The sequence below is a fragment of the Arvicola amphibius genome, chromosome 9 (assembly GCF_903992535.2).
Source record: "Arvicola amphibius chromosome 9, mArvAmp1.2, whole genome shotgun sequence".
Classification (NCBI taxonomy): Eukaryota; Metazoa; Chordata; class Mammalia; order Rodentia; family Cricetidae; genus Arvicola; species Arvicola amphibius.
Window position 1 is genome coordinate 9,337,612 of NC_052055.2, and position 144,179 is coordinate 9,481,790.

A 144,179-nucleotide genomic window follows, 5' to 3' on the forward strand; every position below is an offset into this window, starting at 1 on the left:
TAGGGAAAATTAGTCCTGTCCTTGGATTCAATATTTCTTCCATGTCTATTACCAGTCCTATTCCCCAACCATCCGATTCTGGCTGGATTAAGGTAAGAACGCTCAACTAGAGTAAAATGTAATTTATCTTTTAAAAAATGGTGTTGCTTTTTAAAAAAAGAATTAAAACCTTCTTTATATTTCAAAACTGAAACCTATGTAGCATGTCTTTCTAATTCATTTTTATGGGTTAACTGAAATGGTAATAACATAGTTTAAAAAAATAAAAAAATAATGTGAGGGTTGGAACGTTTGCAGTGCAAGCCTGTGTCTTAGTTAGGGTTTCTATTGCTGTGATAAAACACCATGAGCAAAAGTAACTTGATGAAAAACAAATTTATTTTAGCTTACAGTTAGTTATAGTCCATCGTGAAGGGGAGTCGGGGCAGGAACTCAAGGCAGAAACCTGGAGGCAGGAGCTGAGACAGAGGCTATGGAGGAGTGCTGCTTACTGACTTGGTCCTCATAGTTTCTACAGCCTGCTTCCTTGTGCAAATCAAGGCCATTGCCCAGGGCTGGCACTACCTACTGTGGATTGGATCCTCTTGCATTAATCATTAATCAAGAAAATGCTCAGCGGACCTTCTGAGAGGCCCACATTACAGAGGCATTTTCCCAGTTGAGATTCTCTCTTCCCAAATGACTTCAGCTTGCATCAAGTTGATATAAAACTAATGAACACATATGAGGACTTGAATTTTGATTTCCATTATTCACATTTAAAGCTAGGCATGGCCGGGTGTGCCTGTAACCCAGTACTGGTCTGGGTGAGGGGACAGGGAGATTATTATGACTTGATGAACAGGCATAAAAACAGCTAGTTCCAGGTTTACTGAGAGACCCAGTCTCAAGCAGGGACAGTGGAAAGTGCTATCAAATAACTCCCTGTGTGTCCTCCTCTGGCCTTCATAGGTGTATGCACCTGCATGAATACACACACACACACACACACACACACACACACACGAGCATTAGACATGATCATACCTTCTAAAACTTAGTTTTTCACATGAATTTTGCATTGAACATGTTCCATAGCTATGATTTAGAGGGATATTTGTAGCAATGACCATTCCACATGTTGAATTTACTATTTTAAGTGAACTGAATACTGCACTTGGCCTGGCTGAATTTGCTGTGACATGCAGCCAGTCCTGAACAATTCACTCCTTGGCCCTGCCCATGCCAGGTGACTGCCCAGCCAGTTGAAAGATCTGCATTTCCTGTTCACCACTTGGCCTTTGTGCCCTCACTTTCCGTGGTGGCTCAGCCGGTAGCAGCACAGCCAGGTCAGCCATTTCCCCAGCAGCCCTCGGTAAAGGCCGTAGATGCGGAGGTGAGTCCAGAGTTGCCTTTCTCCTAGAGTGAAGAGCTCTGACTGTAATCCAAGGAGGGAGCCACTTCTCCCACAGCTTGAGTGTGAAGCTGGCTATCCACGTGTATTAGACATGCATTAGACATGTGCATACCCTTTTCTAGCTACTGTCTCCAAAAGGTTTCTTTGAAAGGAATGTGCTTTTCTGTTCATGTTCAGGGCCTCTTTCAGTGAGGTTAGGAGAGTCTTTAGATTCTTAATTTGTAATAGACATTTTAAAAATAGTTTATCTTTTTTGAAGATCTAGGAAAGGGCACTTATTATAATTCTCCACTGTTCTTTTTTTTTCTTGAGGGTAACTGTGTATCAGTTGGAATTACATCACTTACTTTAAAGGCTGTCCTAAAGGATTCCAATAACAACCAAGTTGGTGGCCTTAGTGGGAATACAACCGTTCCATTTAGCAACTGTTGGGCCAACTATACAGATCTCACGCCTCACAGAACAGGTGAGTGGACCATAGTAGGTCCTCCATTTCGGCAGTAAAGAGTTGTGTATTTTCTTTGAATAGAAAAAATATTCTATAATACTTTGGTCAATAAACTATAGAAATCAAAATGCTATATTATGCCTTTTTCTGAATATAACTGGTCCCCTTATAAAGTACCCTTAATATACAAAAATGAAAATATAATTAGAGAAATTAAAACATAATCAGAGATCATACATTAAAAATATCATAATTTGCATTCTCTTCTTGCCTGTTATTGCTCCAAAATTCTCACTAAATGTGTTACATTTATATTTAAAAAATTAATATATGCATTTTTTACTTAAGATAGGCTTGTAGTAACTTAATAATCTGCAAGTGTTCAGAGCTTAACTAGAAAGTTATTGAGAAAAGAGAAAATATGTACGGATGAGGATTTGGGAGCCGCGAGTTCCACAAACCAGTTGCTGTGGACAATCTTCAGTGTTCTGGTTTATTTCCTGTTTCTATGATAAACACCAGGACCAAGGGCAGCTTAGGGGAAGAAATGGTTCCTTTCAGCTTCCATGCTCAGAGAGTAACCCATCACTTAGGGAAGTCCAGGCAGAAATGCAAAGCAGGAAGCTGGCACAGAAACCACGGAGGACAACCGTTCACTGGCTTCCTCTCTCTCGCTTGCTCATGTGGCTTTATGTGCATCCCAGATCTACTTGACTGGGGACAGTGCTGCTTCCCATGCCTGTGGTTAGAAGCAGACTGAATGTCTGAGAATTTCATTATTCCCGTCTGTGCTCAAACTATGTCGCCAGACTCCATTGACAAAAAACTTCATTAGAAATTAGTCCTGATTTTGAAGCCAATAAAAGACAAATGGGAATTGATTTAAAACAAGCAGAGAAGTCAACGACTACAATGTTTTTTCTCCCTCTAGGAAAAAATTATAAAATTGAATTTATCTTGGCTAATGCTGTTCGGGTGGAATCTAGAACCTTCAGCCTCTCAGCACAGACGATCCCTGGTGGAGGCGGAAGCAGCAGCGCTAGCAGCGGCAGCAGCGGCAGCGGCCACAGCGGAGCATCCACTGTGGGGACACCTGTCCAGTTACTGACTGTCGTAACAGGCTGTCTCATAGGAAGACTGTTGCTCTTGGAAGTCTTTTTATGGCTGCAGCTTTCATTCTGAACACAACCGCAGGTAAATGCCGTTCATTTTGTTTGTACGTAACCTACGTCTCCCCATCGCAGGGGCGAGCAAGTGTTCTCTAAGCAAAAGCTGTTCGCACAGCGGTTGTGCCTTGCACTGCTGGATATGCGGAGAAATACAAGCTCAATGACAGACGAGATAACTATGGAAATGATACCGCCATTACGTGTCGGAATACAATACTGTGGAGGTGGAGGCCTGCGGATAATCTCAGAACCCTTCAGGTGCCACAAAGGGCAGACACAGCTTGAAATGCTTATGCAACTAATTAGCTAACTAAGCAACCTAGAAGTGGTCTGGTTTCTGGGCACTGTTTCTCCACCTCTCCGTTCTGTTCTCTTAGTGGGAGCTCCACTTCCAGGCTGGCTCCTCTCCCCAGTCTTTGTGGCGACTGTCCATGAACACCTATGTTTATGTTATACACCAGCAGCCAGCACAGCGCACAGACACCTACATCTTCCACAGATCCAGCAGGCCCATCCCACAGCCCAGTCCGTGATCTAGATTGGGACCCAGGCGCATTGGTGAACCCGTAGCTGTGGTCACGGGGCGCTAATGGGCGTGGCCTGGGTGCCATCAGGTGTAACCTGCTGAAAATAACGTTAGGACCAAATGTGGCAGGCAGACAGAGAGTGAACTTGAATAGATTAAAAGAGAGAAAGACCTTTCTGAGCTGGAATGATTCTAATGGTGTTATGTTACTCTATGAGCAACATGGGAAGTCTGCGTGGGTTGCATAAGATGTTTATGATTTGGAGAGAGAAGGAAAAGCAGGAGCCAAAGAAGATATGGGAGCAGGAAAAGGCAGACTGCAACTAAATGCAGCCAGCATTGAGTCCTCACTGACTTCTTCCACACGGCTACCCATCTCAGTAACAACAGCATGCAGAAGGAAGAGGGGCTTGAAGCCGAGGGATAATAGGTGTATCCATCAATAATGAGCACACAAGTCGCACAAATCAGCTTTATGTCTCCAGAATTTTAATAAAAGTACAGATTGTTTTTCAATAATTTTTAAGAGTCCAATGACTCTTAAATGGTAAGTACTGCTGACTGTATGCTAGTGCTGAACATGAAATGGCTTGATTTTCAATTGTTTTCCACAGTCAGAATGACTGTCCCTCACAACTTTGGGATTTGTGCCAACTAGGGAAATACTACTTTTCAAATCATTAGTAAGTTACATAGTTACTGAGTCATGTCCAGGAATTTTTCCAAATGAAAAAATCTGTCAATGGCTTCTGCTTTGCTATTAAGTAAACATTTTTAGTTAAAATTTTAAAAAATTCAATTCCCGTAATACATTGAGAGGTCTAGGGCTGTTGTGTGCAAGGGGCCCCAATGCTGTTTCTCTGAACATATGCAATGATGTCTTTGATAGCATAAACAAACTACATCAGAGAATCCAACAAGCCTTTTCTGATTATTCTAAGTTGCAGGCAGCTTTTTGTGTTGAGGAGTGTCCTCAGTGACTCTACAGACAGCTTTGGGGGCTTCTGTTTCTTCCAGGGTGCTGGCCTGGTCTCACTCTTTGCACTTTGGCTTGTCTGAGAGTGAGTCTCAGCAGTTTGACTTGTTCACATTTTGGGAAGGAGGGCCTAGAGAGTCTGGTCAATTTCAGGTACCTCCTGAAGCTGTTTGGAACTGTTTCCTTTCCTGCTTAAGGAGCTTCACAGAAGGATGGATTGTTAAAATCTTGGAGAAAACTGTTATAGAACACCCAGGGAAGTCAGAGGAAGTCAGTTTCCCCAGCCTGGCTCTGCAGGTCATGAATGTGCTGAATTAATCCAACATATAAATTTTGAAAATGCCTTGACTTCAAAATTTAAGTCAAAATATATGTTAATTTGGAGAAGGGGTTTTGCTTTTGTTTCCAAGGAAAATAAGAGGCTGTAGATTCATTCTGGGTTAAGACAAATCAGGTTTGATCAAGGAAGACACCCTGAGAAATCTCCATTAGGAGCCAATGGCCCAGAGGTTTTTGGTTAAACGTGTATAAAGAAACATGATCAAAATAACTTAGGAAATTGGTCATTAGTACACATGTAATATTTACTGGCTTTTGTTTCATTATAAAAGTAGCATATATTCAACCTGGAAACTTGTAAAACTCAGAAAAAAGCAAGTTGAAAAATTGAAAAAGGCCCAGAGCAAAACCAAAACCAGCCCAAGGTAGACAGAAGACAGGAAACCATAAAACAAGGGTGGAAGTAACCCCTAGAATCAGACCTAAATACTGATTACCAATGGCTGTTAACATCACACAAAAAAGATGTCTAGAGATTTGTGTAAATGTCTATGAATTGCAACTCTACATACATTTCCACCAAAAAAATATTATTGATGGTAATGAAAGTTTTATAAATTTTGCAATGATTTTATGTTACTTTTACCTTGTTTGTCAAACCATGAAATATTTTAAAAGTTAAAATTAATAGCGCATACTTTTAAATGTAGTGTATGTTATTACTCCTTTTTTAAAAAATGTATTATTGTTATTTTACAGGAAGCAACTAAAGTGCCGTACTGAAGAACAGGCTGAAAACAAAACAATATAAGAACTGCTTATGTATGAACTATTTTGCTACTCAACAGGAAAAAGCCCACAGCATTTTCAATGAAAAGATGCTAAAGTCCTTTAGTATTTTTATAATATTTGACATGTAATCATTAGAATTAATCCAAAATTTCAGATTTCTTCAAAATACAAGTTTCTGTTGATTCCTTAAACTTGTATGTTCTTATTTCATTAAAAATTATAGGAATCTCACATTTGGAAGCAAATACTCCACCTCCAAGCACCATCAAAGCAGAGAATCCTTGAAGAAGTTGAAGGAGTGAGGTATAGTGGCTCAGGCTTTTAATCCTAGTGTTGAGAAGTCAGAAGCAGAAGCCTCCTCACAGTGAGTTCAAGACACGCTAGGCTCCATAGTGCAGCTATCTCCATAGTGCGGCTATCTCAAAAAACAAAACAGGGAAACAAAATTATTTATTTCTGTATCCTTCACAAAACTCAAGTTTCCAAAGGACGAAGTCACTGAACTTTCTGGAAGTCTTTCTTGGTGGTTAGATTGTTCTGGACCTTCAGCAGGCTGAACACTTGCCTTTCAGATCTGCAGGTATTCTGGGAATCCCAAAAGGAAGAAGAGTTTTCTTGGTGTCACTAAAATTGGCTATGGGAATTTCAAGTTTACACTTAGCCTTCATTCCCATTCAAAACCATCTCTACTGAGTGCATGTTCTGATTTTAGAGATCAACAGAATAAAAAAAAAAAGATAAACCAACCAACCAAAACCCCTTATTTTTCAAAGTGATAAATTGGAGAATGCAGAGAGGCACAGATTAATAAGGTTACCCAAAAGCCTTCAGACTATTAAAATGTAACTTGTCCTCAGAAAATTTTAAAGGGACCGATTAACTTGGTGGAATGCCCAATAAAGGTATGGCAGCTATTTTTGTGCCAAGTGCAGATGGAGCTCAAAATGAACTTGGGATAGTTGATAAAATTCTATGAAGCCCATGCATTTGTCTCCTGAATACCATCTTCCGGGCACTGTCTCCCAATATGTTCACCTTTGATCTCTGTTAGACATCCTTGGAAGTGAAAAGGAAGAGAGACGACAAGGTTGGGGGAGAGAGGCAACCTTCTGCCAACACACCTGAGAAAATTGTGTTTGTTCTGTTAGTCACGGGGATGCACCTACAGCCAGATATAAAAACATAAATTTTGGCTAAGACAAAGTACAAAGAGAGCTACCACACAAATATGTAACATGTTTCAAAGTAAGTTGCCTAAAAGCATAAAGATTACAAGATTTTTTTCAGATGTAGATCTTTGGAGATGGCTGTGCTTAGAAGCCACACTTCAAAGCAGAGGGGATAGCAAACACCAGCTTCTAATTCCAAGCCAAGAGAAAAGGGCTTACACTTGGCTCATGGAAAACATAATGTGTGTCCCTGAAGATCAAGGTACGCAAGTGTTTGTGACCCAAGAATTCGATCAGAGAACAGGTAGCAATCTCTTGTCGTGAAGGGCAGAACTTGCATGGTGCAGCGTCTCCCAATGCACAGGGATGAGCTATATATGAACTTTCTCTGTGTGTGTTTGTGTGTGTATGTATGTGTGAGAGAGATGGGGGTGGGGGAGAGGGAGAGATGAAGAGAGAGAGGTGGGGGAAGCGAGGATGAGAGAGTCTAATAGTGAGAAGCATGGTCTAGGAGGGCTACTGGAAGGGAAGGTGACTGGACAAGGAAGCAATGCATGACTAGAAGCAATAGGAAAAAGTTCCAGTTGCAGCTGGAATATGACGGAGTCATGACTTTGTGGGAGAGGTCCTTGACAGGTTTGGAGAAGATATGGGAAAGCTCCGTGACGAACTGCCATGTCAGAGGGTAGTGCTGATACTTGTGACATCCCCCAGGAACTGAACACTTAGTCACTGGGTACTTAGTCACTTACTGACAGCCTGCAAAACATGGTCCTGATGAGGTTGAGGGGGCCAAACACACCTCTATTCCATGCTGAGAAGTACAGTCTGGCTTTCTAAGGCCAGTCCCTTCTACTTTCCATTCATGGTACCTCATTTCTGCTAGAAAACTAAATCCCATAATTTGTAATTTACTATCTCTAGGGCAAATCTGGGTTCTGGGAGAGATGCGTGTATGGGAAATGTCACACAATTTGCACCATATGTAGCTCTTTCATCCACTGGAAATTTTTTTGTCAGGATTTTTTCATGTAGACATTTAATCAAGAGGTTTTATAATCTGATACTTGCCAGTAAAAAGGATTTCTAAAAGCTTTCTTTTTGCCACAGACTTGTTAAAAGCTACTAATTTAACTGTCCTAGCTGTTGGATGTTTGTTTTTTTAAAGAGCTTTCTAAAATTATTGTATTACTTTCCCGTAATAGATAATGGAAAAAAATCACAATTTAATTTCTACTTTTTTATATTTAGCCAGCTTTTAGTAATTCATAGGCAATGCCAATTCATATGTCTCAATTCATATACTAGCCTCCTTTTTCTTTTGAATTTCTTGCTTTTAAACCATTTTTCTCTGACATTTTTGCCCTAGATAATGATATTTTAATTCTTAAAATAAGTTTAAATATTAGAATTCGCTATTCTATTCAGTTGATGGAAGAAAAATCACTCTGTGTGTATGAATGGTGTTGGTGTTGGGGGTGCACGCATGCATGTGTGCATGTGTGTGTGTGTGTATGTTATATTTTCATTTTTTGACTTATAACTCCCAAAGACCAGCCAAAAATGCAATTTCTTTTCCCAGGGTGGGTCCCAGGAATGCTGCTCTTCTTACCTTAACTTGCCTGAGAGTTAAGACTCTGTCCCTACCTCCAACTCAAAGATGGTCCTGTCCCGTAGTTAGAAGGAAGCAATACTACAAGGACACACCAAGTGTCTGTACAGGCATCTCAGGCTGGTTTTTCCTAGGCAGTCTTCTAGTATTAGATGAAATTGCCAGAAAACCTTAAGCAGACAGGCAGGGCTCAGAGAATTTCTGGATAAGTAAACTTAAGAAAGTCCATGGATGATGCTGCCCCAGAGAGCACATAGGTATGTTTCGTCTTTCTCATACCTCAGATAGTCATTGTTATACCTTTATAATGCCCCTTAAAATAAATGTCTCTGTCTATGCCTCCATAAATTCTGTGGGCTTTTCAAACAATACAGTCAAATCGGGGAGGGGGTGTGGTGACCAGTTAAACAGAGGCACAGATAAGACAAACTGCAAGCTGGTGTGTGCCCCTAACGTCTAAAGTCAAAGGAGCAGCTTGGGAACTGAGTCTTTACCTGGGACCAGATGCTATCACTAGGTAGGAGGTGTTGGAACGGAATTAAATTCTCAGCCCCAGCTGGTGTCTGCTGAAGAGCTGATTGCTTCCTGTTTGAGGACATCAAAAAACGCTACACATGTAGTGTAGGAAGCGATCTATCTGTGTTGTGAGCATATCGTCTAAGAGAAGTTGCATCCAGGTTTGTTCTGTCTGAGAGCTGAGAAAATTGTCATCATATTATTGCCATGGTGGTCTATGCAATAATCAGGAAATAGGAAGAAAATGAGAGTATCTGCCTGTCTTTTCTAGAACAAATAAAATGTTTATGTCTTGTGACACTGTGACTAACCTTTCTGGAAAGTCTCTTTGTTTGGTCTCTGCAATGATGGCCACAGGGCTAACCTGGTCTTGCGTCTTGTCTTCACTAACTCTTCTGTCGCTGGAATAAAACATTCTGACAGAAGCAGCTTCTGAGAGGAAAGTGTTTTCATTCTCATGGTTCAAGGGTCCCATCACTCATGTTGAAAAATCAAAGCAAGAATTTGAAGGAGCTGGTCACATTGCACCCATAGGAAACAGAAAAGAATGAAGGCACGCTAGTGTTCAGCCTGCTTTCTCTATTTTTATACAGCCAGGATCCCCAACCCAGAGAATGAACTTTCCCACAGTTATCAGTTTTCTATGCCCAATTGCTAGGCTTCCTTAGCCTCCTTATTCCCCAGGGAAAGGTGAGTGGGCTACTGTCCATTCTGCATCCCCACAATGCAGGACAATCAAGACACAATAGGGAGTCAAGTCAAAGCAGGAACTCAATTTATTACTGAGAACATCAGCTTATTATATAGGCTAAGTGACATCATGTGATGTAGGGTACCTCCAGCCAATGAGAGACAGCCAAGCCCTCCCTCTGGCTGAAGGGGCATCTACCTAGATTTTTCTGTCTCATCCTTACTTGGTTCCCTCAAACTCGAACCAGGTCCTAGAGGCCTTGAGGTACAGGCCCTGAACTCGAGCCAGGCTTTTCTCTGTCCTATAGGCCTCGAGGTACATGTCCTGAAATAATTTTGGTCCAACATCTCCCTCTTTTGTTTTATATCCCACCCCCTACTCTGGTCACCAAGCCAGAATGGCCTAGTGGGGAGAGAGTATGGGTCAGTACCACCCCTACCTGGAGTTTCAGTCTGGATACCCCCAAGTTGAGAGTTCATCCATGGGGTGAGATGTATTGAGCCAATCATAATGTACTCGAAGGGCCATGAATGTAACTATTGTATCTGTTTTTGGAATGCTTGTCAGCCTTTGGAGAATGCATGGGTTAAAAAGACAGATCAATAAACAAATGGCCATCAGCCCAATTAGGGAAGAGATAAGTGTAGTAAGCCACGGGGACCAATTAAACCAGGTCTCATACAAGGTCCTTGACTTAAATGAATCAATATCTTTTCTTAACTCATCTAGGGTTCTTTTAACTATCACGGAATGACCTGCATAGAAACAACATTCTTCCTGCAAATTCCTCTTTGTTCCATAAACAGCAAGTCCAAGTCTCTCTTATTTTGTAAGGTTACCCTTGCTAAGGAATCCAAAGACTTTTGTAAATAATGTAATGCAGTCTCTGTCTTTTCTAATTACATCCAGCCCAGTCTGCTCATATTCCCCAGGAAAAACAATAGTAATCAGGAGCTGCCCCACAGTTTCTAATAGCAGAGGCAGTCTGGTTGCTTCCTGGGCAGACATAAAAGGGTGTCTGCAGGAGGGCATGTCTCCTAAGGACATGAGAACACCCAGGCTCATTAGGGTAAGATGCCTGGGGTAGGGTGCACCCCGAAAGCCTCTGCATTCAGGTCTCCCACCACGTCCCAGCTCCCACACACCAAATCACAGAGGTCAAACATCAGGTCAGGCCACCACATCCAAGGTGTCATCATCTGAGAAGTTTGGTTTAGGATCCCTCCTAAACCATCGCTCAACAGGATCCACATCACTTTCTGTGGTTGGGGGGCTGGACCTTGATCTCTGGGAGAAGAGTTAACATGATCACTGCCAGGAGGACCATCTGCAATAAAAAGGCAACACTTTCCTCAAGGGTCAGTCTCCCTTGGCAGTGGTTATTTTTCTTTTCTCGTGTTTGAATTTAAGGGTTGTTCACTATAATCTCTTTCTTTCTTAATTAGTCATCTTGGTCTTCCCCATTGTCCTGAGAGGAGGGGAGAAATTTTAAGTTACTGAGCAGGTAGCCATATAGGTGTTCCCCTCTGTTTGGGAAAACACATCTGTATCCTAGGCCCTGTGTCAAAAAGGGATCTGGGCCCCTCCATTGGTTAGTAAGAGGATCCTTCCACCTAACCTTTGGGCAGGGCCTCGTTAGTAAAGATCCCCAATGTTTCTGAAATCTATTTTGTTCATCTGATTTTTGAAAATTTAAACTATTGATGGTTAATCTTTTGCAGTTGTAGGGGGGGAGACTTCTCTCCCTTTTTGTTTTATAAGGACCTCTTTGAGATATTGGTGATGTCTTTCTACAATCGCTTGACCCTGAGGGTTGTATGGGATACCAGTGATATGGGATATATTCCATATCTGGAAGAATTCTTTTAATGTTTTTCTTATAAAACAGGGGGCCGTTGTCAGTCTTGACCTGTTGTGGTAGTCCCAACGTAGCAAAACATTGTAAGAAGTGGCTTTTGGCATGGGTTGCTTTTTCCCCTGAGTGGGCCTTAGCCAAGCATGCCTTAAGTAGGTTTCTATGGTCACAAACACATATTTTAATTTGCCAAATAGAGGGTAATGTGTTACATCTGCTTGCCAGATGATATTGGGTCCTAACCCTTTGGGGTTCACCCCTGGCCCTTGTAAAAGTGTGTGTGTGGGGGGGATTAATGGAGAAACTGTTGGCAAGTCTTACATGTATGAACAATTCTCTTTAATTCTGTTGTAGGGATCTGGGGGTATAGGTATTTGAGTCCTCTCCAGTTGATGTGAGTTAAGTCATGCATTTGGGTAGCATTTTATATGGGCAGAGTTGAGACCTCTATGAGACAGGACCCTGAAGCTGTGGCATCGGCAGCAGCATTCCCTTGGGAAATGAGGCCAGGGAGGTTTTAGTGTCCTCTGAGATGTTGAATGTATATGGGTTTTTTCTACCTTCTAAGAGCGATCTGAGATGTATAATCAAGGCAGAAATAGGATTAGCATCCAATACGATATAGGCATAGGGTAAGTGTGGCAGTAGGTTCACCACATAAGAGCTGTGTGAATAGAGGTTGCAGGGTTCTGGAACCTCCTGTAGGACAATATATACGGCCATCATTTCCTTATACTGAGCCCATCCCTCACAAGGGAGAATTTTGGTAATCTCTGTCTTGGTCTCCCACCCTCGCAGGGAAAACTAGAAAGGTGACCCCATTCTTCCAGCCATCTGTGCAAACAGTGGGTGTTTGGGTCAGGGGCCTAGAAGAAAAGACTAAAGGGACTCTCCAGGGTAGTTCTTGATATAGCTTCACTAACCAGGACTCCCCAAAGTGGATGTCCAGGGTCCCCAGAAATCCCTCCAGGGTGAGGCTCAATCGAGAACAATGTCTGGCTGCCCATTCTAAATCCTTAATTTGGATGGAATTATTAATTTAGAGGGATTTTTTTTCATAATGTTGAAGGGATGTGTCCTGATTTTTGTGATCATATCAGCTATTTGATCGACTAGAGAGTACACTCTGGGAGTGCCCCCCTGGGTGGTGTGTACCCATTCTAGTGGTTGTGACTGCTGGACAAGGGCAGCCAGCATGGCCTTTTTCCTAATAATATCCAGCCTTGGATAGGAATGTTAGGATTATATCTCACCAAAGAAGTCTGAAGGAGCACATTGAGGAATTCAGTGAGTGCCTGACGGCCCTCATGAGGTAAGAAAATGATCTCATAAGGGTGCCTTCCTTTTAGAAGATCTTATAACACATCTAGTGATAAACCAAATAAATTTATTTTAAGAGTATAAAGTTCAAATCATGAAGTCTGCACCTACATACAACCTATTTATAATAAGCATACAATAAAGTACTGAGCAAACAAAACTTAGAACATGTTACTGAAAAGCTTTAACGGATGAGAACATATCCCCCTTTCTCTTTAATCTCTTTCTAGTAGAAAGAAAGTTAAACAAAAGGTGTTATCTTCCTAAACTTTTTCCCAAGCCCCTTCTAAAGAAACTTGGCTAACTCAAACAATTCTTCTTAAATAGTAGGTCCTCTTGTTTTAAGCAATAGATTACTATTGGTTGCTATATAATGGTAGAAACCATCTCAGTGCTTCATGGAAAGTTAATTTTCATTTAATAGGACTGAAGTTGTTTTTAAAGGATGCTTTAGACTGTTCAATACATTTATTAAGCCATTAACCTTAATTAAGACATAGTGATTTTAGATATTTAAAAGCATTTAAATTTCCAGAATATTGACATTAATTATTTTGAAAGCAAGTAAAATTCTCTAGTAGCCAGGCTAATAAAAACAATCTACTAAAATTATCAAAAAGTCTATGCTTTCAAATGTCTGTTCGCACTCTCACTTAGTGTTATGAGCTGCAAGTGTTCTGTCATGCCTGATCAGGAAATGGATGTGACTTCATAATCTGTATCCAACTGTAAAACTCTACTAACATTCAAGTTTCATCAGTTGGTCTAAATTGAAAAACAACAACAACAAAAACAAAAAAAAAAGAGGTATGTCTTGGTGAAAAGCCAGAAATTGGTCAATCTCTGAACAGGGTTAGTGCAGAAGACTCAGCCACAGCTGGAGAACCTAAACAATGAAGACCACCCACCCCCCAAAGGGAGCCTGAATTAAATGAGGAGGTCAGTAGCTTTAAAATGGGCAAATATTTTATGCGCAGAACAGTGGGCAGGCTGAACTAGCCCCCACTGAGAAAGGCAATATAGAAAATGTCATTCACCTACAATTACTATCAGAAACAGTTACAATCAGGAAAAGTTACAATCAGTAACAGTTACAATCAGTAACAGTTATAATCAGGAAAAGTTACAATCAGTAACAGTTACAATCAGGAAAAGTTACAATCAGTAACAGTTATAATCAGGAAAAGTTACAACCAATAACAGTTACAATCAGGAAAAGTTACAATCAGTAACAGTTACAATCAGGAAAAGTTACAACCAGTAACAGTTACAATCAGGAAAAGTTACAATCAGTAACAGTTACAATCAGGAAAAGTTACAATTAGTAACAGTCACCCTATTGAGTGTTTTCTTATGGTAATTTTAGTGGGCTGTTTTATTGCCCTTTCTACTGAGAATCTGAAAATCTCTTTTGTTTCTTCCTACTTTACATCATCCTCCCCTGGCCCCAGGACAAGACTTGAAGTTGCTCCCTTAAAAGTGCTCTCTAATTGAGGGTCTGGCTCCAAAGTGCTAGGATGTAGCCCTAATAAGTCCTTTGTTTCTCAATTACTTTTTTTCTTTTGCTGCCCTCTATGTGAATTTTCTCTGAGAGTTTTCCAAGGGTATGAAGCATATGAAAAACTTATTTGGGGCCTGGCGGTGGTGGCACATGCCTTTAATCCCAGCACTTGGGAGGCAGAGGCAGGCAGATCTTTGTGAGTTCGAGGCCAGCCTGGTCTACAAAAGCTAGTTCCAGGACAGGCTCTAAAGCTGCAGAGAAACCCTGTCTCGAAAAACAAACAAAAACAAAAACAAAAAAAAGGAAAAGAAAAAAACTTATTTGGAAAAATCCTGCAAACTGATATTCCTGAACCACGTATTTGCATTTGACATTGTCCCTTTGGCAGCCCAGTCAGGTTGTTTTGAGAATATGGAAATCAGCTTGCTTAAGCGCAAATATGGAAAACTGTAAAAACACCCTTGGTTAAGGGAAGGTGTCTCAGTCTAGACAGAGGCTGATTTCCCCCAGGCAGAGAAAGGTGAGGTGTGGCTTCATTCCACAGACTTGCTTGAACTCACCCGTTTTCCAGCAAGGGATCCTGAAGTGCTGACCTGTGGGATCACCAGGAAGATTTAAAATATTCTCTTATTGGCATTTTAAAAGGAAATTCAGTTGGTTGTCTTCGTTAGGGTTCTCATTGCTGTGATGAAACACTATGACCAAAGCAGCTCCCGGAGGAACAAGCTTATTGGACTGGCATCCAAATCACCTGTCATCACTAACGGAAACAATGACAGGGACTCAAAACAGGCAGGAACCTAAAGGCAGGAGCTGAGGCAAAGGGTTTGGAGGAAGGCTGCTTACCGGCTATCTCCACGTGACTTGCTCAACCTGCTTTCTTACAGCAGTTAGAGCCACCAGTCCAGAGGTGGCCCCACCCACAGTGGGCTGAGTCTTTTCACATGATCACTAATTAGGAGAATGCCCCCACGAACTTGGCAACAGTCCTATCTTATTATGGCATTTTTATTCCCAATGAAATTGAGGCACCCTCTTTGATAATTCTAGCTCATGTCAAATTGATATAAAACTAGCCAGCCAGTACCATTGCTTTTCTTTTGTTCTATGGTGTGAAGCAAGGATGTACTCAGTCACCAGGTGTTCTACAGAAGTGTGTGCCCTCCTTCCTTTTAATCGGAAGTGACAAATTAAAAGAGAAAAAAATCATGAAAAGGAAGAAATTAACATGGGATATAAGTAATTTGTAACAGAGATGTAAGTAATAAACTTAAAAAGATAAAACAGCCTAGTGGTGGTGCACACCTTTAGTTCCAGCACTTGAGGGGCACAGGCAGATGGATCTCTGAGTTCAAGGCCATCCTGATCTATAGGGGCTACACAGGGAAACTCTATCTCGAAAAAAAAAAACTCATGTCAGGAATGACTGAAGTTTGGAAATTCAAAAATATTGGAAATTATAGATTATTGGAATTTGTACAATAGAAGAGATTACAGTTAGGATACCTGTTTAGCAGACTGCACGGAACTTCTTTAAAGTGGTCAAGTGTTGAATGGCTATAATCTATGATTGCTTAGTATGTGCCAGACTTCACGAAAAGTTTTGTAAGCAGTAAATTCACTTAAAAGGAAACCCAGATTAAGAGATTAAATAATGCATCCGTGTTTACCTAGAATGCTAAATTCACTTTCTTCCTCCTTGCAGGGTAAGCATACTAAATTGTTGGTTTGAATTGGTGATACATGTTAGTTATTCCAGAATACCATGGAGGCTGAGGCAGGAGGGGCTTAAGTTCAAGACCAGCAAGGCTCTTTCTCAAAGACAGATAAAGAAAATAAAATATGCGGGTGGTAGTGGTGAATGCCTTTAATCCCAGCACTTGCGAGACAGAGGCAGGAGGATCTCTGTGAGTCTGATGCCAGTCTGGTCTGCAAGAGCTAGTTCCAGGACATGTAGGCCTGTTACACAGAGAAACCCTGTCTCAAAAAACAAAAAAAAACAAACAAAAAAGACACTAAATTACTAATAAAAGTGTGGAGCAGAATACAGGGAGGAGGGTGGGGCAGAATGCTGGAAGTTAAGTGACAGATAGTGGGTGAATCATGGTGGGAGAACAAAGGCAGTTGTCACTTTTTTCCAAGTCTTTTTAAAATTGTTTTTATTGAGCTACACATTTTTCTCTGCTCCCCTTTCTTCCTCCCCATCTCCTTTTACCCTATCTCGTGACCCCCCTCGCTCCCAATTTACTCAGGAGATCTTGGTATATGAAGAAAAAGACTAGTTGAGAAACAATTAGAAAAAATCTGTTTTCAGCTTTTGGATATCACACACACACACACACACACACACACACACACACACACACACACCAGCCACTTTCCAACAGTATCTTAAGGGTTCCTAGTCCAATTCAGTCATAAACTCTAAGTGGTTCTCAACCTTGCTAATGCTGTGACCCTTTAATACAGCTCATGTTGAGGTGACCCCAACCATAAAATCATTTTTGTTGCTATTCATAACTGCAATTTTGTACTATTAAGGGTTGTTCAAGCCTTAAAAAGCTCGCACCCACGGCTTGAGAACAGTTGCTCTAGGGTTTACTAGCATACAAGATAGAAGACAGCATGGAAACTCATAAATAAGTAAAAGGAAACTGTATAGGCTGTAGACTCTAGGGGAACAAGGGTCCACGGGAGGTAGAAGAAAAAAAGAGGGATGGTTTAGTGGGGGGTTCAAGATACAATGTATCCTTATGTGAAAGCATTTTTTTATGGGACACAGTGACATGTACAATGAATATGTACAATTAAAAGTAAAAACAAAACAAAAATAAACAACATAAAAATATCCTATTCCAAGAGAGAACCACAAAAGAAGGGGAGCTTGGTAAAATGCCTAGCCCTGATGCAGGCCAGGATATAACGAGGAACTTAGAGGAAATGCTCCTTTACTTCCAGTTAAAAACTGAACTAAGATTTTAGACGAGCAGGCTAAATCCTGGGAGAGACTAGTAAACGTGTCAGGTGCTGCAATAACTGGGGTCTGTCCTAGTCCGTTCTGAGACAGAGGAGCTCCTCCAATGCTTCCTAATCTAGACGCAGCTTCCCCTTGGCCCCATCTGGCGGGCAGGTTTTTACGGAGGGAGCAGAAAGGGGATAGGTCACGGGCGAGACAATCATCTATACTGGAGGAAAGGAGGACAACTTGGCACAAGCCCATTCGCTCCACGACCAAAATAAATAAATCAGGGAAACCAACAACTACCGGTATCAACAAAAGGCCAAAGCTCAAGCTTCCTTATCGCTGCGGCGCTAGTCACGCCCTCTACATCCATTGGCTTGCGGCCTGTACGTCAAAGAAGCAGCCTATCCCCTTATTGGGCCAGAAGAGACCTGGGGCGGGGTGCGGAAGGGAGAGCCTGTAGACAGCACATAGCTCCGCCTTGGAGGCGGGGAATAGGGCTGGGAGGCGGGGCCTGGGCGGGGAGTAGGGCGGAGCCTGGGCGGATCCGGGGTTCGGGGCGGGCTTTCTGGCGAAGGGGCGGCCATGGCGGCTGCGCGGCGGCAACGGCGGCTGCGGCGGAGCGCGCGCCCGGCTTTGAATGAGCGGAGCTGGGGCTGAGCCGGCCGAGCGCGAGCTCGGGGGAAGCCGCGTGCGCGCGCGCGCGCGCGTGTGTGTGTGTGTGTGCGCGCGTGTGCGCCCGCGCGCGCGGCCCGCGGCGGATCGGAGCCTCCGCCGGGCGGGCGGGCGGGCAGGGGGAGGGGCAGGTGAGTGTGTGCGGCCTGCGCGCGCCCGCCCGCCCGCGAGGGTGGGGGGCTTGGCTCGACCCCACCCGCCTCCTGACCACTCGCGGTCCCCCTCTGGGTCGTCCCGTACTTCCTGCCCTCCCGCCTTCCTCTTCGGCCCTCTTCCCGCGACCTCCTCCACGCCGGGCCACCCCTGGGGTGAGGGGGACTGTTTCCGGGTCAGGGTGACCTGTGGGGCGAGCCCGGCGTGGCTAGGAACCGGCTGAGCCCGTGTGCCCTCGCCATGCCACGCGCACCGCCTGGGACACCGGCCTGTGCGCTGCCGACCCGGAAAAGCCCCGTGTTGAGTCTTCCCCAAGGGCAATGCGCCTCCTTCCTGTCCTCCCTCTTCGGGCCTCGCACCTCCGGGGCCCGATGTCCCCAACCTCCGAATCCCAGCCCACCCGGCTGGCTTCCACCTCCTGCAGTGTAGAGCGCCTAGCATGACGCCCGCCGCCGGGCGTGGGATTGCGTAACCAGAAAACTCGCGTGTTGTTTTGCTCATCTGTGCAGTGGGTATGATTTTCTTTTTTTCCCCGGCGGCCAGATTCTAGGTGGGTCATGCGAAAGTGAAAATGATTTCAGTTAGGAAACTCTCCGCGGAGTCATTTCAGAAGACGGCCCACCTAGACGGCTGTCCCAGCGGGGGTCACATGCGAGGGCCCGGTGGTACAGAGACGATTTTTACCTCCAGCTTGTCCAAACAGCGCTGCTGTTTCTGCTTACTTGCCTCTGCTGGTGACCCGTCGTTTTTCCTGTTTGGGTGCAGGGGGATTTTCATTGGAACCTTGGGGATTTTTAACTTTAGCGAGTTCGGGACTTCCTTTGAGTCTGTTCTGTGCTGCTGTAGATCGTAGGACTTTGGAGTGTTTGTATGAAGAGGCTCGGGTTGTGAAGTACAGCACTAAATGACGCGTTGAGTGGGTATCACTGCTTGGCGTAATGAATTGTAGGATGGATCTTTACTCCAGCATGTGATCACTGAGCGCAAGGAGGAATTGACTTCATGCAGGATTCTTTTTCTTTATGCTTTCCACCCCAGCTGTAGAGAGATCTTTCTCAGTTGACACAACAGACCTCTCATCCTAATTGCTTTATCGGAGATGTCATTTTTCGTAATTCTTCCTCTGTCATATATAAAGTTTCTGAATTTTGTTAGTCATTTTAAGGAATGTTTTTTTTTAATTCATGTATTTTGGTAATAGGCTATTTCAATATTGCCTGGTTCTACAAAGCATTTTAAAGCACCCAAATTACAAAGTAGACCCAAATATTTTTCTAATTAATAGCGTATTTTAGAAACCAGACGGTAGCGATATGTATACTATTAAAATCATTTCAAACGGAATATGTAGAGGGAGCCAGGCCTTGGGATCTCTTCCAATTAATCCTGGTTTAACCTGTCTAAATTACTCAGACCAGTTACGGCCCTCATCTGTTACCTGGAGTGATGAAACATTTGGACTACATCCCGAACATGTTACGGCCCAAGGAATGCTGGTTCCTTTTCATTCAGGAAATATTTGAGCGCATAAATGCTGGCGCTGCCTAAGATTTAGAGATAAGAAACTGAGGCACACTGGAAGGGTCCTATCTTTCTAGGCTTTTTCTTTTGAATAAAGTAGATGTAGAAAGAAACTCAAGACCACCGAGTAGCAAAGAGGGTTTCTCTTTGCAGGGAAGTGTTTTTTCCTTAAGAGTGTAGCATATGTTACAGAGTGTGCGCCAATATCTATTCACCCCTTTCTATTTGCAGCGTTATGTACAATTCCTGAGTAAGATTTGTCTACGAGTCAGTGTCATTGATACAGTGTTACTTAATAGCTTGGGTACATTTTCCCCATTTTAGTGAAACTGGTTGGAAATTTTATCCTGGAACTCATGTCTCCCCTGATTCCTGAGGATGTTTGAGACTAGTTTGTTCTTGGTTTTCAAATGAAATCGATGTAGGTTTGAACGCAAGCGGTTGTAGGAATGTGGAAATGTGCTTATTCTGTTTCTATTCTACTAGATGAGGAAAATATCTATCTCACTAAAAATAAGTTCTGTGGGTTCAATTAGCTAGTGTTTAGGTGGTGCTTGATTCATAATGGTTAGTGAATTGTAGGTCTCTTTCATTAATTACAGAAGCAAATTTCTCACAGAATCGGAATGTTGTTAATTGTTAAGAGGGAATTCTGTTCTCTAATCAGTAATAATCCGACTCTCTGGTTTTTCACTTAAACTTGAGATCTTATTTCTACTTTTTGTTGGAGTCATTCAAGGTGCCGGGCATTACTGAGTAGTGACACTTTGGATGTATGAGAAGTGTAGCTCCTCAAGACTGGATGAAGTTTGTTCTCAGCCTAAGGCAGCACCCTGTCACAGTACCAAATAGTAAATGTCTTTTTCCCCAAAAAAAATCTTTCAGGAGTATCTCTTTGGCTGTATGTTCTTTCCTAGTGATATATGCCATTGAGCTATAAAGCTACCTTTTAAATAATTTTTCTGAAAATTTATTTATTTATTTGTTTGTTTGTTTTTTGAGACAAGGTTTCTCTGTAGCTTTGGAGCCTATCCTGGAACTAGCTCTTGTAGACCAGGCTGGCCTCAAACTCACAGAGATCCGCCTGCCTCTGCCTCCCGAGTGCTGGGATTAAAGGTGTGCGCCACCGCCTCCCGGCTCTGAAAATTTATTATATTTTTAAAATTTACCCTGAATTTTTATTAATGTATATTGACTGTATAAATTACTGGGCTCCATTATATTTCATTCCTTTATGTAATGCAATTTGTTTCACCCCCTGCCCCCCATTACTATTGTTCTTCTGGTCTCCATCTTCTTACAAATAGTACCACATCTATTTTCATGTCTTCTTGTATTGGAAATCTAGCTTGTACAAACAATGGGGGGAAATGCTGTCTTTGTCCTTCTGACTAGCTTATTTTGCTCAGCAACACGGTCTTTGGTTCCATCCATTTCCTGTGCAGGGCACTAATGCTTACTCAAACTTCTCTTTGGGAAGTTTGCTTTTCTATTTGTTTAGCAGGTACTTTTGACCAATCAACTTTAATGAAGCCTTAATTTACCATTTTATTCCATTCATTCTACTTATAATGATGCATCAAATATTTCTTTCAAATTTTATTTTGCAAATGATAACAATGTACCAAGTTAAAAAAAATCCTTCAGAGAAGTATTGGGTAGAGCACATAGGTAGTATATAGATATTACTCTGCTGTGAAGTAGAAAATGTGAAGTTTTTCAGTGGAAAAACATAGGCTAAGAAGGCTGTATTCCACCAAGAGAGTAGGAAACAATATGGACAACATTGGGAAACCAAATAATGCTTGTAAGCCATTGGCATCTCTGAGATTCTTTGAGGAAAAAGGAGTCAGCTTTGTTGCTGTTTTTGAAACCAAGTACACCACCTTGGGGATATTTGTCATAAATTGTGTGTGTGTGTGTGTGTGTGTGTGTGTGTGTGTAGTACTTGAAGAAGGAGATTGGTCATGTTTTCTTGGTTGCCTTTCGTTTAGCATCTCTGTTCTTTGCCACCTCTAGCCTTGGACATTGAGTAGGCCATTCAGTTAAGGTAGGCAGTCTTCAGATGCGCAAAAATACATGGGCGTTGCTACAGGAACCTTGTGGAACTTTTCCGTTGTACCTTTAGTAGTCTGCATTCTACTTTTAACCCTAGAACCAGAAAGTACTAGCTGTGGTTCTTCAGAAGGAGCTGCCAGTTACTGACTACAGAGCAGTCAAGATCAGGGACCATGGCAGTTAGTGTGTTTTCCTTGCTTTCTTGTTTTCTTCTTTCTTTTTCTTTACTATTTGGCTGTGTGTATTGAGCTTTTATATTGCGGTATAATATATAAATAATATATGCAACAAAGCAAATCCTATTTTACCACTCAGGTTAAGATACAGATCTTAGTTTCCTAATGCGTCTATATCTCCCCTCCCATCATGAGAGGCAAATATTTATTATTTAATTTTTAACCTACTAATGTAATACTTCATTTAGTTGAGGAAACTTCATTATGAGCTATCTTTAAAAACCTGCAAGTTACTGTTGGGTATGATTTGTCCTTATTCCTCAGAGACTGGATTAATAGATTTACTAAGTGCAGGCCCAAGCATCACTGTTTCTTTGAACAGATCACTAAGTTTGCGAACCTGAACTAGATGGCCTTTATCCTTTGTCTGAACTTACTAGCTATGCTTAGAACATGTTAGCTGACTTGACTCAGTTTAGTTTTGCCATCTGTGAAATAATGAGAGTATCTCAAGGTTGAAAATATTTTCCGCAGTGCTATGTTGAGGTGAATCAAATTTTAAAAGGTATAGAAAGGGTAGATATATACTATGTTGTCCTTTTTTGAGCTTTTAAATTGTAAGTAAATTTGTACTAGTTTAGGCAAAGCATTTTTTAGAGACTGAGGGTGAAGAGTATTCTTCCTCACAACTATTAAATGATTTACATTGTATTGGAATTTAATGTTATATTTGTAGCTTTTAGAGAAAAGTGAAGATGTCAGATTTCTCTTAGTGCATAAGGACTTTTTAGTTTGAATTCAAAAGAAGAGCATGGCTTCAGCAACACGTCTAATATATTGTTTTGTGTGCGTGTCTTTCCTTTTCCCACAGGTTTTGGTTCTCGCCATGGCCATCACTCAGTTTCGGTTATTTAAAGTTTGTACCTGCCTAGCAACGGTGTTCTCATTCCTAAAGAGACTGATATGCAGGTAAATGATTTCTGTGTTTAAACAGACCTATTTGTCTCTTCATTGGTGTAGATTACTTCCTAACTTCAAAAGACATGGATATCATATTTAAACTAGCTGTCCTGCTTAAAATACGCATTAATCTCTATGCTCTTTCAAAACATTTTTGCAGATCTAGAAAGGATTTCAGTTGTTTTGTTCTTTCAGCTGTTCACATCTTCCATTTAAATATATTAAGTAATTAGTCCTGTAAAATTTTGGAAAGAAGCAGACCAAGGTTAAATAGTACCGTGATCACAGATAATATGTATTCTCTCATGATTGGAATATTTAGAAGTGGTTAGGCAAAGTTAAGCTTAGGTATTTCTATGAATATTTCTATATAAATGCTATTTTTGTATTTATTTTTAAAACTTTGAACAGAGAGGGGCTGGAGTGATGGAAGTGGCTGAGAGTTCTTGTTGCTCTGGCAGAGAACCAGGGTTTGGTTCCTAGAATCCACATGGTGGCTCACAGATCTCTCAACTCCAGTTCTGGGGAATCCAGGGCTCTTTCTGGCCTCTGCAGATAGCAGGTGTGCACATGATGCACAGGCACACATAAGATGTACACAGACTCATAAAATAAAAATGGATTTTTGAAACTTTAAACAAAGAAACTATAAAAAAGATAAGTGTGTGTGGCCAGAATAAAGTGTTTGGCTAAATTTGGTTTTCCTTAGATTTCAAATCCTTCTGTCTCAGCACATGACACACTCTAGCTGGGGCTTCTCAACTCCAAGGTGCCTCAGGACTCCCCGTGACATTCAGAAGTGTGTTCTAAGGGTTAAGAGTTTCCAGCAGAGCTGCAGTGGTCAGTATCTGCTGAGCATGGGTGGAATCCAAATTCAGACAGCTCATATTTGCAGCACTGGGGTCTATAGCTTTGTTGGTAACATATCATTACAAAGCTACGTTCTTAGGTTGTAATTAAAAGTCATTATGCCGCCAAAATTAATGTAGAGCAGAAAGTGAGGGTGGCTGTATTCATTGTGATTGAAGGCTTCAGCGGCTATGTAATGTCCAAATGGCATATATATTTTAATAGCAAAAATTTGTATTTTATTACAAATAAAAATAATAATTTTTATTTTCTGCCCTTTTTTTCTTTTCTTGTTTTGAAACAAGATATTGCTATTCCCCAGGCTGGCTTCTATATTTCTGTGTAGCTTAGGCTGTCCTCAAGTTTGCATTCCTCCTTTCTCAGCTTTTTGGTCATAATGAGAGGGTTAAGAAAAGAGAGCTTTTCAATTGGCTACTGAGAACTCAGGACATATATAAGTACTGAGTTGTTTGGGCCTAAGTCTTAATCAGGAATGGTCCATGGCCGGGCAGTGGTGGTACACGCCTTTAATCCCAGCACTTGGGAGGCAGAGGCAGGCGGATCTCAAACAAACAAACAAAAAAAAAAACCCAGGAATGGTCCATGCCTTTAATCACAGCATTTGGAAGGCAAAGGCAGGCGGATTTCTGTGAGAGAGCCAGAGCTGCATAAAGTGACTCTGTTTCAAAAAAAAAAAAAAAAAAAAAAAAAAAACCAAAACAGAAAGCTATCAATCAGAGGAACTGTTAGACTGTTAGGTCTTTTGGTGTAAGTTTTCCAGAGAAGCTTAGGGATAGTTAGGGTAGAAGGAAAGCAGATGTAGGTAGTAATCAGCCTTCTCTTCAGCAGGTAGTTTAGGAAGGTACACACAATACTAGGTTGAGCCTGTTCAGAAGTTAGCGTATTGATGAAATGCTGTGGAGTAGAAATGATCACTGGGAGATGAGAAGTCAAGAAACACATGGAAGAAATGGAGTGGTTGATCCTTGAGGATTTGGTGAAAAAAATGTTCAAGTCAGAGAATGAAGAAGAGTGACCAGAAATTTACTAGGGAAGCAGGATGGGAGTAACTGCTGGCACCAGACAGAAGCAAAGGCGTCGTCAGCAATTGTCCTGGAGCGTCGGTGTCTTCATGTGTCTGCAGTTTCTAACAGTCCAGTCAGTGTAGGCTAGTGTTAGAATAAGAAATGATATTTGGTTTCATATCAAGGGCTTTGTTTGTCACTGGGAGTTTCTGTTGTCAGTGTCAGCATGTTTAGGACTGTGTACATTCAGTTGTAAAGAAAACCAGCTCTTTATTAGGGTAAACTTAGGTGGCAAAACGAAGCTGGATTATGTGTTGTAAAATTCCATACTTGTGGAATAAATTTTGTAATAGGCTGTAATAGTTTTGTCTTTATAAAAGTGAATAAAAATAAAGTGAATAAAATAAAGCTTGTGAATTTGTCCTAAAATAACCCCCTTTGCTCTAAGGGAATGAGTTCCAGACTGCTGGTTTTAGTGGCTCATGTGTTTTTATGTCTCACTATGTAGCTAATGTTATTCTAGCTGCTTTAAATACATTTCTTAGTTAAAGCCTTAAAAAGAACCTTAGAAGTGTGGCTATCCAGTTGACAGATGAGGATACTGTAGCTGATCAATTAATTCTCATTAGCCTCAGTAAAGTTGCTTTGAAAGTCTTGTCAGTGTGGATTCTTTAGCTCATGTGAACAACTGAATGATATTATATCCTGATTAATGTAGTATTTCTCTACAAATCCTTAGAAATCAATTGGTTTAGTTTGGCTAATTGATTTTCAAAATTTCCCTTTTTTAATTAATTTCTTTTATTCCATGTGCATTGATGTTTTACCTGGGTGTATGTCTGTGTGAAGGTGTCAGATCTTGGAGTTGTAGACAGTTGTGAGCTGCCATGTAAGTGTTGGGAACTGAACCTGGGTCCTCTGGAAGCGCAGCTAGTGCTCTTAACTCCTGAGTCGTCTCTCCAACCCCTGATTTTCAAACTTTTTAATAGTTGAATACTTAATTTTACCAAGCAGTCTATGAAATGTAAAACCAGTTCTTCCTGGTTAGTAGCTTAGAGCTTAATCTCCAGGACCCAGAATACTGGGGGAGGCTTGCATTTGTGTTTGATGTTCAGTTCATCCCAAATCCTATAAATTTGTCTGTAATTCCAATCCTAACAGAAAAGCAGCTACATTGCCTAAGATTTGGGAAACATTGGCAAGATTGCTGAGTCATGTTTTTTCATCATAGCTTTCTGGGCAGTTATTGTTTAAAACAATAATTATAAAGTTGAAAAGTCCCATTTTCTGAGTAAATTATTATCTAAAATGTGTTTTCATGCATGCTTGTCTGGGTGTTTCTTGAAATATATCCTGTTTCTTTCAGATCTGGCAGAGGAAGGAAATTAAGTGGAGACCAAATAACTTTGCCCACCACAGTTGATTATTCGTCTGTCCCTAAGCAGGTAGTCTGTAATGGAGGTGTACTCCAGAACACGGCTTTTCACACTAGATGAACTGCGTCAGGAGGATTGGGTGGTCAGGATTCTCAGTCTTTTTCTTATCGTTTGCTTACTTTTATTCAGTTCTTTATAGTGTGTTTGTGTGTGTGTGTGTGTGTGTGTGTGTGTCTTAACAAATAATTTCTCCCCTACTGATTTTAAGTACCTGGCACTTTTATGAAACATTTAGTATTTAAATTTTTATATGTATCCTACATTTATATCATCGTGGGGTTGCCATTTTGTAATTAGTTTTGCATGTGAATTGAGATTCACGGATTCCTGAGATATTGAAAATTCTGGCTTATTTTTTGGGAATTTTTTTTTTATCACATTGAGACTTTTACTTCCCTCATGTCTTGTGGAAAATGTTGATACTTTTTTTTTAAAGTCAGGTGATTAGTTTGGTTAGGGTTGAATGGAAAGTTCCAGTCTACCCTATGTGTCCGGTACATATAATGCTAACTCAGTTTTCAAAAGCACCTGCTTGAAATAGTTTCGGAGTGTGGTTTGAATTGCATATATGTCTGTGGCTCGAGAGAGTTTTAAAACCAGTGTCTCAGATTCTCTAATAAAGGTCGAGGTGATCGTTAGGTTGTCCTTTTGTGTCTCACAGTTCAATCAATTACATTTAGACAGATGTGGAGGAGTGGACTTCCTGGGATGAAGACGCACCCACAAGTGTCAAGATTGAAGGAGGGAATGGGAGTGTGGCAACACAGCAAAACTCTTTGGAACAGCTGGAACCTGACTATTTCAAGGACATGACACCAACCATCAGGAAAACTCAGAAAGTACGTGGAAGATTCATGCTTTTGGAGTTTAGAATGCTTCCTAGAGCCTCAGTAAAACTAGAGAGTATAATTGTGTTCATTAGAAAGCCTGTATATCACTTTGTTTTCTCGAAGATTAAATAAAAATGTTATGTATTCACATCACCTAAAACAGATCTCATAATGCATATTCCGAAGTTTTCTAAGTTAGCTAAGTATTTCCAGAAATTCTATTGGCTCTCAGATAGTAGCTGTTAGTCTCTGCTAAGAGAAACTTAAGCCAATAAAATTAGATGTTTTAAGAAGTTCCAAGTATGATATCTATACATTAATAATTTCCCATCATATACCATGTACAGCTCTTGCAACCAGTCCTTGGTAGAGTACTGTAAAGTTGTTGTGAGTTTGTTAGCGTTTACTCTTTACTTCCTTTTGAGTTGAGATGAGCTTGCGTAGAGATGCAGAGGTGTTGGAAAGAGCACAATGACTGTTTTTCTGTCCTTTTACCAAAATAGGAGAATACTGAAGAGCTCATAATGAACCCTGACTGACTTTCTCATCACTCAGCCAATTCTGCTTCCCAGAGTAGCCATTCAATAACTTTTCTGCTTGTTTGTATATCACATACTGCTATTCTTGATACCAGTCATGCATACTGTCCTCTTACACCACAGTGTAATAAATGAAGAGTTAGTTTTGCTTCATCTCCTTCTAATAGTGTCTGTTACTCAATTCTGCTCTTCTATTTCAGAAATTCATACTTTTTATTCAAATACAGAAACATTCTATAAATATGTTTGTATATATATATATAGATAGATAGATAGATACATATATTTTATATAACAGGAAAGTAGTTTTTATTCAGCACTCCTTATGTATTTTCTTGCTGTCTTTTTCTTAGTTTCAGCTACATATATGCGTTCTTTCTTTTTTAAACTGTGTTCAAATATTCCAGTAAGGAAGGATACTTAACAAATTTCTCAGTTGATGTATATCTTGTATTGTGGAAATATATTGCTGGGATTTAGTATATTATATCATGCCTTATTACATTAATTTAGATTAAAGATGCTGTTCCTGAAATTTACAGTATTTAAAGTAAATATATTCTAATACTATTCCACATATTAAAGATGGTAGGTATACTTTTGGTAGAACATATTAGACATGTTATTATTTAATTTAGTAATTTAAAGTACCAAATTAAATTTTAGGGATCCTCATAAACCAGGGAGAAGGAAAAGAAAAGATGTTTTTAAAAATAAGATACAAGTTTTCTTGATATGAAGCTGATTTATGTTATAATTGCATGGGAATTTTGGTACTGTTTACAGAATAACTCTTACTGCATTGTGCATTATAAAGATGAACAAGCACAATTTAAGCATTACCAAATATATTGATCAATTATTTCTATGTGGTTTTGTGTAGATTATCCTTGTAATCCTGTTGTAATTTATGTTTCAGATTGTCATTAAGAAGAGAGAACCATTGAATTTTAGTATCCCCGATGGTAGCACAGGTTTTTCCAGTAGATTGGCAGCTACACAAGACATGCCTTTCATTCATCAATCAGTAAGTATGCCAGTGCGAGCTAGGGAGAGCTTTTATCCTTTTTTCCTTCTCTCTCTCTCTCTCTCTCTCTCTCTCTCTCTCTCTCTCCCTCCCCCCCCCTCCCTCTCTCTCTCTCTCTCTCTCTCTCTCTCTCTCTCTCTCTCTCTCTCTTAGAAGAGAAAAATTCTCAAGGAATTGAACAAATTTAAAACTTCATCCAAAGCTTTATCAACATAATATTGAGTAAGATTACAAATTATATTGGACACATAGTCAGGGTACCATTATACACAGAAAACATAGAGACAAAATTTGATGATATTTAAAAATTAGAATTATAGGAATTATCCCTAAAATGACTGAGGTAAGTTTTAACTTAGGAATTTTTTTCATCACAGAGTAAGATTACATTTAAGCTGTGATGTAATTTAAGATGAATTCAAAGTACAAAATTGGGGTGCCCAACACTGAGGAGATATCAGAATGATCTGGGGAGTTTTTTAAGTCCAAAATGAGAATGAAATCCCACAAATACCCACATGTCTCCCCAGGCCTAAGCTTGCTTCGCGTGACTGGTTACGCCAGCTAACAGTTCTAAACCCCAAATACAGTGACTGCTGAATGTCCCTTGTCTCTGAGCCTCTGTGCTCTGAGAGTCTGAGGGATGTTTAAACTGGGAGATTCTGTCTCAGAGTTGGCAGTGAATCTAGTCAGCTGCAGGCTTGACTGGGTTGGGAGGACCAGTGTGTTCACCTTCCAAGTTCACATGAAATCTTTTGGGTTTTGTTATGTCCTCTTCTGTAGGGCTGTTTGGATTTCCCTGTGCATAAGTACTGATTTTCAGTGGTGTGGGAAGAGAAGGGGATTGATTATAATGAGGAGACAGTGTTAGATGATTGCACACCGTTACAAACAATAAAATATAACATCATAGATATTTCCCCTTTCATGCCTTTTTTTAAAGACCCAATCAGTTTTATCAGGGTTGCTTATGAAGAACATGGCTGAGGGATTATTTACAGTGGCAGTTTATGGGAGCATGAACATTGTGGCTGCACCACTGAAGAAAATCCCTCTGCCCCAGGAAGCATTAGCTGCTGCCTGTTGATTGTCAGTGCAGAGTATTTTTCAGATAAGATATTCTTTTTTTATCCTGAAGTTCATCATTTGTATATGGAGACTTTATACTAAGAATACCAACTTTTTTCTATCATCTTTTACATATTTTCACTGTTGTTGGCTTCATTTGGATGTTTTTGGTATATTTAGGGTGTGTGTGTGTGTGTGTGTGTACTTACGTGTGTGTGTGTAGAGGTGAAATCAATGCTGATGTCTTCTCTGTGACTTCCCACCTTACATTTTGAGGCATAGTCTCCCAGTGAACCTAGAGCTCCCCTGTTGTTTAGATTGGCCAGGGAACCCCTGGGACCTTCCTCTCTCCCCTGCCAACCACTGAGATTTTAGGCACACACTGTCATGTCCAGTTTTTTACATGGATGCTGAGGGTCAAAACTCAAATTGTCATGTTTGCATAGCAGGCACTTAAATTTCATATGCTTAACTGGAAAGTATATGCTTGTTTTTAAAATTTCCAACACAGACTACTCTAGGTAGACATTGTCATTAGTTCTGGAGTCGATCTATATCATTTCTCTCCTTTTTGTTCCCCCAAAGAGACAGAAACAAACAAATAAAAAAGGATCTATTCTTGTCTAGTCCAAACTAACAAAGTGAAAACCAAAATTAATTAGAAAACAGTATTCTGTGAAACATAAAATAGCCGGGTGATGGTGGTGCACACCTTTAATCCCAGCACTCAGGAGGCAGAGGCAGGTGGATATCTGTGAGTTCAAGGCTAGCCTGATCTACAAGAATTAGTTCCAGGACAGCTAGGACTGTTAATACAGAGAAACCCTGTCTCGAAAGAAACCAAAACCAAACAAACAAAAAACATATAACAATGAAGACATAATATGAAGAAATCTGGTCTTCCTCAACACACACACACACACACACAGAGTCTCTCTTCTGTCTCCTTTGTGTGTGTGTGTGTGTGTGCGTGCGTGTGTGTATGAATTTTAATTGGTTGCTTACTTGCCAGTGTCTGCACCACTGAAGAAAATGTCTTTCTGCCCTGCTCCCATCCCCCAGCTATCAGTAAATGTTTGTAGGTTGTCAGGTGTAAAAGGGGCCTCATGAGCCCTCCCCACTTCCGTGAGGGGATGGTGAGAGGAACTCTTCATGGGCAAGTCTTATGCAGTTAGTTACAGCTCTCTGAGGTCTGGAGTGTCCTTGCTATGCCGTTTCAGAGAGGCTGCATTTCACAGTGCTTTACCCATTCCTCCTGCCCCTTCCAGGTGTTTTCTGAGCCTGGCTCAGGTGGGGGCAGCAGGTCTTAAAAGAGGCATCCTCTTAGAGTTAAGCATTCAGTAGTCACTGATGCTGGTCATTTTGAGCATTTAGGAGTCTATAGAAACTATAGCTGATTGAGAAAAAAAGCTTCTCTGACTAAAGCTGACAGCAGCACCAGCTTATAAGCATAACCATAAATCTTTAGAAGTTAATTTAGTGAGCACAGCACGCCTGTTCCCTACTCATGCCTATGTCCTCCCCAGCCATGGACTCTTGACCAGGTTTATAGTACCAGCTGTGAATTCCCCGCTGTGGAGCAGATCTTAGATCCAGTCAGAAGTGGTTGGCTCCATGAGGCGTGCCACTATTATACCAGTAGTGCAGAACATTTTTTACCACTTGGGAAAGTCACACATCACAGCATTATTGTGAAACCTGCAGTTCTTGGCAGACTAGAGGCTAGATCATTTATGCCTGATATAGGGAATGGTACAGTTTGGGTTAGACTTAAAACTGCTCCTTTTTTTAAAAAAAAAAAAAAACAAAAAAAAAACTGTTTTGGTTTTGAACCACTGTGTAGAAAAATGACGGCTCTTTATGATCTTATTTTCTCTTTGTTTTCCAATGTAGTCAGAACTAGGTGACTTAGATACCTGGCAAGAAAACACCAATGCCTGGGAAGAAGAAGAAGATGCGACCTGGCAAGCAGAAGAAGTTCTGAGGTATGCAGATGACATTTATCTGACACCATGAATTTATTTCCTGTGTTTAGGATCAGGAAAGCCTACCCTGCCAAATGTCTGTCTGTTTCTGTTTTTCCACACTGAACCTTACAGAACTTGTTTCTTATTGAACATGTTCTGAATTCCAGATTTCATATCTCATTATATGGATTTAAAGCACTGTCTAAATCAATGAATAATAATCTTAATGGTAAAAATTGCTTGCATATACATACCACGTGGTAGTCAGAATCTCCTTCTGTGAAATGTGAGCCACCATGATATGGTCTTCTAGATTAGAAGTTGTCATTTTGATTTTATTGTTTCGCAGTTTAATATAGTGTCTGAACTTCCCATTTGAATAGAAGTAGCTAATAAAGCACCTCTAAAGTCTCCATGTGTCTTACTGTAGTGTCCACAAAAGTATCATAAAACAGGGAAGTCAGATTAACAATCCGTGCTACAGAAAAGCAAATATTATTCTGTAGTTTTAAAGTTCATTTTTGTTGGATGGTCATTCTATATTTCATTGAGTAATAAACTTAGTTCTTGTACTCCTTTTTTGTTTGTTTATTTGGTCTTTTGTTGTTGTTTTGTTTTGTTTTCGAAACAGGGTTTCTCTGTGTAGCCCTGACTGTCCTGGAACTAGCTCTTGTAGACCAGGCTGGCCTCAAACTCACAGAGATCCGCCTGCCTCTGCCTCCTGAGTGCTGGGATTAAAGGCGTGCGCCGCCACCACCTGGCTGGTTCTTGTGTTTCTAGGATGGGTCAAAAAATAAGGTAAGAAGAGTGAAAGGCAGAACTGTGAGTGTTATCACAGATGCAGCCTCACGTGTCAATCTGTCTAGTCTCTGTGTATTTAAGATCACCTAGCAAGGGGCTGGAAGATGGCTTGGTGAGTAAGAACACTTGCTTCTCTTCCAGAAGACCCAGGTTCTGTTCCCAGCACTCATATAGGCTTCATGGGATTCAGTGTCCCCTTCTGGCCTCTGTGTGTACTTGTATACACATAATACACATACATACATGCAGGCTCATGCACATAAAATATAAAAAAATAGCAAAATATAGTGATAGAATTTTTATTTTAAAATTATGATTGTTTTTGCTCTATAGATAGAAAATGAATTACTTTTTCCCTGTACTCATTTTTATGGGTGTTTTTTGTTCTTTTCTTGTCTTTGATGGTAAATTTATAATAACCTTAAATAACCAGCGGAGGGTGCAGTTAAGTAGACGTTTTGTTTTGTTTTTCTTTTAAATCGTGTTTTCAGCATGTCTTTTTGTAAATGGTAGAGGGAATCACATTTTTAAGTTGTGAGAGTTTTTCATATTTAGCTTTCTTTTGGTCAGTGTGAGTGAGTCTCTAATTAAAGGTGTTTTCATATTTAGGTTTCTTTTGGTCAGTGTAAGTGAGTCTCTAATTAAAGGTGTTTGAAATTGTGAACTAAAGTAATGATGTCGCAAGGATCATCAGACATTTTTATTCTGAATTTTAAAAATAATAGTTTCAAAAATCACCTATTTTTAGGAAATTTGAGGGGCTTTAATAATTATTATTTTTATGTAGCAAAAGGATAAAAGAAAGAGCTGTTCATTTGACTCTAATAATCTCAATGACATTGTTATGGAATCTTTAGCCGTGAACAGAGCATCTTAATGTTACTCTAAAACTTTCCCTTTTCCATCCTCTGTCTTGTTCCTTAAATAAAACAAAAATGAAAACAAGAATATTTTACATTGTAATGACAATTTAATTGAATGAGATTATTAATATTAGACAGACGAAAATCATGCTGTGTGCTGCACCAGTGTGGGACATGGAGGCGTGTGGCATTGCTCCCTTTTAGAAAGACACTAAGCGTTGTGAAAGTGGATCTGTGTTCATTGCCACCCTCAGTCCTCTAGCTCTGTGATCAGTTCAATCAGTATTTACTCTAGTACGGCAGCAATTCCAGACTTGACTCTGGATGAGTTATATATATATTTGTCTTCAGTAATCTGAGTTATTTCTTGTGCCTTGAATGTTCATTAATGATATTTTCATTTTAGATAGGAACCATGTCAAAGTTTATCTTCTTATAACCTATTCAGTCCTTTATAATTATTTTCCTTCCTACTTTTTAATGCCAATGCTTTGACTTAAGTAGAGCTAGTGTAAAGTTGGTTTTCTTTCATTTTTAAATGTGGTTAGTTGACAGTGAAAGTAGGAGTGTTGGCACAAAGAATTTTGGTCATCTGTAACTGCCCCTCGCGTTTGTGATTGTTACTGAATGCATATGAATATTGATGCATTAACACCATTTTCATAAACTTGAAGTTGTACATATGCTAACTTAGATGCCCCAGTCTGGAGTGTTCTCCATAGATGTAGGTCTTCCCTATTCCATGCCCAGTGGTAACTCGCGCTTTCCTTCTTCAGTCTCACTGAGCTCCTGTCTCAGCCCCACCTAGGCCCCTCCGTGTCACCCTTTCAGGCCCAGTCTCCCTTCCTGCACAAGCCAATTGAGCAGAGTGTTTCTGTTATCTCTAGTCCCTGGAGTTATACCAGGCTAAGAGCCAGTAAGAGTTGTAGTGTGAAACGGATAAATTCCTGCTGGTGTGCCGGATGGAGCTGCTCAAATGCTAATCTGTAAATTTCTTGGTTCTGAGTAGAAGATCCATCTGAAAGCCTTTCCTCTTCGCAATGTGTTTCTAACATCCTTTAGCTAATTTTTGAAAATCTATTATAATAACGAGAGAATTAATTACAATATCAAACTTTTTTGGATAGTTTCCCCCTGAAGTAGAGAGTTTTGTAGAAATGAGGTGAAGAAGGAAAGTAAGAAGCTATGGATTCCTTCTTCCTGGAGATACTACTGCTGTGATTGGACAAGTCTCAGCTTTGTGACTCACTTCGTCTATCTGTACAGAAAGATAACATTTCTTTTTGTAAAGTCATCTTCTAAGGATAAGCAGAAATACTCCTATTGAAAAATCCTTGAAATTTTCAGAGAAATGAGAAAATTAAAGACATTAAACATTTATTTCTTGATCATAAGAAGGCACCCTTTTATAATTAATTTGCTATTTTAGCTGTGCAGTGTTTTATGGAAGTAAAGATGCAAATGCGTTTCTTTTCAGGCAGCAGAAAATTGCGGACAGAGAAAAGAGAGCAGCGGAACAGCAGAGAAAGAAGATGGAGAAGGAAGCACAGCGGCTGATGAAGAAGGAGCAGAACAAAATCGGGGTAAAACTTTCCTAACACACCCGCCCGCCTGCCACACCCAGTGCCAGTAGGAGAAGCCGGGACCTGCCGCCTACACGACAAGCATTTGTATGGACTGGAGATGATTTTCAGAATACAGACACTGCTTGATCTTAATGTGTTCATTGAGCCATCCAGGACACCAGGATTCTCCCACAGTACCTTGAACTGTCAGTAATCAAGACTCAAAACACAGAAATGATGAGACAATTATTTTCTTCAACATGTTCCAAATATAAGACAATTGTTTGCTGTAGAGAAGTTATTTCAAGTGGAATATACCAGACCAGTACCTCTCAAGCTAGTGTTTCTAGCTGAATAAAGTGGGTGTAAATAATTTTATGGTAGAAAAGTACTCTGCTATCTATTATGCTTTCATTCATTGTGCATAATTATAAGATAATTTTAATCGTCTTTGTTGCCATGATCACTTGACACAAATTAAAGTTTAAGTGGGGCTTTATACCTCCTTATTAATTTTGTTTTCAGGTAGTGTTGACGTACATTTTCTTTAATTTGAACTGGCATTGTTTGGTACAACATTAAGGAATATGATTTGGATTTTCATGAAAACATTAAATGCAATAATTTTATTTATCAAGTATTTTGTATATCCTTATTTTCTTTTGGATGGTATTGTAATGTTATCCAGAGCTGTAATTTATAGTGCATGTATAAGTGTTGAGAATCAGCTGCAGTGACCAATTGTATAACTGAAGAACTAGGATTGGTAGCTGTTCCCTTCCATCGCAGACGTAGGATGCTCTCGGTGTCTTTAAGGGTCATAGTTCTTCATCCTCTTTGAAAGCCATTCATTTTCAAATGCAGAAAGCCTTCAGTTTTAATTGATTTTATGAAAGTGATCCTGGAAAATTTCTCTTTTTTTATCTTACACAATGCAGGGTTCTATACTTTTGGCTAGAGAACATTATGGATTCATTACAGACAAATTATAAATATTTTTGTTTGTGATATTCAGTGACTTGTTTAAAGAAATAATTACATATTGTGTTTTATGGGGAAAAAATCCTATCTCATAATTTAAAATACCATTAAATTTTCTCCACAATTGAAATATAATTGGCCTGATTTTCTGTGGCTTTGGAATTTTTAAAGATGCTTTACTTTCTTCAAAGTTATTAGCCAGGATTAACATTTTGTGGAGCTTTAAAATGTCATAGTGTACAGGCCAAACATTATTAATATGGTTGAATTAAAGCAATACTTCATAGTAAAACCAATAACTATACATTGAGACTTAAAGTTTTCTTAGTCTGAAATTTGAGACTTAATTGTTATGATCAGTTGACTAACTGGTGGGAAGAGGTTTTGGTTATCAGACCACATTGCCAGTTACTGTGTTTACTGTTTCTCCAATACATTCCCAGCTGGGTAGAATTAAACTGAGAATTTTAAGAATCTCTTCTCTCCCTTGTGTTTGGTTTAGTCATTGTGAGAGTTTTATACCTAGGAATGTAGAAGTGGTAAAGGATAATTTCCCTTAGTGCAGTTAATGTTACTGCCTCCTCCCAGTAGCAGTAAGAACTGAGCTCCTCTCTAGTCAGGCTTTTTAGTATATGAGCTAATTTTTACGTTTATCTCTTTAGCTTTTGAGAAATACAAAAAGAGAAATTGCAGCTTATATGATCAACTAGGAAGAAATACATCTCTCTTTAACAATTTTGAAATATTTTCACCTAAATTTATATGTTAAATTGGGTATATATGATCACTGCAAAGTCCATGGGGTTAAATACACATAATAAATACTTCATGGTAGCAACCTGTATTCTTCAGCTTCCAAATTTATGTTTTTTTTTTCTTTTAGTTCTTTTGATTTTGATAAAGCATAATGGTTTTGTTTTAGACAAAGTTTCTCTGTGTAGCCTTGGCTGTCCTGGAACTCACTCTATAGACCAGGCTGGCTTCAAACTCAGCTGGCTTCAAACTCAAGCACTGGGCTTAAAGGCCTGTGCCCCCACAGCCTGGAATGGTATAATGGGTTTTAGATGTTTACTAGAACAGACGAAGTATGCTAGATCTAAATAGTGTGTGAAGTTCTACTCATATGTTTGAGAGAAGTCACCAAAGGCAGTGTAGAGCTTTTTTCATGTGTTCAATAGAAATGTTTACTTCCCAACCTTTCCTTAGGAAGCTTTAGCTATATGTCCTTTCTTGGCTCTCTGAGATATTTGTCTGGATATTTTGAACTAATGGTTTGAAAATATTTTCATCTGGATTCTTCAGTTTTGGTATGTACTCACTTCTGGCCACAGCAGTCACTATTTCTGGATGAAGATTGGTAGTTAAGAAGAAGATGGCGGTGACGGGCCTGCATCTGGATTAGCTATTACCAAGTAAAATCCTAACCATAACCAGTGTTCAAAAACCCTAAGACAACGATGATGGTTCATGTACTAAAAGGATGGGCTGAGCCAGAGGTAGCTGGTTCGTTTACCTTAATTAAGCCTATCGAGTTTGTGTTGGCTCTAATCTGCCAATTGCTGTTACTTTCAGACTCTATGCCCTTGTTCAAAGGAAATCCTTTAATTAGATGTGGAAGGTAATGTAACCATTGTGAGCTGAATGATTCTAGCGGAAGCCAAGTGGGGAGTGAGGCATGGGCTTTGTTCTACAGGTTGGCTGTCTTAGGAAAGGAGACTATGCCTTTTCGGAAGGAAGCTGGAGGCTGGGGAAGATGGTAGATCTGTGAAAAGTACATTTGATTCACCAGTACCTTAGGCCTAGCTCATTGTATGTTCAAAAAGAACTATGTGTGCTCGTGCGTGCATGTGTGTGTGCATACTATGTGTGTGTGATTTCCTTTATTTTTCCTTAGAATAATCAGTTTTGTTCCAAGATCATAGGAGCAACTAGAACTAAGGATTCTCTTTTATGTTTCCTCCCCTGAACTGGTCTGGAACGTACTCTGTGGCCAGGCAAACCGGAATTTTAACTCTCCATCCTTTTGCCTTACCTCCCGAGGTGCTGAGATTACAGTCCTGGCCCACCAAATTTTCATGTACACCTTTGTTTTCTTGCTTTACTTTCTTCTTACCTTTTAATCTTTTGTGTTCCCTAGCTATAGCCATTGGGCAGGTTTGTGAACTGGGGAGGATTTGGAGAAGGGTTAAGGTGTGTTTTGACCAGAGGGTCCTGTTCTGTCTTGTAGGGCTATAAAGGGACACCATTTTTAGGAACTTCTGAAATCCAGCCCAGCCTCACGCTAAAGATTTGTTCCGGACCTTGCATACCTACCTGCTGCTGACTGAAAATCTGGTCAGTCCCAATTAGTCTGAGCCTTCTCTTCCAGATGTCTACAGCTATTCTGCAGCTGTTTCCTTTACCCAATGATCTGGTCACAGCAGTTTTCAAAACTCCATAGAGTTGAAGAGATGGTACAAAATTAAGCAGTTTGTCTGAGTTTGTAAGTTTTTTCTCATAAATGGAGGAGGTGGTCTAATGATTAAATGAGATGGTAAAGGCATGGGGGGAGCAGACCTATAATTTTCAAGACTTAGGAGGCTAAGAGAGAATTGCCTCAAATTAATGGCCAGCCTGGACTACTTAATTAGGCCCGCTGTAAAACATGAAAAAATAAATGGGGGTTGTCAGGCCCTGCCCACGTTTCTTTGTGAGGTCCTACAGGTACCTCTCCTAACTGCCTCTACAGTGCTATGGTTGGCTCTTACAGAAGGTAGGAGAGGCTGTCTAGTTAGACATAGCAATAGTCTCTGCACTGAAGTCCAGATTTAGTATGTCAGCAATTAGGGTGTGATGCTGTAGACCTTAAACTAGTATCCCTTGATGGCTGTTATTCAAAGGCTTGGTGGCCAGCCTGTGGCCATAGGGGTATATCATTGAAAGGGATGTTGGGACCGTGGTCCACCTTCTTTTCTGTATTCCTTCTCAATTTCTACTGGTGAGAACATTTCCTCCACTCCATCCTTGCATGGGGTTGTCTACCATACCACACTTCCAAAAACAATGCGACAAGGACACCATGTGGACTTTAACCTCTGAAACAGTAAGCCAATATTTTGTCATAGCAATGGAAACCCTAAATATCACACGCTTAAGCCGCCTGGCAATCCGGTAAGTCAATTATCATTTTATATACAGAAAAAGCAAAGCTTAGGAACTTTGATCATCACAGTATAAAATGTCAAACTTCAGAGGAGATTTATGTAAGTGATTAATCAGAATTCCTAGTGGATTATGACTTCTATGAAATTCAAACTGGAAAGATTATGATTTGCCAGAAATATTGGGAGTAAGATGTTCTCCCCACTTCTAACTCAGTGAAGATGGAATTAATAAATGATAGTAAGTAACATCTGTTTGTGTTTTCTAAGAACTTATTTAAAATAGGCATGGTACCACATGCCTTTAGTCCCAGCCCTGAGGAGTCAAGGGCAGGTAAATCTCTGAGTTCAAAGATAGCTTTGTCTACATAGTGAGTTCCGGGCCAGCCAGATCTACATAGTGAGACTTGTATTGGTCTGGGGTTGGGGGGCCTGGGATGAGACACTTATTTAATAAAATTGGAAGAAATTAGCTTAGCTTTATTTTCTGTAATTGATGACTGTCACTGAGTGGCAGTGCTACATCATTAAGTGTTCACAGTTTATTTGGGTCAAATATGGCCAAGTGTGCAGGTGTTATTCATGTGCAGACCAGTATTACAGCCTCTTAAGAGACCTTTCTGCTCTGGACACCTATAGCCATCTTTAGGATTGGTTGAGAGGCAGAATGACAGAAAAACATCCAACTTCTCACACAGAAAATGTAAAAGACATGGTTACTCAATGTTATATTTTCTTACTCTGGTCAGTTTTGTTTTCTTATAGATTACTAATTATCACCCCTGTATTTTACTTGGTAAAAAATATTCAAACCATAGTTTGAATTCTTAACTCATACCCTGTTGCTGTTTTTAAACTTACTGATTTTTGTTGAATAAAACTGCTCATTTTGTAGCAGAAAAGCAACACCACTGCTAGCTAAAATGAGAGTTCTGTCATGTTTTCTTTCTTTTTTTTTCTTTCTTTTTTTTTTTTTTAAGATAGGGTCTGAGTGGTCTCCTGGAACTTATTTTATAGACCAGGTGGCCTTGAACTCATAGAGATCTAAGATCCACCTGTCTGCCTTGGAAGTGCTGGGATTAAAGTCATGTGTCACCATGCCTGGAGAACAAAAACACATTATTTTGTTTGTTTGCTTTTTCAAGATAGGGTTTCTCTGTATAACTACTCTGACTGTCCTGGAACTTACTTTGTAGACCAGGCTGGTGATGAACTCACAGAGGTCCGCTTACCACTGCCTCCCAGGTGCTGGGATTAAAGGCTTGTGCCATCGCCACCTGACTCCAAAACTTTTGAGCTGATTGTGGTGGTGAATCCTTATAATCTCAATACTTAGGAGTTAAGGCAAGGGGATCGCAAATTCAAGGCCAGCTTGAGCTACAGAGCGAGGGCCTGTCTCAAAATACCAAAAATGAATATCATTTTATTTTCGAATCCGCATTTTCTTGTAGTGCCAAGTGAAGTATGGTGCGCACACAGTCATCGACATTCTGAACCTGCCACGTTTAAGTTTAAAACATAGAAATACAAGTGCTTTATCTCCCAAAGCACTGCTGTGCACCTGCGTCTGATTACTGTCTAATCAGTTTTGGTTAGAAGGAGCCCTTATGGATCAAAGTAATACATATGATATTTTGAAAGTGCCCCCCCCATACACTGCATTCTGGGGGGAGACAGGAAAATTGTTAAAACTGTTTCATCTTCTCCATTTAACAAGTAAGCCTGTAATGATGTGGTGGTGTAGGTTAGTTAAAGAATGCAAGGACTTTTTATTTAGTTTAAGAAGAGAATTGGCAAATCATTACAAATATCGAGCTATTTTGAGTCAAAGGAAGGATGAACATGCTAACGAAGCTATGAGCCTACTCTGATATTTACAGGGTGAAGGGGGGAAGCTGACTTTCACATCAGTTTAGATCACTGTGGCCCCCGATGCTTTCCCCTCCCTTCTCGGAGTGGGAGGTAATGAGTCCTCTTCACAGTTAAACCAACATGACACTGGGAAACACGTTTATGAGAAGAGAGTACTATTCCAATTAACTGAGCGTTTCCATATGAAGTCTTGCATAAGCTGACAATTTCAAAGAACATGGTACACAGCAAAGTGGTTTTCAAACTGTTCCAGATGCTATGCCCTCATTTTGTAGGAGACAGATGAAGTCAGATGGCAAGGTCCCAGGCTTGCTGTCATTCCAAAAATTTTGTGTTTGTGGATATGTTTTATATATTGGGTCTTTCTTGTTCAAAACTCACTTTAATGGATATGCCTTTGACAAAGTTAAATTCTATGGAAATACTTCAGTGTTAAAATTCTTCTGAGTAAGATTTGGATTTAAAAATTACTTGGAATTTTTGATAGAATCATTATAACACTCATAACAGGCAAAATTGGTGGTTATTGCAAAGTACATTTCTAGTTTTTTTTATTATTATTGAATTTTTGAGACAGGGTTTCTCTGTGTAAACCAGGCTGGCCTGGAACTCAGAAATTCATCTTTGTCTGCCTCTGAGTGCTGGGATTAAAGGCATGCACCATGCCTGGCTGGTTTAAAAATAATTAACTGATAAAAACCTATCTCATTTTATTTGGATTTAATACTTACTTGTATTTTCAGATAGCTAGGAATTTGTGGATATTGTCTCAAGCATAGTTTGATATAAATGTATTTTCCTAAATTACTACTTATTCAGCTGGCAAGATTAGGAATATGTAAATTTTATAAGTACTCACTGACCCAAAATGGAAGTAAGGAAACTACTCCAAACCTTTCAAAAAGAAAACCCTCCAAGAGAAACACAGACTCAACCATGTGGGTGGAGCCTATGACAAATGCAAATCTCAGACTTCCTTCTACCCCAAATGTCAGAATGCTTGGCAACTGATCGCATTGTGCCTGCACCCCACCCCCCCCACCTGGAAAGGTCAGCCTATTCCTGTGGGAAAAACCTGTTCTTATAAATTGAAATGTTTGCTCACATAACCTTAGGAAATATTTAACATTTGCTTTGATGTGATGGCAATTTGTGCAATAGAGTAGAATTGTTTTTTCTGTTTCCATTTTCCTGTCTGTTTGTGCATCATGGGTACTGAAATTCCTGACAGCAACTTGGAGGCTCTTCTATGTGCAGGATCAGATCATTTTGTTCACAAAACCAGGCAGCGCCCTGAGCTTCCAGAAAGCAAGCGTGAGCCATCCTTTCCTGTTCCAAGGAACTCATTTGAGACTGGTCCGAACACAAGCGGTGATTTTCCACACATTACACACGCTGACACCCTAGAGCAGGAAAGGACGGGAAAGAGACAAATAAGAGGAAAAGGAGTCTGCTGCAGGGTCCCCTGTCACCTCTGCAACGGTTTCACGGTGCATAGGATATGCAGGGCCTGAGGTCTCAAATGAACTGCCTGCTTTGAAGCTTTTCAGTCATGTGAAGGATGCAAGGCATTGAGGCAAGGAAGCAGTTTGCTGCTGGTGAGAAATCTGCCTCCAGTTGGCTAACAACTGTGTGGCTCTTAAAGATCTTTTCTAGCAGGAGTCAGTCCTTCCTCTAGAGCCATCTGAAACTGATACCAGTGTGGAGTTCTGGTTTACGATAACAACAAGAAAATATCACAAATAGGCCTATAATTTTTTTTTTAAAAAAAGTAAAAATGCCTTAAATTAGCAATGACTAAAAATAACCATAAGGTGGGACTTCAAGGAAGCAAGCTGTATCCAGGTTCTTGTCCAGGCTGGACGGCAGGAAAGAACCTGAGTCAGTATGGCTCATTATTTTGGAACACTTCCGAATATTCATGTCCCTGAATAGTTTCCCCTTCCCTTTTAGCCAAAGCCTTCTGCTGCTGACTAGAACTGCAAGATAGGGTACTGCGGTGTAGTACAAATATGTGTGCCTCCTTGTGTACATTCCAGTAGACAGGAGCCTCACAACCGTGTAAGTACAAATATGTGTGCCTCCTTGTGTACAATCCAGGAGACAGGACCCTCATAACTGTGTAAGTACAAATATGTGTGCCTTCTTGTGTACAATCCAGGAGGCAGGAGCCTCACAACCGTGTAAGTACAAATATATGTGCCTCCCTTACATACATTCCAGGAGACAGGACCCTCACAACTGTGTTGTAGTTAGTCATCTATAATAATCAAACTTGTAGTCATTTTAGGTATGTTTTCAAGGTTAAACAGATATATTTAGATAGATGGTCTTCAAACACTTCAAACACTATAGAAAATGGCATTTAAAGTGTTTAATAGCCTAAAGTTTCTTATGATAGTGAGTCACATCTGCTCCTAGAAGCACCAATTAACTTCAGAGTGAGGATGATGGACATTGAAGAAAGTTCATATGGAGTATGCTTTCTTTGTGGCAAAAGCTAGTCACTGGGTAAAGAAACTGCCCTTGCCTCAGTTGCTGACAGTATACTGCTTAAACTGGACCAGCAGGATCCAAAAGAAAGCAACTTTTCTTTTTTTTTTTTTTTTTTTGGTTTTTCGAGACAGGGTTTCTCTGTAGCTTTGGAGCCTGTCCTGGAACTAGCTCTTGTAGACCAGGCTGGCCTCGAACTCACAGAGATCCGCCCGCCTCTGCCTCCCGAGTGCTGGGATTAAAGGCGTGTGCCACCGCCACCCGGCAAAAGCAACTTTTCAAAGACAAGGTATGACAGTCCTTCAAAATTCCTTGCTTCTCAGAAATGTCTGTCAGATATACTAGATCTATCATCCAATGATGAATGCCCCAACATTACAAACTTTGGGCAATTGTCTAGGCAGCCAGATGTGTCTGTAACTAGGTAATTAGGTAACATTTCACCCATATGGGGTCTTTGGTGTAGTTAAAGACTAAATAATTAGACTTAAATTTTTCCTTAGTTATGATAAAAGGTAAATTAGATATAAAATTTTAGACTCACGAAGATAAGATAGATATTATTTTTTTTTCTGATTTTGTCAAATATAAAATGGCTAGATGTTGTAACTGTAATTTTTAGCTATTCAGATAACTGTTTTTGTTGTATATAATTTTGCAAAAAAACGTTAATTCTAAACTCTTTCTTTTTAATTAGACAAAAGGGGGAAATGCAATGAAATAATCTTTTTACACTGTGAAGATGTGTCTGCCAAGATGCCTTCTGATTGGTTTCATAAAAGCCTGTAGCTTATGGAGGGCTGTTGTCTTGACCTTTCATATTATTTGTTTTTTGTGATGTGACCTGGGATCATCGACGTCTTTCATTGGTTGTGTATTTGATGTGAGATTCTAGCGGTGGGGCTGCTGCAGAGGCAGTGTGGTCAGATCTAGGGCTGGAAGTCGAGACAACACAGGTGGCTTGGTGTGGTAGTTTGAAGTAATTGACCCCTGTAAGGTCATGGGGAATGACACTACTGGGAAATGTGACTTTGTTGGAGTAGTTATGTCCTGGTTGGAGGAAGCGTGTCCCTGTGGGGAAGAGCTTTGAGTTTCCTATGCTTAAGATACCACCTCGTATTTTAGTCTACTTTCTGTTGTTAGTGAGTCAAAGCTGTAGAACTCTCCGCTCCTTTTCTAGTACTGTGTCTGCCTGCACACTGCCATGTTCACACGATGACAATGGACTGAAACTCTGAATTGTAAGCCACCCAATTAATGCTTTTCTTTGTAACAGTTGCTGTGTTCATGGTGTCTCTTCACAGTAATAGAAATCCTAACTAAGAGACTTGGTGCTGGGGAAACTCACTAGACAAGGGCAGTGAAGGAGCTAATCAATAGAACCATACCTGGCAAGGTGGGGCTGGTGCAGGTGGAGGTGGTTTGCGGGAACTCACCAGGCAAGGTGAGTAGTGTACATCAGGAGCTAGACCTAGGAACGCGGTCACTGCATGGGCAGGCAAGGTTCTGGTCTTCCATTCACTCTTCAAGCTGGTCCAGTGTGGCTTCCATCCCTAAATCTCCCCTAAAGGTGAACTGGCATAGTCATAAAGACTGCTATCAAACCAGTGAATACACTGTTGTTTTCATATTATACATCTCCCGAGAGTTCTACCACTGCATTCAAGTCTCTGTCTCTCCTGCTCTACTTGCCTCATCTTTTCCTCATCTTTTGGGCAGCCTCTTCTCTAGCTCTGTCGGCTCTTCATTACTCACGTCGGTCGAAATGTTGGAGTACAACAGATTTAGTATTTGGCCTTCTTTCACATTTCTTGGATGATTTCATCTGTTCTGTTTTTTTAATACCGTGCAGCATCAAGGAGCCCAAATTCTCTAAGTAGCCCTGGCAGCTCCTGGGATCATCCTCAGTAGGTATGCAGTTACTGACTTGGCTTTCCCACGGAGTGGAGTAGACATCACACATATTCTCTTAGCCGAACATGATTCTCTTGAACTCTTAATTTTCAGCAAATGGTACTCATTGATGTAATTGCTCAAGCTGAAAACCTTTGAGATATCCTTAATTTCTTCCTTTTCCTTTTACCCTTCCTTCCCTCTCACCTATTTTTCTATATTTATTCAGCTTAATCAATTAACCTCTTCCACAGTCGAGTAGTCGATCTCTCGTGTGCTCTGTGAAAATAGAACTGTACTTGGCCCCCTCATTCCCATTCCTGTCTGACTACAATACAGCCTACACCCATCAGTTAATTTTGGAAAATAAACACGTCATTGTCCTGCTTAAATCTATTAATATTTTCTCATTCCATTGACAGTAAACCCAAACCACTACCATGGTTTACACGCTCCCATATGAACCAGCTTCCTGTCTGTCCCCTTCCCTTCTCTCTACCATCCTTGCTTCCCTACGTGCTCCCCAAATATGTTGAACCCTTATCTACCTTTGGAGTCTTCACCCTAGTTCTTTTTTCCCTGCCTACCTATTTGTGACCTACCCAATAAACCCTTTTGGGCTTGTGAGATCCCAAAAGGTGGCTGATGGGTGAATTATACAGTGATTTCCAGGTCTATGTGCCAGGTTCTTTTCTAAATTCTTGACATTTGTGCATGAGACAGAACACAGATCCCTGCCCGCTTCACGGAGCTAAAATATCAATGGGCGATATGGGTAAAAAGACATCAATGGTATAAATAAACAAAAATGACAGTACGTTATATTTAAAGGGCTATAGAGGAAAAGTTTTGGGATGAAAGACCATTTGCCAGATCACCTCCATTTCTCTAGTAAGACAGAAGAGTCATTTTCACTGCAGACTCTTAAAACCCTGGCTTTTGAAGATGAACATAGAGATCTTGAGCAGTTTTGCTCTTAGAGGCTTTTTAGTTCCATTTGTAAAGTAGAATCCAATTCACAAGACAGATCTTTTCCTCCACCCATCCCCATGCTATCACTGAAAAACAAGGAGGATGGATGATGGGCAGTACTCCTGTGACCTCCCTCTCCTAAGAAGAGGGAGATTAGTTCTAACTCTACTCTCTAGCAAACTTAAACAACCACCCACCTTTCCTGAAAAGAGTTGACACATGCTACTGATTATGTGTGCAAGCAAATGCATGGTTTATTTAAGACAGAGCTACTCTTATTTTAGAAGTAATGCTTTTCAAGATAGGATATTTACCTTTTATTTTAAAAGAATTTTTTATTCTTAAATGTGTGTGTGTGTGTATGTGGGGGGGAGAGAGACAGAGAGAGAGAAAGAGAGAGAGAGAGAGAGAGAGAGAGAGAGAGAGAGAGAGAGAGAGGAGAGAGGGAGAGGAGGGGAAATGTACTTTATGTGTGTATAGTAGTGTTTGGTAAGAAGGTGTTGTGAGCCACCTGGATGCTGGGAACAGAATTCAGGTTCTCCACAAGAATGGTTAAATTCTGCTCTTAACTACAGGGCCATCTCTCCAGCCCTTCATCTTTCTTTAATAATTATTTTTCCTTTCTCATTCCTCTGCTTAATTACATTTTATTAATAAAGAATGATCTATTAATTTGGTGTTGTATAGTAGTGAACTCACAATTATAGGAGGCATAAACATTTAAATGGAAACACTAATTTTTATTTTCATGCTGAAGTGTATGTTTACAAACAATTTCCAATAAAACACTATATATAATAAGCAAAAAATAAGTTAGTACATTGTAACATTGTAAATTTACATAGTTTCATCAACTGACAGAGCAAATGAGTCTTTTAAGACTTCGGAGCTACATTTAGTTAAAAAAAAAAAATCCAAACACTCAAACCTTATCAATCCCAAGAAAGACAATAAAGAGCTATTCAAGTGTTCTTTGAACCAATTACACAAACACGTTTTTATTTTTGGTTATAGTCCCCTGCTATGCACAAGACCATTGGAATGCTGGAACAGTAACACATTTGGAGACAGCACAAAGCAGAGCAAGGAGATAACATGCCAGCCTTTGCAAGGCTGTGTTGAAAGTGCAGACTGCATTTTCTCTTCCTGAACCATTAGCATAAAAACGGGCACCTCAGACAACACGGCAGGGGCGTAAGCATGCTTTCTATACCGCTCCGGCGGGACATCTACCAGGACCAGGTTTCCATGCCTCGGAAGATTCCTCTGGTTTTAAACAGTGAACAGGCTTCAACTGACTATAGTGCAAATCAAACAGCGAGGAGCAAAACGACAGAATAAAGACTTCCACTGATCCACCTGCTGTTGCACTACCGGGCATAACACCCCACGGACACGTTGGCACACAGTAACAACTAACTAGGTTTTGATGTGGAAAGCTGTACGGCGGAGTGAGTGTAGGGCCACCACACAGCAGCCCCGGAGCAAGGCTCCAATGCTGTAGACAGGATCTATACCCCCTCTCTGAGTACTGAATGCCCACAGAACAGTGGGCACCACAGGGGCCGCCACAGCCAGTAGATCCACCAAGAAACTGCTGCTCCAATACTGCCTCACGACACCTCCCTGAGACAGCGAGAGGAAGCTGTCCAACCTTTCTTCTGTGTAGGCTGCAAAATCTAGCTCTCTCATGAGGCGGTTTGTACCGGCTTCCATAGCTGCCTTGCTGAATGGAATCTCCACAGGAGACAGAAGGATGGCTGAGTTGGGACTCCTTGGAGTTAAATCAACCGTGAAGGCAGAGATGGACTCTGGGAAACTTTCCATTGAGTCAGCTCCAGATTCATCTGGGGATGCTGAGCTTGTGGGACAGGAGTCCTGAAGCTTTAGCATGCTCGGCATGAGCTCTGAGAAGGCAGGGCTGAAGGGCACCACGTCGGTCTGCACGCCTTGCTCCACCACCATGCTGCACTTTTCCTGGCTCACCAACGGGAGCGCCTGGAGGGCTTGCGGCCCTGGCGTAGAATGAACAAACTCCAGGTCACCAGATTCTGTGGTGGTGGTGGTGGTGGTCACCATCTCCTCTAACACATCTGTGCCCTCAGCCATGCTGTCTCCCACCAGAAGCTCACTGTCAGCGCCTTCCTCTGTAACCTGTTCTTCCAGAGAGAACCCATCCGCCATCTTGTCAAAGGTGCTGCTCAGGGGTAGGCTCTTCTCTGGAGAGTCGCAGGAAAAGTCTAGATACAGTTCATCCCTCAGGGAACTATTGTGCGCCATCTCCATGCTTTGGAGCAGAGACTCCAGCTTCTTGTTCTGGATGTTTATGTCCACAAAGTACTTCTGAATGCCTTTGTCTTTGTCCGCCAGGCTGTTCCTCATAGTCTCAATGACCTGCTTGAGCTGCTTAATCTCTTTCCTGGCCTCCTTGAGTGCCAGCTGAGCCTCCACTCTGTGGCATTCTTCCTCAATCCAGTCTTCCCTCATCCGAGTCAGCTGAGACTTGAGCTCCACAATCTCCGACTCCCTAGAGGAGATGCGGGCACAGTTACAAGCAGAGTCAACTCTGAAACAGACAACTAACAATCCACACAGGCCTAAAATCCATGCTCTTCCACATGATTTTTTGTTTTGTTTTGTTTTGTTTTGTTTTTCGAGACAGGGTTTCTCTGTAGCTTTGGAGCCTGTCCTGGAACTAGCTCTTGTAGACCAGGCTGGTCTCGAACTCACAGAGATCCGCCTGCCTCTGCCTCCCGAGTGCTGGGATTAAAAGCGTGCGCCACCACAGCCCGGCATGATTTTTTTTTTTTTTTTTTTTTTGGCAAGTATTAGCCATGGAACCTCCTCCTTTAATTGTAAAACAGCTAAGATAATAATAGTAACCAGAATCAGAATCAAAATAGCTGCTATTGTTTCCTAGTTGAATGCTCACTGGGGAGCAGGGATTGTACCAAGTACTTTCTTGCATTGTGCTCTACTCAAAACTTAGTGTTAGGTGTTGTACTGTTAGTTTCTTAGCCTACTTCTGACTCTGCCCTTTATTCTTTCATCAGTATGTAAATAGCTGTAGAAGAAAAGTCCACATCACCTTTAATGATCGATTAAAGAGAAGCCGAGATGATCAATCATAGCCTTGTGTAACCGACCCTATATGCCAGTGATGTTTTCAAATCATAAAATGCTGTATGCTCAGGAAGAGCTCTGTAAGAGTGGCTTCATCTCTGCCGCCCCAGAAAAGAGCATAGTCAACCTGTGACGCGCTGTGGTGGCTTTCTGAGCTGTCTTGTCATTCACAATAACCCATTTAAAACCTTTGCCCAAACTCAGTGAGCACAAATATACATCCTCACATTACTTGTGAATACAAAGACCAAGCAGTCCACATCTTGTGTCAAAGAGCTATTTTATCAAGATTTCCTGCTTTCTGATGCCTTCTCTTACAAGGGTTCAAAACTTCCCCTGGACTCTTCATAAATCCTGGGAGTCCACCCAGAGGTGAGCCTGGGTCTGAAGCCTCTTTCAGTCAGGTAGAGAATCGAATTAAATGGGAAGGTGAAAACTCCCTGCCTGTACTTGTCTGTCTGTCTGTCGTCTGTCTGTCTGTCTGTCCACGTTTTACTAGTCAAGGTCACCATATCCTATGGCTGTAGAGGAGGATGGAGCAGGTCAGTTCCCAGAGAATGCCAATGATATCTTCACTAAGGACTTTACTTAGTACCCTAATCCCAGCTAGTATGTCTCTTGTTACCTTGTCTCAAGAGGTTCCAAGAGGAAACCCTAAAGCAGAAAATCTGGCTTGCTCCCAATATGTCAAAAGCTTTTATTTTCTCTCTGTGATAAGATCTAGACACAGGCTGGTTTTTGTTTTTTGTTTTTTTTTCCCCCTTAAATCTCAACACCAGTCCAAGAATAACGAAGCACTTCCTTCAGCAGGGGAAAAGCTGGCAGGAGTCACAGCTATCCACTCTCTCCATGATCACTGGGGCTGGATGGGGCCACGGTGACCTGTTCTACTGGAAGTAGAAGACGGTTCCTGCGGGTGTTTCTGCCGTTTAAAAATAGTCCTGCACACACCCTATCCTTCATGGCAAAATCGAGCGTACCCAGGAGACAGGGTTTCCTCTAACCTATTGGCTACTGTGACCTTCTGCAACAACCAGGGCGCACACAATTATGAAATGAATCTGAAGCCTGAAAACATCAACAGCACCGTTTTCTTTTTTATTTTTCTGTGTACTCTTGGTTCCTTCATCACTTTCTGGAAAGAACTGACTTGCTAAGCCACGAGGTGTAGAAAATCCATATTTACCTCTCATGAAGTCTGCGCTCAGACTCCTTCAGCTTGGTCCTCAGGTGCCTCACTGTGACCTCCTTCTGCTGCAGAGGAGTCAAATACTGTTCTGGATTTGGGGGTTTGACACCGTGATTTTCTCCACAAGACATGTATCTGCCAGACCTCCTGAAATGATTTGAGTAATAAGATGTTACTCTCTGCCTGGTTTCCTTTTCTAAGGAAAGAAAAGGATGGTACTATACTGGCTTTCTGTGCACGCCCTCTCAAAAATTGAGAGTTAATAAGACATAATGAGCAGAGAGCTTTGTGATGGAATTCATTCCCTTATCAGAGGTCCTAACTCCTGAGAGGATGAAGAAAATGAAGACTAAATATGATCTGAATGTTATATATGAATATGTAAAAGTATCAATGAAAACATTATTGCATACCATTAATATAAGCCAATAGAAATGTTAAAAGATCTCGAGAGAGAGAGAGAGCTTGCTAGATCACTTTCCTTGTGAGGATTCAATAAAGAGGAGTCTCCAGCATGTAAGTGAGCTTGACCATGAACGTGACCACGTGTGCATCATTTCTGACTCAATCTTCAGAACTGAATGAACACCTACCTCCCTTTGTGTCTAACATCACCCGGTCTGTGGCTCTCTGCTCCAGCAGCCCAAACAGACATGCAGCTGACAGCTGGAGCAGAATGGCGACAGTGGCTGGAGTTGTCAGTCTCAGGACAGGCTGTGACATACCGGCCAATCCTAGGGCTGTTTGTTAGACAGAAGACTGAGTGTATGTGTCTTTCTGGAAGGATGGGGCAGTGCAGGAAGGTTTTCTAAGGCTTAGGAGTGATTTCTTATGAAATAGTCTCTGGGCCTCAGGGATCAGTTCAGATTAACAGCAGTAACCATAAAGAACTGTGTGGGGTAGGGAGGGGCATGGCCAGGAGGGAAGGGCGAGACAAGATGACCCAACTTTCCTCACTTTGCCCCTGCCTGAAGACCTTGCGTACTGTTACTCGAATTCCAATTGTGAAGTCAGTCGCAGGGTAAGCATACTGATTTGGTGGGAATGGAAAGTTCCCCGTTCAGAGGGAACAAGGCCACTCCGCTCTTACCAGTGTGTTTTGTGGAGGAGCACTCAGTGTTCTGCAAACACAGCCCGGCTGGAATCTTGTCCCTTCTCAGGCCTGGCTGAGTCCGGGCATCCAGGCTGTAGAGAGCTGACTAATGAGCACAGGGAAGCCGGGGAGGAATAGGGCTGTGGAGGGCTGCCAGGCTCTCCTCTGACTCTGGAATCAATTCAGGCTCCCATGCTGCTTGCCCCCTGTGCCTACACTCTGCTCAAAATGGCCCACGTTCAGTTCCCAACCCTCCAAGCCCTCCTCTTCTCTAGCCCCTCTGGACATGCTGCCCCTTCCTCCTCCTCTGCACCCCTTTCCCACCTATTATTAACGCTCCCACTCACCTTTTAGATGTTGCTTCAGTTTTATTTTGCTAGTGTGGCCTCTCTGATTGCTCTATCCTGCATTGGGCCCCTGCCCCACCTCTTGCAAATTTAAAAAGCAACAGATAGTTGCAAAATAACCTAAATTTTTTTGTGTATTAGATAGAATCCTTCTCCTTTGGGCAGTGATCCTAGGGCCTCTTCTGCTCCCACCTCTGTTCTCAGGGTTGGACACAGACCCTGTTACTCAATGAGCAGTTAATGAAGGGATGAACACAAGCACAATTCCTCCCCGTGCCCAGGAAATGAGAACAACTCCCTGCTACTGTGCCATTTCCCCTCCCTCTACACTAGCTGGATTGCCTGCTGTTGATTCAGCTTGTGGTTTGTGTTCATTCCGCATCAACCCTTAAAGCATTAACTAACTATGAGAAAGAAGAGAAGCATCTTGTAAAAGCAGGGAGTCGAGAGTTACATATTTTCCCCCAGCTTCTGAAAAGTCCCAAACTGGACAAACTAAGAAGCATGTGTTCAGAGGCAAATGGGGCTCACCTCATAACAGGACTACAGTCACTTCCTTTGTAGGAGCCGGAGTTGCTGCTACTCGGAGAAGAAGGGGTGTAGCTCGGGTGGATGTTATTGGGACTCAGTGGATTCCTGCACACAATGGACACAAGGTCCTTTTCCCTTGGGGATGGAGGGCTGCTGCCAGGCTTGTGGGATGATGCTCCGTTGCTCCGCCCATGGGGACCTCGGCTGTAAGAAGAGCATGGCAGATGCTAATCAGAGTCCCGTGGCTGGAGATGCTCAGGTGTTCCTGTGCTCCTTCCTAAAGTTGCTTGCTGCTAAGGAAGTCCGGTTCCTAGAGTTGACTGGGACAGTGTGGTCACTTATGCAGTCCTCATGAGCAACATTTTTTTCACCTACTTAATATGTTCTTTTTATCACAGGCACAGGGAACCAACCACTCCCTCTGCCATTAAACAGTTTCTGTGTGGTGTTGCTCTCCCTTGTAGGAGGCTGATGCCTTTTTCTATTGGGAGCTGGCTTACGTTTATCCTTGTATTTTTGAACCTATAATTTTTGCTGTCTTGCATGATTCCTGAATGAATTAAGTGGGTGTGAGCCCTGGCACTGCCATTTACTAGAAAGTTAGGAAAGCCACTTGATGCACACACACCAACATTCATACACACACACACACACACCACATAGACACAATACACACAACACACAGACACATCACATATACAACACATGCAGACACAAACATCCCGCCTTCCTTGTAGAATTGGTTTGAAAATCTAGCCTGGTGGGGTACACCCCTGGAACACCAGGACTTGGCACATAGAGGTAGAAAGATCAGGAGCTTAGGTCACCTCTGACTATATAACAAGTTTGAGGCCGATCTGCGCTGCATGAGGCCCGTCTTTAAAAAACAAAAGTCAAATTGAAAAAATGTGTAAGTTTACTCCAGAAACTTCAAGCAGCTCAGCTCTCAGCTGGTATTACAGGATCAGCTTGTTTAGACTTTTTCCTGTTCATCTAGTTCCAGAGATTTGATATCCAGTAGGGTTGGAAAGCACCCAGGGAATGTTGAAATTACTAACAGGATAACATGTTGTATCAGGAGTATTACTTGGGATTGCAGGACAATTAAGAAGAGCACCCTTCCCAGATGGCAGCACTGCTTTCTAGAACCTCCTCTATCTGTAGCTCGAAATCTGGCCCTGTCCCATGGCTGCATTTCACTGAGAAATGCTTGTGAGACGGAGTGCTGGCGCGAACGTGGGCTCAGTACCTGCAATCACTTATCTGCATTCATATGCAACCTCAGCTTGCTGTCAGCCAAGTACATTGCTCATTAACGAAGCCACCGAATCCTAAAGTTACAAGTTCTTTCCTCTTGAACTCACCCAAATCGGCTCACTCTCCTTTTCACGAAGGAGACATTTTATATGGAACAGATGGGCTGATGGCCTGGTGACAAGCCGACTTCAGCCACCCAAGGGCGGGAAGAACTTCACGAGTAGCTGAAAGGAACATGTACTCTGGCTTGGATTTCCTTCTCTGTGGCTTCACTTCTAAAGCTGGCACTGGCTGTTGTATTTCCCAATGTGACCACAAGAAAATATTGAGGGTTAATGAACCCTTGCAAGCGACAAGAGAATATAAAGAATTGCCCATGTCTTTGACACAGGGAATTTTATTCTCTGTTAACCATTCCGTAGGGCAGTGGTTCTCAACCTTCCTATTTTTGTGACCCTTTAAGACATTCCTCATGCTGTGGTGACCCCTAACCTTGAAATTATTTCATTACTACTTCCTAGCTGTAATTTTGCTGCTGCTGTGAATTGTAATGTAAATACCTGATATGTAACTCCCAAAGGGGTTGCGACCCACAGGTTGAGAACTGCTGCCTGAGCGTGCCCTTAGGTGCCTTCTGTGACACTGGTGCTGCTCCAGAACTCTGCGAACACTCGGCCCTCATCCTATCAGCCTAATGAAATCACTACTTCCCATTTACCCGTACATCACTGAGGCTCGGAGAAGATAGACAGCCCAAGAATGTATGGCTGACCTGGGATTCAAAGCTGGAAAATTTAAAACTCAACAGTGATGTTTCCCACTTTATAGAAATAGGATGCATTGCTTTGGTCCTGTAAACAATCTTATCAGGTTCTCATTTGGAGATGGTTATTGTTGGATAATCCACTTGGGCATTTAACCATTCACCTTGCGACAAAGTGCTGACGTATATGATCTACGACAAGCATTAAATTAGGTGATTTCATGTAAACCCATCTACTGCATGGAAGAAAGTAAAGGCTCATCAAGCTAAAAGAACATTGCTTAATTCTCATAAAACATATAATCAAGTCTTCATACGTGTTTCGGGACATGACCCTCAGAGAACCTTAAGAGTAAATTTTCAAAAGAAACTTGATGCTTAAGGCTATTGCTTTTTTTTCTCCTTTCATTTATTTCAATTGAAATGTTAGCAAATATGGACATGAACATCACTTCTTCTCATCATTTTCAGAGGAAAAGCTGCAGTGCCATTGCTCGTCATAGAGCTTCTCCACTGCTCTTTGTTCTAGCAGGCAAGAGCAATGGAATACACAGAAAAGAGAAAATTTGCTCACCCTGCACCCTTTCTGAATACCTGAACAGAGAAATGTAAAAGAATATAGAGAAGCTTCACAGGAGCCCAAGGGATTTCTGTTTCCTATCCATCGGCCTTTTATTTCAGGTAGTATCACCACCACGATCCCACTAGTTATCATCATCATCACCACCTTCATCATCATCACCATCACCATCATCACCACCTTCATTATCATCACCATCATCATCATCACCATTATCATCATCACCATCATCACCACCTTCATTATCATCACCATTATCATCACCATCATCATCATCACCATTATCATCATCACCACCTTTATCATCATCACCATCATCACCACCACCACCACCATCATCATCATCACCATCATTGTCATCACCATTACCACCTTCATCATCATCACCACCTTCATCATCGCCATCATCATCATCATCACCATCATCATCATCATCATCACCACCACCATCATCATCATCACCACCACCGTCGTCATCTTCACCGTTACTGTCATCATTCACTGCTGTCATTTTTTTTTTTTTGGACTTAACTCTACTGTCAATATCCCAAGTTTGTATATTGAGTCCCTAATCCCTAAGACTTCAGAACGTGACTGCATTTGGAGACAAGGCTTTTAAAGAGGTAATTTGACAGTTATGCTGGGCCCTTCAATTTAACTGATAGAATAAGGGAGAATTTCGACACAGATGTGTACAGAGAGAGGATGATGTAAGGATACAGGGAGGTCGGTTATCTTCAAGCCAAACAGAGAGGCTCTGAAGAAAGCAAGCCTAGCAGACCTTGATCTGAAAGTCCCCAAATTGGCAAGAAAGTGGCTATCCGTTGCTCAGGACAGCCGCTCTGGCACCTTGCTCTGCAGTTCAGTAGTAGAAGCGGCATGTTTGTCTTCTTTTACACATACACCCACTCCCGTTTTAACCAAGTTCTGGACACTTGTGATGTGATTACCTACCTCAGCTCACTCAACTCAGAGACAGTACTGCTATTTCTTGTTTTCCTGAACAGGAAGCAAACTCAGAGTCATATACCTAATAAATGATGATGAATTCGATGCCAATTGTAACTACCCATACCTCATTTATACTTCTATCATTTCTAGACAGATTAATGTTTTAGGTAACAAAAGAGACTTCCTCAGAAATACCAGAAGAATTCCATGATGAGTTCTTTGATTTGCAAGTCTCTCAAGGTCTGCTTTAGAAACAACTTGTCAAAAATCTTTTCAACAATCCCACATTTCCCTTGCACCCCAACACTCTCAATGACTGTTCCTGCTACAGCAGGAAGCAACTAGCTACACATTTGACTCCCCTCCACTGTCTAGAATGTATAACCAGCCCATTCCCAGCTGCCCTTATTGCTTGGTCCTGGTGAGCAAAACAATTACAGGATAAGCCTACGATCTTCCACCACTGAACTTGCTGATGATTCTCTGTGCCTAGCTCAGGCAAGGAAGTGAGGAGTCAATCTCAGTTTCTAAGCACTAATTGTGGTTAAAACTTTGAAGTCTATTACTTGGCTATAAACGATTCTGGCGTGGGACTGGAGAGATGACTCAATGATTAGGAGAGATTATTTCTCTTGCAGATGGCTTGGATTTAGTTCCCAGCAGTTCCAGGGCATGGCACCTGTACCTATCTGGTACATATAAACTCATGCCGGCCACAAATATACACATAGAAATAAGAATAAAAATTAACTAATATTCAAAACAATTGTGGTATATCTGATTTGCCCAAATTGTTTTACATCTGCTACATCAATTTTTGATCACTTTTCAAGAAAAAAAAATCCTGAGTTACAGATTAAAATGTTTTCGGAATGTAACTACAAACTCAAGTTCATTTGAAATGCTCGATAAAATTGCCTTCTTTATGGGCTCATTTTCTTTGGTACCATTCGTCATGGGATTGTGCTTACTTCTCCGGGGACGACTTGTCTCACCTACACTGTGAATGTTTACGGCAGATGCTCAATGAGTGCCTACTGAGGAATAACGACACTGTTCGCGGGTAGAAAGAAAACCCTGGGCTTAGAACCCCTCCCACTAAATGTGAGCATTAGCATGTATTTTCCTATAATCCCATTCCCCCAAGTCAGCTAACGATAATGGTGAAAGATTTATTATGCCTACTACTTGGCAAGCACTGCCCTAACCAGAAACCCTCCAAGGTATGTATCCTGTAACTCTGTTTTGCAGATGAGAAGCGAAGTATAGAGAAATGAAGCCCCTTGTTCAGGGCCATGCAGCCTGTGGAGGGTGGTACTAGTGTAAGGCCAAGGCAGACTGACACTAGAGGGCACACATCCAGCTGCTTTGTTCTGCAGCCTCTGGCAGTGGATGCACACCTATGAGCTTTACGCATTCTTTTCATTTCTTCCCATGTAAATCAATGTCTCCTTCAAAGAAGGGAAGTTAGAGCCTTTGCAGGTGGCTAGGGGTCATGAGGGGCAGGCAGGGTGCAAAACGTAATTTCCCCATGCACACTCAGGTGAGTGAAGGAACAACAAGCAAGGGACATGGGGAGGAGGGCGGAGAACCAAGGTCTGACTGAGAGATAGCTGGGGGCAGGGAGAGCAGGCTCAGTCACATGAGGACAGGAGGTGAAGCAGGGAAACGACCAGCTACACATCACTGCGGAATGGATACCTCAAAACTAATAACAGTCTCAGAATCCCGGTGGTTCCCCAGAAAGCTATGGACAGGAAGTCACCTGCCTTGAGCTTCGTAATTACAGAGCGGGAGTCAGTGCCTACTTGCGTGAGAAAGAAGCGCGCTTGTTTCCTGCAGTGGACATGTGGACTTCAGGAGCCGAGATGCTGCCTGTGCTGCTCGAGGAGCTAAAATCTGCTTCACTGCCTGAAAAACAATGGGAGAGAGAGAGAAAGAGAGAGAGAAAAATGAAGGAAACGAGAGCCAAGAACGGGAGGCCAGTACCCTGCCTCCCAGGTCCGAGCCTCCAGAGCTGCGTGCTCTAACCCTTCAAGTGCCAACATTCCAGAGCTTCCAAAAGCTTTGTGCTTTCCTAGGGCAGGCAAGGGAAAGCACAAGACACCGTTTCATAAACAGCCTAGAACAGAAGGCCAGGCAGATGGTTTCTCAAAGAGCCAATCTCCAGCAGACTATAAACAGCGGCCCAAGCAGGGCAAGGAATCCCAACCTTCCCTGGGCCCTCATCACCAACAGCTCATACCACCCAAAGTGTAAGCAAAAGGAAGGCTACTGGTCGGAGCAAAAGTAATTTTCCCCCAGAAGTTTATCTTGGAGCCCTTGCAGTCGGCTCCGGATAGTTGAACTTGGCACCTCTGGTCAGGAGTCAGCCAGTTTGAAGCAGTCAGAAGTACTGGCTCCAGGAGTGACTTGAACCAAGACTGTCTGATTGCAGACACAACTTTCTATGATAGCAGCATCAGAGGGTGTGTATATATTTGGGGATGGAATCTTAACCAAACAGAAAATTAACATTTCTAAGCAGAGGGACAGTGATGGGATCCATGAGTGAGACAGAAATTGGGGATTTGAGCTTGGGGGTGGGGTTGGTAGCTTACAAGGGGCATGATTGGAACAAGTGAGAGCTGTGTGTGTGACTGTAATAATATGCCGTGTGTTGGAATCATGTCAACCCATTTTAATAAGAAGTCATAGTCATCACATATCAGCAACGGAATTATTTCCATAGGTTTTCTAGGGAATTGAAGGGGGGAGGGTTGTGGTGGGAACAGAGAACAATAGAAGCAATAAAATATGTTCCAAAAGACATGACATTGCATATGGCTTTGGACACTGAATCCAGGTGTATTTTATTTGACCTTCTCACTCAATTCCTACAGCAGAGTTTGTACGGTATTTTGACCTGGAATCCAGAGACAGCTCCCACTTCTGAATTGAGAGAGTTAAGAATGATGTAAATCCTTTCCCTGTCTCACGAATAGTGAACCATTATTATCATCACAATGACTGTTTATCCAGTGCCTATTAGGTCACCAGCTCTGTATGAAGTACTTTCTGTAATTCTATCTTGGAAAATCGGTACACTGAGATAGACATTAATTTCACTGTTGTGTTTTGGAAGAGATGGAAGCTGATCAGCCCTAGGCTTGTGAGAGGTTGATCCAGGGTAGGATCAAATCTTCAAAACATATCTGTAATACTGGAGTGCTACCCTGAGAAGGCAGAGGATGAAGCAAGGGAATCTGAAGGCTTTATGGGATCAACTAGAAATCACCAAGAATAGCCTGGTACACAGTGCAGCCAGGGCTGGGATCTTGCTGTGTAGATTCCAGCAGGTTTTATTAGTGCTGCCAGTGGGAAGAGCAGACAGGCAGAGGGAAACAAATCCCTCCTCAAGCTCCCAGAAACCCTCAGGATGCCCAGTTGCTTTTGGAAAAGAGTAAAGAATGACCTGTTAGTTAAAGAGTAACTCTCATTCCCAGTTCTTAGCAGCTCAGAGTGACAATATACTGGGACCCAGACCAGCAATTCCTTATGCATGGCAGAAGCTGTCTATGATGACATGCACTTCCAAAGCTCTGTGAACTTAATTAGTTGCTTCTGCATAATACACTGGGTAAATTTAGCCCTTGAAAATCTCAAAGACTGGTGATTGGTAGCGCAATCTGGCGACACACTATTCCTGGCAGCCTAATTGCCCAGCTTTGTCTGCCAGCAGATCATCAGGTTGGTTTCTAAGTGACAAAGATGGGCAATTTTCAAAAATATATCTTGTGGGTATAGCCTCCAGGCCTAAGGTATTATTTTCAAATGTTAAATTATTACTTGGGAACACCTGGTTTTCATTTCTTAAAAGACATGCAAAAAGTCATGTGTTGTAATAACACCTGCATGAACACAGAGGTTCTAGAACATAAACAGACAATTACTAAATATCCAGGGTTTTACTAAAAATCTAGGACATATTACTTATGTCTTCAAGCTAAATGGTTAACTTAGTTTAACATTGTATATTGTGCTACCAGAACACAATATATTGACTCTCAGGTATTTGCAGAGCCGAAGGTCTCTCTGTTCCGGTACATTCTATCTTATCTCCAGCACATCTGTAAACGATTAGGAGCCACTCTAAGCGTGGCCTATAGCTGCAGCTGTACTTAAAACCATTTGAATGATACAGTAGTCAAGTTATGCATATGCTACTTCCCAATTACTTCCACTAATGACTTTTTCCCCCGTATTTGTAATTTGGGGGCTGGTGAGATGATTCCGTGGGTAAAGTTACTCAGTGCATTAGCATCGTGAAGCTACACAAGACTGATGACCCAAGTTTGATCCCTGGACCTCGTGTAGAAGTGGAGGGAGAGAATTAACTCAACAGAGTTATCCTCTAAGTACCAAACATGGACACACACACACACACACACACAGCTGAACTCCTAAGACTTGTGTCTTACAGGAGCACCTGAAGGACAGGCTGGAGGTCTGTGAATAGTGAGTGTCTGATCTGGAAGCAGAGCAGCCTCTGAGAACACTGCAATCATGGGAGGACGGAGGTGGGTGTTTAAAAATGAGGAGACCTTGAGGGGTGCTATTTAGATTGAAACAGGTCGGTAGGTATGGGGTGTCTGCCATGAAGTAAGCCAATCTTAAAATCACTTGCAATTCACGATATTCTAGAACATTTTCTCAAGGGGTGACAATGGTCTGTCAATCATGGCCTCTCTTGGGAATCATAAATGAACTTGGAAGAGGGCAACTGCAAACACATTTTCACCTTAGTATCATCCCGTGTAATTTTGTTTTCCTGGCCATATGCCTATTACTCTTACCTCAAAAATACAAGCATAGTGACTTACGTTAAGTTTTATTTGACAAGTAATCAAGACAGTGAATGTAACATTTTGAGGGCTTTGGAGTCAGGAAACCTATAAATCTATGTTCCTCTATTGGAAAACCTCTGTGGAATCTTGAGCAAGGTATTGACTCCATTTCTACCTTAGTTTCTTCACCTATAAAAAGGCGATGAAGATATCGATTGTGGGAATTCATGTGAAATGTACAAAGACATGACGACAGGGCCAGGTGTACAGCAAGAGCTATTGTTTCCGTAGAGCCACAGCTACAATACAAGGATCAAAAGATATTGTAGACAATATCATGCCTGCCTCTGAGAAAGAGCCACAATAAACATTATACTGAATTCATAGAAATAAGTTGATAAAAAGGTAGTTTTCCCTAAAATTCTTCAATAAACAACTCCCAAGACAAAACTGCGTGGTGTGTGTATGTGGAGAAAACACTTTCTAAAGACAGAGAATTCTAAATTAGACTCTAGCCAACTGCTGCTGCACAAAGTTGTAGAACTGCCCTCAGGTCTGAGTCTTGTTCCAGAAAAATCCAGGGAAAGTGTATGTTTCCTACAGTGCTCAGCAGCCTGACCAGGTGGTTTCCAAGTCTAAGAATGTAAGCGGGGAGGTATCCGAAAGCAGACTCTAAGAGAGCCACGAGGTCATGGCCGCCCTGTGCAGGCCATCATCCCCTTATCTCTGCAGGCTCGGCTGGCCACCTGTTCTTGCCACATATACAGGCCATGCACCTGTTGAACAGGAGTGAATGAGAGAACTGTAAACAAGGCAGAAAGAAAGCTCAGCAAAGGAGGAAAAAGTGAATACTTTCTAACCAAAGACACTGCCCTTAACTGGATATTTGGTTTTGGTTAAATTTAAAATCTCTCTTAAGCCTTAGGTACACACGTACATAAATACACACACACGCACATGCATACACACACACACACAGGTTAATATATTATTTGTTTAGCAAATGTTTGTTGAGCATTTGTCCTGCCCATGAGTCAGTCTCTGTTCTAGGGAAGAACATAATGACTCTAACCTTGTATGGCTGTTGTTAGAGGGGAAATGAGTTTGTGCATAGAATGTTCCTGATGCAGTCTTTAACATTCATATTGCTAATAACTTAATGATTACTATATCTTAGCATGCATGTCTCTAGCATGTAGTTTGATGATAGCGGATTTTTCTGGGAAACACCCACAGATATTCCAATTCTGAAGGTGTAGGAAGAAGGGATGTAGGAATGGGTGTTTTTAACAGCTGCGGGGCCCATGGAATGAAGCTCCAATAATCAAGAGCAGTGGACTTTTTCTCCTTGTTCTGCCAAATTTCAGGAGCTTTTCTCAGTGGGGTGAACAGAGCTTAAGCTGAGGCTGTGAAGGAGAGGAGGAGTTTAGTGGCAAACCCTCAGGAAGAAGGACTTAAATTTGTGTAGTGACTTGTGCTCTCACAGGTCTTCAGAAACACTCTCCTGCACTGAATGCATTTTTATAGGACTGGAGGAACATATGTGTGGTGGTCTGAACGAAAATGGCCCCCGAAGGGAGTGGCACCATTCAGAGATGTGGCTTTGTTAGGGTTAGGTGTGATCTTGTTGGAGGAAGTGTGTCACTGTGGAGGAGGGCTTTGAGGTCTCCTGTATGCTCAAGCCACGCCCAGTGAGACAGATCACTTCCTGTTGCTTGAAAGATGTGGAACTCTCAGTTACCTATAGCTGCCTCCACCACGAGGAAAATGGACTGAACCTCTGAAACTGTAAGCCAGCAACTCAATGAAATGTTTTCCTTTAGAGGAGCTGCTGTCGGCATGGTGTCTCTTCACAGCAATAGAAACCCTAACTAAGACAGTATGGGAATACCATATAGGGCACAGTTCTTCAAAACTGGACCACTTCCAGGCAAACTCATACAAAAACTTGGGATGCAAAGTTAGTACGACATTTCGCAGTTGACCCATGGTTTAAGGCCCCCATGATCCTGCATTAAAAGAAGGGACATCCAATATACGGCTGTGAGTGTCAAATGCCATTCAGCAGAGGAAAACATCTTAGTAATCTTACCATCCTATACTGGACTTATATTGTGGACTTTAATACTAGATTTGAATTAGTCTGTAAACCGTAGGCTGTTTCTTCTGACGTACCCTATGTATCCATGACAGAGATACTGAACAGAAACAAAAGACCCCCAAATAGGTCTCTACTACCTCTCATGTAGATTCAACATTGGCAGCACGCTTGATGGCAGGTGGGCTTCAGGGGTTGTCCCACCCATACTGCCTTTTACTAAACGGGTCTGGGGGAAGTTCCATCCACAGTGGTCATGAACTTCTTCCTAAACGATTATCTTGAGGGCCTGGTACTAATGGCACATCTTCCCTGAAGTATTTTTTTTCTGACTCATGTGCTGCTTGTTTTAAGTCCATCAGTTTGCTGGGCTGAACAGAGTCTCTGCCCCTTTAACAAAGCCAGCTGGAATGGATGCTGCTTCTGTTTAAAAAAGTATTCATCTGGTGCTTCCCAAAATGAGATGGCTTTGCCTGTCTGGAAGGGAAATCTAAATCGGGAGATGGGTGGTATAAAAGGTGGCAATGATGAGTGGGAGCAGAATGCCATGTGGGGGGCAGGGAGTTGAGGAAGGTGACGAAGGACTGGGATAGAAGAATGTGGGCAAGGGGCTGGCAATGAAAGGCCAGAGCCAGGCTCTGACTATAATTATGACCAGAATACAAGAGAGAAGGGAAGGCTGAACGTACTTTTGGTACTACCTCTCCATCCACTCTTGTCTTGTGAGAACAGGGGTACAGTCAGCTTGTATTGCTAGATCTCAATAGAAGACAAACCCCTACTTGCTGGAAAGAAAGATGGTGTAATTTGCAACTCACTGCCACGACATCCACAGGACTCTGAAATAGCTTCTTATTCCTATACTTAAGCACATTTACAAATCAACTCTGAAATATAATGGCCGTAAATGTCTCCTCTCATCTCTGTCTACTGGTCAGTAACCTCCAGGGCACATCTCAATCTCCTTGTGGACACTCTTCACCCTTGGCAGCAGCACTGTGGGCATCACACTCCATAGCCCACCAGATACTGGAGTTTCACACTGGATCACCCCCAGGAGCATTGCCTTCTCCCTTCACAGCATTTAAATAGGCCAGCATTTTAGCTCTGGACTCAACGCGACTCCAGTTTCCACATGTTGGTGTCCTTTCATCCTGGCTCATGAATTATCTCTTCTTTACTCACTTGTGTGTTCAAATCTCATGAAACTCTTTTTTTTTTCTTTTGATGAGTAGCCATATGAACTAGCTATATGGCTTTGAGAAAAGTTCCTAACATCCCTGTGACTTGCATTCACCCTAAAGGGAAGATTGTTATAGGATGTGTCAGATAGAGTTAAAAAGACTCTACACGTTGTGTAGGTATATGAACAAAATGTCCATGTCACAGTTTTGATAGTATCTTAATTTTCTTCTTATGATCACCTTCCTTGAATCACATCTGGATCCCAGCCTGTAGAAAAGTAACAAGGGGAGGACCTGGAGCAGGAACTTAGGAACTAGTGAAGCTGTCATAGCATATGCCTGGGAAGGGAGGATTCAGAACAGACACATGAAGAAACAAAAAAGTAGACAGTCTGGCAGAGGACAGTAAGGACCCCTCCTTTTGCCTTTGGAGTATGATCCACTACAATGTGAATCCTTAGAGCTCATCTGTATTGGTTTACAGAATGTTTCACTATTTTAAGAAAGTCCATGGCACACTAAACAATGAAGATCCACTTAGCAAAACCTTCTGAAGCAGCTGACTTTGGTTCCCAGTGGGATCCAAGAGCTCAACACGGCTGAAAGGTCACTAGATCACATTTGTATGCCCCACAGGTTTTTGTTTTGTTTGCTTGCTTCCTAATTAACATCAGATTGATACACAGGCTTTTTTCAGGAAGAGGTAAAAATCATATCAGGGACATAATTTTCAGAAAGAAGGCAACAGAGACCATTTCTAGCCAGAGGATTAGGACATCAGGTGGAAGGAACACAGAACTAGCAACTTTGGAAACTATACACGACTATTACAGACTCAGCATCCAGAGCAGAGGAGCAGACGTGAGGAGAAGGAACCAAGTGTGGACACAGTAACATGAGAAGAAGGAGAGCACTCACAAGGCCACAATGTTGAATTGGAAACAGTTGAGCTTAAAATCCTCCTGAGCCATAGGACCCAAAGTCAGAGGCTGGTAGTTAGGAGCTGCTCTTACTTGACACAGAAGTCCTTGCTAGTCTCTTCTCTGAAGAAATATGTGAATACTATTCTCAGAGCGATGGATACCCAAGGAAAGATGTGCCTGACTTCTCTACACCTGTAACACCGCCATCATAATTCTGTCCAAAGGATTCTGCTGACCGCCTCTTTAGCAGTCTTCTGATAGGCCATTTTAGTGGTCACTGTGTATAAAGTGAGTAACTGTCAGAAAAGATGGGAAGTAGAGAAGCAAAGGATTAGGTCACACTGCTGTGTGGAAACCAAACATGTCATTTCTCTGTGAAAGAGTGACATTGTATTATTCTCTCTGTATCCTAGAAGCTATGTTCTTCATTTCTTTTTTCATTATGAATCTCAGAGGCACAGGAATGTCATGTAAGTATCCATGAGGTAAAGCCAATGCTGAGTCAACCTGCCTTTGTGAAGCCAAATAACTGCTTTCAGAGCAGGTCAGGTGATGGCGGGACCAATTTTAGATCAGCCTCTGTTCTGAAAGTCACTGGTGATCATCCTCCTAATTACAGTGCGATTCTTGGAGGGTGCATTGACCTCACCTGGAAACACGCTTCTGACTCACCGCGACTGGTTTTTGTGAAGCTTCGTAACTTACAGGTGGGGCCAGGCTCAGGATTAATGAGCCCTCTGGGTCCAGAAACTCCAGAACGACTGTTCTAAAGCACTCTTGAGCCTGCGATGACTCACAAGGCAGTTTTCTCCGAGGCTGCCTCTGACAGAATGCTACAGAAGGCTTGACTGTTATTTCAAATATAGCTATACACTGTAGTATGTATTTTGGGAATTGCTTTACACATTTTACATTCAAAATGTGAAATTTTAACTAATTACACTTGGCAGAGTATTGGCTCCTGCTGACTGGGCCTTGTGCAACCATCAACAACATATAGTATACTCTGCTCAGGTGGATTCTAGCCAGCGGGTTTAGGGGTCACCTTTCTGGTCTTCCATCTAATGGCATTGTGAGCTCAGGCAATTGTTTAACATCACTGTGCCTCAGTTTCCTAATGCCAAGACAGGAACACAGAATCCATTTCACTTGGGATTACTGCCGGGATTAACTATCATGATGTTTTCCTAATGCACAGTAAGGATTCCTCCTCCTCACTATTAGGCCATGGATCCCTGTGGATCCGCTCTTAGTGTGTCTGCTGTGAAACAGCTTCTCTAGGAAGTCTGGCATCACAGGCATAAGCCTGCATCGTCGGACAGGATAATGTATCATAAATATATGTTCAAAAGAATTGTCAGTACCTCGAGCACCAGGTAGATACAGGTTTTTCATAGTGTGGGAGGAGTGTCTGCAACCGACATCGTCGTCCGCCTGGTCTACTGGTGGAAATTTCCTTGTGAAAATGTCTTCATGCCACAGGTGACCTTTGTTCTGTTACAAATGGCCTAGGTGACCATCTATTGAGAGCTGTTACAATAACAGGGTCTTGTTTGCAGGGTGCCCTTGCATGCTGTAGTCAGCTGCTCGGCCCTGGATGTTGATCTACCCACTTCTTCCCGTCCAGTGTGCTCTATCTGAAACAACCATTTCTCCTTTTTTTTTTTTTAACTTGCAGTTTCCATACCACACCCAACTGTTGGATGTGGCTCCGGATACTTGGTCTTCCGCACTGCTTCCGAGCATACATCTCCTAAGATCATTTCCTCCTTAAAGTCTTCCATGCCACCCATGTCAAGACAATGTTCACGGTCCCTAGCATGATCTATGATGCCAAGTTTTCATACACGCTGTGCCTTCTGCCTGAATTATCTCCTTTCCCTCCAGGCTTCTCTAACCACTACCTGTTCCTCAGGTCTCACTTTACCTTTGGCCTTTACCTTCTTTAAGAAGAGAGTGGGTGCCCCTCCTTTATGGTCTTAGCTCGTGAGTGTTCATCATGTTGCATGGTAATTGTGTTCGCACTTTAACACCTCTGTCTCTGAGCTTACTCATCATCAAATCCCAGGAACCAAGGCTGCACTTTGACAATAGAAAGTGCAATTATGCTGAAATTTTTCATAGCACTGAATTCTTCCATTGTTGGAAGTCTCCCAGACGGGGTCATGATCAAGGTAAAAATCTTTTTCCTATGTTGATAAACTGATGTTGTTTATAGCAAATCAATATTCCCTTCACTTTTACCTCCATCTAAATTGCCTAATTCTCTTAAAACTCGAGTTTTCAGCTCAGGTACTAGCCCATGGATGGGAAGGCCTCTCTCTCATTCATCATTGCATACCCAGAAGCAAGCACAGTACCTGGAATACGGTAGACAGGAAATACATTTCGTTGAATGGTGGAGGAGAGGCACTGAAGACAGTGGTATGACCACTACCAAGTTTTGTGAAATTAGAGTGGTAGCAGGTTGGAACTGGGGGGAAATACACAGGCAATAGAGGAAGAGACAGATTGTGAAAATCACATCCTACTGACATTTGTGTTGATCAGCGTAAATGTGGAAGAAGTCCCACCAGAATACAAGAAAGAGCCAGCAGTAGTTCCCCGAGAGCCACGTATGAAAACCACCCATTGTTTCTGACAGGGTTATGATTGTCATATAACACACATGTCTGGAATTCAGTGAACATGTGATACAAACATTGAAGATACTCCGACAAACAAAGCTGCCACGTGCACTGGGTGATAGCATGCTTCAGTACCCAGAGGAGTCTGACTAATGGGTTGCTCATCAACCTCCAGGGAAATCTCTAGCTGTATGTCACCCTGCTCTGTCCTTGTCCGTTTAATGTGCTTAATTGATTACATGAGCACAAACGTGGAAGGCACGGTGCTGTCAGCAGACTGCAGATTACACACGCCTTGAAGGGACAACAGACAAGAAATGACAGCGCTAGATAACAATGCTATTGTAAGCTCCATGTCTCCAGAGTCTTTTTGCTCAAGAACCCCACTTCTGCTGGTTCCTTTCATCCTTTGACTCCTAAAAAAGGCTAAAGATGAGGGAACTAAAGTTCTGAGGGGTGATCATGAGTCTCTCAAAGTCCCAGAGCCAACTATAGTGTCTGATTCTGAGACTGCATTCCTCCCCATTTGGGACCTGATCACAAAGATGTAACAGTTGGATTCCAGGGTGATGACATCTAACTCGGCTTATTTGAAGTATGCTCTGTGTCTTGTACATGCTAAGGTTTTGTCTGGGGCAGCAGCACAGGAAACACAGTTCCAGCACCCAGGATCTCAGGGAGGGGGTGGAGCTCACGCTCAAGTAGCTAGGCTCCATGCTGAGTGCAGCACACATCCACACGGAGAACACAGCGCACACAGCAAAGGAAGAAACTCTTAGAGCAGGGCAAGAAGGCAACGGGTTCTGCAGTAGGGACAGACACTACTTGAGAAGGTCCTGGAGCATGAAGCAGAGTGTAATAAGGGCGGAGGTGCCCTGGAGTGGGGGCGGGGAGGGACTGAGTTCAAGTAACAGGAAGAGTGCAAACTAAAACATGGAAGGGAAGCAGAAATGGTATGCACGTCATCCAGTCTCCTGTTTGAATGGAATATAGTAACTAGATGAAAAGAATTGTAATCAGACCGAGGCTACTGTAGCAAGGCACAAAGACCGAGAAAGCTATGCTTCCCAAAGAGGGACACAGGCCATACCAAAGGCAATCTGTGAATGGGGTGGCAACATGAATCAAGTGACACCCTATACAGACAAGGGACAGAATGATCTGAAGGGGAGGCTGGACAGAAACCAGGTCAGCTGTGACAGAACACGAGCAGCACAAGACAGGGAAAAGGGATGGCTGTGGGGCCTCTTCATGCATAGCTTATACGTTCACAAAATTAACTTCATAGTGCAGAAATCATGTAAAACACAAGGCGAACAAAAGAATTTAACAGGTAGAGCTAAACATTAAAAATACTTGTAATATTTTTACTATATACTTGTCTTATATTTACTAATCCTTGGTCTTATAGTTCACCCTTGACTGCAGTGAAGCCTACAAAAACAATCAAACAAAACAAAAAAAATGGTTAAAAAGAGATATGCATAATCAAAGTGTGGAAAACCCAACAAAATGGTGGAAATCATTTCAGTCGGTAAATGGGAAAACTATCTGGCATTCAACCTGACAAACTGCTTTAAAGCACTGAATGATCCAGTTTGAATGGTCCAAGATATTCCAACATCAGTGCTGGATTTATCCCTGTGTCCTCTTCAATGAAAGCATACTCCAATAAGGATGAAAAAAGATGGGCAAATCCTGACATCTGTACAGAGTATGGGAACAAACACAGCTGGAGAAATCCAAGTTCCTAGGGTGGTTGCTTTAATTTTGACCTCTGTTTCGGGAACTTAAAGTAAAAAGAAGAGAGGTGGGATAATGAAGTCATATAGAAATATTTCCAGAGCAGGGCTTGGCCGCCATCAGAGAACTTCTAGATCAGCAGTTCTCAACCTGTGGGTCTTGACTCCTTTTGGAGTTGAACGATACTTTTGTGAGGGTTGCACATCAGATATCCTGCATATCAGATATTTATAACAGCAGCAAAATTGCAGTTGTGAAGTAAACATGAAATAGTTTTATGGTTGGAGGTTACCACAGCATGAGGAACTGTATTAAAAGGTTAGAAAGGGTGAGAATCACTGCTGCAGATTATGGGAAGGGCTCAAAAGAACATAGGTGTGAGGCAGGTGGAGTGACTCCTCTTTCCCACCCTGGGACACCTGTTCAAGGTATGATGTCATCATGCTAAAGATGACACTGTCTCTGGGTCGGCGTAGGGAATGCCAGGTACAATGAATAATAGAAAATAATATTGCTAGGTGCTGTGTGCTCACAGCCTCCTCGGTCAGCAACTGGACCCGTGCTGTTTGCTTTCTACTTTCTTCCTTCAGGGTAACCAGGAGGACTTGGTTCTGGGGGCACAAGCACCCAGGATACTGTGTAACACTTAGACTTTCCTTCTGGAACTGTTCAGGTGAGGAGGGGGAGGTGGTCCATCCCCAGAAACAGGCTGTGGTTCTGCAGCTCCCATCACTGCCTATTAACTGAAAACCATTTCTATCCCCAAGCTCATAAGAGTCTCACGCTTCTGTGCACTGTCCTTTACCCCTTCCTTCCTGCTGAAAGGGATTTATGCTTATCCTAATGGGGTTTATAGCCTTTGAAGAGAATGAAGTGTACTCACAATTAGATGATGTTACAATTTAGCCCAATGATTAGCTCTGCGTGTCTATAGACTACTTTAACAGATCCGTCCCTAGGATCTCACTCTCAGTGACAGCTGGCACCAAGGATATGTTCTCAAGCCAAGCCTTGCCTGCCCAGCTACTCTGTCTGCCCCACCCCTTGTAAAAGTTAACTTCTGAATGCAAGTGTACCCAATGCTCTCTGCTCTCTCTATTCTTTAAAAAGGGACAGAAAAGTAAAGCACAGTCTTACAAATTTATGAAGGCCACTGGAGAATGTTGGCATGGCAACAAAAAGAAATTAAGTAGATTCTGGATAGGCTAATATGAAGATGTTCCCAAGCCATCAGATTTGATGAAACAGTTTATGGGTGCATATTATGTTTACAAGTACCCCAATAAGATGAAACAAGGATCCAAAGGGCCAAATCCCATTGTAGACAGAAGTTTCTGTCCTGCCTGGTCCCAAAGCAGTTCAGTCCCAAAGAAACACACAGAGGCTTATATTAATTATAAAGTGCTTGGCCTATTAGCTCAGGCTTATTATTAACTAGCTCTTACAACTTAAATTAACTCATAATTCTTATCTATGTTTAGCCACGTGGCTTGGTACCTATTCTCAATGAGGCATTCTCACCTTGCTTCTTCTGCACCTGGCTGGTGACTGCCTCTCTGCCTTTCTTCTTCCCAGAGTTCTCCTAGTCTGGTTGCCCTGCCTATACTTCCTGCCTTGATACTGGCCAATTAGCATTTTATTAAACCAATACGAATGGCAAATCTTTATAGTGTACAAGAGCATTCTCCCACAGCACCCCATGGAGTCAGTTAAGACTACCTTGCAATCTAGAAGCACAAAAATACCCCCTGGGCTCCATCACGTCTATTTATAAGCATCCCCTGAAGACCTACCAAGTCTGTGCAATGAAGGGGAACACAAAGGCAGAGAAAAAAATCAGTTTTGAAAATGCTGCTTTGAGTTTTATCATATTTTCAAGGATATATGTCCAAGGTAGTAAAATTATCTAAGTGTTAGGAAAGGAAAAAAGCATATCTTGGTATAGTCATCACTCCTGTTGTGAGATAGAGAATAGAACCTGGGGGAAAAAGGCAAGCCTTCATGATGGCAGTTCTCCAGATGGAATCAGGTCATTGTCACCATGCTGTGCTGTTCACACCCATGATATAAATGCTCTTTTCTATACACACGTCATGTGCAATGCTGAGGAAGGAAGAAGGGGAACAGCAAAATTTAACATAAAACAGAAGACAGTGAACTGATTAAGAGGAAAAGAAAGAACAAAACCCATCAAAGTAATTGACAGACAGCGAGATAGAGAAAGAGGGTGGGTATTGGGTAAGGGAAAAAAGGAGAAGATAGTTCCTGTTCTAATGACATCCGCATCACAATAAAGAGCAATCTAAAAACACTGATTGCACAGCAACCATAAGAACGGCATGATATTTTGGTGGGCAGCACTAGTGTGTGGATGGAGCTGGGCTCAGTTCTGTTGAATGGTGGTTGAGACTGACGGTGGGAATGCTAAACTGCAGAACCCTTGCCAAACTTCAAGGCACAGACAAAACCCCTTGCCAGTCTGCTGCTTTGGGCTTTGCAGCATGGAGATAGTGGCACCATCTGTGGATCCGAAACCATCCCTCTCTATGAACTCTCTTCTAAGTCTGTGGCTGGAATCCCTGACTTCTACTACTCCTCAGGGGGGAGAGCATTGGATGTCATGCTGCAACCAGGTGTCAGGTTCAAGCGTCGCCTCCGTCACTCAAGAATAGTCAGGGCTGCCTCTAGTCTTGGGTGGAAATCAGATCTTCCTAGAAGAGACCTGTGGAGATGCTTATCTCAGTGGCTGAGGTGAGCACAAGAAACCAGACTCAGGAATATCCAGTTTCCATGAACAATGTCCCCATGGCATCAGCTAAGGGAAAAGGGAACACTCCTCTTTCCTGAATGGCCACAAGCTCCCACTGTTACAAAAGGGCTCAGGATACAGAATTGTTAACCAGGACTGCACAACGCTCCCAGGGGTCAACTAATGATATGACAGCAGTCCAAAGACCCAACACACAAACTGTGACCACCGCCCACAGCATGGGCGTGCATGATAACAAGAGGAAAACGAGGACATTTTTTTTCCCAATTTATAGATCAGTAGAATAAAACTACAAGTTGTCTTTTTAGTCGGGATGATAGTAAAGATTTAATTATTGTCTTGGAACATTAGAAAAGAGACTGATTCTCATAGATCCCCTGAGCCATGTGCATGTAAAATTACACTCAGCCTGATGTAGGTGGAGTGTGTGGACCTACATTGCTTCTGGGTTCTGAACTGCTAGAGCCTTCACCCCACCCCATTTCCTATTCAAGGGAGATAGTGGTTTAGTCCTTTTTACACAGCCTGCATCCTTTCCAGGACAAACAGATGGAAGGAAGAGAATATGCCAGAAAGGAAAGTAGAAGTGAGAATGGCACTAAAATAAAAATAAAGTTGCAAACTGTAATCCAGGTCAACTCGTCGTGTGCTTTAAAGTAAGCACCAGCAGGCTCCATGCAGACGACACCGATTTCTCTTTTTTTATTTGATTTATTTATTTTTATTTTTATTTTTGCTTGAATGTCACACAGGATTAGTGCAAAAGAAAAAAAAATCCCAGCATGGGGCCTCTTTTTATACAGATTAATCAGTGGTTTCCTTCTCTTTCTCTTCCACCATTCCCCGACCTTTCAACTAAATGCGATTACTCTTTCTTCAAAAATATTTTATCCAGTAAACCCTAAACAGAAATCTTTCCAGGAAGTGGGATTAAAAAACTCGAGCCTAGGTTTCAGTTGTCACATTTGCAATTCATGTCACAAATATGGACTACTAGCTTCATTTGCCGTGCCTAGCCACTATAATAGCCTAAATAGCTGCTGTTAGCAGCAACACAATTAATTGGAAAGCATCCTGTTATACATGTGCAACTATCCAAGGAAACAGAAAGCAACATATTTGAAGTGAACAAAAAGTTTAAATATTTCACTTTGGGGGCAGCACCACAGGCAAGATTGTGATTTCTGCAAACTTTAGCATTGAAAGAGTTGCTCATTGCTCCATCAACTGATGGACACTGTTTTCATAGAGCATGAAACCGATGGCACAAAGCTTGGCTCGTGTGACAAGCTGCGAATGTAACAGTCATTGGTGCATTCCTGCTCTCAGAGGGTGGGACCTTCTGCCATTTGAGCAACCACCACTTCATGACTGTTGAAAAAGATACCGAGCATAGTATGTCTTTGGCTTGAATGGCCATAAATTATGGGAAACCAAAGAACTTTGATGGTATAGCACTATGCTCTGTGCTCATTTTTTCCTTATTTTTATTTATTTTTTTACAAAATGTCAGCATCCTATATTCCGTGACCCAGTTTTGCTCTTAATTTGGAGCCATTTGATGCTTTATATCTATTGAAGACATTCTAAAAAAATCTTAATTTTACATTTTAAGATCTCTTTAGCTAGACTCAGAACAACCATATGTATAGCCATCCTTATGTTTCTGCTAATTAATTTTAATGCCACAGGCATTAATTATTTGCTCAGCACATGAAAGCTACTTTAAAAGGACTCCCATGTTTTACAACAGCATGAACCCAACCCTTACACTCATGGAATGTGCAGTAAAGAGGAAGTGTTCCATCAACTCAGACCACACAAATAAGAAAACCTTCCACACCCCAACCCGTAGACATGAAGAGTTTCAGAATTTCTACCGGATGCCACGGAAGAAGGTAAATTAAAATAGGTCAGACTGTTGTGCCCTGAATATTTTCCACAGTTAAGTGGCAGACATGGGCATCTCTTTCACCAATCACGGAAGCAGACTCTCTCTTGACAATAAATGCATTGCATCTCAGCCTGCACAGAGGCCCACTGCAAACCGTGTGAGCTGCCAATTAGCGTTAATTGTTGCCATGCACGTCTATTCCCCTAGCTCAGACACGGGTTATACCACACTTGCTATTTATAAATGCTCATGCGAAGCTCAGAGTGAAGAAAACATGCCGGAATATAACCATCCAGAGTCATTTAAAACTTATTTTTGCCATTAGTTCACATACAGAAAGTCATAAAAGACTGATGTATTTCAAGCAACATATGTAGGCATTAAAGAAAAAAAAATAACTTCAGTTATTGACCTTGCATTCAAAATATCTAAATGACCCATTTGTTTTCACTATGTATTTCCATTATGTTACAACTTCACACACACACACACACACACACACACACACACACAGAGAGAGAGAGAGAGAGAGAGAGAGCGTATGCACTGTGACCCAATATAATCCAATTATATCCAATATAATCATTTACTTACTGTGACTAACACTACTTACTAAGAAAGTAAGCTCCATAGACTTTCATGGCAAACACTGCAAACAGCCTCCCACCACAGGCTGGGGAATGTCTTTTGCAGAAATATAGTGTGTGCAGCTCATTTCTCAGTAGAGTACAGTCTCAGAGTCGGGTATCCATGGAGATGGAGCCTCCTACATGTGCAGGGCAAGGAAGTTACTCTGCTGGGCACCATAGCAACAGGAGGCAGAGGGAGAGCTGGCCTATCGGGGAAGAGCGCTGGGCCTTTTCCCTGGTGACTGCAGCATTTCAAATGAAAGCATTGCCCTCTTGAATGGACACAAAGCATTTGCAGAAATACCAAATTGTCAAATGGAGGCAAAAGCTTGCACAACAGTCATAGCTAATCCTTCGGCAATACCAGAACAAAGCACAGAGCCATTTTACACATTTTGACTATAATGTCCCAACGAGTAAGCAAGAAATGACACTAAAAACACCCACAGAGCTCTAAATTCAATGGCAAGCATCTGACATTTTAGGGAAAAGCTTGGGCACTTCATGAATTAGAGCTATTTAAGTATGCAGGTCACTTCACCATGCTGCCAGGCAGAGAAGAAGAGCTGGGGAGTTCTATTGTTCTGAGAAGGAGAGAAAGGAACCCAGGGCTGTCCAGTACAACTGTAGGAACCCTCTTCCCAAGCAACAGCTTTCTGGAAGTAGACGCTTCCACCTGAGTGCCCGCTCCAATCAGGATGATTCATACTGACAAGATAATGCAGACAGCAGAGCCCCAGTGGAAGGAGGGTGGTGTTCAAATGCCTGGAAGTCATGCCATCCGTAAGCTTCTCCCAGTTTTGGATTACAATAAAACCAACCATCTCCTGAGCAGTTTGTCAGGCAGAGGCTTTCCCCCATAATACAACATCCTGTCCAATGCTGACAGTGATGTTTCCAGAGACAGAGGCCGTGCCCGTTTCCTTCCTAGTGCCATGTGGGGCTTGGGTACTATGTGTGCTCTCTGGTACATGCCTCGAGTCATTTATGACCCCCACGGCACTGAGAAAAAGCTAAGTATTAATTATTTCCCCATACAACTGAGAAGAATAGAAGACGTTTCTTGACATTATAGTGTTCCTTCTGCTAGTCCTCCCCAACCTGTTCAAGGGTGACCTAGATCACCCTACTTCAATGCCTAAATATAAGCTGAGTACCTCCTCCCACAATTACCTCTCACAGAAGAAGGGATCACTTTCTACTGAGCCTTCCGCAAACCTCTTATTGTCGGGCTTTCATAATTACCTCCTTTTAACAGAAAGTGCCATTTGAAAACCACACACCAGTCTAAAATGGCCCAAGTCAATGCTGATTCCAGCTCCATTCAGAGAGTTCATCTGATGGGAAATCTTCAAATGAGAATCTTAGATACTAAATATTAAAAACTCATTTTCTTTTTTTTTTTATTTTTGAGGTTATAATATAATCACATTCCTTTCTTCCTTTCCTTGTCCAAACCCTTCCATATATCCTATTTGCCTTTTCATGTTCATGGCCTCTTTTTTGTTGTTGTTAAGTGCTGTTACATGTATGTGCATGAATGTGCATGTATGTGCATGCATGTGTGTGTGTGTGTGTGTATTCCTAAATGTAACCTACTTGTGTGTATGTTCTTGGAGATAGGCATTAGTTTAGGTAACCAGTTTGTGTGCTCTTCCCGGGGAATGACTATCTCTCCCATTCTCCTTGGTGTTCCTCAGTTGCCTGCAATTCTTTGTGAGGGTTGAGGACTTGTGGTCTTTCCCCTATTATTATTGTTCTTGTTCAGCTCATGCTTAGGCAATAAATAAATAAATAATAAACAAATAAATAATAAAAAACCCAAGAATTCATTTTCTAGTTATTCCTAAGGAACAAAACCCTCCACCTTTTAAGAATCTCTAGGATTGGTTGTAGAGCTTGTGTAACCCTCCACCTTTTAAGAATCTCTAGGATTGGTTGTAGAGCGTGTGCAACCCTACACCTCTTGCTATGTGATCTCAGGCACTGAATAGCTCAGCAGTGAAAGGCATTCAGATACCTACAGGGTAACAGAAAAGCCAGCTGTCTTTCTGTTATTCATGGACCACTGTGATTGCTTGTTGGTCGTTTACTAATGTCCATCTCTGTGGTCCCTTCTTCTATGATAACAGGTGTGTGACTAAGTTGTACTGGGATATAATTAGAAATGACACGTGGTGCTTCTTTACTATGACCTTAACATGACCGGGTGCCTGCAAGCTCACTTTGCCCCTTCCTTCTGCCTGGAACATAGCATACAACCTGGCCACTCAAGAAGAAGATAATTAGCCGTGCGGTGGTGGCACACGCCTTTAATCCCAGCACTCGGGAGGCAGAGGCAGGCGGATCTCTGTGAGTTCGAGGCCAGCCTCGTCTACAAGAGCTAGTTCCAGGACAGGCTCTAAAAAAGCTGCAGAGAAACCCTGTCTCGAAAAACCAAAAAAAGAAAAAGAAAAAAAAAAAAAGAAGAAGATAATTGTCACAGAAGCCTAAGTGCCGATCAGCCCGGATCACCCAAATACCTGCATGCTTTTCTGTAAGAAACAAAGAACTATCAGTCTAGATTTACTTCGTATATTTAGGGTTAATAAAAACCTAGAGCCTCACAATAAATGTAGGCTTTTAAAAGCAACCAATGAGCATGCAAGGCGTAGATTCAAAATTGCTTTACCTTAAAGAAATTAAGTTGAAGTAAAGATGATTTGATCTGAAAAACTTAGATGAATTAAAAAGTGGCTCAAGAGATAAAAGACACTGAGTAAACTGTTATATAAAATAGCAAAAGTTGTGCATGGTGGGACACACTTGCAATCCCAGCACCTGGGAGGCAGAAGCAGGCAGATTTCTGTGAGGTCAAGACTAGCAAGTCTATACACAAAGTTTCTGGGTCAGCCAAGAGTACATCATGAGACCCTGATTAAAAATTATATCATTATATAGAATATGTTATGTATATAAATCAACATCACATTATCAATACTTGTAATTAAAACAATAAATTAAATTCAAAGTTACTTGTTATTTATAACTTCATATATCTGAATATCACTAGAGATGGCAAATAAAGCAAATGCTGTCAAAAAAATGGGAGCCTCGTGCTAAATCATAGATGCTATACTTGTTCATCCCAATCCTATGCTCAGCCATCTGAACTTTATATCCTGTTCAGGTTCACACATGGACAATTGAGACTCGATGAGTGACATGGGGAGTCTCAAACACATAAATCAAACCACATCTCCTTTCTTCAAGCCCAGAAACGGCCTCCCGTTACTCTGACAACACAGACCACATCTGCTACTCTCTTCCCCTCTGTCACTCACTCTGTCAGCTCCCGGTGCCACTCCTAAGTTGGAAGGAACAGGCCAAGTTCTTCATCTCAAGACATCTCTCTACCTTTCCTGGTACCACTTCCTTGCTTTATGCTTAACCCCACATTCCCACATTTAAAGTTGGTGACATTAAAACAGATTCCATGCTCAGTTTTCCCTTTCTGTACTCACGAATGATCACACTTTCAGTACATTGAAAATACTTCTTACCTAGGTACTGGATGAATGAATAAGCTAATGAATGCAGAGCCAGAAGGAAAACCTTGGATTAGCAGAAACCTCTCCATCACAGGATGAATGAAGGGTCCCCTCCCTTTTAACTTTGATGTAGGATGATCCCCTTAATTCAAGCTACAAATATTCTGTCAAGTGCATTGTAGCCATGTCTCAGAAACTAACCCCTCCTTGGGGCCCGGTAGCTTATTTACTGACTCCCTTTGCTAGTTTGCAGATCCAGGTCATATGGCAGAAGAATTTTACTACTTGAATTACCCACGGAAACAGACTAGGCTGTTGAGTACACATAGTTTTGCAAACCACTGTACAAACACAGCCAGATGTTATACTAACTACAAATGCACTTGTGAAGAAGGCAATAGACTTGTGTCATGGGTGCCCTATCCACGTCTACAGCTACTTCACACGGAGCCTCCCAACTTCTCCTTGGATTTTAGGTCATGTGACCTGTGGTAGCTAGTCTTGGTTGTCAACTACATTTATATTTAACTAAAAAGCAAGTAGCTGGACTCACCTGTGAGGGATGTTTCTTAGGTTCTTTGAGGGCAGGGGGACACCTATACTACATCCAGATAAAAGTTTTGGTCAGATTCATTCTACATGTGGGCCACCACGTGGTGGCAGGTGACATAAAAGGACTCCGAAGAAGGAAGGAAGACTTTGATTCTTGTGTGCCTGCCTTCACTCTCACTGGCAAGCTCATCCATCCTGAGCCTTTCCTTTGCTGGTGTTAGAAGCTATTTCCTTAGGATTCCAACACAGATGGAAGACTGGCAACGCTCCAGGACTTCCCTGGGTCTCCAGCACCTGACTGAGACTGCTGAGATATTCAGCCTTGTGGAGCAAAGAACGACTGGATCTTTGACCTTTCCCTCAGGAGAAAGCCACTGTTGGGCTAGCAATTAACATATATATATGTTAGCTTATTCTACCAGAGAATTCCTTTGGAGAACCCTGACTACATGATCCTCCTCTCTTGTTCCCTCAGGCTGTGAGACTGACTCCAATCAGTTACAGCCATGTATTTTTACCAAGCAGGTAAGTACAGGATCTTCTCAAGGAATGCCACTCCTTTGCAGGCAATCTTCAACGAGTGTTTCTCTCACATGGAGGAAATACAAAACCCAATGTAAAGCATACATCTGCATGATTTATAGCTCTTGGGTTGTAACTTTTTGCATAAGAAAGACGTTTCTGGGTGTACGTCTGTCATGCTGAGAACCAGTGAATATGCTCAATGGCAGGTGGAGTCTTGCACCTGTGAGAGACCTGTGTGGCTTCCTCCACACATTAGAGTAACCAGAGAGCATCTGGCAGACCCCCAACTCAGTGGCTGAGAAGACCAGCCATGCAATAAATCCTAGGAGACTGGGATTTCAACAATACTTGCCTTTGAGAAGAGAATTATGATTTACTAATTCTTAGGGGAAGCCCATTAAGGGCCATTTGGCACCATTATTTTGATTGAGTACGTCATCAAGAGCACAGATGGGGGAAAGACATGAGAGTAAATATGTAAACCAGCCACAGAGATAAACACTTAAGTGAGCTCATTATGTTCATGCTTGATGCTGCTGTTTGGGTCCTGCTGGGGTAGTCTATGAAATCGTCCACCACAAAGCATTATCTGCTGTATTCTGTATACATTTTCTCTCAGCATGAGAATTTCAGAGTCCCATTTGACAATAAATTCAAATGCTTTCTTGGACAAAATAATGATCTTCACTCAAGAATCTAAGAAATTAGGTAGAGCTCCAGTCTAATGACCCAGCTTTCTTTCTTTCTTTCTTTCTTTCTTTCTTTCTTTCTTTCTTTCTTTCTTCCTTCCTTCCTTCCTTCCTTCCTTCCTTCCTTCCTTTCTTTCTTTCTCTCCTTCCTTCCTTCCTTCCTTCCTTCTTTCCTTCCTTCCTTCCTTTTTCTCTCCCCTCTCATCCCTCTCTCTCTCTTTCTTCTTCACTTGACCAAAAGGACTTACTGGAGGGAAAGGTTTGCTGTGCTTGTAATTCTAGGTAGCAGTCTATCATCCAGGGAAGTCAGAGCACAGACCTGGAGTGGGAACCATGGAGGAGTGTTGTTTACTGGCTTGTGCTCTGACTCATGCTGAACTAACTTTAACTTTCTTATCTATCCCAGGCCCACCAGCCTAAGGATGGAATTGCCCATAGTGAGCTGTGTCTACCCTCCCATACGAGTCATGAATCAAGACCATCTCTCACAGACATTGACAAAGACCAATCTCATCCACGCAATTATTTAGTGGAGATTTCCTCTTTTCAGGTGACATTAGGTCATGCTAAGCTGGCAGTATATCTAACTAACCAGGACATCTCTCAAATGGAAGACTCTGAATTCCATCACCAACTATTCTCATATTCATATTCTCTGTCTCTCTGTCTCTGTCTCTGTCTGTCTGTCTCTCTCCATATATATATATATATATATATATATATATATATATATATATTCTCTCTGTGTATATCTCTGCTTCTCCATATATATATGCATGTGTGTGAGAGTATGTATGTGTGTTCATTCACAGCAACAAATTTTGTAAACAGTGGCCTCCCTCATGATTAAGTGGAAATAACATAGTACCTTAACATCCCTTTGACGGTTATATTCTGTCTTCATGGTTTATTTTACTGGTCTGCCTCAAGAAAGCTTATGTTCAACCTTCTGAATGTAACTGATGTTGCTGATGTTACCAGCCACAATCAGTACCCATGACTATATCAGGTAATGTAAAATAAGAATTTCTTAGGATTTAAAAATAGTAAAAAAAATTTCCTATCTTATACCATACATCTTTCTTAATTGTCACACTGCTCAACTTTATTTAAAATTACAGTTTGGGAGGCAGACCTGAGAACTTCTGTGCTGGTTAAAAGTAAGGAGCATAAATGCCCCAGCTAAGATCTAGTCCTAGGGCGAGTTACAAAGCATCTTTGTATATTAGTGTCCCTAATTGAAAATGTAGGATAATAACTTGTGTTTTTTGTTTACTTTGTTTTATTTATGTACTGATGTTAGCATGGAATGAGTTACTAGTTTGGAAGTTTGCCAAGGACAGTCCATGCTGAGTAAAAGTCTCAGCTTTTCTTACTGCTGGCTTTACTGATAATCAGCCATATTTTAGAAAGCTATCCGTGCCCCAGAAAAAAACTAATATATCCTTTTAAATATTCCCATCTAATATTCTTTCAAATATTCCCATCTATTCCCATTTCAGAAACAGACTGTAGTCTATACTTGAGGTTGCACTCTGCTGCTGGAGTCTTTTTCTTATGACTGACAAGATGTGAGAAAATTAACTCCATGTCACAGAATGTAAAAAGTCGAGCTTGTGTCTCCCTAGAGCCTTCACTCATACTGACTAGGTTCATGGTACTGGAAGGTCTTCTTCAGACTACCAAAGGAGAAAGGTGAACAGCAGCTCTAAACCTTTCAATACACAATGGTGATGTGCCTGTAAAATATGCTGGTGCAATAGTGGCACAAAGCTTATGGGAGCAACCAACCAATATTTGATTGAATATAAGGCACTCCATGAAGTGGAATCCATCCTTGACACTGCTTGGGGTGCCAAGACCCTAAGATTAGATAGGCCAGGAACCCAGGAAAAAATTAAATCCACCTATTTTGCTAAAGGAACATAACAATAAGATGACTCCTAATGACATTCTCTATATGCATCGATCATTTTTTGCTCAGCCATCATCAGAAAAGCTTCTGTCTGCAGTGGATGGGAACAAATACAGAGACCTTTAATCGGGCAATGTGCAGAGAATGAGAGACTCAGTCCTAAATGGAGTGTCATTTTCAAATCCGTTCCCTCCGAGCCAGAAGGGATGCAGGATATAAAGGAAATAGACAGTTCTGAACACAGTAGGACTAAATCACACCTAAACTCAGAGAGACTGCGGCAGCATGCATAGGACATACACAGGTCTGAGCCAGATGACTTCCCAGCACCGAGAGGGAACCAAGACACATGCCCCCATCACTAACATAGAAGTTATCTCCAACTGAAAACTGCTCACAAAGGAAAGATTAGTTTTCTCCAGCAGAGCCTCACTGGGTATACAAACTAATCTTAAGGGCAGGCCCCCATGTTCGGCACTAGGTGGCCCACACAACATGAACTCAATGGCATTTTGGGAGGTGCTCTATTTCATAGTGCTTTGTCAGGGGTGGTTACTGTTCATTGACTTGCTCTTGCAGGTCTTTTGTGTGCATATTTTGGTTTCCAGGTGGTTTTGTGTTTTTATGGGATTCTGTCTGCGCAGATGTGTCTATCTCAGCGTCTCTACTTGTTTCTTGTGCGTCTTCCTTGACTGGTTTTCTTGTTCATTTTGTACCATTCCAGTTTGTTTCTTTTTATTTTACGTTATTTTTTTTGGTAGGATTTTTCTAGATGCCTGTTTGCTTTCTAATGAAAGGAGAAAGGAAAGGTGCAGGTTTTGGCTGGAAGGGGAGGTGAGGAGGATCTGGGAGGAGCTGGGGGAGGGAACTATAATCATAGTATACTGTATGGAAAAAATCTATTAAAAATAAAAGACAGCAGTTATACACCGCATGTGGTGGCTAACGCTTGGAATCTCAGCACTTGGGAGGCTAAAGCAAAAGGGAAGTTGTCAGTGCAAGGTGCACCCGGGCAACATAGTGAAAGCAATTCACAAGAAGACCTGTACCTGGCATGCCAACTCCTCAGTCCGAAGCTGCTGCTCTCTCTGGCAGCTGGGGTTTATTCCAGTGGATTCAGGTAAGGGGCCGAGCTGTTATTTCAGCTCACGGAACCCTGAAGTAGGGAAGTAGGAACAACGAGGAACCACACCTGGGCTGAACTGTGCCAAGGGATCTCTTCAGGGAACGGGGCTCACGCATCGCTCACCTAGTTGGTACCTTCTGGGTTTTCTAGCAAATGTCTCTTGGATACAGGAAACCTTTTTGTTTTGTTTTGTTTTTCTAGAGGTAACCAAACCCAGGCCATTGTTTTGGGGTTATGATAGTTCAGCCAGCCAGGTCTCTAATTTCAATAGCTGGTGATACCTGATGACAAGCTAAGGAGATACAGAGCCATCTTTCAAACGCAGACTTCAGCATCTCAGCTTCTGGGTAGATTTCTTTCCCGTGACTGTGGCCCTAATTACTCACTCCTTACCCCTTCAGCTGCCTCTAGTGGTTTTTCCTCTCACTATCTCTATTTGTTAAGCTGTACCACTGTGTCTGCCCTCACACCTTTCTAGCCAGTCTGTGGACAAAGGTTTTAGCACCTCAGTTTGTAAAATAATGACAGTGGATTGTTTCTTTCCTGAGTTAAGATATTCTTCGAGTAATGAACCAGCAGCTACAAGCAGCTCTGGAATACTTTAATGGACTTGTAGCAAGCCAGTTAGGGCTTTTACTTCTGGGTAAAACAGCTTTAAATCCTGAGAGTAGACAGGTGATTGTGTGTGTGCGTGTGTGTGTGTGTGTGTGTGTGTGTGTGTGTGTGTGTGTGTATAAGGTTGCAATCACCTGATTCCTCAGAAAGCCACAAGGGAGGAAGGCTTCCATTCCTTTCCTTTTGATCTTTGTTATCACCCAGATTTATCATACCATGCTCTGCCTTGAATTACAAACTCCCTCAAAATGGGGTCACACTTGCCCATCATCTCCACGCTCCCCTAACACTGAACTCACTGTGTAAGGAACACAGACCCTTTCTCACCCAAGTCCCCTCTGGATATGTAGCCCATAGCAAACACAGATGCATCCTGCAATGTTTTGCCAGAATGGGAATAAAAGAGAAGCCGGAAGCCAGAGTCACCATCCAGTCACACTATAGGAATGCTTTGCTTTCATTCTTTGGTACAACCTTTAATTAAATCCGTGTAGTTAGTAAGCAGCAGAAGCCAGCATAACAGATGGCCTCCCAGAAATTTCCAGGAGGAGTTTCTGCCTGGCAGGAAGGGTTTTCCTGCTGAGGGCACCTCAGGACTCTGTTGGCAGAGAACAGATTTGCTTGCTTGCTGTTCACCTTTTCCAACCCTTCCTGCATTCCTTGGCATGTTTCTCTGCTCGGTCTACCCAACAAGGCCCAGCAGCCATTATTCGTTTTGTATGTCACTGACATTTCAATGACTGTTTTCTGCCGTAGGGACAGCAGCATTCCCAAATCTAGAGCAATGGACCTAAAATTAGATGGGCTTTAGTTACTTAATCTTGAAGAGTCTCTGAACCCCATGTAATGCCACTAATTGCTTGCTATTTTAATAAACTGACATTGGTTTTAATTGGTTTTTTTTGAAAGTAGAACATGCACCTAGGACTGAAGATCAGTTTTGGCAAAGGGTCCGGTGGGGCCACAGAGAAGCAGATGGTTTTAGCCTGAGAGCAGGACCTTCGGGTGCCTTAACAAACTATCTCTGCATGTTGTAAACTGTAAGAGTCATCCAAGGGTCTTGCTTCCTGCATTTCCTCTCTTTCTGTTCATGAGACGGACAGGTTCACTCAGCCAAGAGTTCAGAGACTCTGTAGGTCAGCCTGCAGATTTTTCTCATACAAGGCATTTACTGTGCAGAACTGGGCTCCATTCAAAAGCAACAGGGACTTATCTGAAATTTGTTTGACTCCATATATTTAAGGATTCCTTTAACACAAGTATGAAGTTGAAGAAAAGATTGCTTAGGGGGAATTTGTGCCTATGGATAATGAAATCAAAAGCAGTCAACAAAAGTTTTGTCTCCGGAGTCACCTCTGGGCAAGGGTCATTAAATCAGGATTCATACATCTTAATAAACCAGACCCATGAAGATGCTGAAACAGTACCAGATACTTTGCACATGACCATATTTTTTATGGATTGTAGGTACATAAATAATCCTATGCTGGACTATAAGAAAGAGATAGCATGTGCTATCCTCTGTCATATAATGTGCTATCCTCTGTCATAATGTGACCAAGTCAGATGGCCCAAGGAAGATGAAAACTCTCCACTTTGAACTCCTTAGCCTCCCAAACCATTAGGAATAAATACCCTATCTTGGATATTCTTTTGTAAATGACATATGGCCAACAAAACAAAACAAAACAAAACAGAAAACCATTGTTTTTAAATACAGATAATCTATAATCAATGTTGTTAGAACCTTCATACTCTGCTGGCAAGAATGCCAAATGATTCAGCCATGTTGGACGCAAATCTGATCATTCATTAAAAGGTTAGCATGGAGTTATCACATGATCTAGCATTTTTATTCTTAACTATATATATGAAAGAATTGAAAACTTGTTCACACAGAAGCATGTATACAGAAATTCATGGCACCATTATTCATAATAGTTAAGATGTAGACACAACCTAAATGTCCACAAGGGCAAGCTAACGGGGTGCAGTAGCAGGCTAGGGACAAGTATTAGCCAGAGGGGAAACTAGGAACTCTCAATACTGTTCACTCATTCATTTCTTGTAAATCTAAAGCTGTTTTTTAATATGAGAATTTCCACAAAATGGAATTTTATTCAGTCATTAAAAAGAATAAAATATCAATACAGGCTACACTGATGAGCCCTGAACACATTATTCTAAATGGAAAAACTCATACATTAATGGTCACATGTGTGGTTTCATTATGAGGAGATATAAATACACAGAAAGTGGATGCCAGGCACTGTGCAGAGGAGGACTCAGAGAAGCTGCTAAAGGAATTAGGGTTTCCTTTCGTGGTAATATAACAACTTTGGATAAAGATAGTGGTGATATTTGCATAACAGTTAAACAGTAAAAGTAACAATTTCTATAGACAGACTTAAGATATTTGAATCCTGTCTCTATAACAGTGAATCTCAGTTCTTCAATTGATGAGATCTAGAATTACCTAAGATGCTAGCCATGCCTGTAAGTGATTAACTTGATTAGATTAGCTAAGGTGGAGACCTGTCTACTTTGTGTATGTGTCGCGCGCACATGTGTGTGTTAACCATAGTTGTTAAGAGTCTTACGTCATCACCATTTTTATAACACTATGTTTATATTTCTGAGCTACAAAATATATTTATTCATATATTATAGGTTCTGAGAATTTACCTTTTCTTTTAAGCACGTAACTTCCTCATCTTTGCAATAACTTTCTACATGCTATCTCACAGCATCTAATATTCTGTAATTACTGAAGGGGTAGATGCATCTACATGTAAACATGTTAAACGTTAAGTCTTTAAAAGAAAATATATTGTCGCTACAGACAATTGGCATTAATAGAAATATCTCTCTATACTAGTATTGTCTCTTTTTATTTTATAATTTATTCACAATACAGGTTAGAATCGATTACAAAGTTTAAATGTCTGTTGAGCCCCTTAGCTTATATATTTCCAACTTGCTTTCTTAAACACAAACAAACCAAAAAAGTCTATGATGGACAGATATACCATTATACCTAATTACTAGCAACTATTGCATTGAATAGTCCATAGGCTACCTCTTTTAAAAAATGTTTCTGGGTCCTTCCTGGGTATCTGAGAGTCCTTTCTGACTTCATAGGCAGGTTTCCAATTGAAATCTCTCTCTCTGCACTAAATCTCCCTTAAGGAAAAGTACACCAATTGTTATCCAATACAAACGTTCATCCCCCAAAACATACATACAAATAATATTAAAGAGATCGAGCAGATTGTATATAGAAATATGTATATGCATAGATACATAATGCATGTAACGACGATTAATAAAAAAGAGGCCATGAATTTGCAAAAGAGCAATGAGGAGCATATGGGAGAGTTTGGGTCATGGGAAGGGAAGGGGGGGATGATATCATTATATTATAATCTCCAAAAATAAAGAAATAATTTTTAAAACTATGAATAGTAAGGGCACTTACCTGGCTTTATGATGCCTCCCTTTGATTCCTTCTTATAACGAGCTGCCTGGACACTTCCCTCAGCAACTGTCCCAATCCTGCATTTCTTTCTGGTAAAGTCTTCATCGCTTCCGGGGCAAAAGCCAATGGGACTGTGCCCTGTGTCTGAGGGAGTCTTCACAGGCGATACCGACTGGCTGCTGGGACAACCTGTGTCATCTACAAGACAGAAAAAGCGTTGAGCCACGCCACAGGGAAGTAGTCATGCAGTGTACTGAACACACACACGCTCATGCATGAGTTGCCTATGAAACACAAGTAAACTGGGCATGGCTCTCACATTAGGACCCTTCTTTTGTTTATTGTTTTTTTTTTTCTTTTCATATTTTGGCTACTCACACTGGGAGAAAACACTGTTTTAAGGGAACACTGTGAAGATATATCTCATGAGTCTTTTCATCTTGAAGACTTCTGTGACATGCAATTGTTCTTAAAACCAAAGCATATGTCTCCTTGGATAGTCTCCATGTTAGGATTTGGGTTCATATCTGTCTCCAGATTTTAGTTTTGTGTTTTGTTTGCTTTTGCTCTTTTGTTTTGCCGTTCAGCCAGGGTCTTACTATGTGACCCTAGCTGGCTTGGAACTCAGAAATCCATCTTCCTCCGCCTCCCAGGCACTGGGACTGAAGGTGTGCACCATCATGTTTTGCTGCCCACAGGTCTTTGAGTGGGGTGAGTAATATAGAATCACAAGAAAAGCTCACGATAATTAGCAGGCACTTTTTGGAGTTGTTTTTGTTAGGGAAATAAAATTATTTGAATATTACTGAAATTACCTGAGCCTTTGATCCCATGACCCATTCTCTGGTTAATAAAGTTCTCGGGGAGGCTCTGGTTTTAAAAGTTCAAAGAAACAGAAAGTGGTCCTATTTTAGACACATGTATCTAAGCAAAAGTAGGTCAATCAGCTCGATCCTTGCCTGCAGTAAGCTGGAAAGCAAATACTAAACATAACCAGGGTCATTATGTTAGGCCAGTGTGTACGTCGTGAGGTTGTCAGCGCAGATGCCAATAGGCAAACAGGACACTCACATTGCTGTCTCTTATGAATGTTTTTCACAAATACTAAAGTATCTAGTCATCTAGGATGACTGATTCATACTTTTAAGCTTTAATGAGAATTGCATGAAAATGTAGAACCAAATTAATGTTACTTTAAAGCTTATATACTCAGTAAAATAGTAAATTTTCATTACTCAACACTTTACTAAATGAAGTTATTTTGATATCAGAATTACTCTACAAATTCAACAAAAGATTGTAAGAAAGATACGTACAACTAACAATCTTAGAACTATTGTATTTTATGAACATCAGAGTAGCCAGAGTCATTTGTCATCAACCATAGGCTATCTTGGGCCTCCAGCTGGAATAACAACAGGATAAAATGTGGGCTGGGTAGAATACACAGATTGCATGAATTATGCCTGGGCTTTGTCTAAGAAGGAATTGGCCATTGCTTCATTTCTGGCTTCTACTTCATTTTTTTTTTTATTATGAAATCTCCCAGTTCCTGGAACAAAATGAACTTGGCATTTTAAGGCAATGCATTTTTCCTCCGCTTTTTTTTAAAAAAAAAAAAAAAACTTTTGGACATGTTACTGTTCATAGGACCACACTGATCCATTTCTAGAAGTGAGTGGTTGTCAGCGCACTGTGCCTGAAGACGTGCTAGATTCTTCCAGAGTCGCCAGGGACTTCAGGTCCTAACAAAAGGTGAGCTCCTCTCTGGGCGGCCACTGCTCAGCCATTTCATCATGTGCTGTCCATAACCCCCCTACCGTTTGCATGCCCCTGTTTCAGTGCAAAAACCAAAAAAACCAAAAACAAACAAACAAAAAAAAACCAGCGTTCCTCTCTCGGGGTGCAAATTTTGCTTAATGGGCCAGACTCCAGCAATTAATACAACTGCACATTGCCCCAGAGAAACTTTTCCTTGATTCCTGTTCCAAAGCAGAAAAACTCAAAACAAATGTTATTAGAACACTCAAAATTATCTACTTCCTTTTACAATGGTTTTCTTGTGATTCAGACCCATCCATTATTTCTTTTGAAAGATACTGGGTCCAAATAAATAAAAAAAAATCTATGCTTTAGAATGTCTTTTCTTCTTGGAAGTGCCCAGAATTAAAGGGATAAAATTAAGTAATTTCTAGTGGGAAAAACAGTGTTGAGAAAAGCTTTCGAAACTGTGTTTAAATAAATAGGAATCCAACATGTTGTGATTGGTTCTATTACTTCTCTCTGGAGCTAAAAAGTACAAAACACACAAAGCATCTTTTTCAGTGCTGTGACTTCACAAGCAGCTAGGATTAAGTGTGATGCTCCAGATAAAATTTAAGATGAGAAACTGGAGGCACTGTGGGAGAGGCAGTAGCTGGAGTCCATGATCCAGCTGTCATCAGTATTTGTAGCCCGCATCTCGAGGAGATGGGAATGAGAGGAGGAATATATAAATCAATCTTGAACTCTGGGTACCTCTTAAAGCATTTTTTTTTCTCTATCTGCCAATGTTGGGGAAACAATAGCAATAGGAGACATGGATTTTCTTAACAAATATGTATAAAATTCTGGCACCAAAGGGACTCACCGTTCTTGTGCCCAGTCTGCATCCTAATGCAACTTACAAAGAAGCCAAAGGAAATTTGTGTCTATTACATCTTTTGCACATTTTGTCTCATCTGAGAAGTTTGAGTAAATGCACAGACATAAACAACAACAACAAAAACCATTAAGTGCTCACAGTGGCCTGTGCTGTCTGCCTGACTTGTCTAGTGGAACCAGCACTAACAAAGGAAGGCAACTATGAAAGAGCAGACCTATTATTTTTGCTATGGTACAGGAGACAATATGTCATGCAAAAAAGGGCCCAGCGCAGACTCATAACTTTATGTGCCAAAGAATCACCTGGTCACCCATGGTCCCCGAGGGATTTCCTCTGTGCTGTGCTGAGAAAGTAATTATCTTTTCAACAAGTCCTTCTGGGGCTGTTTCTCTGTTCTTACCAGTTTGGGTGAAGATAATACTTTCAAAATCTGTGCAAAATATTCTTATTTGTCACTTAAAGTGATCTTCTAAGGATGGCAAAGTCAAACTGCTGTTCTTTGGAAGGTCAATCCCTTCCAAATTCACAATCCCACAATTGTGAACTGCCATTAAGATCAAGAACATTCTACAAAGGCATAGTTACTGGGGGACAGAGAGGTGGTTCAGCGGTTGAGAACGCTTGCTGCTCTTGTAGAGAGGATCCAGGCTCTATTCTTAGCACCCACATGGCTGCTCACAATTGTCTATCTACATCTGTTTCATGTAATCTCTTCTCCTCTTCTGATCTCTTTGGGTACCAGACATCCATGTAGTACATATGTATACATGCAGGCAAAACATTCATGCACATAAAATAAAAATAAATCCTTTTAAAAAATAGATGTGGCCATTGAATTCATTGTACTTACTAAAGAGACTGAGCTTTCTGTTTCTCACTGCTACTGAATCTACAGACTGACAATCATGGTATTTATAATTGTAACATTTATTGTCTATATTAGTAGGAAGAATCATTAATTGCAAACACTTCTAAATAATAGAAATGAGGGAACTATTTCTGGATAGGAAATGGGAGAGAATGTGACAGATTGAGATGGCTGAGAGGATGTCCGTGATGGGCCAGACTACCATGACTTCAAAGAGGAGGTTGTAGTCAATCGTTGGTCTGTGGGAGGAAGAGGAGGAATTAAAATCACACACACACACACACACACACACACACACAACTATGATGTGACTGAATGTTTACATTTCCTTTGACTCATGGTAAGTATGCCTGTTCTAGAGTGCTTGATCAAAAATCATTAGCAGAAATGACTTGAGGGTGGGAAGGATGTCTTTCTGCTCACACTTCCATGTCACTGGGTCACTGAGGGAAGTCAGGGCAGGAGCTTCAGCAGAAAATATGTAAGAAGATTGCTTGCTGACTCACTCTCTGGCTCATGCTCAGCTGGCCTTCTTATACAACCCGGGACTACCTGCTTAGGGATGCTACAGAGGGCTGGACCCTCCTACATCAGTTAGCAATCAAGAAAATGCTCCCAGGCCAGTCTGACCAGGCAGTTCTTCAGTGGAGGTTCATTCATCTCACGTGACTCTAGGTTGTGTCAGGCTGACAATAAAAACTAACGAGCACATTTTAAAGAACCAGGACCACTTTACACATTGAGAGGCATTTAAAACTATGGGGTGATTTCCTTCAAGGAGAAAGGATTTGAATTCCCAACTGAATGGGTCCAGGATGGTCACGGATGAAGTTAGGAAAAAACAGTCCTGCTTAAGACTATACCTATGTGATCGCCACCTGCAATGAAGCAGAATAATTGAAATTTCCTGTTTTGTTCAAATATGAAGAAAGGGTTCCACCAAGTAAATAAATAGTAAAAAAAATATTTTCTTGCAATTGTTACCCAGAATAAAATGAACACTTTGGTCTATTTGATTCATTAGATTAAAACACTATAACAATGAATATGTTTTACTTGCTTTCTCTTTATCAAAGTTTTGATAAATATTAATAGCTATGCTCATTACTATACCATGGAGCATTTTCACGTGGAGCTTGATAGCTTATCAATAAAGAAGCTATGCAATACTAACAAGACCAAAAAGGGGCCCCTTCAGTGGAGGATGGGGGTGACTTTAACTTCTAAAAGAGTAATAAGTGTAAGCAATGGTAATCATTGTATAAAAATCTGTGGATACATTTTCACACGCACACAATTCTTCATTCCTCCAGTTCCCAAGACCCTGGAAATCACTGGAAATGGAAACTGTGGGAATTGTCCATTAGGTGCTGGGATGTTGCTCAGTGGTTATCTAGGATGCACGAAGCCCTGGGTTTGATTTACAGCATTACAGCAACCAGGGCTGATGGTGACTATCTGCCATCCTAACACTCAGAAAGTCGAGGCAGGAGGATCAGAAGTTTAAGGGCATACTTGCCTACATAGCAAGCTTGAGCCTGCTTTGAACTACATGAGACACTGACTCAAATGAAAATTGTCCATTAAAATGAAAGAATCATCAGCTATACTGACTGTAAAAAGGGAGCAGTGTTATGCCATATTTCATTCAGTGAACCTGAAATTCCTCAATGGTTTTGAAAGTTCTTTTTCTTTTTTACAAAAGCATTTTGGCTAATGAAAGTAGGCAGAATAATAGAAAATTACTTTTATTCAATTTCTAATGAAATAATTGCATGAGGCAATAAACTTAGTGAGTGAATTCACAGACAAAAGCTGAGAATTTACATTGAGAACAGACGTTCCTCACATGTGATAATGTGCTGTCATTCATGCACCATCTGAAGACACGTGAGATGAAAGAGGCTGGGGAAGTAATTCAATGACAGGGCACTTGTATGCCAAGGGCAGGGTCCCCCACTCTACAAAGGAAGCCAAAAGAAAGGACCCCCTATGAAGTATTTCTGACACACATAAAAAATTGTCCCTATGTCTATTCCAACACTTCAATGTTAATGTCCGTCTTCCAGTCTGCAGGCCACATCTAGTTCTGAGAGCTTGTAAAAATAAAGTGTTATTGGAAGAGAGACACTGGGCTCCTCTATATTGTGTAGTGTGGCTTACCAGCAACCAAGTCATGGCTGCAGCATAGGCTGCCTGGCCAGCAAAGTTGAAAATATTCACTAATTTGCTTTGTACAAAATTTGATACAAGGAAGTAAACAGACGCCTTTGAAGCAATTAGGGATATTTTAGTGTTCTGTACCATTATATTAATTCTGTGAGTGATTCAAATAATTCTGTGACTACACCAGTAATGCTTGCATTCTCTTATAAATGATGTTGAAGTGTGTAAAGAGACATTGACCGACATGATGTCTAGAGACTTGCTTTAAAACGTGTAACAGGGAACAGATGCAATGGATTAGGAACCACATTTTGACCCAGATAAAATTGTCAACAAGCATTGTCAACAGAATGGTCTAGAGTAAGTTTCAGGACACCCAGGACTACACAGGGAAACCCTGTCTGGAGAAAGTAAACCAAAATAGGCCCACAAACTCAGAGATTAGAAATAAAACACTCTACCAAAGTCTAAGGAGAATCTTTCTATGCCTCCTGGTCCCTCTCAAAATAGAAGATCTCAGAGCTCACCTGCTTTCCAAAATGTCAAACTAAGCAATTCCAGGAGACACATTTAAATTCAACATTTTCAAAAGAAAATGATGCTTTTGTACCCTGATATCCTGAGACATTCAGTTACACTTGGTTGCCACTCCATGTTCAGTTATATAAGTTCAGGGGAATCAATGTCATTGTAAGGGAGCATTACTTGGAATAATATGAAAGACTGCTTCATTCTCAGAAAAAAAATTATTGATTTACATTTATTCAACAAATGGTTACAGAGTATCTACTATGTGCCAGATGTTGCCAATACAATGGCTCCAAATACTGTATTTTTAATATAGCTTGATAAATATATATAAAATATCAAAGCTTAAACTAATGATTAATATAACCATGTCTAATTCTAGCCACACACCATACACTGAAGGAATATAGGTGAGGCAAGAAAGCATCACACACATGCCTATTCTGTAATTCTAATAATGTCTTAGAGATGGAGGACCTGGGGCTCTGAGAAGAATTCCCTGCTTACAGAGACTAAATGGTTGACTCAGAGTTGTACAGAAAACATGTATCTTTTTTTAAAAAAAAATCACCATATATTTTTTCTTTTCACTTTTTTGTACTTGAGCCTGTTCTGAGAGGAGCACCAGCAGTTCTCAGAATGCTCAAATTAAAAACAGACAAAGCAATCTGTCAGAAAGCAGTCATCCCATAATAAGCAGACCACAAAAATTTGAGGCAAGAAATGCTTCCATGTTTCTGTGAAGGCAGTGTTTCTGCCTCCACACAGGGAGCCATTTGCACAGAGAGCACACTGCTGCAATCAGTGTTGTAGTAGAGAACTCTGGTCTTTTATTTATCCACTTACTATTAGCAATCTTTTCATAGTAAGAACTTACAAGTGTAGGAGACTCTACACTGATTTTGCTTCAGAATCACACAACGTATACTTATCATCTTGTGTCCAGTGTTGAGATATAATAAGCTCATCAATCTATCCTCTGATAACAATTACTGATTTCCTAGTGGGTGTCAGGTATTCTGTATAGATGCTATGATGACGACACACACAGGTTTTCCCCAGGGAGTTAGGATTGCAGCAATGAGGGCAGACAGCAGATAAACAAGTAGAAAAAATATGTAAAGAGGACACTTAGGAGAGCCATGTGCGTTAATGAAGCTCACTGGATGGCATTCTATAGAGTAAACAGTAGGAGGGGCCTCGTTAGACAGCTTGTCATGGAGAGCTCCTAAAGAGGTAATCTGAGTTTAGGGTAGAGAGAAAGGAGAGAGAGAAAGGAGAGAGAGGGGGGAGTGGGGAGGGATGGGGAGACAGAGAGAGGGAGGAGGAGGGAGGGGGAAGAGAGAGAAGACACACAGAAAGAGAGAGAAAAAGAGAGAGAGAGAGAGAGAGAGAGAGAGAGAGAGAGAGAGAGAGAGAGAGAGAGAGAGAATATAGATAGGTAAACTAATTCCAGGCAGAGGAGTGTTAAAAAAACAACCTTCTGAGATAATAAAGGATAAAGGATATAGCAAGGAAGGTGACAGGTGGATTATGGGGGACAATGGCTAATACTGAGGATGGATGAAGGCTGAAGCCCAAGCACACGTAAGGAAGGTTGTAGGAACCACTAAGCTCATCTCAAGTTTCTCGGCACGCTAGGCATGAAACGACACAGGTCTAGTAGTTTGTGCTGATAAAGAGCGGCTCAGTTTGTGTTAATACGTTTAGATGGTAAGGACTAAGTTCTGTTTTAAGTGTTTTAAGCACTTAATCCAGATCTTTACTAACTTAATCCAATGTCCCCCTCAGAGAACCACTACTGCCAGCATGACTTCCTGGGCACATACAAGACCTGCACTTTCTTGAGCTTGTAATTAATGAGAGGGTAAAGCCATGGTCCGAATCTAGATAGGCAAGACCTGAATCTCCTTCCTCACCATGCTTTGTTCCTGTTTTAGAAACAAAAGGTCAGAGGCAAATAAATCCACCTAAAGGCCACTCCTACAGTACAAATGAGGAGCAACGGTGGGCTGATTGGGTTTGTAAGAGTAAAAATTGAGAAAAGGAGACATATTTAAGATGTACTTGGAAAAATAATGAAAACCATTTATTTATGGCAATGTAAATGGGAAAGGAACAAGGTCATATTCTGTATTTTTTTCTTGAAGTAGCAATATGGTGGCTCATTCCAGGATAAAGAAAAATGAGTTTATGAGTATGTCAATAGTGAAATAAAATATTCTGACTTTTCTGTGGTAAAATCGAGGGACAGATTAAACACAGCATTGTAATGTGGAACAGACACTTGGGTGATTGAGCCTCAATCTTAAGGACAGGCTGAATATCATCACAGAACTGGATCATAAAGACACAGATGAGATAAAATCCTTGGGGTAAGTCAGGAAGAGAGAACAGGGTCACTAAGGAATGAACTGACAGGCAGAAGGTCCACGTGGGAGGGAGGGGTATGAGTGCTGAGGAGAAATATCATTGTGTGGAGCATCATTGAGAAGCCAAGGGAAAGATGGCAGACAAGGGAATCTAAGGCTTGCCATCATGGCCACTCACACGTTAGTCAAGGGCAAATTGTTGAGTTAAGAGTTCTGGTGGCATGTTGTAGTGAGGAAGAGCAGAAGAATTGTGTGGGAGGTCTAGGGGACCTTTGTTTTTCCTCAATGCTGTGGAACTTCGTGGGTGCTGATGGGCATAGCTTGTCTAAGTAACCAGAGGAACACCTCACCCTCAGCCATGTAACCTGCGTCTCGCAGAACAAGTGGACATTGGGGTAATTATTTAGTGGACACTTCCCTTGTTTCTTGGAGACAAAAATAGTCATCTCACATGTGAACATTCCCAGGATTTCTGAGCTAGTTTGGAGCCCTGGGTTCTCCCTTAAAAGTCCCTGGGTGAAGTACTGGGCAAGAGAGGGGAAGATACAGGAGAAAGTCTGCTTATTTTCTCAGCTGGAGGACCAGGGGCGTTATACAAAACAGGATCTGTGTCTTGGTTTCTCCCAAGACGCAGGTTGTTTAACTTGTCTCGGGAAAAGAAATCTGGAATGAAAATATCATGACAACACACTTAATATAGCATAAGGAACACATTCAAGTGATGTTCTGGGGGAGAAGAGGCTGAAACTAGAAAGCTGGGGAGGTCGGCGGACTTGGAAGGAAGATTTTGAATTGAACTGTCATGAAAGCTCTAGGCCAATGGTTCTCAACCATCCTAATGCTGTGACCCTTTAATACTGTTCCTCAGGTTGTGGTGACCCCAACCCTAAAACTATTTTTTGTTGCTACTTCATAACTGTAATTTAGCTACTGTTAGGAATTTTCATGTAAATATCTGTGTTTTCCAATGGTCTTAGGTGAGCCCTGTGAAAGGGCCCTTTGACTCCACCAGGGGTCATGACCCACAGATTGGTAACTGCTGTGCTAGGAAGGAACAGATCTTTCCAAGCTTCCTTGTCTTCAGTAACGTGAATTTAATTACAGTTTCTAGCTCATGACCTTTTCAAGGCTCAGATTTTTTTTGTTTTCTTTGCATTTATTTTTTTAAATAAAAATAAATGGAAGTGTGTGAGAAGAAGGAAAGACTGGACAAATGGAAGGGAAGATAGAGAGACAGACCAGGGAAAAGAGAGAGAGACAGACCAGGGAAGAGAGAGAGATAGACCAGGGAAAAGAGAGAGAGAGAGAGAGAGAGAGAGAGAGAGAGAGAGAGAGAGAGAGAGAGAGAGAGAGAGAGAGACCAGGGAAGAGAGAGAGACAGACCAGGGAAATGAAAGAGAGAGAGAGAAAGAGACCAGGAAGCCAGTTCTCAAGCCTCCAGAACTCAGTGTTAAGAAAACTTGCGCCCTTGCTAGAGTGGCGTGGATCATAGGAAACTGTACTGTAGCAGAGCACTCCCCCTTCCTTCTAGTTCTTCTCATCCCAAAGATCTAAAGACAACAGTGGACAAAATAAAGCAAGGCCTAAAATAGAAGAAAAGGAAAAACTGGAATGCCTGTTGGTCATTATTTGCAATATTTGAGACTTGTTTTTGGAAACAAAGAATTGTTTCTGATTGTACTTTTTTTTATTAAAGATCTGTTTTCATTTTATTTTTAATTCTGTGTATATGTGTGTGCCGGCAGGTGGGTACGTGTATATGAGTGTAGGTGTGTGCAGATGCCAGAGATGTGCATGCCCTAGAGCTGGAGTAACAGCTGGTCACATGGTCATATGAGTCATATGATATGGATGCCTGGAATCCAACACAGGGCCTCCGCAACCACAGCAAGAGCTCCTAACCGATGATCCATCTTTCTAGCCCTAATATATGCTTATATTGGTTGGTGCTAGGGATGGAGGCTAAAAGCTGAACCTTGCTCATGTTAAACAAATGAGCTACACAACCAGCTTACCTTAAAAAAAATAAGGAAGAAAGGGAAAGAAGAAGCATGCTCCTATGTAGTCTAAGTCCTGTGGCAGTTCTAAAGGCATAGTCAGAATTCTGAATGTCAGCATCAGAGATGACAGAAGAATGGTTTAGATAAAGATGCTCCTTAGCAGACTATTCTGTCAGCACCCGGCATTGCGTGTTGACAAGCAATGGCAGGTGTGGGTACTGACCATAGTGCACCTGCTGGGGCCCTGCCCCAGTTTAGCCATTAGAACAGCTCCTCTCCTATAACATGAGTTCTCCACATATGTACCCAGCGAGTGAGCACAGTCTGGTATGAAGCCACACAACGCCAATTTTAGAAATGAAACCATATCTACTCTGATAGATGCCCTTCCATGCTTCATATGGAACATGTTTGTCAGTTTTCAATTAAATTATAAAACACATTTTTACTGACCTTAGATTCCCCCCACCAAAAAAAAAACAAAAAAAAAAAAAAAAACAAACAAACAAACAAACAAAAAAAAAAAACCAAAGATTACATAGAAGGAAAGCTTAGAATCCACAGGGCCTCTGAGAGTCGGGTTAGTGTTTCATGGGAATCCCCACCCCCATCCCAACAGGCAACCACACAGTAAACAGAAGGAAGATGACATGGTTATTGAAGAGGAAGAACCCAGAGACGCACACAGGAGCATGCTAATGGGAGGGAGGTGGGCTCTGCTGGGATGGGGTGAGTACAGCGTGGGCTTCAGAACAGGTTCAGCCACACACCGCCAAGTGGTCTGGGTTCTCTGCAGAGACAAGTCACAGGCCTCCCCTAGGATTCACAGCAACCACCCCGCAGAGACTCCCAGGTGAGGATGCTGATCTCCCAGTGCTCGAGGATACCTAGTCAGAGGCTCTTTCCTCATGCAGACGGGAGCTGAGCTGTGCCTTCAAAGCAGGAGGCAGGCTAGTAGATCTGCAGGGAAGGTGTGGGCAGCTACTTTGCCCCCAGATCAGGAAAGTCACCCTAGACAGAAATGCCCCAAGCAGTTTTGTCTCCTTGAACCTCCCTGTGGCTCCAATGGGTCAGCTGGGAGATAAAACTTCCTGAGATTAAAACCACCTAAGTGTGACGTAGGGGAGGGGCTGATTTCAAGTCAGCCCGGGAGACACAGTGCTGAACATCTTCTAGCTTGTAGTCTGAGCTGCTGGGTTTGCTCAGGGCTGTGCGACCGGGCAGGAGAACAGTCGGTACTCCTCACAGTTTCCTCGATATACTGGGCACTTTAAAGACTTTGGACTTGCCCATACATTGGCTTCCATTTCTCATGCCACTCTCTGTTTCTCAGACTCATACCTAGCATCAAACCTTTACATGCCAACTTTTGAGGGGAGCATTTTATGAATTTGTCTGTCTATCAGCTACCCACAGCACTGTGAGGATAACTTCTCTATGGAGTTTTTTTTTTTTTCTTTTTCTTTTTTTCTTTTCTTTTTTCTTTTTGAGACAGGGTTTTTCTGGAAATTAGCCCTTGCTCCCTGGAACTCACTTTGTAGTGCAGGTTGGTCTTGAACTCACAAAGATCCTCCTGCCTCTGCTGGGATTAAAGGCACCACCACCACCACCACTGCCTGGCAGGCTTAATTCTTTGGATGTTTGGAGACAATGGAATTCCCAATACAGGAATGCTGCCCAATACAAAAGCATTAATGTGGCCACTGGCTTTTACTTCGAGAATGACTATCATTGGGTCCCTTTCTCAATAAACCTTCTTAAATTGGTGATAATTCTTCCCTTGTTGTCTATTCATGAATACAGGGTGCTAGGGAGTCTGCGCTATGACAGAAGTACAATTTTGGCAAACAGCCAAGGCTCTGAATTGCATTCGATGCCTTCGTAGTCTGGTCTCAAAATATTTTTTCCAAAATGCCTGGGTCCCGGAGTATGTTATGTCTTGAATTTTCTCTGGAAGCTGGAATATGTACATAAACAATGGCAAGGTTCATATTTGGAAACACTTCAAATGTAGGTTAGGAATAGTTCTAGCAATATACCTATACTCAGCCTCATATAAATCAACATCTTTATCTCTTCCTTTTCCTTTATTGTCTAAAACCTTTATCAAGTACTTGTTGCCTGCTAATGACTCAATATTTATTACTAATGTTTTATTTGCTCCCATGACAGATAAGCTTTGGAGAAACTGTCTAACTTCCTCTATCTGCCACCCTTCTCTCAGGACCCAGGTTCCAGCCTCCTGCGATTTGGGTTGGGCTTCCCAACAGTTTTCTGCAATGCTTTGTCTGTGATCATTGATATCTACTGCTGGATAACTATGACATCACCAACATCTACCCCTGGATAATTATTTAATGCAGTTTTTTGAAATCTTATTTTTAATTATTTGTGCATATGTTAACCTATGTGCATGAGGATGTACAAGAGGTTGTTGTGCTCCCTGGAGCTAGAGTTACAGGCATTGTCAGCTGCCTGATTGGGCTCTAGAGGCTGAACCCGGGTTCTCTGCAAGAGCTGTGCTTGCTCCTGACCAGTGAGTTACTGCTCTAGCCACAGCCCACCTTTTTGTAATCTAGTGGTGGCACCGGAACCTGGGTAGTTTTCCTCTGGAGACTCATCTCCTTCCTGTGGAATGTCCAGCCTTGCGGGTGGTATTGGTGTCTTGGTTTCCCTTTCTGCCTGTTTCCCCTGATGGTGTTCTAAATTAGGGCCCTCCTCTGAACTTACTTTACCATGCACCATCCATGAACTTCAGCTGTTGCCATCTTTAAATTGTGTTAAAGGCATCTGCTTTGTTCTTAAATGCAATCAAGTCTAAACCGAACAATTTAGTAGACTTCTTCCTTTTCCCCAGTCCTGCAATTCCATTATATTCATTTAGTAGCAATCAAGATAAGACCTCTCCTTCCCCTTCCACATGAAGCTGGTACCCAAGACCTACTTATTGTGGTTGCAAAGCTCACAGCTATCATTTGATTCATCATTGCTTGTACTGCACAGTGGCTATAGAGCCAGGTAAGCCCTTTACCATCATCCCACGAGCTCTACATCCACTGTCTACCACCACAGAAACACAGAGAGCTTTCTAAAGTAGAAAACTGGCTGTAATTTCTCCCTGCTGAAAACCCCTCATTGGTTTTTCAAGATATTTGAGAACTCCAAATTAGCAGCCCATAAGCCATAGCTCGCTATTGACACATGTTGTCTGGTCCACAGAGTTAATTACAAAGTTGTATTGCTAAGATTCTGAACGACTGTAGAAGCAACACACATACATCTAGTTTTAAAGTCCCCTCCAGTGCCTTTCATCAGTCTACGTCATTGATCTGATTTCTGTATGGATACTTAATCTCACACTTCAAGTGTTTTACATGGAATATACGCCCTTCCCAATCTAGTCGAAGCTTCTTCTGTCTATCTCATCTCTCGCTTTTAGTGAAGTCTGCTGATGTCAAAGTTTCTGTTTATTCAGCATACTATGCTAACAAATGTTACTTCTTTGAAAACTTGGGCTTAGGAAATATGAGAGGCCAGTGTTGACAGTAAGTGGAGGAACAATCTCACATTACATAGGGGTGTGTATGGATATGGGTAAAAGGGACAGGGACATTGAGTGAGCAAGTCAACAGTATGGGGATCATATCCCAAGGTTTGTTATCCTATTGTTTAGGCAATAAAATGAAGAGCCTTTCTTATCCCAACGGTTCATTCATTCCTGTGGCCGTAGCACCTCCTCATCCCCAGCAAACCTCTAATAAATCCTTACTGGACAAATAAGTGTTGTCAGGAACTTGTAACACGATGGGTTTCCCAATACACGTAAGCACCCATTTCTCTTCCTTCCTTTCTTTAATTGTAACCATTGAGTGTCTGGGTTTCATTCTAGGTGTGCCCTGTACACTCACTGGCCTTCTGCTCCATGTCATTGTCATCTCAGAGAAAGAAAGCAAGAGAATGACAAGTGTAGGTATGGATGGCAAATCCAGAGAGCGGATCGCATAGGAAAATAAAGTAAGAAAATCCTTTCTCCCAAGGATTAAACCCCATTATATAAATATAAGTATTACTATTGCTAAGACTAAGTATGCAAGATATTTGTCTATAAAGTAGAAACTGTGATTTTGGGGGATATTGAAGCATTTCTTTTGCTTCATAGCCAATGGTTACCAGCTCCACCATCTTCCACATTTGTGCAGTTTATAGTGAGATTTTGGGCATCACCCTGATCCCTACTGCCTGCATACACTCACATGTCACAGAACATAAGGTTGAGAGCCTAAGATGTCAGCATGCATGAGAACTATCAAGTAAGACTCCCAAGCTCTTGAATACCAGGATGACAGTCTTAGAAAGGAGCCCAAATGTCCACATTTCAAACAAGGAAAGTTATTCTAAAGCAGACAAGCAGCATCTGAAACTGTCATGATGAGAGCTTTCGAACGTGCAGGTTCTTCAGGTTGAGCACAATCTTCTACCCTTAGATGTGGCTCAGTTCTTTCAGGGTGATTGATCAGTCCCCACTCCTAAGGTTTTATTTTAATTGAATGGAAAAAGTTTGTTCTTATCATCCTCTGTTTATAATAACAAGAAATACTGTCTATAAGCCTAACACTCACAACCTATTCCAGTAGGTATATACTTAGGTGACCGAAGAAGCTATGTACTTGGAATATATATTATGCCACAGTGTCTAGGCCCCCAGACTCATTCAAGTGATTCAAGTGAATTCAGGTCTTAGGGTCTTTGTGCTTCTGTTCACAGAGGGTTGGCAGTCATTCAATGATGGTATAATTTGGTACTGCAGCTTATGCCAGTTGAAACAGTTCATCTCAATGCTGATATCATCACGCTCAACGGTTCATTCTATCCAGGTGCTGACTTTCCTCCAGCCAGACAAAAGCAAAGCAGGGCTATTTCTGCTTGGCAAGGCCTGGCAAATTTTTGAAGGCTTGGCCAGGCCTCAGCAGTGCTAAGCAGGTTATAATTTGCCTTAATTGTTCTGCCACAAACAGTAGCAATGATTACCTTGAGGTCAGCCCCAGTCCAAGATTTTACCCAAGCCGCTGTAAAAACTCAAATTCTGCAAATACCTCACTTGAGATGAGACGTCAAAGAAAGTCTGAATCGGACTCCTGGGTGCATGTTTTCCTTGGCAGAATTCATAGACTGGTTCACCCATCTCACCTCCACACATGCATCAGAAGCATGAAGACAATTCTGAGAAATTATTGGTATCCCATAAAATAACCAGTGTTCGCTATGCCTGATCTCTTCCACCTGCCATGTTTACAAGGCACCCCGTGGAGAACTAGCTTAAAACCCAGCAGTCCATCTGCCTCCAGTTCTAAGGGGGGTAATTATTGCCTCAACTAAGCAAGGAGGAATGCACAGCAGGCTGCTAACTATGGCAGGTGATGGATGGCTGTGCCTCACACCCACAGAAGTCACCAGCTTTCCTAATGGCAGCCAGGGTCATGATACAATGACAAACAAGTCATCAATAACCAAAACAACAACAAGCCCAATCAAACAAAAAACCACCATCCCCCATCAAAACAAAACAAAAACCCAAACCCAAAGCAAAAGAGGCCATGAATTTAAGAGAGCAAAGAAGGGTATATGGGAGGGATGGTATGGAGGAAAGCAAAGGGAGGAAATGGTATTATATTAATCTCAAGAGATAATAAAAGATTTGAGGAAAGAATTAAAATAATATAAAGAATTAAAATATATAAAATAGCCCCTCCAAAAAAAAGGAGAAAAAAATTAATAGAAGCCTAGATTCAATGGGCTACATCCAAAACACAAATTGAATTGCCATTGTGGATTTTACCACTCCTTATGGGCGTGTTAGAAACAAGGAAGACAAACTGGGCAGAGGAAGGGTGATACTATGCCAAAAGCATGTTCTAAATGAAACAAGACACTGGCTTGAACAGAAGTATGTGAAAGCAGGTGCTTTATTCCAGTCACAATGTGAACTGCACTTCTTGTGTATTATTTACACGAGGCTAAGAATCCACAGTATTTGCAGTATACAAAATAAGGCCTAGCCTATCTGTCTCCAACCGCAGCCAAAGGCGAAGACAGGCTATAGACTGTTCCAAGGGGTCTACTTCAGCTCTGGAATGATGCCCACGTATGAGGACACTCACATGCTGATGGAATAAAAAGCAAGTTCTTATCTTCAGAGACTGCCCACAAACAGCCACTCAGAGCAAAAGCTCTTTGGGGACATGCCCCAAATGACAGGTGAAAGGTCACACACAATTCCTTCCTTCCAAGATGAGATAGACACAACCTACCCATTAGCATTTTCTTATCCAGTCATTGAATGCGTGAGGAGGGAGAAGAGACATTAGGTAAAGATGAGCGGTCGCTTTGGAAATGGTGTCGGACTTTTAATTGTACTGATCAACAAAATTAGTAGAAAAACACGGTGGGCATAGAGGTAACAGAGTTCTCTTTGTTTTGTCAAAGTATATGGACCGTCTGCTTTGAAACTTTTTATATAAATGACAGGACTGCCAGTCTATCAAAATAAGGGACATCTTAGATATCAAGTAACTTTAGTTGTTTATAAACTTAGTATCCTAAAAATGTATTATCTTCCAAAAGTTAAATATTTTAGAACAGATAATGCTTTGCAAATAACCACACTTCTGATACCACACTTGGGGAAAAAGGAAATCTAATTTTCAAATTAAATCTCAGAAAAAAACCTTCCTCTATATTTCAAGTTCCGAAGTTTAAAATTTCTTTAACTCCCCCTCATAGTGCCGGGTGTAAGGATTCATAGAGAAAAAACGCTAGTGTCGCGAGGTCCATCCATGGCTGCCTGCAATAGTGGTCTGGTTTCATCTGGACAGATAATGGCATTCTTCAACTTGTGCCAACATTTGTGTTTTGTCATCTGATGTAACTACTGTGCGTAGGCAGTACATAATTCTGGCCTCAGTATTCCAGTGTCTGGAGTTGGCTCTTCCCCCTGCTGGCTGGACATGTTTTACATTCGCTACCTCACTGCCGGCAGCGTTAGTGGTCCCCATAGAACCAAACCCATTTATTTTCCACCCGTCGACTGACCTCCTAAAGCATCATTAACATGCCCTCAAAGGCCTTGCTGCTGTCAATTTCAGTCAGCGCAGCCCTCAAAGGCCTTTGCGGAGCTCATCAGCGCTCTGCAGGAAAGGAACTTAAGGCAGGGAACGGCATCAGACCCAAACCTTGGGGAATTGTCAGCGCGGGAAGCTGGGGAGAATTGCTGGAAGGACTGAGGGGTGGAAGATGAGGCGCGAGGCTAAGGGCTGAAAGGCTGGTGTGTGGACAGCCATAATTATACGTGTCTGCCACTCAATCCTCAGCTAGTTAATGGCAGAAGGATCAATATCTGCTTTCGATTTTCATGTCTACCATTATGGTCTTCATGAGAGACAGGTCTTCGGGGAAGAAGGGATGGTTCTGCAAACGGGTCTGGGGGAGATGGACTCACAACCAAAATTAGCACTGCCTTTTTATGTTTTATAAAACACATCAATTCACTTCTCTGTTGTTTGACTCACTACTTATCTTCTGACAAACACTCACCTTGAAGTTGGTCACAGAGAGTGATAGTGTGTGAAAAGGAGTAATTTTGGAGTCCAGTTCTACACACAAAGCTGGAAGTCATGTCCCCTCCACGCTCCTCAGAGTGAACTCTGAACTCTATAGGGGGTCAGCAAACAACCAGGACTCCACCAGCTTTATGCTCACCCCCTTTATCTCAGGAGGGCATCACATATCCATGAGGGAGTTTTCTTTTAACTATGCTTGTTCACTCAAATGGAAGGAAACACATTTCAGAACATAACTCTCTGATATCTTTGTTTTAGGATGAGGGATAGGATATGAAGCTTCCCAGAGGAACAACATTTAATGTAGATGGCTACATTCCTAAGCTATAACTTAGGTACAAAACAGGATCATTTTGTGAATGAATGCCAGGAGGCCAAAGTGGAATGTGCAATTTCTGTGTTACACCTACTGGAATGCTGCTCCTCGCTAAGTTAGGGCACTGGTCATTGCACACAAACCCACTTCCCCTTCCTACACATGTTCTTTCAGTAAGTTTGAAAACTCTGGGCATTACAAAACATCCTTCACCATCAGAAGACAGTCCGTGATTCACATTTCTCCCAAATTCCTAATCTTTCTTTCTTTCTTTCTTTCTTTCTTTCTTTCTTTCTTTCTTTCTTTCTTTCCTTCCTTCCTTCCTTCCTTCCTTCTTTCTTTCTTTCTTTTTTTTCTTTCTTTCTTTCTTCTTTTTTGAGACAGGGTTTCTCTGAAGCTTTCGGGCCTGTCCTGGAACTAGCTCTTGTAGACCAGGCTGGCCTTGAACTCACAGAGATCCATCTGTCTCTGCCTCCAGAGTGCTGGGATTAAAGGCATGTGCCACCACCACCAGGCTAAATTTCTAATATTTTTTTTTTTTTTGGTTTTTCGAGACAGGGTTTCTCTGCAGCTTTTTTAGAGCCTGTCCTGGAACTAGCTCTTGTAGACCAGGCTGGCCTCGAACTCACAGAGATCCACCTGCCTCTGCCTCCCGAGTGCTGGGATTAAAGGCGTGCGCCACCACCGCCCAGCCTAATATTTCTTTTAAAAAGGACCCATGTCTTGTTAAGTTACATGCTTCGCTACCACGGGGGCTGTCCCCTGGAACCAGCGGCATTTGAGGAACTATGAGAGGTCGGGGTCCTAGAAGGACATTTCTGATTTAAAAAAAAAAACAAAAAACAAAATAAAACAACAAAACAGCAACACAAAACCCCTTCATTATGTGCCACAGAGATGGCCAGAGTTCATGGCATTAAGAACCATCAGGGAAGGGGGAGAAGGAGGGGAGGGAAGGGGGAGGAGGAGGGGAGGGAGGGGGGAGGAGGAGGGAAGGAGATGGAAATTTTTAAATATAAAAAAAAATAAACCATGAGGAAAAAAATAAAAAAATAAAAAAAAATAAAAAAAAGAACCATCAGAAATTAAGGCACTCCATAAGCCAGGATCTGTACCAGGGATGCATTTAGGTGAGCAGTCTCACTGGGCCTCACGGCAGCTCTATCCATAATACAAATTACCCAAGTCTAAAACACTATAAAATGTGCAGCTCTTTGAGTACTGACATAAGGCCATCAGTCATGAGTAGAAAAAAGCATGCCCAAGTTGATGTGACAGATTATACAGAGAAGATGGGCACATTAACAAATATCTGGGCTAGCTGAATGAAGTACATATGAAAGATTAATAAATTTGCATTTAGATGTTGCTCCTATCCCTATTATCTCTCCTCTCCTCTTGGTCTCTCTCTGTCTCTGTTTCTCTCTCTCTCTCTCTCTCTCTCTCTCTCTCTCTCTCTCTCTCTCTCTCTCTCTCTCTGCAAATTCTCTAAAACAGCCTACATTTCTGATAAGGAATCCTCAACCAATACTTATTGTCCCACATTATTGCTGTAACAACTAAGGTTTGCCAAGCTTAAGCAACTTAATCAGATCACACAGTGTCTAAGTGGTAGGTGCCAGCCCACCCTGGGAATCAGGTCTGGCTGGTAATAAGTCTGTGTTCTTCCCATTACACTACATAGCCAGGCCTGCAGCATAGTCTTCCTAGGTCTTGATGTCATTTGTTAGAAGTTATTTTATTTGGGGTTTTTCATAATCAAAAGTACAGAGAGTTATATAAAGATTGCTAATATAAAACTCAAACTGATATAACTTTTAGTTTTAATAAAAGAACACACTTTAAAAGTTATAGAAAGAGAAGTTGAATTTTACATCCTAAATTATAAGACGTTGAACTGGACTGAGGCACAGAAAACGTGTATTGGTAGCTTACAACAGCCAGAAAGGTCAGTAGGTGTGTGTCAGGGTGGTAGGAGGAGCTTAGTTTTGGCTGCGTGGACTGAGTTACATTACAGTCTGCCTGCAGGCCACACCTTCCTGCCAGGGAGGCCCAGCAGTGCTACTGTACCTGAGCAGAAGCTGTTGCTGCTAATCGTCCTCGCTGAGCGCCCAGAGCTGCTGGGGTTGAACTCTCTGCTTTCTTCCTCAGAAAAGGGAGACTCGGAGGCTGGAGAAACCTTGTTCTGCTGTTGTTGAGGCAGATGGGGCCGCAGAATCAAGCGGGGAATTCGGCTCCTGGAAATCTCCTTCTCCTGATGCTGTGCCCTCGATTCCTTCTCCAAATTGGAAAGCCAAAAGAAAACAATCATTTTCCCTCTGTGGTGTTTGGGAGATCATATTTCTGAGCACTGAACAGCCAAGCAGTCTGTACCTCAGTTGCTGAACTCAGCTCCCCAAGTCTTGCCATTTGATCCTATAAATAGCACAAGTGCAAGTCTTCAAGTCTCTCTCTCTCTCTCTCTCTCTCTCTCTCTCTCTCTCTCTCTCTCTCACACACACACACACACACACACCACCCATCAGCATAAACACCAACCCAAAACTCTAAGCCACCCCTCTTTCACCTTCTCATCCTGTCATTTTCTACCACATTTAAACCTGAGGATTTCAAAGGCTCTGTATCACCCAGAATGAACTCCAGCTTTTTGGTGTGTGTGTGTGTGTGTGTGTGTGTGTGTGTGTGCTTTTTCCTTTAGATTCTTGTGCTATTCTTGTATTAGCTGACAATTCCATTTCTGTTTTTCTGTCTCCTCACAAACTAGATAATGGATCATCTACACTTATCTTTAAAATCCCTCCTCTTCCGGACAGGGTCTTAATTATTCATTAATATCCTGGTACACACGGCTTGCTGCCAACAGAAAAGCAAACACATCCAATACCCAGGAAAATGGCTCCACCTTTTACATCACATCAAGCTTTTGTTTTTCCAAAAGGACAACCACGAGAAGAAAATTTTCTCTACTTAAAAATGCCTTTCTAATGCCATGTCATGCTTTGTTTTTTAAAAAAAATGAATAAGAAGTAGATTTTCACAATGTTTTCAGTTTAAAAGTCCCCCCCTTTTTTTTTTTAATAGCCAAGATGGCTCAATAGGTAAGGTGTTCAGCCAAGCCAGCCGCCTGAGTTTGATCCCTGGGACCCACAAGGTGGAAGAGGAGGACTCCTGCAAGTTTTTCCCCCTGACTTTCATACTTGCTGTGGCACCCACACTACCTCCCCACACAAATAAATAAATGCAATAAGAAATTAAGTTCTCTCTCCACCATTAGTTCATTGAATCGATTTTACACCCCAATGTTCAACGCCGACACTTATTCAAATTCATCTGAACAGATGGGGAAACCAAGAGGCTGAAAGAGGCAAGAACTGTACATCACCTAAAAAACAGAACATCAGACCAGTGCTTTCAGGGTCCCCACTACTCTGCCTTGTTAAACTGGATTTCCGGAGCTTTTTTTTTTTTTTTTCCTCCAGAAATTTCACAGCTCCTTCCAACCTCTGTAACTGAAAGTGGGCTTTGGCTTAAGTAGCAAATGCCATTTCCCAATATGACCTCCTGCTGTTTCCCAAGCTTACCAGGAAGGGTCAAGGCCAAAGCGAACACCTCGGAGGAGAGGCCTCCCCAGGGAAAACCCCCTGCAGCCCGGAACCTGGCTCAGACATCCATACCATCCTGGCGCTGCAAGCCACACCCAGACTCTGGATCTGTCCAGCCCATCAGTCATCCAGCAGGTATCCCACGCCAGGCACTCTGCTTGGCGTACTGCAGACTCTTGAGCTGGGTCACTGTCACGCTGCGTCCTTATTCCTCAGTCACGAATACACCAAATTCCCTTTGCATGTCACACACACACACACACACACACACACACACACACACAGGCAAACACATGACACCAGCTAAAAGCTTCACCTCCAGTCACAGCTTTAGGAGCTAGGATTAACCCTCTAAAATCAATCGTTTAAATCCTCATATTAATCCCCCAAATCTCTTCCTGTAGTGCCACCTCCCCATCTGCCACATCCCATCACCCTCGGATGACCCTTGACTTCTCTGCTGTCTCCAGCGCCTACTTCCCCGGGATTGCTTGGACTCTGAACACCAGGGTCCATTTCTCACCTGGTTCTCTACTAGGCAGGCTGTACCCACCTCGTCCTTTACTGAAGCCCTCTCGGAACCTGTCACCGCGCCCGCACACCGGGTCCCCTTACCTTGCTCTCTCGGAGGGGTCCCATCTTGCCGCTGCCTGCCGGTACCCAGCGCCGCCGCCGCCTTCCAGGAGGAGGCACCTGTGAGCACCGAGCAAAGGAGGAGACTCTGCTGAGCCCGGGGCTGCGTGCGGCGACGGCAGCGGGTCCGCCGCGTCCACGCCAGCGGTCGCGCTCGGCTCCGAGGGCGCGCCCGCCGCTCCGCCCCGCGGGACACGTGGTGCCGCCGCTCGCCGCCGCTCCGGAGGCGCCTCCCGGTCGCCGCCTTCACCTGCGGCCGGGCACAGCTGCCTGGCACCTCTGAGCGCCGCACCCACCAGGTCGCCCGCCACGTCCCGCTCTCAGCGCCCCTCCCTTCTAAGCCGAGCTCGACCCACTGAGGGCAGGCTGAGGCTTATTCGCAGCGTCGCCAGCCCAGAAGGGTCCCCATCTTCTTTTGCACCTGGTCCGGGATTGGCAGGGGGTGTAAATTGGATGGGGAGGGCGAGAAAAGCTGCGATATCAGATGGCCAAGATGGAGAAAGAGGGAAAGTCACCCTCCCCACTCGCTGTCCCTCTGTGACCTCTAGGTTTTAAGTCAACCTATGATTCTCTACCACGACTTAGCCCGAGGGAGGTGGGGCGTGTCCCGTGGTCCCGAAACCCAGGCAAGCCAATGCTGCTGGATTGACACGGCATATGGGTTGTAGGACTTCTTTCCAAGGTTGCGGTTCTCCTTGGACGGATTCGTGTCAGAAGGGCCTAAGGTGGCGGTGAAACAGGACTGACACCAGGAGGCAGGAGCCCAGGGCCCACACACAGGCTTTTTAACCAAGCACGCAACCCCATCCCCAGTTCTACAACCGCTCCCTGACTACACCGTGAAAGAAAGACCTATATAGGCTGTAGACGGGACAGGACACTGTGCCTGGGGAACCAAGAGTAAGCCAGCACACCAGTTCTTCCAAGCTGAGACCCTACTTCAAGTTTGTCTTGCTTAATAATGAAGAGTAATAATACCTCTTGAAGGGTAGCTGGGAGGGATAGGGAAGGAAGACAGCTATATCCAATTGATATAGCAGACCTTTCCCAGGACAGCTAGGTCAGGTCCAGGTGATCCAATATCTGCAGGGGTCTTTTATGTGACAGGCAGTAAAAAGCATTTGTGGTGCAGCCAAATATGTTTAAGAAGCTCAGAACGTCTCTGACGGCAGAAGAATTGCTAGCCATACTACGCTCAGGTCTTCTGTGGTGACAGACTTAAACTTGTAAAATGACTTAAACACTCTTTACTCAGAGGTGGAAAGCATTCTAGGTAGCAACGGGAGTGGTAGACGGTCTCCACTGTGTGCAAGGATTGCCATCTTGTTGGCATTCCTTTGAGTACCAACTCTGAAACCTAGGGATGCGCTGAGTTCACAGAGACCCTGAAGTTGGAGGATTAATGGAAATGAATTTGTTGGTTTCTTAAAACCCCCAAGAGATTGTATTCCACAAGTCCTTATCCCCCTTCAATCTACGTAACAGAGACATAATCTTAGGATTCTCTGAGGGGGAGAAGAGGTGCCTAATTCATTCTTTCTCTACCCATAACTGTCTTAACCATGGACCTCACCAAGGTACAGCCCAAGAGGAGCCATATGATTTATTTCTAGAATTACGTGCTGGAATTTGCAAATGGTGAGATAGGCATGAACTATGGACGTCAAGAGTTGCTTCTGCACCTCCTACCAAGAACTGAAAAAATTGGTTGTAGGGACCTAACAGCAGAAACTGTCTACAGAGTTGTTCAAATCGGAATCTCAGAGGCAGTTCAGACATCCCCCGATCCCCTCTTTTGCTTCGCCCTTCTTCTGCTGTGACCAACAGCACTATTCAGAGTGGTGGAAACCTCACTTCTGCCTCTCCTGATAACAGGACTTGAAGAGGACCATGCTTGTCCATCATCCTTCCTCATCTTCATTTGGAGCCCGAGTCAGTTCAACAGTGGCCACTGAAGTCATTTGGCTTCCAGTTTACCCCTAGATTCTTTTCTAACCAATTAGTTATTTTCTTAACTCACAAAGCTTCATAGAAAACAAATTACTCACAGTCTTCCTTGATTTTACTTGGTTTGAATTTTTTCCTGTTTGTTTTGGTGTTTTTATTTTATTTATACATTTGTTTATTTAGGTAATGCTGGAGACTAACCAGAGGGCCGTGCATTTGCTAAGTAAGCACTCTGCCAAGAAAATCTTTGACCACTGAGTTAATCCTTGGCCTCTTTTATGCAAAGCTAAGTCAAATCACACTTCCCCATTAAACTCATTAATGACTCCCTGTTTTCCAGCAGGTAGTATTCAGACCCCCGCCCCCAAGATGGCACCAAGGCCTTTCAAGGTCTAAGTGCTGTTTGCCTCTCCTCTACAGGTGTTCCCGACCCGGCACATCCCCTCAGCCTGCTGCTGTCTCCATAACAAATGGTTGTTGTCCAAGTTGTAGTCTTTCAGTTCTCTCGAGGTTTCATGCCCTTTCCCCTCCAGACGTTTGCACACTGCTGGTCCCCCTGTTTACAGTTCTTACATTCTGTCCACCCTTCCTCCTCCATTCTGAAAGAGAGCAAGTTTAATTTTAGACAGCTTCTTCCAGGAAACCTCCCCGATCCCTCCAGACCACCTGTGCTTACCCTAGGAGCGCTGCTATGATCCTATTTCAGAACTCCCCACTCACCGTCTTCTTCAGGGACTGTAGGCAGTGCCTGGCACAGTGTCTTCCACACAGTAGCAGCAATGCATAATTGCCAAGTGAATGAATACCTAAATGAATGAGTTCCACAACCCCACATAGGGCCCACTGGTGCAGGATGAAGAACACAGATACAACTTGTGTTTAGCAGATGACTCAGATAAAGCTGCCTCCAATGTGTCTTTGTATTTAATGATGGGATGTGTGCCTAAAAAAAATCCAACATGTGTTCAGTGAAAGCCTTGACTGCAGAAGTGCAGGCATCGAGAGGCTGTGCGGTAGCCTTGCTGTCACCATAGCAACCTTGCCGAGGGAACGGCTGATGGTTTACTGCTCAGATACCTTTTAGCTCTGTAGTTTTGGAAACCAAGCCTGTTTTCCCTGCTCTTCTAAAAGGCAAGTTTTACAAATAATCACATCTACGTTGCCTTTAATTTCATTTAAGTGTTTCTCATGTCATTAGGAGAAATTTAACATTTGGATTATAGCATCAAAGAGATATAATCTAATATCGTTTGAGATATTCATCTTTCATCTGCCTATTATTATGCAGCAATTTCATTTTATACCTAAGTACTTATTGTCTTGTTTTGTAATATTGTGACAATTCCCTGAAGGAAAAAAAAACCATTTCTTGGCTATTTAGAAAATATCAATTGCTTGATAGTTTCTAGAGGCTTGAGCCCTTAGAGGTTTTAAATAATATACCTGCCCAGATCTGGCAAGAGATCTAGGAGATCAGGTGTTACGGATTGGGAGGAAAGCAAAGTCTCTATACTTACTTCCCAGATGTAGGGGTTCTTTTTTTTTTTTTTTTTTTTTTTTTTTTTTTTTTTTTTTTTTTTTTGGTTTTTCGAGACAGGGTTTCACTGTAGTTTTAGAGCCTGTCCTGGAACTAGCTCTTGTAGACCAGGCTGGCCTCGAACTCATGTAGGGGTTCTTTATGTGAGATTTGTGATTAAAAGGTCTATATTTTTAATGTGCAGAGAATTTTACATTTTCAGAGCCCTCTCACATAATATAACCTGACACAAGTCTCACAGAAAAAATCCTGTGACCTGGAAGCAGCCAACTGCTAAAGTCAGACGAGTGTTAAAGAGCAGGATTTTATTGGCAGAGACCCCCACCTACCCCCCCTCCCGTGACTGCAAACTTCGTGGGGAAGACAATACAGATGCCCTGCCCACGAGAAACATTTGCACCAAACAGTGTCGATACCTCACAGTCCTGTACATCCCCTTCCCTCACATCTCACCTGCGTCTGCTGGAGCTGTCTGGGACTCAATCAGGGCTGACAAAGCACGGGCTCCTAATCCTATCAGCTGTGCGAGCAAGCGCTGCTGTCTCTCAGTGACCCGATGTTGGGTGATCTGCACAGCAACAAGGAACAGCTGACGTGTTCTACAACACGTCATGAAGAAAAGAAACTGCATTCTGGGGCATCCTGGGATTTTTTTTGTGGTGGGGTGGAGACCCATATTTTTCTTACCAGGGAGAGAGCTGCCTGTTTTCCTGTAAGAGCTTGTGTGAGTGATCCACCCTCCTCTTATTGTATGTGTGTTATTGTTAAGCTATGGTTAAGGTATTTAGATGCTGTAACCTGTAATGGCTAGGATTATGCAAGATCACTCCCTGAGGAGGGGGCCCAGAGAGTACTTGAGGCAGAGAGGGGAGTGGGTAAGCTGAGGCAGTGTGGCATGAACATTCATTGGGTTTGGAGTGTGCCAATTAGCTGGGCTCTGCAAATGAGTTTTCAGTTAGAGACGCTTTTAAGTGACGAACAGAAATTAAATGGAAGTCCAGGTGAAGAGGACTGGCAGAGGTTTGGGCCTGGGGACTCAGAGGCACGGAGAATGTATTTTTCTGGCTGTCTAATGGGGAATCAGATGTAAGCTGATGTCTTTAATCATGCTATCCGGCATCTGTGGGTTTTTTGTCCATTTGTGAGAACAGGGTAAAAAAACTAGCTAAAACATAGGAACAGTGACTGTATTAAACAACGTGGGGACACAGGGTGGGTCAAGCAGATATACGCTGACTGGGAAAGTGGTTAAAATGGTTGAAAATCAGATACCTAGAATGGCTGTGTAGAAAGCTGGGCATCCAGGTGGGAGAGGCTGAGTCTGGACATTTCCCTAAGGAACTGCGTCCTCCGATGACTAGACAGACCGTGGACCTCAAAGATTCACTGAAAGGTCACAGGAAGTCGTCTGTGAGGTAGGCACCGGAAGGCCTAAAGCCAGATGTTGAATTCTGGGCCTGAGGGAGAAGTATCTTCAGGTCCTAAGAGCCTGGAGGTATGAGAAAGACAGTGACGAGTCCCACGGTTTAGCAGCAAGCTTCCTAGAAAGGAGGTAAGGGGACGAGGCCAAGACAGTTCTGTCAGGCACCTCATCTGGGCGCCCTGAGGACTGGTTTAGCACCCACATCAGTCTAGGCTTAGAACAGATATTTCTAATGTTGCCTCAGAGAGCAGAGCCATAGCTACATCTGAGTCCCAGGAACAATTGTTTTTCATAATATAATTTAGGTCTATGACTTTGTGTCTTTACCAACATCAACTTTCTAGTAAACACCCTTTAAAAAAATAATTCTGCTTTTTTTTTTTTCTGCTAAAAGATGGAGGGGGGGGTTGATTTTGAAATTTCTACTCAAAAGACAGTGTTGTTGCAAAACTGAAGAGAGCTCCCCTAGCGGCCAACTGCTCTGACAGCTGGGGCAGGAGCCTCCGGAGTTAGGGAGCTGTTTGCAGGGCCGGGGAACAAGGAAGGAGGTGGGAGCCTGGGGTTCGGGAACGAACACAGAGTCAAGCACACCTCTGCTGTGTTGGAGCTGGGGGCAGTCTGATTGCTGCTTTACTCCCGAAACCGGCTATGCCTTTGTTATCAACCATTTTTCTTCAGTCCTGGCATCATGTGACCTAGTGAGTAAACAGACCGCTTTGCTATGTAACCTGTCTCCTCTCCAAGCCGGGGCAGAAACATTTGTAAAAAAATAAACCTAGAGGTTGGGAATCTGCTCTATGTTTGTCTCATCTCTCCTTGTGTCTTCTTTAGCCAATTCTAGGATGCTATTTATTCAAAGAAAATTGCGTTTGAAAGGAGATAACTTTCATATCAGTTTTACAGGTACCGAGATGACATCATCCAAAAACTGGCAAATAAAAGACTAAAATTGTTTATTTCATCGGCCTGATAACTATGAGCCCCTGGTTTTTCTGTTAGCGTTTCTTTTTTTTTTTCTTTTTGTCTTTTCAGGTTTATTTATTGTACATCGAAACAGAATCAAAATGAGAATAAAATTCAAAGTAACCTCTGGCATTTGGGGGTCTGATGCCATTTTACCTGACTGCTTTGATGGCTAGCGTGGGCAGGAGTGTTCTTTGTTTTCCCAAGTTCCTCCCCTCCTCTTGTCCTCTGATTGGGCTGTGATGTGGGATGTGGTTCTCAGGCCTCCTTACCCTGGCAGACAAGCACTGGGGCTGCTGCTGGGTTGCCTGGATGCTCCATCGTGCCTTGCTATCCCCGACCCTGATGGTTAACTGTAGGAGATACGATGTTAAGATGGGAGGCCTAGTACAGAATTAGTAAAACTCATTCTGGAGAAATGACCTTGAATTAGGGGCCGAGAGAAAAACAGCAGTGTCTAGTTTTCGGCAAAGAAGCCCAGCTACTGCCTGGCCTCCCTGTGAGGGCTTATCCAAGAGACAGCAGGAGACTGAAATGAGTTCCCTGGTTTGTATCGAGGTTCGTGATGAATAGAAAATGAGAGATACAGAGCCTGAATCTCAAAGCCCTGGACACTAGTCAGTCGTTCGCCTTGTTCTGACTGTGAACCTCATCGGAATTGTTTAAGGAACCCCTAGGACTCAGCATGGTGTGAGTGCAGGTTAGTTGGAAAGGAAGACTTGGTTGTACCAGTTAATGTCTCTGAACAAATTAAGTTCTCTCAGCTTCATTTTCACACCTATAAAATAGGCTTAATGATAGTAATTAGCTCGGAATGCTGTTAGAAGGATTACACAAGTCTGGTATTTAAACCTGGCATATGCTTACAGCTTCCTAGATACCCTCTCTCTCCTTCAGATCGGACCATTCTAACTACCATTGCTGCTTCCCGTTTGCTTGGTATCATCTGAAAAATCTGCATTTTCACCAAAGGGGGAAACGCTTTCCCTACATTGATTGTTACACATAAAGAATGAAATGGATTTCACATCAGAAAAGAGGTTGATAAGCCTGTCCAACCAAAGACTGATTGACAAGGGTTAAACAGAAAGGATGATGACAGGCCACACCCCAATTATCTATCCATCCTCTCATCCATCCATGGGTATTGATGTTTCTACTCTGATCTAGTAAATCCTGTTCTTTAGGATTTAACAGAAGTGTGGGCATAATCTTGGCATACCTTTCAGAGTGATGGCATTGTCTCAGAAAGAAGCCAAAGAGGTTTGGCAGAATTTAACTTAGTCTGGGATCTGAGGTAACCAGGGGTTAATTTAGAGATGAGCTTTGAAGAATAAACAGGTTCTACTATGATTCTGGGTTCTTGAGTGTCCCCTTCATTAGCTTGTTCTTCTTCCTTCTCATTTTGTCTCCCTCTCTACCTTCTGTCCTCCTCCCTTTTCTCAAAGAGACTAATGCAGACAGCAGCGCTGGGTGCCCCTGGGGATCTGTCTTAGCATCTTGACTGACTACGAAGAGCACCATGTTCATAGGTAGCTTCTCCATCAGGTTTTGCTAATTAATAGTATTTATAATTTTTAAGAGGGCCGTGTTATGTTGCCACCTATTGGTCCATCGGTGAATTTTTTTCTTTGTTATCTAGGTTTGCCATGAAATCTTGATAGCATCTTCAAACTTGCTCAGCATTATTTGAAATTTTTTTCTGAAAATTTAAACATGGAAAATATTTAACTGTATGTCAGTGGGTGAAATCGCCATGTAGTGGGCGTGGGAGAATTAAAGAGTGTTTTTTCTCATTAGGCATTTCCCCCCCTACTTTCTGCTGAGCTATACCAGAAAAGTTAGCATTCCTAAATCTTTGCATCTTTACTTGTAAAATGCATATATGGTCTACTTCATAAAATTGTTTCAAATATTTAATTCTCTAACACCCGAAGAAAACTTATACAGGTTGGGGATTCAACTAAGGGCTTATTTTTCTTCCTTTCTTTCCCCTTTCCCAATTAATAAAAACCCTGGGGAGCCGGGCGGCGGTGGCGCACGCCTTTAATCCCAGCACTCAGGAGGCAGAGGCAGGTGGATCTCTGTGAGTTCGAGACCAGCCTGGTCTACAAGAGCTAGTTCCAGGACAGGCTCCAAAGCTACAGAGAAACCCTGTCTCGAAAAACCAAAAAAAAAAAAAAAAAAAAAAAAAAACCCTGGGGAGAATAAACTATATGATTCAATTTTAGCTAATTAATGAGCTAAATCCTTCTAAAACAATAATGCCAAATGATCTTAAGATAGTCCATATTTAGTCTATTCTCATGGGTCTTTTTGTATACAATTAATAGGCTTGATATTTTTAAGTTGGTGTTTTTAAAGATGTTTTACTTTCATTGAAAGATTAACCATCAACACTCCCACTAAACTCCATCTTTTAATGTCAAATTTTGGATGCAGTTCAATCACTACTTTCTTGCCCGGTTAGATATAATCATACCCTACTTTAGAAGAAGGTGAAAATAAGAACGAGTTCAATGGATCTACGTGATCCCAATCTCCTTATCTCTTTGGTTGGTCTTTCATGTCTCTAATGTGTAGTCATCACCCAACTTCCAGAAACTTCTCAGATAGACTTGATATAGCCACGTCTGCAGTGACCCAAAGCTGCACAGCAGGAATCCTATGGCCCCACTAGTTAATAGCACTGTTTGTTCTCACTCTCTGGCTGCCGGAGGGGCTCAGTGATATGTGGCAACCATTTCATGTTCGGTAGTCAGCGTTATTTCCTGATCATTTCAGTGTCTGTTTACGCCTTCCCCATACTTCAAAGCTACCCGCCTACACCTGCTCCCTCATGCTGTACCCTTAGACCTTGATTGACTGACAAAATAGAAGGTAAAGAAAACTTTCCTTCTCCTGCTTCCAAACCCATACATGCTTTGACCTCTACCAGGTCATCCCTCCCATTTCCCCATCTTGTTAGTTTCTGTCTCCCCCGCCCCCCACCGAGGGAAATTTCTAAACCTGAAAATTCCTGTATGAGAAACCCTTTCATGCCTTGTAAAGAACATTATTCAATCAGGAAGCCCTTCTAACTCTCCAGGATTTTATTTCCTTGTCTTGAAAGTAGAATAATTATATAATTATATATAGGCTTCTATGAGTCTCGGTGGAACACATAAAGAGTGGAGGAGAGGTCCTGGGGTGTTCTAACCATGCAATTGGGCGTGAACTGTTATTAGCCATCAGTCTCTTTAAGAATGACTTCAACATACATTTCCACTGGACATTCCCTACCAGGGTTTAAATATATTGAAATATTTCTCGACGGTAGATGCCTCACTGAAGTTCTCCACCTTCCTGAGTTCCAGTACTACTGGCCTGCTCTGCTTCCCATATCAGCAAATTTCTGATGAAGGGTTAGCTGGGCATACTATCTGAGACCCTCCCTGCCTTGTGACACTCCACTCTAGTACCAACAATTGTTAGCTGGCAGCTCTTGCCCTAAGTCACAGATAACCTCTCTGTGGCTACCTTAATGGCTAATTTTCAACCACAGCCTTGACTTTTGATCAGTCTTTGGAGTAAACACTACCCCAATTTTCAAATATGAAACGTTCCCTTCTGATTATCTCTTCCTTTGCAACATGATTTTAGGCCAGCCTCTGAACCCCGCCCGGTATTTCCCTTTTGTTTGTTCATCCTGTCTTTTTTTCCCTGGGGAATGCTTTTCTTTTCAACTGCTTCAATAACTATTTAAAGGCAGATCATCTATAAGTTCTACAAATCCATATGTTTGTTATAATACTTCCCATAATCCACTTGGATATCCATCTTCCATGTCTCCAAAGGCTCACAAATGTCTCTCTTCCTAATTGAATTTATGACACTTCTTCTGCAAGTGACTCTTACCTCTATATTCTCTAAGGTAATAAACGGTTTCACCATGCAAACCCAGGGACCTTGGAGACGCTGTTAAATCTTTTGTCTTCTACACTTCTACAAAGAAGTGTCCTACTATCTTTCCTACCTCCTAGTTATCTTGAAATGTCTCCATTTCTCTACATCTCTTTCTTCCCCAACCATCACCTGACTTCCTAGACTAGTCCACTAGAGTATATTCTTAAATAGTGGCCCGAAATGTTTCTTTAAGGGGCACATCTGATCATCCCCAACTTTACTGTGACTCCATCAGACCTAACTGAATCCTTTCAATGCTTTCCAGTGCCTTGGAGATAAAAACATCTCCATTGCCCTTTTGATCCAGCCCTGGCATCACACCTTGGGTGTGTTCACAAAGGGTCTCTCTCCCCAGAGCTCTCTTCACAACCTCTCGTCTCCACCTGAAGTCCTCATCTAGTCTCTTTTGTCCTTCAGATACACTCATTAGCCAATCACACTTGCTCAAGTCAGGTAGGTAGCTTATTCTTGTACTGAGAGTAATGTAGGAGAGAATGATTTCTAGATTTAAAAATGGCATCTACTTTTTTTTTGCATGGTTGTATAGTACAATGGAAAACTAAAGCCACATGCCAGATATGATAATCGGGAGCTGGATTTGCTTTGGGGCTTGTCACATGGGTTGAACAGCAATTCAAAAGAATTTTTAAGTAAGCAAGTAAAAATAATGATTTCCAAATTGGTGTAACTTGAAAAGCTTCTGTCTCAGAAAATACATATATTTTATCTTATGTATTATAAAATATTAATCTTAGCTTCATTTTTAATGGGTTCAATTCTCTTGAGTGAGAATTCAAAGAATATGCTTTGAAAAACTATTCCCCTGATTCCTCGTTATGGTTTTCCCTCTTTTCTTTTGTCGCTTATTAGATTTTACTATTAAAATAGAAAACAGTTCTAGACAAGGGTTTTTTCTTAAAAAATATCTAACATTTAAAATTTTAAATATTCACATAATCTCATTGCTATATTTTGTCACACAGGCTAATGCAGTAGTTTCACACACATGCACACACACATGCACACATGCACACGCACACACACACACGCACACATGCACATACGATTTAAGTAGTCCTATTTTGAAACTTGGAAAAAATGTTACTAAGGCAGGGAGCATTAGAAAATTTCACACTATGAGTCTACTTTAAACATTCTTTGAGGGTAGCCGGTTTTTCAGTGCTCGGGATCTTAAGTATAGATGTGTGAATTTGCTTAAGTCAGCATGCTTGTGGTTCCCATCGTAAACACCTGAAAATTTTGCATCGAAATTACTAGTTTTGTTTCTGCCATGTCAGTAATTGTATCCACAAACCTCTAAATTCAAAAATAACTCTATAGGAACAGATAATGAAATTAAGAAAATGAGGAATAAACACAGAATTAGGGATCATTTAGGTTTTTGCTATTGCTGCTGTTTGATTTTTGCCTTATAATAATATTGCAAAATTGGATACTTGAAAAATATTGTCTTAAAACAAGGAGGTTATTCATCTTTAAACATAATAAAGATGAAGCTGATTATAATTATTAAGTATCTCTAAACCTTGAAATTGGCAAACAGTTATACTTTTACTAAATACAAATCTTATACCTTGAATCCAAGACTTTTTGTAAATAAGTGACTTATTTATTCTAAAAATATAAATTGAGTCCTTTCTTATTATTTACAAAGAACTCCAGTAAATGTTGGGAGAAACCTAATCAATTTGTGGTGATAATATAAATTAGTCTAATTTCTTAATTTATTTGACTTCTTTACATGGGACTTTAGCAATGCTGGGACTCCTATGTAGTCATGGAAAATAGAGGGAACAGTTAATGTCACCCAAATACTAAACCATGCTGTGGGGAAGTCCTTTGTTTTGTGCTTGTTTTATATGATTTTTATAATTAGATATTAAATTATAATCATTTTAAACAGAGCAGGAACACATGAGTCATTTAATATTAGTATAGAGATCCATTTCAAGCTATAAACTATTTTAAGATAAACTAAATGAATTTACATTAAAATATGACAGAAGTCATACTTATTAACCTGAAATATGTTATACTTTTTCAAGTTAAAAATTGTGATCAGATGAAAATTACATATTCTTTTTTAAAAAACAAAATCCTTAGTTGAATCTTTCAAATCCCTTTTCCACAGGGCATTGCTATTTCTATAAATATTAAAATGAGGTGGGTGTATGGGTCTCTAGAGTTAGGACACACACCCCTTCCTTCTCTTTCCTTGCCCATAGCTCTGGTATTATTCTTTGCTGCAGGACCACTCAGTTCTCTGCAATTAAAGAAATATGAGAGGGATAGTTCACACAGGAGGTTTGAACAGAAAATGCCACTTTTTATTTTTAAATCAGTAAGATTATGGTGATCCTTTAAAACCAAGGTTTTCTGGTTGTATTTTTGACCAAAGGTAAACTGTCCGTTTTAATGAGCTTTATAAGAAGAGGCTGCCAGCAGATCTGTTGCTGTGGCCTTCGGTGGTGTATTCAGGATGGAAGCCCTTGCTCAAGCATTCTATTCCCGCAATCTGACGTCATCCTTTCCACTGTTATCGTGGAGACTGGGAATGGCTGCAGAATACAAATCATATGATAAATATTTGGGAATTGGTCTTTGTGGTTTTTCAGCATCACCGCCAAACTTCTTGCCTAGAGAGCTGTGTGAGGCTTTTCAATCTGAAACCTTTGAGCAATCCTGTTTCCTTGCCAGCTGGGAGGCATCCATATGATTGAATTGCAGCAGCCCTTCAAAGAGATTAATAAACATTTCCACTTCTTTGCATCTTTCCACGGCTTGCTTGTTTATTTGTTGATAACATTTTATGCTCAATAACTTTAAACACTGGAATGCATCTTCTTTATGTGGATTCCCAAATGGGATGCACAGAATTTTGAATAGTATTAGTATAAATGAGGAATCTTTCCTTTTTTTTTTTTGTATCACAATTTTACCCTCCATTTAGTCTGATACTACTGGAAGATGCTGCCGTCTTGTTCACTTTCATTCACTGAGTGTTCCATGTGAGGTCCCTTTCTCAACTCTCTTTAAGGTATTGTAGCACATTTTAAGACATGACAATAGACCATCACACTGCCCTGCAGTGTTGTCTGGAGGGTAGATCTAATATCTCGATGACAATAGCTCAATCACATTGTCCTGCAGTGCTGTTTGGAGGGTAGATCTAATACCTCAATGACAATAGCCCGTCACACTGCCTGCAGTGTTGTCTGGAGGGTAGATCTAATGTTTCAATGATGAGTGGAATGTGTGGGACAAAAAGGTTAGGTTGGTTAGCATTCTCAGACAGCTTTGCTCTTTCAGCCCAAAGTTCCAACCACTTCTACCATCCTTCCCCCAAACAATAGGGTCAGCCTTGTCACCAACTTAGCCTACTCTCAGTACCTAGCTTCAGGCTGGTTTGCTTTACATTGCTGGGGTAAGCATCATGACCAAAAACCCTAGGGAGGAAAGGGCTTATTTCATCTAACTTTTAAATTAAAGCACTAAACCAAGAAATACATGAGAAACGCCTTTGCTTGTCCTGTTTTCTTTTCCTTTTATCTCTTATTATCCATCTGTTTCTTTGGTTATTGTCAAGCCTGTTTCTAAGTACAAGGACTAAGACTTTCAGTTCACAAGGACAAAGTGAGACTACTGTAAGTAAGTGAAGTTAGTCTGGCAAAAACTCTCAACAGAAGCAGTGTTTTAAATTTGTTCAGAATGTTGAGGCTGTAAATAAGTGCTTGGCTCATATGTGCAAGGCTCTTCATTCGATTCCTGGGCACACCCAAAAACAAGGAAGGAAGGAGAGAAGGAAGGAAGGAAGGGAGGAAGGAAGGAAGGAAGGAAAGAAAGGAGGAAGGAAGGTAAAAGAAAAATCAAAGGCTCATGATGTGGGATTTCCCTCTGTATGGTGTGACTACCATTGGTTAATAAAGAAGCTGTTTTGGACCTGTGATAGGGTAGAGTAGAACTGGGCAGGGAAAACTAAACTGAATGCTGGGAGAAAGGAGGAAGAGTCCAAGAGAAGCCATGTAGCCCAGCTGGAGACAGACACCAGAACTTTACCCTGTAAACCATAGCCTTATGGTGATACACAGATTAATAGAAATGGGTTAAATTAAGATAGAAAAGTTAGTCAATAAGAAGCTAGATAGAACTGATGGGAAAAGCAGTGATTTAATTAATACAGTTTCTTTGTGGTTATTTTGGGGGTTTGGGTAGCCAGGAAATGAACAAGTAGCCTTTTTACAACAGGTTCACACAGAGGTGGGGGTGAATGCCTGCAATCCAATCACTTGAAATATGAGCCAGGAGGATCAATAGCTGAAGGTCATCCTCTGCATAGATTTTCAGGCCTGCCTGGTCTATATGAGGGTCCATTTCAGAAAAACAAACACACAGACAAACAAACAACAAATAGAAACATGTATTCATAGCTAGCAAATCATTAAATAGTGGAGGCAGATGACAGAAATTAAGATGGTCTTTTCTTGCTTTAATGGATCAGAAATGTCTCTTTATTTGGAGATTAGAATCAGTGCTTGGGCTGGAGTGCTGGCTGCTCTTCCAGAGGATCTGGGTTCAATTCCCAGCATCCACATGGCAGCTCACACCTATCTGTAACTGCAGCGCTAGGGGACTCAACACTCTCACATAAACATACATGCAGACATAACTCCCATGCACATAAAAATTTTAAAAAGTAATAAAGAATCAATGCTATCACAATTAAAACAGCGTACTTATATCCACTCCAATCTTAGACAGTATTTTACAGGTTTTTGTTTTTTGGTTTTTTTTTTGAGAGGGGAAATTTTATCATGTTTCCTGAACTTGAATTCTTGGTCTTCCTGTCTCACTCTATGTCACTGGGCTTATAGGCTTATGTGACTGCACATATAGGACTGAAGAAGGACGCTTAAAAGAAATCCCACACTAGCTCAGAATTGAGAAATAGATGGTTATTTATTTAGGGGTGGACTCACAAATCAGAATCCTCTGCTGGAACGGAGGTCAGAAACCGAATCATACAGCCGGAAAAAAGAGAGTGGACGCGTGCTCTACATCGGCTTATATGAGTGGTTACCCAGTGGGCGGGTAACCACTGGCTGTAAGACTTCCTACAGCATAGGACATTGTCTTAAGAACTAAGGTGCTGAAGTTGGAGCTCAGTGGTAGAACACTTACCTGGCATATCTTAAGGCTCAAGGCTTTAGGTTCAATTTACAGCAAAACCTTTTGCATTCACCTACTTGGTCTCTTTTTCAACTTAATAGTTTAACATTTGGTAAGGCAACCTAACCAACACAGAGCATCATGGTGGCTTCAAGGTCACCAAAGCACTTTTGTTCTCATAGCCTCGTGTAGCGAATAAGGGGTAAGGAAATGTGCTCCTTCAATAGTGACCACTAGATCTGATTCTCTCAATGATGTGAACGAGGTCATATTCACTTCCCCAAAGGTAGTTTCCCTTAAGTCTACGGTCAGTTTCTAGTTGAACAATAGAAAAATGGTAGCCAGGGGACTTTCCTGTTAGCCATGTAGGCAATGACAAACAACCTGACAATCTGCTGCCTCTCGTTTGCATTAGTGCCTGTGGAACTACTGTTGGACATTACCCAGTTCAAGTTCTCCATGTGACCAAGGTAAGGAGTTTTCAAAGCTTTTGTCACCTTTCCCTGCCTGTGTTTATTTGCCTTGTTCTTTTTCAGTGATGAGTCCAAGATGCTATTGGCAAAAGCAGTTTCATATTCACACTGATCCAGTTTGCATTTTTCCTTTTCCACATAGAGAACAAAGACAAATTTGTCCATCACAACCCCACCACCAGACCCATAGGAGCTCTTTAGTTCTGATTGCTGCTTTAACTCTCTCCATTCTAGAAGCCATTCAGCTGTTCTTTTCTATTTCTGTTTTTCACTTAGATATTTTCCTTTTCCAAATATTATTGTCCTTTTGCATTGTTAATAAAGAGCAATCTGGGGACTTATCAGTAATAGAAGATTCAAAATAAATATTTACAGTTATTAATTGGAATTAAAATACAGGTAATTCTTTAAGTGATTTCTCAAATCTGTTTTTAAAATGTGTATTGCTAAAATCCTAACTATATTTTTCATGTGGAAATATAGATATTGCAGGAAGGAGGACATAAAAGGTTTTATAGAAATTCTAATGCTTTAAACCAAATAGCCAATTACCCAGATAGCACTGATAAAATGATTGCAATATATACCTAAATATGAGACACATTTGGGCTCTTGAATATATACCTAGTTATAAGACACATTACCACTTGAATTGGCTTATTTCAGTTAAAAAATGTGTAGTCATTTTTTCCACATTGATTCTAAGTTTATAATAAACTGGAACTGATATTTTTGTTTGTATGTTAGGAAGTAAGACGGCTTTTTGGTTGGGGAGACAGTTACATTAGTTATATGTTTTCAGAGAGTGTCTCAAGTAGGCCAAGCTGGCTGTGAACTTGATATATAGTTGAGAATGGCCTTGAACTTTTGATTCTCCTGCCTTCCTTTACCAACTTCTAGTCATGGGTGAGCATAACCATACCTGGTTTATGTGGTATGGTGATTGAACCCAGAGTTTACTACTTGCAAGCAAGCATCCTAGCAAATGAACAACAGTGGACTTGCTTTAGACTTTCTGAAAAAAGAATGTTGCATTTGTAGCTTTAATAATGTAGCTATTATCTCTATGGTAAGAGGTGGTAAGTTAGGGTAAAATCTGTTTAATTATTTATACCAGAACCATAAGTATGTAACATTTCTGGACTGTGTAGTTAGTGTTATATCTTATCTCAAGTAATGCAACTGAGATCCACAGCTGTTATCTAATATCTTAATATGTACACCAGCTATTTTCAAGTTGATGTTTATTTTTTATGTCTCAAATGAGAATATATTTCCCTCATCTCACTGACCAATTAGGCTAGGCTAATTGGTGAGCTCTGGGACAATGAGAAATGCTGGATTATGGATGACAGACATCATTTCTGAGGATGACACCTGAGGTCTTCTTCTGGACTCCACATGCCTGCACACACATGTGTAGAGACATTTACACACACAATATCAAAAAAGTATTAGATAGTAGCAAGAACCAAATGGTTAACACATAGTCCGAATAGTGTCAATAGTATCATTAATGAGACTAAAAAAAACCTGTAATATGGTTCCCTAAGCTAATTTGATAGGCAATTAATTACTCATTTTCCACAGTGCTAATGATGGTGTTTTCTGGCCTCCATAAATCACATTTCTATTAACAATTAAGAAAAAGCTTGAAAATTTAAGTAAATTACTGATTTGTATAATGGCTCTAATCCAAAGAAAAGGGATGCTTGCTGACTAATGGCACCTTACACTGCTTCCCAACTATATTACTTGGCGTTCAGTCTTGTATCATATTTAGAGAGATACTCCAATGTAAACAAATTAATTGTAGTATGTATTTTAATTTAACTCAAAAATTTCATTTCAGTGCATAATCAATATAAAAATCAATGAGAAATTTTGAGGAGCCAATACTTCAAAACAGGATTCAGAAAGTGTCAAGTTCTCAGTGAGCATGTGGCTTCTTAGCATGCCGGAAATCCCTCTCCACGCGTTAGCAGTGATCAGTTGGAGGAAGGAGGATCAATTTCTAGAGTTTTCTAATTGACTTTACCATGACTAAAAGTTTTATTTTATTTATCTTTTTATTTATTTGGTTTTTGGATTTTTTTTTTTTTTTTTTTTGGTTCTCTGTGTAACAGCCCTGGCTGTCCTGGAACTTTCTAGATTATGCTGGCCTTGAACTCACAGAGATCTGCTTGCCTCTGCCTCCCAGTGTTGGGATTAAAGGGGTGTACCATCACCATCAAGCTTCACCAAAGGTTTTAAATGGGTAGAGGTCTTTGTTTTGTGGGTTTGGAGGAATTTATGCTTCTTATTTTCAGTGGATTTAAAAGAGAGAAATTAGTTTCAAGGTGACAAGCTCAATCCCCCTCTCCAAATCATCTAATTAATGCAAACATATGAATGGAAAGTTCCCTGTTGGCTTATCGAAGGAGGTAAGACAAGTTGGAGCGTTGCAACAATGAGTCAGAGTCTTCCCTGTGTCAGCTGACTTGTAACTCTGCACATACTCTATGAAACTATTTTTTACTTTTTAAAAATTTTAACTGATTCCTCCTGCTGGAGCAGTTTCTTCACCCTTCATCGCATTTCTAAATAAGTGATCAGTAGCACTGAAGATTTCATGTGCTGAAGGCGCTGTGCCAATGCTTCCCAAATACATCTTTTTAAAATACACAGTAGCTTTATTCACACTTCCAATTTTGGATTCACTAAAGGCATTTGGAGTTGGAGGGAGAAAATGCCTTCTGTTCAACTTTTCTTTTCCTCAAATTCTCTTTACTGAGAGTCCGCATATTTCTCGCTAAGTTCCCAAAGCACATTAAATTCCACTAAAAACCAAGTCACCATGGCCCACTCTGTAAACAGGAGGCGCGAGCAACTGTTTTAAGATAAAAGATGAATACCGAAGCCACTGCCTTGCCCCTGAGTGGAGAGCACTGCACCAAAAGGGCCCGAGCAGGCTTTGGGAGTGGGAAATCCAGCAGCTCAACACAACATGTTCTTTGAAAGTCCATGGCTTCACTTCTGAGTTCTGAATCTCAGCTCGATAGACCCACTGAGCTGGATAAAACCTGTTGTGAGGCAGTTCTCCACTTTGGAGGACGATTAGGAGCATTTCCAAATGCTACTCATTATCAACCACCTTCCCATGACTCAAATACCGACAAGCCAAAGATGCCTCCAAATCATCTAATGTCCCCCGGGAAACAAAATTCTTCTCAACTGAAGAGAAGCTTTATTCAAAGCCTAAAAATTAGACATTTAAAATAAAGCATTTACTTCAATATCAGGGTCAAGTTAACTAATTCGGTTATACATAGAGTGTACTTGTAAGAGCTCAGAGACTTTGGGAATGCACTAGATCCACAGGGCATTCTTTCTTTTCTGTCCCACCTTCTCAATCTCAGTGCTCCCTTTTTTACCTTGTCTTCTAATTTAATGGTAAATTAAATTTTATCTGGAATTAGTTTACATACAAGAATTTCAACTTTCACATCAAATCAATTATCACATACAACAGAGATTGAGAAGATTTACAATGATCAGCACTCCCTAAATAAATACAATGATTATGTCACTACTATCAACTTGGAAGCACTGTAAGAAATTTTGATAATCCATGTCTTAAATAATAGCACAAACCTCTCTACCTCCATAAAATATGGCGAATGAACAAAATCTCAAAGGGAAACTTGCATTTCTTTCTTTCTTCCCTTAAAATAAGCCCAAATCAAAGCATTTTAGCACATCTATTTCCTGTCACATTAAAAACTTGAGATATTTAGCAAAATAGTGTTAATACAGAAAAAGAAGTATATCTATTCATTTTGCTTGTAATTTTGTAGATGACAGAATAAGTTGATAAATGCAGTAAAGGACAAGGAAATGACAATACAGTGGAGACTAGGCCGCATAGAATTTGGTACACCTATGAAGGTGTCAGCTTCAATATAAAATCAATTATTTCATAGCGCAGAAGCTGAGAATATGTAGCATGCTGCTTTAACTTTTTTAGATATATTTCAAGGGTGTACAATGTATACAAGCTTCCTCAACCCTGCTTGTTTGCTTTGACAAAAGCCATTAATAGTCATTGTTCTAAATACTGATGATATTGACACTGTCATTTGTTGATGAAAATCATGCGAGGCTAAACAAGTCTTCACCCATCTAACACTGCAAGATTGCTTGAGGTGAGCATTGCAGCCTACATCTCATGAGGAAAAAGAAGCTCCAAGTGTGTTGGAATTGCTTGTAGAAAATGGTGACTCCAGCAAAATTAAAGTTTAACTTATACATTTTTAATGCCAAAGTTTAAATTCAGTCTGGAAGTTTTCCTGATTCCCAAAAGACTCTGAGTGAGAGCTGGCCTGATTCCACAGGCTTTTGAATTTAAGGAGGCTAATGGGATTTTTGGCAAAGCAGCAGAATTTTTCAGAGAGAGAGAGAGAGAGAGAGAGAGAGAGAGAGAGAGAGAGAGAGAGAGAGAGAGAGAGAGTCGAGATGAGGAGAAGTATATATAACAAAAGGAAAGGAAAAGAGACGGGAGGAGCGGATGAAGAGCAAGGCCTAGTCCTTCTGAGGACCGATTGATGCAGGCGGTCCCGTAGTGCTGCGTCGTCTGTATCTTTATGCCGTCTCCCTTCACCCGCTCTCTTTTCAAGATGTGAGAAGATGGGGAGAGGGATGAAGAGACAGTGGAGATGGAATCAGACATAGAAAGCCAGAGATGTTTAATAGCAGAGACACTTTCCAGCTTGTGCTGGTCATGAGTTATGTCCTTGGTTCTCCCACCTCACTGAACCCCGTGTTTCAAGCCTTTAGAGAGCCAGTTTGAATATTAGGGCTCTAGTTACAAGCCACCAATATTATCTTGTATTTAACGAAAAATTATCTTTTCTAATTTCATAAGAAAACTGACTGTGGTGAACTTAATGGGCCATTTAAAGAATTTTATACTATCAATGTTTTCTCTGTCCTAACATGCTTTCTCTAAAGTATAACCCCAGAATACAATGTAATTTGACTGATTTTGTCTGTATGTAAGCACACTAGAAGAATAGAAGACAAACTCTGGTTTTGAGATGAGTGTCACCCTATAATTTCACAAGATAAGTAAAAGCAAAGCCCTTAATTTTTATGATAAAATTTAAAAATAGCAAACTAGTATCCTTCTCTTTCAGACCATTTCTGCCAAAGGTGAATGTTTTAGAAGACTACAAGATGAAAATGATTCAGACTGAGGCAGGGCAACGCTGAATGGTAAATATTTTCTTTCCAAACCTATAGTCCAAGAGAAGATCAATAATGGAAAAAGTCTGTGCCAGTAACTCAACCTCAGGAACTTACAACTTGAAAATTTTCTCAACTTTTATTATGGTACTTTATGAATACTAGTAAATATGTGTATTTAATTTGCTTATATTAAATATTAAGTTCAAATGGACTAAAAGTTATCCACATGTCAGACACGTACTTGTCTATAAAAGGAGAGACACTGAAGACAGAACAAAATGTCACTAGACAGTGGGAATTCAGGCTTGCTTCTCTGGTGTACTTAGTTCTACAAAGCAACCGATCTATGAAATTGAAAATATTTATTGACTCTGACACAAATAACCATAAAATCTAATTGAATGAGTTACATCTATATATAGTGTCATGCAAAGTATATCAAAGCATTGAATTTCAACAGGACATTGTTTCTTCTGATTTAATATCATGTCAGGTTCACACAAATGCTGTATGTTTTAACGCCTGTAGTGTAAGTTGAGAAATGTAAGTCTACTTGTCTCGAAATAAGGTACTTTTGGTTGATCCTTTCTTCTCTGTAGCTTTCTTCTGTTTGTTCAAGGAAAATGCTAGGCAGCCTGCCAATATCATTTAAAACACGGAAGAATGCTTTAATTGACTTCAGAGTTTCTAATTGGACATTTATTTGTTAGCTTACTTAAACATATCTCTGTTGTTTTATTAGAACTGTGTTTATGCAAGTAATGTTGATTGGCCTTTAACCCTAGCTATGCATTTGAACTGGGAGGTCCCTATATGCGTATGCAATAAGGTACTTTAACCCTTAGTAACTGATGGGCACTCATCATCATCAGCACCATGTTTTCAGTTCAAAGGTACAGACCAATGCTTAAGGAAGACAAAGAAAAAATTAGTAATTGTAATAAAACTGTGATCAAAACACAAATATACATCTTTTATGATGTAGAGGCTAGCTTCCTCTTTTATTCTGTTACAAGGTATCGCCATCACGCGTGTATATGAACACAACAACGACAGCATCAAAACCGCATGCCAAACAGGCTACTTTCTACTTTAAGGAAAAATTTTGAAAATAAGACTTCACCATTTATCTTTTAAGATCTCAGAAAAACACATAATTAATAATATTAACTGAAATAGTTTCAAATTTTTATGCATCCTAGCACACCTCTTATGATGATGCTTTTCCCATAATATTTACTATCACAGAAGACCATTGTAAAATTACTTGTTGATCTTATTAACACTACTGAATGAAGCAGAAAGGCTGTTTCACTTCTATACCGTATCTTTCATCATTTAAGTGTAGTGTGTTTAAGTACAGGTTTGAAGTAAAGAACATTTGCTTCAAGTCTCCCAGAATATGTTTTCACCAAACCAGCCTTATTCCTTCCCTTCTGTGGCTTTCTTTCTCCATTCCTTGCATGTGTAATGTATAATTTGAAAAAAACAGGGAGGCAGAGAGAGAAGGAAAATGGGAAGGAGAAGAGGTGAGATGAAGATGGAACCTTAGCATAGAATTTTTCCTCTTTGGGTCCTAATGCTAAATTTTGCATATTCTTTACAAAAGATTAAAACAATATCTCCCAGACTATTTTCTAGTTGAAGTTATTTGCTCTTTCCCATTTATAATATATCAAGAAGGTATGAAAACCTCACATCAATGCATGATAGTGGTTTTCTATCTTCAGAGTAATTCTTTTTGGCAGAGTGGACTAAATTTGTATGGAGATAACTATACTTCAGGGTACACCATATTAAATCTGAGACCGTTATTTTAGTAGCGTTTGTTTCCTCAATACTGGAGCAGTACCATTTAAAAAGAGAGAAAGGGTTTATCTGAGTGTGTGTTTCATAGGCTTAATATTCATTATTCATGCATGCCATTGAAATAGAAGGAATATATACACATGGGCATTCCTTCAGATATGTGTTCTGAGCAGTATATGTAGGGTACATTTTCAGGGAGTTGGAAGGGTGTTCAATGAAGATAGCAGAAGGTGAGTTCTTCCAGTAATGCTCCAGAGGGTTCCCCGATCCACTAGAGTTTAAATTTCCCACTCGATGAATTAGGCTGACAGCACTTCCCCCTAAAATAATTTGAGTGAAGTAACATTTGAGAAGTTTCACACTAGTTTTACTCTATGTTTCATGTAAATGTAAAAATATGAAGTAAAACTGACATCTGGTCTATTATGGGAGGGGCCATAGCACTTACGTGTTTTGAGTTAAGCAGGGTTTCTTTTTTTTTTTTTTTTTTTTTTTTTTTTTGGTTTTTCAACACAGGGTTTCTCTGCGGCTTTGGAGCCTGTCCTGGAACTAGCTCTTGTAGACCAGGCTGGTCTCGAACTCACAGAGATCCGCCTGCCTCTGCCTCCCGAGTGCTGGGATTAAAGGCGTGCGCCGCCACCACCCGGCAGGGTTTGTGATTCTTGTAAGGATGTGTGGCTAGCTGACTTAGGGCTATAACTTAGTGAAGGCACACAGGAGAGTCTGTGGTTACCTTATAACTATTCACTTACAAAAAAAATAAGGAGTGTGCACTCCTGCGGGACAAATATTGAAAATAATTATTGCTGTAGCTCTTTCTGTGAATGCTTATAAAAAGTGGGTAACATGGATGAAAAAATGCAGTGCGTAATTTAAAAATAAGAATTAAAATCTTCCTTATTTTTCCACTAAATTATTTTGCCCCATTCTGTAGAATTTTGATAATGAATAAGAAATTAGTAATAAAATTGATGAAGTGAATTTTGGAGTTATCACTTGATAAAGCGATAAATGGAATCCCTCGATCCCACCTCTTCTACATGTATCTGTCATCTTAGGAAACTCTTTCAGGCATTATTGATTCAGTGCTCAGAAGGTAGACTGTCATCATTGGCAAGGCTGTAACAAATAGAAACAATTTTGTCTGTTGTACATTTAATAAACTGCGGTTTAGCGACTTGGAGTCTGGGGCCCCAGTATGATGACTATCTGTGTAACTCTAGCTACATGGTGCAGCAGCAGGAACTTTTGTTTTTCTTTGTTATTTTTGTTATACAAATACAGACTAGAAGGAATTCAGTGGAAAGAGAACAAGAGGCATTAGAATTTTCTATGTTGAGAATCAAAGCGCCACTGATGTTTCAAAGTTGTCTGACGACTAAAAGTGACTTAGCCATTTTCTTATTCAACTGAACAACGGTCACAGTTCTTGAGAGGGAATGGATTTCTTATGAAATTAGGAACACATGAACCTGCCATTTAAGGAATAGCTCTGGAAGTGGCCAGTTGTTAAAAATATTTAAGCCCTAGAGTATATGCTGGAGAAAAAAAAAGAGAAATCTTTATATGTTCTGCATGATTAACTTCAAATTCCACTATTTTGAAAACAATTACAAAAACATACACATTACATTCTCGTAAAGCTTTGAATTAATCTGCATTAAAAAAACAACAAATAGGGCTGTGCTGGGAAGATGGCCCAAGGGTAAAGGTTATAGCTGCCAAGACTGATGACCTGAGTTCTATCCCTGTGCCCACAATAATAGAAGAGAGCAGATGCCCATAGGTTCTGTGAGTGCCGCACAAGAACCTTAGTACTTGAAAACACATGCACACACACACACACACACACACACACACACACAAATATTTTTTAAAAAAACAAAATTACAAGGCATAAACGTTTTTACACAACCATTGTTAAGGCTTAGCAGATGTTTTAATACTAAGACTAATAAACTAAATAGCAAATATTAAGACTATCTTGAAATATATAGCTATTGTGTGTCAGGGGCCCTGTTAGAACTTCAAATAGGTACAATCTCTTGAATTCTTTTAGCAACCCTGTTAATGAAGCCATAGTCCAATCTCATTTACTTTTCCGTGTGAACAAACTGTCTTAGATGACTTCCAAACTGTGGACTGAGATGGGCCCCAGAAGCAGGAGGAGTACAATAAACATTGCTGAATAACTCAGACACTGTTTTTATATATTTGAATACAGCTATATATAGTAAAAATTTTAAGACTCCTTAAACCTTAAAAAAGAAAAATAAAAGGCCAGGCATTGTGACATGTGTCTTTAATCTCATTACTTGGGAGGCAGAGGGAGGTGGATCTCTGTGAGTTCAAGGCCAGACTGATCTACAGAGTGAGTTCTAGGATAGCTAGGCCCCTGTTTTGAAAATCAAAAAAAGCAAAGAAAAAAGAATTCTGCTTTTCAAGACTGGACTCTAAATACATTAACACTTAGTACATAAGACAAAAGACATCTGTGTCTCATTCTTGAAGCTAATATATAGAGTGGTTAGTGGATTAGTCTTGGAATGTCATTTACTGCTTTGTCTAAAAGATGAACCTATATTTTCTGTACCAGACTTAGGCACAGAAAAAAGAAATGCGGTTCCGAAGGAATTTTAGGATTGTGGAGAAAGACAATTCTTTCTCAGGAAGTGGCTCTGCACCTTGGCTAAAGACTAGAATTACTTGGGGCTTACTATGTGATTCTGATTCTCATGTACATCTCCGAGTTGTTTCTCACACTAGAAGCATGATTCTGTGACTGTTTGCTCATCTGACTCAAATAGCATAAGGTATGAGGTACCAGGTGGATGGGAGGCATGAAGCACAAAGGAAATTCGATGACTCCATGTTATCAGAGATGTCATAACTGAGTCTATCACTTCAGAATAGATTTCTGAGTGTCTGGGAAACGATAAGCCTTATGAGACAGATGCCTGAGGTCACTGGTCAACAGCTTTTCCTCCTTGTGGAAGTTTAACTTTGGGTCTCCCTAGTGCCACATAGCACTGGAACCCATAAGCATTTAAATCCAGTTTTGTCTACTAGAGTCTCCAACAAGTTCTAAAGTCATGTTAACTATTTTCAAGATGTAAACATTAGATAATTAAGTAAAAAAATACAGTAAAGAAGTTCTAGTTAGGAACAGAATAAAGTCTAAACTATACTAATTCCAAATTAGGAAAACATTAAAACTCTCAAATGCTGTAGAAATATTCAGTTTGGACAACTTCAAAACAGCTAACTTATCACAGAAAATTTTATTTGTGATAAATGATTTCTAACCAAGAATTAGGTCTCAGTTACTTTCTAAGCTAGAGCTTGGTCTATAAAGCCATAGAACCTGGAATAAACTCAGAATAGACTCTAGCTGAAGCTCAATGCCAGTTGCTTTCAATCTGCCTGGCGTGGGAATAATGGCATGCTACCGCAGTTTGAGCTTCTTTTCTGTCAATCAGCTGACAGAAAATCATAGTGAAGATAACAGAATGTAGTTTTGTGTGGTTTGATGAAAGCAAAGCTGCTCTCTATCCTAATAAAAAGTCAGAATAAATTGTAAGTTTCACAATTTATAATTCTTTCAGAGACAGTCAGGGCGGATAAGTTCTTCACTGTTTAAATGCTCATTTGAAAATGGAAATTTTCTTCAGACTCCTTCTAACTTCAAAACTAGACTTTGAAAATTATTTTTAAAACCAATGCTTAGTTAAGCTCTTTTCTTTAAACTTCTTATTACATTATGACAAATCTTTGTTTTTATTTTTGCTTTTTTGTTTTTCTTCCATGACAGGGTTTCTCCGTAGTTTTGAAGCCTGTCCTGGAACCAGCTCCTGTAGAACAGGGTGGTCTCGAACTCACAGAGATCCACCTTCCCCTACCTCCTGAGTGCTGGGATTAAAGGTGTGTGCCACCTCCCGTCTGATGGCAAATCTTTGATAAGAAAATGGCCCCTATCAAAACAAATATTCCTCGCTCATGATCATAAGCAAACTCACCTATTAAAAAGGAGAAGTTAGCAAAAAATTTTCTTCACCTGCCAGGTATGGTGGTGAATGTCTTTAATTTCAGTACTTGGGAGGGAGGGAGGCGCTAGTGGATCTCTGGGAGTTCAAGGACTGCTTAGTGAAGTTCTAGGCCAACTGAGAGTACAGAGTGAGATCCTGTATCAAGAAACAAAGTTTTAATTCTAGTCTGGAGACTTATTTAAAAGAATTCAAGTCAAGGGGCTATGTCTACCCTCTAATTGGAACGCAGAGACACCTGTCTGATGTAGAGGGCCTTCTGGTACCTCTTTGTCTTAGGTAGAATGCCAATGATAATTTGCCATTTGCATTTCTGCATGCTCAGAAAACACTGATATCCTGTGATAAAGCTTCCAGCTGAAGGACTCTGACTGAGCAAGTAAGGCCTAGGAGAAGAGTCCTCTTTTGTATTCTAGCAAAACAAGGCACACAATAAATATAAATCCAGATAGCTAGAAAATTATTATCACCTTGTGATTGGTCTCATTTATTAGAGACACACATGACAAACGTTGCATTTCTGTTTACTTTAAATGTGCATGAAGAAAGCCAAGACAGATGTTTGAAAATTTCCACCGTTTTCTTCTTCCCACTGTGCAAAACTTGTCACTGACATGTGTAAAAGCAATCATCAAACCAGTTTTGAAGGACAGTGAACTACAGATAAAAGCACAACATAGTGGCATCAAAAATGCTGTGAAAAAGTTACCATCAGGAAAAAGGAAAAAAAAACCAGCTAACACTATAATTATTTATGTGATAACATGATATATTTTGAAATATGGAAGGAGCCTAATTTAAATGATGCTTAATACTATTATTACTCTATTCAATAAATCCAAAGCGAGTTGTTAATATTTGATTTCAAGTTTTTAGGAGGAGTTTGAAGCTCTTTCCTTAAATACCCTTTCTCTGTGTCCATAAGACTAATGTTCATTTTCCTCTCTTTACATGAGATAATAGGACAATGCCCAGGGAAAGCCTTTCAGAGGAGGTGACGGAGCTATCATCATACATGTATAAGCCTGGATATTTAATCACATACCTAATCACATAAGTGCATGAATAACTAACTTATCAGCCACTTCATCTAATACATAGCTCTATCATTATTTCACCAAATAAACCTGGATTGTCTTTTGCCTTTGGCAATGGAATAAAGAGGGATTCCTAGTATATGGAATGCTTTTTATCAGTATTTACTTTAGTTAGTTTTTCAATTTTGATTCCCTTCATTGGATGTCAGAGTTGCTAATTGATGAATGGTAAGAATTTTGCATACTTATAACTTCTCTACAGATTCCTTTTTCCCAGCACTCTTTATGGGAATATTGTTATTTTTGAGTTGATTTAAGGTGATTGTGAGTTTTCTGGATACATGCTAGTGATGATTAGCAATGCAAAAGAGGAGCTGGATTTGCAAGTTCTGCTCTCAAAAGGACAACATAAAAATAGCAATCACACTGGGGAAATGTAAAAAACAATTGGCAGCTTTATTAGTGATGTTTCTGTAATCATTTTAATGTGTAAGTCAGAATTGGTCAATATGTCCAAGTGTTTGATATAGGTCTTGTTGGAAAGTAGAAGATATTTCCCTTTGCAGGGCATTTCCTCAGTTTGTAACTAGACACCATTTACTGTGGGGGAGAATTCACTGCTGGAAATGATTCCTCTAGTGGAGTGTCAGGAAACATTGCTTACTGAGAGCACCAGCTGTTATTCATTTTCCATGACGTCATTCTCTTTCTCTATTTCTCAGGTAACCCCAGCTATCTAGAAAAGGAAAAGTATTTATGTGTGAGAAATTTGTTGTAAACTGGTCAGGTGGGGCAGAATTTTGAAGAGCTTATATATAAAATGATATCAAAAATGATACGGCACTTAAGTGCTAAAGTTGGCTGAAATTTAGGGATAATAGTTGTTTAAAAGCCAAAAATTAGTCATTAAAAACTTTTAATTCTTATTTATTTGTCAGATTATTTAAGCAAGTTGGTTAACTTCCCACATTTGAAGAAAAATGATAATAGCTATATGAATATTAAAGACATTATAGAGGAAACACACCAAGTATGTAGCATTTAATAACACAAATTAAAAACACACTTATTTTTGCTCTTAATATTTTAATACATTGGGGAAAACAGAATTATGACTAATGATTTACTAATTTGGTAATTGGTGAATGCATTTCCTTTCTAAAGGCAATACCTAGAGTTGGTATTATATGATCAGTGCCACCAATTATTGTTCTTTTTGTATTTCTCCTATCATTCAGATTCTAATTTATGCAACTAATAGGAACTGAACACTTACTATATGTTAGGAACTGAGCTAGGGAATAGATATAATAAATTTGTGAATATACCCAAATGGCTCAGTTCCTCACTGATGTTATGTTGTAGTGATATGCCCTGCTTGTGGTATTATTTTCAATAGAAGTTCAACAACTATTAACTTTTATGGCTTCTTATCCTCAGAACTATATGTCTCAGTGAATTAATGTGAAAACTGATCATTAGTGTCCTGTGGGTATGTAAAAGGGAATGTAAATTATAGTTCATTATTAGAATGTGCACGACTTTGCTTTGATTGAAATTGCATAAAGAAAACTCAAAGTATTCTCCTCTCAAAATATAAAATGAAAAGTTTCTGGTAAATGAACAGAAGTTAGTGATCAACAATATTACTGCCACACTACAGTTTTGTAAATGAAAGAATTGTAAGAGTTAAAAGATGAAAAACCAAGGTAGAACACTTACTATTTCCCTCCAAATTTCCTCAAATACACAAACTAATAATGTTTTCACACTTTCTCCTATAATAATTACATAGTTGTATAATACATAAATTTCTCAATTTATATTCATGTTTTTTTGTCTGTTTATTTTGCTTTGTGTTTTGAAACAGGGTTTCTCTGCATAACCCTGGCTGTCCTGGAACTCACTCTGTAGACCAGGCTGATCTCGAATTCAGAGTTCAGCCTGACTCTGCCTCCTGAGTTCTAGGATTAAAGGCATGTACCAACACCATCCAGCCTTATATTCATATTTTTAAAGTTGTTAGCTTGGAGAAATACCAATCTTCCCTTTTCATTGTCTTGGAAGTTTGGGTCTCAGAGAAAGAGACCGATTCAGCACCATGGACAGAACCCCCAAGACCCTGCAGGAGCTACTAGAAACATTCGCTTAGGTAGGGTTGAGGAATAAACTCAGAAAACAATCACACAAATGAAAACAAACAATCCAGAATAAAAAGCAAACAATAACAAAGAAAAAGCATAAGAATCGCAGACACAAAAAGAAACACCCTCCCACCCCCCAAATCACAAAAGATTTGTATGGTTGAGGAGGTAGTGGTGATCTGGAAATAGGGGAGAGAAAACCATGATCAGAATGTATCATAAGATAAAAGTATTTTCAGTAATAAGAAAATAAATAACATTAGGTGTAAGTTCTGTGTTGAAGATGTATCAGTTCAGACTAGATTCCACAATTCTACTTTTTGATTGATTATGGTTTTCTGTAATAGTCTCCAATTTTTGCAAAGAGAAGTTTCCTTGATGCAGGGCAGGGTGAGAACTACACTTATCTCTGGGTATAAGAACAAATATTTAGGATGTAGAGGAGGATTATACTGGCTCAGCAAATTGGTAGTTTAAGGTACTTCTCCAAGATCCAGGACTTTATTAACCTCGGTAGTTGGCTAGGCTTTCCAGTACTAGGCATGACTTACTTCCTGTTGCGTGAGTTCTAAGTCCAGAGAGCTGTTGGTTACTTCCAGGCTGTGTGTGTCATTACTGTACCCTTCCTTCAGTTTATCATGCCATGAGGGTGGTGGTTGTGGTGCATAAGCCTCAGAAGCAGCCAGGAAGAACAGTTGGTTGCTTCTCTATTTTTGGAAGCTTACTTCATGCTTTCTGGTACCATGGAAGCTAGTCCTCAGGTAGGAGACTTATATGTCAGTTCTAGCTCAGAGGCCTCTGGTTCCTGTATCTCAAGTACATGGTGTCTTCAACAACAGGAACTTATCCTCCCCTATCCCAGAGGGACACCAAGGGCAATAGCAATAGTCTTTAGTGTTTTGGGAGTTTCTTGAACAATCCTGATCAACAAATCAAAAGAGGGCTTATCATGCCTAGTGCTGAGGTTTTTACTGTGTGGTCTTTGGCTTTTGGAGGGAGCATTGTCAGCCCAGATGACAGAATTTCAGGAATTATTGCAGAAGAGAGAGCAGGAAGATTGTAAGAGCCCGAGAATCAGGGAGTTTGTTGTGAGATTGTATCTCCTAAGAATGGTAAAAGCTACACACACAAAGTCTCATAAACATGACTACCTAAGCATGAGCTGAACAAGGAACACAGCAACAAACACACTAATATTCAACCTCACACAAGGAACTATAAGCAAGTAAGGAATGTTGAAACGGGGTGAAAGTCTTCTCCAGGGAAAAGACAATAATTGATTATCCAGTAATGAATGATCAGCCCTGAAACACATATACAAGTAAAATTGTACAGACCCAGGTTTGTATTTATGTATTTAGGAATACATACGCACACACACACACACACACACACACACACACACTAAAACGATTGCAAAAAGGCCATGAATTTGAAAGAGAACAAGAAAGGGTGTACAGGAGGGTTTAGAGGGAAGGAATGGAAGGCAGAAATGATATAATTACATTATAATCTCAAAATATAAAAGATACAATTACAAAAAAGATATAATCTGATTGTATCCACCTTTCTTTTTCATACCTAAGAGACAAATGAGTATGGAAGGATTTCACCTAGATAGCATAAAGTTTATTCCCCTTCTGTCTTATGGAAACACAATGGCGCTTTCAAAGGCACGTATCATTTTAATAAACGCGTCAAAGGTGTCATTAGGTTTAATGGCACCTACTCACTCAGACTATTACTCCATAGCTTTTAAAGTTAGTTTAATGTGTATTAATGGTGTGAAATTGATGAAATTACAGATTGAGTTTCCCTGGGCACAAGTTAAACCAAGAAAGTAGGGAGAAGGTTGGTTAATATTATCCTCTACCCCATTCTCTGTTCATAGCACAAGATAAGTCACTCTCCCCCAGGGGAAGAAGTACACAGTTAGTGCATTTTTACGGTTTTAACTCAGGAAACTGTCTTAGGTTGGGTTGTCAAAGGTTCATCATTTTCTGTGGGGAATAAGAAAAAATTGTTCTCTTTTGAGATTAAATTCCTATTTTGTACATTCAGATTTTTTTTTGAGAAACAGCTTCTTATTGTCTTTTCCTTCTCTATTCCACTTGCAGTTCAACTTAGAGGGCTGAACCTATCTTATTCTACTACTTTACCACCATTTATTGCAGTCAATGATGAGGTTTTGCTAGTTAAATATTCAAGCAAAATATGATAATAAACATTATTAGTGCTAATACAACTAATGTGAACAACTGAATATTCCCAAAGTTTTGATTTCAAACACATGTGATACAGGAAGACTTTATTTCAGAGATTAGGAAGATTAGAAAGTTATTTAACTGTGACTTACAAAAATATAAAAAAAAAACAAAACCCACGTTCATTTGAATTATATTTGAAGGAAGCAAAAATAAGTGCCAAGGTGAAATCTGCAGAACCAAGCTTGTAAGTGGCTTAGGGTGGATAATAGCACTTAGCACATCTGACAGCTGGATGAGCATGGCCAGGCTTTGGCGTGGCATCTTTTGTCAACAGAACAGAATCAACAGCATCATGGCAGCACTGTGAACCTCTCTAAAGAACCCCGGAGAAGAGAAAAGATCCCCATTGCACACCCAAAAGCTCAAATGTCAAAAGAAAGCATCTAATTTTGCTGTTTCAGATGCTAGAGAAGGAAGGGCTACTAGAACTGTTAAGATTTACATTTTTAATTTTTAAATAATATGTAAATATTTTATATATTTTAGTTTAGTTTAGTTAAATCTTTAAATTGTTAAATTTAATATTAAATTGAAAGAAATTTAAATTCATTCTATTTTTTATTTAAATATTTAAGTATTTATATATCTAAATCACATTTAAATATTTTAAATATTTAAACATTTAACTGACATGAAGTGTTTTCTGAGCAGTTAGTAAGGAAAACATTGGTGCTTAGAGATCGACTTTTGTTCAAAGTAATGCCTTTGTCCATACCTAGCTCGATTTACTTTTATTTATTTATCTACAGATAGTGTGGGATTAGTAGATCTGTTTACGGCATAAGTCACGAAGCTCAGATGCTTACGACAGTTGATATGTGAGTTCAGTGGTCAGTGTACCAGCAGTAGAATAGAAGTGGACACCCTCTGAGGAAAAGCCTATGCCCTTGCTAAAAAAAAAAAAAAAAAGCACGTCAGCCCTTCTGAAACTAGAAATTTGGATTTCTAAAAGCAAATTCTCTTAATTTTTAAAAATTTTAATTTCAACCTTTTTTTTTTTTTAAGTAAACGTCTTCCTGATTTTTAAAACGAAGTAAATACATTTGTGGGTTGAATCTGGCCCCTAGGCTGTCTGGCTGCTTGGGGCATGTGGGAAGGCATATGTACTTCAGAGAGGCATCTGGAAAGTGCTACATGATAATATTACTGAGCATTTGCAGTGGGGTGCCAGGAGATATACTGTGATTATGTGAGTTCTGAGTTAATTTTAAAATAAGGATACTTGACTCTAATAAGTTCTCTGCTGTTCTGTGGAATAGGCTTCCCTCGTCACTTCCTAGAGCACGCTCACACCTTGCATTCTCTTCCCATGTGCCAAGTGTACCTGAGAGTTCACAGATGATTTTGGGTGATTCCCAAATAACTCTTTAAAAGTTATATATGCATTTTTCTACACAGTAGAAAAATGATAATATATAAAACTTGGTATTTTGTGGGTTTCATTCCACAGATAAAGTCTAATGAAAAACATAGTGTGTTTAAATAATATTAAGTAAATAAAGCTCATATTTGGTGATGGTGGAAATTATTAAGGACACCAGTAAAATGGACAGTTTTGGAGTCCTGTACTGGAGTCCCATATTCTCCATGGAGAAAGACTTGTCTAGCATTGCAAAGAACTTTGTCTCCAGGACTACCAATGATTTAGCTTCCTGACTTCTTTAGGATTGCCTTTGAATAATATGGGGCTTCTTCCATTGGTGGCCGATCTTCAAAGTAGAAACTCCTTAAAAGGTAGACCTTAAAAATCCAAATTTGATTTATATGCCCAGTTTTTTTTTTTTTTTTCTGTAGCCTTCGGTGCCTACTAGCTCTTGTAGACCAGGCTGGCCTCGAACTCACAGAGATCCGCCTGCCTCTGCTTCCCGAGTGCTGGGATTAAAGGAGTGCGCCACCACTGCCCGACCCCAGATTTCTTAAAGAGAGAATCATTTTTGAACACAGCACACCCCCAAACCTGTAAGGTAGGAGAAGAGAACCAATCCCTAAAAGTTGTCCCATGAACTCCACACAGGATCCACAGGATCCATGCACCTAAGTACACTCGTATGTGCACACACTCAAATAAATAAAACTACGAAATCAGGGCCCAATATTTTCAGAGTGGCCTCACTTAATATATCTGATTGCTTAGTTTTAAGAAGACATTGCCTTAAGGACTTTAACTATAAAGTCCATGTCACGCTAATGAAATACAAATTAAAGCTGATTGACCACTCTGCTTTACATGTTCTTTTATTTAAATAGCGCCACTGTCAAATAAAGTAACCAACATTTGCATTATAGCAATATTGCTGCTTTCAAAGTGACAAATGCCACACAGGGAAAGTTTGGCAGAGAAAGCCTGTTTAAGTCCTTTTGCCCTAAGGGTTCCCTTTGAGGTAAAAAATGACACCCAC

General features: G+C 41.1%; 3 protein-coding genes across 4 annotated transcripts in view; 2 read left to right on the forward strand and 1 right to left on the reverse strand.

The window, feature by feature from the left end:
• Pkhd1l1 (PKHD1 like 1) overlaps positions 1-5,871 on the forward strand; it is a 133,030-nt gene extending 127,159 nt beyond the window's left edge. The window contains 7 exon segments of the mRNA XM_042055713.1: positions 1-92; positions 1,229-1,375; positions 1,709-1,862; positions 2,776-2,999; positions 3,002-3,038; positions 4,505-4,600; positions 5,810-5,871. The exon segment at positions 1-92 is cut by the window's left edge and continues 60 nt beyond it. Coding sequence (XP_041911647.1) covers positions 1-92; positions 1,229-1,375; positions 1,709-1,862; positions 2,776-2,999; positions 3,002-3,038; positions 4,505-4,600; positions 5,810-5,871 — 812 coding nt within the window.
• A 12,367-nt stretch (positions 5,872-18,238) lies between these two features.
• On the forward strand, positions 18,239-35,362 carry Ebag9 (estrogen receptor binding site associated antigen 9). Of its 2 annotated transcripts, none has more exons than XM_038343254.2 (7): positions 18,239-18,590; positions 22,667-22,764; positions 25,996-26,074; positions 26,746-26,904; positions 28,354-28,461; positions 31,423-31,514; positions 34,638-35,362. In XM_038343254.2, exons 2-7 carry the CDS (start codon positions 22,682-22,684, stop codon positions 34,756-34,758), a joined length of 642 nt encoding a protein of 213 aa, XP_038199182.1. In that variant the 5' UTR covers positions 18,239-18,590; positions 22,667-22,681; the 3' UTR covers positions 34,759-35,362. The 2 variants fall into 2 exon arrangements, with proteins under 2 accessions (XP_038199182.1, XP_038199181.1); XM_038343253.2 differs by having other exon boundaries at positions 18,239-18,552.
• Positions 35,363-47,098: 11,736 nt separating this feature from the next.
• On the reverse strand, positions 47,099-109,881 carry Sybu (syntabulin). The gene is made up of 7 exons (XM_038342906.1): positions 109,762-109,881; positions 107,615-107,819; positions 87,035-87,232; positions 57,719-57,821; positions 52,360-52,563; positions 50,386-50,535; positions 47,099-48,603 (listed from the first exon to the last, which is right to left on the reverse strand). The coding sequence occupies exons 1-7, from the start codon at positions 109,783-109,785 to the stop codon at positions 47,496-47,498; spliced, it is 1,992 nt and encodes a 663-aa protein (XP_038198834.1). The 5' UTR covers positions 109,786-109,881; the 3' UTR covers positions 47,099-47,495.
• Between the last annotated feature and the right edge of the window lie 34,298 nt (positions 109,882-144,179).

What these genes read in the sequence shown, in the direction of transcription:
- Sybu (XM_038342906.1), bottom strand. Translation starts at nt 109,785, where the DNA reads ATGGGACCCCTCCGAGAGAGCAAG. An exon ending in GACCCCTCCGAGAGAGCAAG is followed by an intron (nt 107,820 to 109,761) that starts GTAAGGGGACCC and finishes AATTTGGAGAAG; the next exon opens with GAATCGAGGGCACAGCATCA. An exon ending in CAGCAACAGCTTCTGCTCAG is followed by an intron (nt 87,233 to 107,614) that starts GTACAGTAGCAC and finishes TCTGTCTTGTAG; the next exon opens with ATGACACAGGTTGTCCCAGC.
- Ebag9 (XM_038343254.2), top strand. Translation starts at nt 22,682, where the DNA reads ATGGCCATCACTCAGTTTCGGTTATTTAAAGTTTGTACCTGCCTAGCA. An exon ending in ATTCGTCTGTCCCTAAGCAG is followed by an intron (nt 26,075 to 26,745) that starts GTAGTCTGTAAT and finishes AATTACATTTAG; the next exon opens with ACAGATGTGGAGGAGTGGAC. An exon ending in CCATCAGGAAAACTCAGAAA is followed by an intron (nt 26,905 to 28,353) that starts GTACGTGGAAGA and finishes TTTATGTTTCAG; the next exon opens with ATTGTCATTAAGAAGAGAGA.